General features: G+C 51.4%; 1 protein-coding gene and 1 long non-coding RNA gene across 2 annotated transcripts; one reads left to right on the forward strand and one right to left on the reverse strand.

Moving 5' to 3' along the window:
- The first annotated feature begins 20,758 nt into the window (after nucleotides 1-20,758).
- LOC134434565 (uncharacterized) lies at nucleotides 20,759-22,077 on the forward strand. The gene is made up of 3 exons (XR_010031883.1): nucleotides 20,759-20,918; nucleotides 21,624-21,851; nucleotides 21,956-22,077. It is a non-coding gene; the product is annotated as an uncharacterized LOC134434565 (long non-coding RNA).
- A 39,435-nt stretch (nucleotides 22,078-61,512) lies between these two features.
- LOC134434603 (nucleotide exchange factor SIL1-like) lies at nucleotides 61,513-118,298 on the reverse strand. The gene is made up of 3 exons (XM_063183258.1): nucleotides 118,215-118,298; nucleotides 63,944-64,040; nucleotides 61,513-61,725 (listed from the first exon to the last, which is right to left on the reverse strand). The coding sequence occupies exons 2-3, from the start codon at nucleotides 63,971-63,973 to the stop codon at nucleotides 61,513-61,515; spliced, it is 243 nt and encodes an 80-aa protein (XP_063039328.1). The 5' UTR covers nucleotides 63,974-64,040; nucleotides 118,215-118,298.
- Nucleotides 118,299-126,541: the final 8,243 nt, after the last annotated feature.

Genomic DNA, 126,541 nt, shown 5'->3' on the forward strand with positions numbered 1-126,541 from the left:
GCGCTGCCAGGCCCAGGCTGGCATTGTTGGGGTGTCCTGTGCAGGGCCAGCAGTTGGACTGGAGGATCCTGATGGGTCCCTCCCAGCTCAGCCAATTCTGTGGTTCTGGGATCCCATGAGCCTGGGGATGGGCCTGCCAATGGTTGCCATGGCTCCGGGCTTTGGCTGCAGGCCTGAGCTGGTGTCCATGGCAACCACCCCTGGCATGGGGTCTCCATGGAGAAGAACAACTCTGCAGACATCAAGGTCGGTGCAGAAGGAGGGGCAGGAGGTGCTCCAGGCACTGGAGACCCAGGCACCCTGTAGGAGAGCCATGGAGAGAGGGGCCCTGCTCTTTGGCTGGAGCAGCCTGTCCCTGGAGGAATGCACCCCCTGGAAGAGTGACCCATGCTGCAGCAGTTTGGGAAGGACTGTTGTCCCTGGCATGGACTCACACTGCAGCAGTTTGCAGAGGGCTGTTGCCCCTGAAATGGACTCACATGGGAGAAGCTCCTGCAGAACTGTCTCCCTTGGGAGGGACCCACAGTGCAGCAGGGGAACCACTCCTCTCCCTGAGCAGGGGCAGAAGCCATGGGTGATGAACTGACCATAACCCCCATTCCCTGTCTCCCTGCACTGCTGGGGTAGGAGGCAGAGCTGGAAGGAGGGAGGAAAGGGGCTTATTTTATTTCCCCTTTTGCTGCTCTGACCTTGTTAGTAATAAATGAATTTCATATCTTTAAGCTAAGTCTGTTTTCCCAGGACAGTATTTGATGAGTGATCTTGCCCAGTCCTTATCTCAACCCATGAACCCTTTATTAAATTTTCTTTGTCCAGCTGCAGAGGGGAGTGAGTGAGCAGCCCACATGGATGCCTGGCATTTGGCCTGGGTCAGTCCATGACACCTTGGTACCACAGGGTCTCAATGGACCCTTGGCTCTATGGGGTCTCTTTGGTTCCACCAGGCCCTGCAGGGCCACTTAATTCAACAAGGTCCCAAAGTTTCCCAGTGGTCTCCAGGATTCCATGAGGCCCTGCAATGTCAAAATGGACCTTTGGATCCATGGGGGCCCACAGTGTCACAATGGGCTCTTTTGGTTCTACAGCTTCACAATGGCCCCTCGGTTCCATGTGTCCTGCGCTGTTCCATGAATCCTTAGTTCCATGGTGTCCTCTAGGGTCACAATGGTCTCCTTGGTTTCATGGTGCCACAGTTGCCATAATTTCCATGGTATCACAACTGCCCTTGGGTCCCAAGAGGCCCCAGAGTGTGACAATGGCCCCTTGCTTCCATGACGCCCTGTAGTGTCACAATGGTGTCCATGATTCCATCAGGCCCTGCAGTGTCAACATGGACAGGTGGTTCAATGACACTCCACACTGTCACCATGGCCCCTTGGTTCCACAGAGCCCCACTGTGTCACTGTGGTCCCTTTGCTTCCAAGGCTCAGAAGTGCCACAATGACCCTTTGGTTCCATCAGGCCTTGAAGTTTCAAAATGGTGTCCAGGTTTTCCTGAGTACCCCCTGTGTCACAAGAGACTCTTGGTTCCCTGAAGTTCTTCAGTGTCACAATTGACTCCTTGTTTCCATGAAGCCCTGCTGTGTCACAATGCCCATGGTTCCATGAGTTTCCATGGTGTCACCACGGTTTCCTTGGATCCCCAGTATCACCACGGTCTCCTTGGCACCATCCAGGCCTTGTAACAAGAGACAGGGAGCCATCCTGTGCCTTAGATGAAAGGCTGCAGAACTCATGGTTGTGAGGCTGTGTCACTGATGAGAAACAAAAACCACCTGAATCTGAACACGAAATATCATCTCAAGTACCTTCAATCCCAGCCTCGATAGAGGTAGAAAATACAAACAGGGATTCCCCAGTAAATCAAAAACAGGGACCATATTTGGAATGCAGCCAAATGCATTCAAGTGCATTCAAATGCACTCGATATGATGGGGAGGTGATAATCCCCTATTCCAAGAGTGAATTTAGGAAGGGCTGACTATTGAAGGAACTACAGAGAACCACAATATAAGAAACGCAGGTGGCAAAGGTGATTCTGGGATAGGGAGACCAGAATGCAAGAGCAGATGAAGCAGTGCAGTCGCCACCAAGAAGGTCACGTTCACATGCTGTGGGCAGCAACCCATCAGGCCGTGCCATGATCCCTTGCTACAAGAGGGGTCACAATGGTTCGTTTCACTGATCTCAGGGTGCAAAGACACACAGCAGGGGACTTTCAGTATTAACCAAAACAAATGCACCTTTTAGTGAGTGCCCACAGCAGATGCAACACAAGGATTAGAAAAGAGATGAAGGATAGAGAGACAGAGAAAAGGAAGGGGGGAATAGCTGCCAACAGAGAGATGAAATCCTCGTGGTCGTGCCAATAGATCCATCTGGTCACATCAGGGAGAGTCTCAAAGTCTTTGGTTAACTCAGGGCTCTTTTATAATCCACCGCCAGGAGGGGAGCAGGACGGCACATGGAGGGAACAGTGGAGAATAAATCCATTGGGACCAGGTACAGACAGTCCAGTTCTGAACAGCACAAACTGGTGCCAGCAGTGAGCAGGACCCGTTGTTTCTGGACTGAATCCTATGGAAAACATCCCGCTTCCCATGGTAGACATCCCGCTCCAGTCAGGCCAGCACCCCTGGGTTAGAATTTGGAGGGTCTCAGTCTCAGTCCTTGGGGAGCACTTCAATCTCCGTCCTTGACGGCAGCTGTGAGGCAGATGAGGGATCTTTGAACCATCTCTTACAGACTGACATCCCAACACATAAAAATAATTATGCCTTTCCCCTTAAAAAGCAAATTTACTGAATTCATAAAATTTAAATTATTTTTCCTATTTATAATAGTATTATTCTATATTTGTATTACCAAATTGTAATATTTATACTTTAAAGTCCATACCTTTTTAGCAAGCAAAAAAATTATTGGTCATTGGTTCTAAGTAACATAATTCCCTTCATTAATTCATTGAGCAGTGTGGCTATTGATTTCTCCTTCTTTATGCTAATTAGTACAATTTAAAACCCTTTTGTGATTTTTTTTAAATAATTTTCACAGACAAGGTAAAAAGGGCCATTTGGGGTCTGTGCAGAACTTTCTGGGGCACATTTGGGGCAGTTTTGGGTCTGGAGAGGGAATTCAGAGAGAACTTGAGGGTCTGGAGGACACTTGGGGGAGCCGGGTGGGCACTTGGAGGGGCACTCAGGATTCCGAGGGACAGTTCGGGGTCCGGGGCAGCACTTGGGGGTCCAGGGGGGCCCTTGGAGGTCAGTGAGGGGAATTTGGGGCCCTTCAGGGTCCGGGTGGGCCCTTGGGGGACTCTGACGGGGCTCTCTGGGGCGTGGGGGGTGATGGGAGTTGAAGGCGCGGGTGTATTGCAGTTTATCATGGCCGCCGAGCATCACGGGAGTTCAAGGCGCAGCTGCAATGGCTCTCAGTGGAGGCGCTGTGCATGACGGGAGATGAAGTCCCGGCTCCAACAGCACTGGACGTGCACCGCGGAGCATGATGGGAGCCGTAGTCCCGAAAGTGGCTCAAACGCGGCATTTGCAGGTGCAGGAAGGCTCTTCGGGGAAACTTCTGCGTCCGAGCCACGACTTGAGGTCCTCGAGGGAACGCAAACGGTTCGGGAGCACTTGCGGAGATCTTGGGGAGCTGTAACCGGGCTCTTTAGGGCGCAGCGCACGGCAGGAGTTTTAGGCGCCGGACGGTGTTCTGAGGGGCTCTGGGAGAGGAGAGGAGATGAATTCCCAGAAGTGGCTGTACCGGGCATCTGTGGGGTTGGGAAAACTCATGGGGTCCGGGGACGCTTTTGGGGTGTCCCGAATGGGCACTGAGGGATCCTGGAGGGTCTGGGGGATACTTAAGGGACAAAGGGGGGGTGGTTCCCGGGGTTCTGTGGAGTGCAGGGCATGACGGGAGTTGCAGTCCCGACTCCAATGGGGCTCAATCGGGCCGCGGGGCATGACGGGAGTTGTGGCTACCATAGGCGCCGTCCCCGAGTCTGCGTTCTGTGGTGCTGATTGGATTCGGGCGATGATGGGCGGGAGTCTCAGGAAATGGGATGCTGGATTCGGGCGATGATGGGCGGGAGTCTCAGCAAATGGGATGCGGTGGAGGCGGGAACAGCCCATTCAACCTCTCCAGTCCCTCCCAGTACAGCCCAGTCCCTCCCAATACACCTGAGTTGATTACCAGTCCCTCCCACTTCCCCCCAGTGTCATCGACACGATGCCCCAGTGTCCCCAGTCCTCCTTGCAATGGCCCCAGTGTCTCCAGTTTGACCCAGTATCCCCCAGTATTACTCCCAGCATGTCCTGGTATGTCCCAGTCTGGCTCAGTGCACCCCCAGAGTCCATTCCCAGTCCACAGAGATTCTCCTTCAGCACTCCCCGTGTTCGCAGGTTGTCCCAATATCCCCCAGTGTCACTCCCAGTATGTCCCAGTCTCTCCCACAACATTCCCAGTGTTCCCCAGTATGTCCCAGTCCTCCCCAGTGTCACTCCCAGTATGTCCCAGTGTCTCCCACAGCATTCCCAGTGTCCCCAGTTTGTCCCAATATCCCCCAGTGTCCCCAGTATGTCCCAGTCCTCCCCAGTGTTTCCAAGGACAGTTTCATTTCTCTCGGTGGCCATGGCAGCCAAACCCAGCAGTGGGGTCAGTGCAGTGCCCATGGCCACAGCCCCTTGCAGGGGCCCAGTGCAGCTTGGGCTGATGATCCACCCTCACAGTTGGCCCAGGGCAGCTCTGCAGTGGCTTTGGTGGCACCTGGGGCTGGCACACACCTGAGCAGTGTGTCTGTTTGCACTGGGGAAACTCAGCAGTTTGAGATTGCTGCAAAAAGTACAAAAAGGGAAAACCCCTCTGAGGCTGGGTGCAGCCAGCTCTGCAAGCACAGCAGGGCCCAGGGCAGTGAGGACAGACAGGATGGGGCTGGGCAATGTGGAGGCAAGGTTGTCCACACTGGGTCAGAGCTCCAGGCACAGCTTCTGTGAGCAGGCCAGAGCTGCTGAGGAGAGACCCTGGGTCAATATCAATCACAGGATGCTGCAAGCACCTCTGCTCTAAAGAGAAATTTAATAAAAGACACCCTTTAAAATGAGAATGTATATTTTATTACTGCTCTTTGAAATCTTTCTCCATAACTGGACTAGGAAAACTTTAATGACCCTCTCGGGGCTTTGCTGTTGTTTACATCAGACTCAGTCCTTGTGAGTGTCTTCAAAACACTTCTCAAGAACTCAAAGTTAAATTTAAACTCCAAATTTTCTTGAAGGTTTAATGGGTCCCACAGAGGGACACGACTGAGAAATTGTCCCCAGGTTCCAGGTAGAGCAGAACGTTGGAGGCAGTGATGCCAGCTGGGGACAAGCAAGGCAAAGGTGTCTAGGTGCTGAGCAAACCTGGATGTGTTTGAGGAATGCAAAGTGTGGAGAGCCTGGTTCAAACATGGCTTAAAGAAAAAGGCCATGAAGGTATACAGCTGATGGAAAAGTAAAAGGCAGCTGTAAAGCAGCAGTTCCCAGGCTTGATTCTGTAAATAATTAAGTTCTCAAGCAGATTTTTTATAAACAACAAGATTCTCAGACAGTCTTCTCATAACAGGTAAACATTCTGTCCGTGGCTGCTCTGGGAACTGATAGCTGCTCTGGGAACTGATATGAAGGTTTTGAGAACTTTTCATATCACGGTGAGAACACTGGTCTTGGTTTCAATAAAAAACCCACAGGTATTGTAAACAAAAGGAGGGGTTAGAGTTTTCTCTGTAGCCTATCGTGAGCTCGAATTTTGCAATATGCATGAAGTTAATTAACACTTTTATAAAAGGTGACTGATTTGATCAATAAATTGGAGTCGATGCTGATCAACAAAGATGGGTCGTCTCCCTTCGCTTTCAACAGCAAAGGGCCCAGGCCTGAGCCCCAGCCCCTGGCCAGGCAGATCCTGTCCCTCCCTCCTTGCTCAGGGCTCTTCCCGGGATGGGCACTGGCATGTGGGCATGTGCAATGCCAAGGGCAGGAGCATGGGGTGGCCCCTGCCAGGCTGCTGAGCAGGGACAAGGAGGCAATGAGGCCTCAGCCCTGCAAGGGTCACTTGTCTCCTGCTCCTGCCTCAGGCCCAGGGCCAGCAGCCATGGCCAAAGTGCTGCCCAAGTTGGCTCTGCCAGGGCTGTCTTGCAGCTGCTGCCCATCCCTGTGCCCTGTGCAGCCCAGGCTGTCCCATGGTGTCCCTGCCCTGCGCCTCTGTCCCTGCAGGCTGTCGGCATCCCCCAGCTGCCCCACCTGGCTGGGCCCTTCCTTTGCTGACAGCTCTGCCTCCAGCCTGCCCCTGCCTGCCCACACAAAGCCTGCGGCTGATACCAAAAGGGTTCATTCTATGTTTACCCTGCCTGTGAACTTTCAGCACAGGAACAAGGCATGCAGGGGCTGCTTTCCCAGCAAGGATGGTTGGAAGAGAAGAAGAAGACATCTGGCTCAAGGGTGCAGGGATTGAGAAAACAAGGACTGAACTGGGAACTTGGGGTGGATTTTATGGAAAGGGGTAAATTGTAATTCACATTTAGGGACTGTATATAAGCAACACACTGGTAGAATTCCATGTCCACATAAGGTTAGGAGTTATCCCATGTTGAACCTTAAGCCTGAATAAATGATTCTCTCTGAAATAGCAAATTAGTGTTTGGTAGCCTTATTCTGATATTTCAGAGATTTGGTGACAGTAGGGCCTCAGAGAACCAAGGAGTCAGATGTGACACTGAGCAAACTCATGGAACAAAGGGTCCATGGTGACACAGCAGAACCCCATGGAACCAAAATCCATTTTGGCACATTGGGGCACTTTGAACCAGTGGTCCATTGTGATACTGTGGATCCAAGGAGACCATTGTGACCCTGAGAAACCTCTTGGAACCAAGGGACCATTGTGACACAGCAAGGCCTGGTGGAACCATGGGTCCATTGTGACACTGCAGAACCTCACGGAACCAAGGTGACTGTGTTCTACTGCGGAACCTCATGGAACAAAGGCTCCATGGTGACACTGCAGAACCAAGGAGACTGCTGCTGGCAGTGTGAGAGCTTATGGAACCACAAGTCCATTGTGACACAGGACGGCCTGATGGATCCATGGGTCCCTTGTTAAACTGTGTGACCTCATGGAACCATGAGCCATTGTGACACAGCAGGGCCACATGGAGCCATGGGGCCACTGTGACACTGCGGATCCAAGGAGACCATTGGGACTGAGGAACCTCATGGAACCAAGAGTCCATTGTTCCACTGTGGGGCCCTGTGGAACCAAGGGGAGCACAGTGACATTGTGGGGCCTCAGGGAACAATGGAGCCGGCGGTGGGCGGAGCTTCAGCGAGGGGCATAACTTTGGCTGCTGGGGGCGGAGCTTCAGCTGCTGGGGGCGGAGCCTGGCCCGGGTGGGCTGCGGGACGGCCACCAGGGTGCTCTGATGGCAATCCATAAAAGGTAAAAGGGGCGGGGCCTGAAGGGGGCAGGGTGGAAGGGGCGGGGCCTTGTGATGTTTCCTTAAATGGGCAATGGGGGAATTTCCTTATATGGGCAATGGGGGAATTTGGGGGATTTTTAGATTTTTTGGTCCCTGACTGAATTTTGGGGCCCTTCAGGGGATTTTGGGTGATTTTTCAGGGGATTTTGGAGGATTCTCTGGGACTTGGGAGGAATTTGAAGGGTTTTCAAGAGATTTTTTTGTGTCTCTCGGGGGTTGTGAGGAGATTTTGGGACATTTGAGGAGAATTTGGGGTCCCTGAAGCATTTTTTTTAGGATTTTGGGTTCCTGAGGGGATTTTGAGACAATTTGAAGGATTTTGAAGGGATTTTTGGGGCCCTGATGGTATTTTGATGAAATTTTGTGGGATTTTGAGAAGATTTTGGGTGGGTTTTGAGGTAATCTGGAGGATTTTGATGGATTTTGGGGCCCTGAGGGGATTTTGAGTTAATTTTAAGATCTTGAGGACATTTTGGGGTCCCTGAGAGGGTTTTGAGGTGATTTTGAGGGATTCTGAGAAGATTTTGTTGTCTCTGGGTGATTTTTGGTGTTCCTGGGTTGGTTTTAGGGGCCCTGAAGGGAATTTCAGGGTTTTGCCTGATTTGAAGGGAATTTTGAGGGATTATGGGGAGATTTCAGGATCCCTGAGTGGATTTTGAGGTGATTTTGGGATTTCTGAGGGGATTTTGGGAGAGTTCGAAGGGGTTTGGGGGAAATCTGAGGTGATTTTGGGGTCTGTGGGGGAATTTTTGAGGGATTTTGATGGGATTCTGGGATCCCTGAGAGAATCTGGGGCTTTTTAAGGGAGATTCGGGGTCCCTGAGGGGATTTTTTTGAGAAGATTTTGGTAGAATTTCAGGAGATTTTTGGTTCCTGAGGGGATTTTTGGGGGATTTGGGGGAATTTGTGGGGATTTTGGGAGAATTTATTGAGGTTTTGAGGAGATTTTGGAATTCCTGAGGGATTTGGGGGACTTTAAGGGAAATATTGGAGTCTCTGAGTGGATTTCAGGGAGATTTTGGGGAATTTGAGGAGACTTTGGGTTCCTGAGGGGATTTTTTTGGAATTTAGGGGATTTTGGGGTCCCTGAGTAGATTTTGGGGGATTTTAAAGGGAATTTTAGGGGATTTTAAGGGAATTTTGGGGGAATCTGAAGAGTTTTTGGAGTCCCTGGGGAGAATTTTGAGAGATTTTAAGAAAATTTTGAGGGATTTTGAGGCAACTTTGGAGCTCCTGAGGAGATTTTGGGGGATTTTGAGGAGAATTTAGTCCCTGGTGGGAATTTTGAGATTTTGGGGCATTTGAAGGGAATTTTGAGTAGACTTTGGGGACCATGAGTGAATGTGGGGCATTTTAAGGAAATTTTGGGATCTCTGAGGGGAATTTGAGGAGATTTTGGGGAAATTTGAGGAGATTTTGGATTCCTGAGGGCATTTTTGGGGAATTCCGGGGAATCTGAGGAGATTTTGGGGGAACCTGAGATTTTTGGAGATTTTGAGGGGATTTGGGGGGTCCCTGAGGTGATTTTGAGGGGATTTTGTGTTCCTAATGGGATTTGGGGAAATTTTGAGGGGTTTTGAGGAGGTTTTGGGGTCCATGAGGGGATTTTTGAAGAATTTTGGGTTCCTGAGGGGATTTGGGGGGGTTTTGAGGCAAGTTTGGGTTCCTGAGGGGATTTTTTGAGATTTTGAGGTGTTTTGGGGGATTTTGAAGGATTTGGGGGGATTTTAAGAAGATTTTGGGGGTCTTGAGGGATTTGGGGGCATTTTAAGGGAATTTGGGTTCCCTGAGGGATTTTAGCAGTTTTTAAGGGACTTTTGGGGTCCCTAATGTAATTTAGAGGAGATTTTGGGGTATTTTGTGGTGATTTTGATGGATTTTTGAGGTCCCTGAGGGATTTTGGGGGATTTCTGAGGGGATTTTGGGATCTTGGGGAGATTTTGGGTTCCCTGAGGGATTTTTGGGGCATTTTAAGGGAGTTTTCAGGTCTCTGAGGAGGTGTTTTAGGGATTTTAAAGGGGTTTTGAGAATATTTTCGGGTCCTTGAGGGGATTTGGAGGGAGTTTGAGGTGATTTTTAAGGTTAAGAGGAGATTTTGGTGTCCCTAAGGGATTTTGGCAGATTTCAAAGAATTTTTGGGATTTCTGATGGAATTCAGAGGAGATTTTGGGGCATTTTGTGGTGATTTTGAGGGATCTTTGAGGTCCCTGAGGGATTTTGAGGTTTCTGAGGGAATTTTGGAAGATTTTGAGGGGATTTAGGGGTTTCTGAGGGGATTTTGATGGGTTTTGGGGAGATTTTGAGATTCCTGAGGGATTTGGGGCTTTCTGAGGGGGTTTTGGGGAAATTAGGGAGATTTTGGGTTCCTGAGGGGATTTTTGGTAGATTTTGGGGAATTTGATGGGATTTTGAGTGAATTTGGGGGATTTTGAGGAGATTTGGGGGGATTTTGAGGAGATTTTGGCGTCCCTGTGTTGCCTTCTGATGCAAGGCAAGGCGACCTGGTTCTGAGGAAACGGCACGGCGACCCAAACTCTCCAGGGTCACTTGGGCCAAGAACACACACAGACACCAGTATGGTGGACGGTTCAAGACCTTTATTGTCCTGTCTCGTCGGGTTTTATACTGGGAAAGATTTTTCTCTACGTCAGGTGGTCTTACCTTACTGTAATTGGTTAGTAAGGAGTCGAAAGTTACTAATGTTAGGGGGGACTACATTCTTGGGTGATCCTTTATCACTAGGCGTTAGGGGGAGAGGAATTCTACTGCTTTCCGTGACATTGCGAGATTTTCCGAGTGCCTAACCCTATCTATTACACCATGAGGGATTTTGAGACCTCTGAGTTAATTTTGGGGTCCCTAGGGGAATTTTGAGATTTTGGGGGATTTTAAGGGAATTCTGAGGAGGTTTTGTGGTGCCTGAGGGGACTTTTGGGCAGAATTTGAGGAGATTTTGGGAGATTTTGAGAGAATTTTTGAGTTTCTGAGGGGATATTTGGGCATTTTAAGGTAACTTTGGGGTCGCTGAGGGGTTTTTGAGGAGATTTTGGGGGAATTTGAGGAGATTTTGGGTTCCTGAGAGGATTTTCAGGAGACTTGGGCAATTTTGAGGAGATTTTGGGGCAAATTTGATCAATCTGGGGGGATTTTGAGGGGATTTTAATGGAACTCGAGGAAATTTTAGGGGTCTCTGGTGGGAATTTTCAGATTTTAGGGCATTTTAAGGGAATTTTGAAGAGATTTAGGGGTCCATGAGGGAATTTGGGGCATTTTAAGGGAATTTTTGGTTCTTGGGGGGAATTTGAGGAGATTTTTGGTCTCTGAAGGGATTTTTGGGCAGATCTTGTGGTCTGTGAAGGGATTTTGGGGCAATTTGATGAGATTATTGGGGATTTTGAGGGTATTTTGGGAGAATTTGAGGAAATTTGGGGTCTCTGAGGGGAATTTAAAGGGAATTTCGATATTTTGGGGAATTTGAGGGGATTTGGGGGAATTTTGAGGGATTTTGGGGAGGTTTTGAGGGCATTTTGGGGTTCCTTCGGGGATTTAGAGAAAATTTTGAGAAAATTTGGATTCCTGAGGGGATTTGGGGGGGATTTGGAGGGGATTTGGGCAACTTTGATCAGATTTTGAGGGAATCTGAGGAGATTTTATTGGAACTCGAGGAAATTTTGGGGTCTCTGGTGGGAATTTTCAGGTTTTGGGGCATTTTAAGGGAATTTTAGGGAGATTTTGGGGTCCCTGAGTGATTTTGAGGGTATTTGGTTATCCCTGAGGGGATTTTGAGGAGATTCTGGGATCCCTGAGGGAATTTGGGGCATTTTAAGGGAATTTTGGGGTTTCTGAGGGGATTTTTCAGGGATTTTGGGAGAATTGAATGAGATTTTGGAGCTCCTGAGGGATTTGGGGGATTATAAGGGAAATACTGGGGAACTTGAGTGGATTTTGGGGGATTTTAAGGGAATTTTGGGGTCCTTAGAGGATGTGGGGAGAATTTGAGGTGATTTTGGGGGATTTTGAGGAGATTTCGAGGTTTCTGGTGAAAATTTTGAGATTTTGGGGAATTTTAAGGAAATTTTGAGAGATTTTGAGGCAATTTTGAAGGTCCTGAGGGGATTTTGGGGGAATTTTAGGTGATTTTGGGTTTCTGAGGGGACTTTTGGGAAAATTTGGGAATTTGAGGGGAGTTTGGGGGATTTTGGGGAATTTGAGGGGATTTTGAGGAGATTTTGTGATGCCTGAGTGAATTTTGAGGTCTCTGAGTTAATTTTGGGGTTTCTGAGGGGAATTCGAGGAGATTTTGGGAGATCTTGAGGGGATTTTGGAGTTCCTGAGGGCATTTGGGAGCATTTTAAGGGAATTTTAGTGTTTCTGAGGGGATTTTTGGGGAACTTGGGGGGATTTTTGGGGGAATTTTTAGGTGATTTTGGGTTCCTGATGGGATTTTTGAGGGAACTTGAGGAGATTTTGGGGTCCCTTATGGATTTTTGGAGAATTTTAAGGGAATTTTGAGGTCCCTAAGGGGTTATTGGGGAATTTTGGGGTTCCTGAGGGGATTTTGGGGTCCCCAGTGGGAATTTTCAGATTTTGGAGGATTATGAGGAAATTTTGGTGAGATTTTTGGGTCTCTGAGGGGATTTTGGGGGATTGTGAGGCAATTTTTGCTTTCTGAGGGGATTTTTGGGGTTCCTGAGTGGATTTTGGGGTTTCTGAGGGGATATTTTTGGAATTTGGGGAGATTTTGGGGTCCCTGAGGGATTTTGGGGGGATTTTGTGTTCCTAAGGGGATTTGGAGGGATTTTGAAGAAATTTTGATGGATTTTTGGTTGATTTTGAGGAGACTTTCGGGTTCTTGATGGGATTTTTGGGGTTCCTGAGTGGATTATGGGTAAATTTGGGGGATTTTGGGGCATTTTTTGAAGATTTTGGGTATTTTAAAAGAGTTTTGGGTCCCCTCAGGCCGGGCCAATCCTGGGCGGAGCTGTCGGCCATCTTGGCCGTGGGGGCAGAGCCGGAAGTGCTGGTGAGTGGGTGGGGCCTGACATAGTGGGCGGGGCCTGGAGACCATTCAGGGACACCAAAATCAGCCCAGGACCCCCCAAAAATCCCCAAATTCCTCCAACCCCTCCCCCTCCGCAGGTATCAATCAAGGCCCTGTGCAAGGCCAGGGAGGCGGAGCTCCAGAGGCCAAGCCCACACAGGTAAGCCACACCCCTTCATCCTTAACCTCTAAATAATCCCTCAATTAATTAATGAACCCCAGAGCTGCCAATAACCCCGGGAAGGCTCAGGAGGCTCCGGATTGGTCAGAACAGGCTGAGGAGGGCGTGGCTGGCTGGGGGAGGGGGCGTGGTTTTGCTCAGGCCACGCCCTCTGCTCTGACACGTGGCGCCCTCTACAGGCTGTACTGATTGGCCACAGCCCAGAGGCGGTGCTTTGGGCGCTGGAGGTACTGGCCATTCAGAGCACAAGGTGGGTGGGGCCTGAAGGAGCGGTTGAGGCTTAAAGGGGAGGGGGTGGCCAAAAGAATGGGAGGGGCCTAAAGGGGTGGGTGTGGCTTAAAGAGATGGGTGGGGCTTAAAGTGTGGGTGTGGCCTAAGAGGGTGGGTGGGGCTTTATATATGTGAGGGGGGGCTTAAAAGGTGGGTGGGGCTTAAAGGGGCAGATGGGGCTCAAAAGGATTATGTGGATTTAATGGTGGGCGGGGCTTAAAGGTGTGGGTGGGACTTAAATGAGTGGGTGGGGCTTCAATGAGTGGGTGGGGCTTAAATTGTGAGTGGAGCTTACATGGATGGAGTGGGCTTAAAAGCGGTGGGTGTGGCATAAGTGGGTGGAGCTTAAAGGGTGGGTGGGGCTTAAAGGGATGGTTGAGTGGGGCCTGAAGGGTGGGTGGGGCTTAAAGAGGTGGGTGGGGCTTAAAGGGAATAGGTGTGGCTTTAAGGAGTGGGTGAGGCTTAAAAGAATGGGTGGAGCTTAGGGTGGTGGGTGGGGCTTAAAGGAATGGGTGGGTCCTAAAGAGGTGAGTGGGGGCTTTAAAAGGTGGGAGGGGCTTAAGGGGATGGGTGTGGCTTAATGAGAATGTGGCTTAATGGGGTGGGTGTGGCTTAAAGATGTGGGTGGGGCTTAAAGGGATGGGTGGGGCTTAAACACAGGTGGATGGGGCTTAAACAGTGGGTGGGGCTTAAAGGGATGGGCAAGGCTTAAGGGGGTAGGTGTGGCCTAAAGGGGTGTGTTGGGCTGAAAGGGATTGGGTGGGGCTAAAATGGGTGGGGCTTAAAGTAGTGGGTGGGGCTTAAAGGGATCAGTGTGGCCTAAAAGGGTGGGTGTGGCCAAAAGAATGGGTGATGCCCAAAGGAGTGGGTGTGGCCAAAAGGAATGGGTGTGGCCTAAGTGGGTGGGTGGGGCCTAATAGGATGGAAGGGAATTTTGGGGGTTTTTAGGACATTTTGGAGTCCCTGAGGGGATTTCTGGTGCCGTTGGGGACGTGGCCTCACACCTGTCAATCACAAATCTCTCCTGGCTAGCCCCGCCCCCTCAGCTGAGGCCCCACCCATCCTGAAGAGCCTCCAGCAGGTGAGGGGGGAGGGAAACGGGGTTGGGGTAAAAATTGGGGATTTTGGGGCTTCTTGGGGTCAAAATTTCAGATTTTGGGCTTTTTGGGGGTCAAAATTTCAGATTTGGGGGATTTGGGGCTTTTTGGGTAAAAGATTTTGAATTTTGGGGGTTTTGGGGTGGGAGATTTGGGGGTTTTGGGGATTTCTTGGGTCAGAAATTTGCATTTTGGAGAATTTTTGGGGGACTTGAGGGATTTTGGGAATTTTTAGGGTTGGGATTTGGGATTTTTGGGGGGATTTTGGCAATTTTGGGGTCAGGATATTGGGGTTTGGGGTGAGTTCGGGGTTTTTGCGTTCCCTGAATCTATTTTTTGTGTCCCTGAGGTGTTTTTGGGGTGGATTTGGGATCTTTGGGGTATTGGGTGGCTTTGGGGCAGATTTTGGGATTTTTGGGGTTCCTTAGCTGATTTTGGGGTAGTTTGGGGTTTTTGGTGTGGTTTTGTGGTTTTGGGGTTTCCGAGTCAATTTTCAGGATCCCAGGGTCGTTTTTGGGGTGGTTTGGGGAGTTTCTGAGCTCATTTTTGGGGTGGATTTTGGGCTTTTTTGGTCTCCCCGAGTTGATTTTTGGGGTCCCTGAGCCGTTTTTGGGTGGATTTGGGGGTTATGGGGGTTTCTGAGCTCATTTTTGGGGTGGATTTTTGGGATTTTGGGGTCCCCAGGCCATTTGGGGGTCCCTGATGTGCTTTTGGGGTCCCCAGGAGCGCTGGGGAGCCGTGGGGGAGGTGTGGGGGGCGCTGCCCCCCCTCCTGTCCCACCTGTCCCACCTGAGGGGGCAGCTGGGGACGCACCTGGAGCGGGGGATGGGCAACGGTGGAGTCATCAGGTAACACCAAAATGTCCTGAATTATCCCTTAAATATCCTCAATTATCCTAAAATATTCTAAATTACCCTCAAATATCCCAAAATCCCTGAAATCCGGCCCAAAATACCCCAAAAATCCCAAATGCTCCCAAAAATCCCCTGGGACACACCTGGAGCAGGGGATAGGCAACAATGGAGTCACTGGATGAGACCAAAATCCCCTGAAATATCCCTAAAATATCCTAAAATATCCCAAATCCATCCTAAAATACTTCAAATTATCCCCAAATGTCTGAAATTCAGCCCAAAATGTACCAAAAAAAATCCCAAATCCACCCCAAACTCCCTGAAATTGGTCCTAAAATAGCCAAAATTATCCCAAATTTGTCCTAATGTATCCAAAATTCCCAATTTTTATTGCCTTTTCCCCAAAATTCTCATTTTTCACCTCAAAATCTCCATTTTTCTTCTGCTGTTTCCCGAATTTTATCTCCCAAAATCCCCATTTCTATTCCCATTTTTCCCTCCAAATTCCCATTTTTATTCCCATTTTTCTACCTATTTTCCTCCCAAAATCCCCATTTCCCTCCCCCTCTATTTTTCCCCATTTTTTCCCCATTTTCTCAATTTCCCCATTTCTCACCCCAGATTTCCCTGTACTCCCCCCTCCAAGGCTTTTCCTGCTCTGGGTGGGGCTCTCGGCCTTCTGGGGCTCCCTGGGCCCCCAAATCACCGAAAATTACCCCAAAATCACCCCAAAATCCCCAAAATTTGGCCCCAAAATCAGTCCCAAAATCGGCTCTAAAGTCCCTGAATTCAGCCCCTAAATCCCCAAGTTTGGCCCCAAATTTGACCCCAAAATTGGCTTTCAAATCCCCAAATTTGGCCCCAAAATCTGGTCCAAAATCACCAAAATTTGGCCACAAATCCTCTGGGTTTAGCCCTAAAATCAGCGCCAAAATTTGGGTCTAAAATCCCAAAATTCAGCCCTAAAACCCCAAAATTTGACCCCAAAATCCCCACAATTCAGCCGTAAGATCAGCCCCAACATTCCCAGATTTGGTCTCAAGTTTGGCCCCAAAATTTGGCCCCAAATCAATCCTCCAGATTTGCCCTAAAATCAGCCCCAGAATCGGTATGAAACTCCCAATATTCCACCCCAAAATCCAGCCCCAAACCAGCCCCAAAATTGGCTCTAAAATCCCCACAATCGGCCCCAAAATCCCCAAAATATGGCTCCAAATTTAGCCCCCAAATCCCCAAGTTTGTCTCCAAACCCCCAGAAAAAAAACCCCAAATATTTTGCCTGAAACCACCAAAATTCCGCTCCAAATTCGCCCCAAAATTCCCAAATTTGACCCCATAATTGTCCATAAAATCCCGAAAATTTGCTCTAAAATGCCCAAATTCAGCCCCCAAATTCTCAAATTCAGCCCCAAATTCAGCCCCAAATTCCCCAAAATCAGCCCCAAAATCCCCAAATTTGGCCTCAAAAATCCCCAACATTTGGCCCCAAACTCAGCTCTAAAATCCCAAAATTCAGCCCCAAATCAGCCCCAAGATTTCCAAAATTGGCCCCAAATTGGGTCCCAAAATCACAAAGTTTAGCCCCAAAACTCCAAAATTTGGCTCTAAATCTCCAAATTCTTCCCCAAAATTCCCAAATTCAGCCCCAAAACCTGTTCTGAAATCCCCAAAATTGGCTCCAACATCACCAAATTTGACCCCAACATCCCAATTTTTATTCCCATTTTCCCCCCATTTCTCCCCCTATTTTTCTCTCAAAATTCCCATTTTCCCCCCTATTTTCCCCAAAATCCCTATTTCCCCCTCCCCCCCCCCATTTCTCCCCATTTTCCCAATTTCCCCATTTCTCACCCCAATTTCCTCCCCAGGCAGTTCCTGCTCCGGGAGGGGCTCTTGGCCTACCGGGCCTCCCTGGGCCGGGCGCTGACCCAGCTCCAGCAGGAGCTCCAAAATCCCCAAAATCCACCCCAGGAACCCCAAAAACCCCAAAATTCAGCACCAAAACCTCCAAATCCACAAAATTCAGCCCCAAAATCCCAAAATTTGGACCCAAAATCCTCAGATTTGGCCTCAAAATCAGCTCCAAAATTGGCTCTAAAATCCCAAAATTTGGATCCTAAATCCCCAAATTTAGACACAAAACCCCAAAACTTGGATCCTAAATGCCCAAATTTGGCCCCAAAATCCCCGGATTTGAGCCCAAACTTGGCCCTGAAGCAGCTCCGGCAGCAGCTGTGGAGGGAGAGGGGCCGAGTGGTGAGTGTGGGAATTTTGGAGGGAATTTTGGGGTTTTGGGGTTTTTTGGGGGTTTTTAGGGGGATAAAATGGGGAGTTTGAGGGTTTGGGATTTGAGGTTTTTGGGGTTTGGAGATTTTTGGGGTGTTTTGGGGTTTTTTTTTTTGTTTTTTGGAGATTTGGGGTTTTTGGGGGATAAAATGGGAACTTTTGGGGGATTTGGGGCAATTTTGGGTGTTTGGGATTTTGGGGGTTGGAGATTTGGAGTGGGGGGATTGGGGGGATTTGGGATTTTGGGGGATTTGGGGTTTGGGAATTTGGGGGATTTTGGGGATTTGGGGTTTGAGGTTTTGGGGGTTTTTTTTGGCAGTTCTGGGCCTTGGAGTTTTTTGGGGAGTTTTGGGGTTTTGGGAGATTTTGGGGTTTTGGGGGTTTAGAGTTTGGGGGATTTGGGATTTTGGGGAGTTTGAGGTTTTGGGGATTTAGGATTTGGGTTTGGGGATTTGGGGGTTTGGGATTTTGGGGGGTTTTTTGGGGATTTTGGGATTGGAGATTTTGGGATGTTTGGGATTTGGGATTTTTGGGGCATAAAATGGGGAATTTTGGGGTTTGGGGGAAGTATTTGAGGGGATTTGGGGATTTGGGTGGTTTGGGGATTTGGGGGTTTGGGATTTTGGGGATTTGGCACACTTTGGGGTTTTGGGGGTTTTGCAGGAGTTTTGGGGATTTTTGGGGTTTTTCGGATTTATTTTTTGGCGTTTTTAAGGGTTTAAGATTTGGGGGAGTTTTGGGGGTTTGGGGGCTTTTGGGGCTTTTGGGGTTTTGGGGAATTTTAGGGATTTAAGATTTGGGGGTTTTGGAGATTTTGGGGCTTTAAGATTTGGGGGTTTTGGAGATTTTAGAGATTTAAGATTTGGTGATTTTGGGAGGGATCTGGGGGAATTTTGGGGGTCTTGGGGGTTTGGATTTTTGGGGTATTTGGGATTTGGGGTTTTGGGAGATTTGGGGGGAGAATTTTGGGGTATTTGGAGGTTTTTGGGGGGATTTGGGGATTTTGGGGGACTTGGAGGATTTGGGGTTTTGGAGGGAATTGGGGACATTTTGGGGTTTTGGGGACTTCGGGATTTTTGGGGGTAAAATGGGGAATTTTGGGCTGAAATTGGGGTATTTGGGATTTGGGGTTTTTTTGGGATTGGGGGATTTGGGAGTTTGGGGCACTTTGGGGGATTTGGGGAATTTTGAGGTTTTTGAAGTTTTGAAGTTTTTTGGGGTTTTGGGATTTGGGGTTTTTGAGGCGGTAAAATGGGAAATTTTGGAGATTTTGGGGGGTTTTGAGGGACTTTGGGGTTTTTGGAATGTTTGGGGCTTGGGGGGAGTTTGGGGGTGTTTTGGATTTTTGGGATTTGGGGTTTTTGGGGTTTTGGCATTTTGGGGGATTTGGTGGATTTGGGGGATTTTGGGGCTTTGGAAATTGGGGGAAATTTGGGGATTTTGGGGGTTGGGAGGTATTTTGGGTGATTTGGGAGAGATTTTTGGGGTATTTTGGTGGACCACGTTTTTTGGGTTAATTTTGGTGATTTTGGGTTAGTTTTGGTGGATTCTTGGGTTAATTTTGGGTTAATTTGAGGATTTTTAGGTAAATTTTGGTGATTCGAGGTTAATTTGCGTGATTGTGGGGGGATTTGGGGGGATTTTGGGGTGAACTTTGGTGTATTTGGGGTTAATTTGGGTTAATTTGTGTGATTTTGGGGTTAATTTTGCGTTAATTGGGAGGATTTCAGGGTTAATTTTGCTGTATTTTGGGTGAATTTTGGTGATTTTGGGGTGAATTTGGGGGGATTTCAGGGTTAATTTTGGTGAATTTTGGGCGAATTTAGGGTGATTTTTGGGTTAATTTGGGTGATTTCAGGGAGATTTTTTTTTGTTAATTTGGGTGATTTTGGGAGGATTTTGGGGTGAATTTTTGTGCATTTTCTGTTAATTTGGGGTGAATTTTGTTGATTTTTGTGTTAATTTGGATGGTTTTGGGGGATTTTGGATGAATTCTGGGTGAATTCTGATGATTTTTGGGTAATTTAGGTGATTTTGGATTTATTTTGGTTTCATTTTGGTTTCATTTTGGTGTATTTTAGGTTCATTTTGGGTGAATTTTGGGTTTATTTTTGGGTGAATTCTGTTGATTTTTGGGTAAATTTGGATGGTTTCGGGGGAATTTTGGCTTCATTTTGTTGATTTTTGGGTTATTTTGGGTGAATTTGGGGTGAATTCTGTTGATTTTTGCCGTTTCCCTCCCCAGCTCCGTTTGCAGCAGCGCCTGCGGTTCCTGAGTGCCGCCACCAGGGGGCGCCGAGCGGCGCTGGGAGCGCTGCAGGAGCAGGTGGGGAGCGAACCAGTATGGACCAGTATGGACCAGTATGGACCGGTATAAACTGGTTAAACCCCGCCAGGGACCCCCCCAGTGACCCCTCAGTGCCCCTGCAGGAATAGGTGGGCCCCGCACCAGTATAAACCAGTATGGACCAGTATGGACCAGTATAAACCAGTATAGACCACTAAGCCCCCCAGTCCCCTCCCAGTATATCCCAGTATCCTCCAGCCCATCCCAGTTTATCCCAGTTCCTTCCCTGTCCCTCCCAGTTCATCCCAGTTTGACACTAGCTGTGATCTCAATGCTCCCAGTCCCTCCCAGTATAACCCAGTCCCCTCCCAGTCTGTCCCAGTTCATCCCAGTTTGACTCCAGCTCTGATCCCAGTGCTCCCAGTCCCTCCCAGTTCCTCCCAGTCCATCCCAGTTCATCCCAGTGCTCCCAGTTTGACTCCAGCTGAGATCCCAGTAACTCCCAGTTTGATCCTAGTCCCCTCCCAGTGTTCACAGTAACCCCAGTCCATCCCAGTATCCCCCAGTTCCTCCTCAGTCCATCCCAGTATATCCCAGTATATCCCAGTTCCCTCCCAGTCCCTCCCAGTCCCTCCCAGTATAAACCAGTGTCCCCCAGTTCCATCCCAGTTCATCCCAGTGCTTCCAGTTTGAGTCCAGCTCTGATCCCAGTGCTCCCAGTAACTCTCAGTACGATCCCAGTCCCTCCCAGTATAACCCAGTCCCTCCCAGCACCCTCCCAGTTCCATCCCAGTATATCCCAGTATAACCCAGTCCATCCCAGTATCCTGCACTTCCCTCCCAGTTCCCTCCCAGTCCTTCCCAGTTCCCCCCAGTTCCATCCCAGCCCCCTCCCAGTATAACCCAGTATCCCCCAGTCCCTCCCAGTACAATCCAGTCCCCTCCCAGTTGCTCCCAGTTCATCGCAGTTTGACTCCAGCTCTGATCCCAGTGCTCCCAGTAACTCCCAGTTCCTCCCAGTGCTCCCAGTTTGACTCCAGCTGAGATCCCAGTAACTCCCAGTTTGATCCCAGTGCCCTCCCAGTATAACCCAGTTTGCTCCCAGTCCCTCCCAGTATAAACCAGTATCTCCCAATTCCCTCCAGTCCATCCCAGTATAACCCAGTTCCCCCAGTCCCTCCCAGTTTGATCCCAGTTCCCGACGTCTCTGATTGGCCGCAGGTTGTGGGCGTGGTGCAGGCGGGGCTGGGCTCGGCCCCTCCCCCTCTGGAGGGGGCGTGGCTGCAGCGCCGGCAGCTGGCACTGGGAGCACTGGGAGCGGAGCCCCGCCCCCTAGCACAGGCCACGCCCCCTCTGCGGGGGCTGGCACGGGAGATGGGCGTGGCACAGGTAGGGGAGGGGCTAAGGGGTGGGGCAGGGCTTAAAGTTGGATGGGAGGGGCTAAAATGGGGGAGATGTGAGGGGCTTAAATGGAGAGGGGCTTAAAGAGGGATGGGGTAGCTTAAAAAGAGGAGGAGGGGCTTAAAGGTGGAAGAGGGGAGAGAAGAAGGAAGAGGGTGGGGAGGGGCTTAAATGAGGGCGGGGCCTAAAGTGGGAGGGGCCTAAAGGGTGGGGCAAAGGCTGGAGGGGTGGGACTTAAAGAGGGGGAGGCGCCTGAGGGGGAGGAAGGAGATTTAAGAGTGGGGAGGGGCTCAAAGGGGGAGGGGCTTAAATAGATGGCATCTAAAGAGGGGGAGGGTCTTAAAGATGGGGAGGGGCTTGAGTGGGGGAGGGACCTCGAGGAGGGAGGGGTTTAGAGAGCCAAGGGACAGGGGAGGGGAGTGGGGGAGGAGCTAAAAGATGGGGGGGGACTTAAATTTAGGGGGAGGGGCTTGGGAGCAGGATTGGGGGAGGAGCTTGAAATGTGGGGGAGGGGCTGGAGGGAAAGGGGAGGAGCTTAAAGAGTGGGGGAGGGACTTGGAGAGAGTGGGAGGGGTTTGGGGTGGGGCTTAAATGGGGCTGAAAAGGTGGGGGAGGGTCCTGCCAATTGTGGGCGTGTCCTGCAGGGTTTGGGGTGCGTGGCCAAGCCCACCCCCACCGCCTTGTGTCCGTCAGGGCTCGCTGCTGTCCCAGGCGGCCATCTTGCATCAGCAGCTCCGCCAGGGGGCGCTGCACCTGCGCCAGGGGGCGGGGCCTGCCCTGGGGGCAGAGCCAGAGCCGCTGGCCCCGCCCCCCCCTCACCGGGGACGTGGCTGAGCTGCTGCCTCGGCTGCGATTGGTCAGAGAAGGCTGCGAGCAGCGAATCAGGGACTGGCCCCGCCTCCAGGAGCTCGTCAGCCAATGGTGAGGGAGGGGGCGGGGCCTGGAGGGGGATAGGCCTAGACTGGGGGCGTGTCTCCCCCACCCCAAGCCCCGCCCCCTTTTCCTAACCCCGCCCCTCTCCCCAGGTGGGCCCAGCCGGCTCATTGGGTCCTGGCCACGCCCCCTGGCTGCACCCCCTTCTCCCATTGGCTGCAGCGCTGGAGAGCTGCCGCACACGCCCTGCAGGCCACGTCCACCCCCAAGGAGGCTCCACCCACCCCCGAGGAGGCCCCGCCCACCGTTGGGAAGGGGGAGGAGTGAGCAGAATAGGCTCCGCCCATCTGAAGCACTCTGGAGATTCTGATTGGTTGGGAATAAAATGGTGTGGGGAAAGGGGCGTGGCCTGAGTCTGTGCTCAATGGGGGGGACCCAAAATGTCCCAAATTGTCCCCAGATGGCTCCAGAAAAATGTCCCAAATGTCCCAAATGGCCCAAAATCGCCCCAAAATGTCCCAAAGTGGCCCCAAATATCCCCAAAGTGTCCCCAAATGGCCCAAAAATGTCCCCAAATGGCCACAAAGGGTCCCCAGGGGGGTCCTGAGGTATCCCCAAGGTGTCTCCATGATGCTCCATTGAGGTCCCCAAGATGTCCCCAGAGTGCTTTCAGGGTGTCCCCACAGTGTCCTTCATGTGCCCTCAAGGTGTCCCTGCGATGGCTACTGCAATGTCCCCAAAGTGCCCCAAGAGTTCTTCAGGTGTCCCCAAAGTGTCCCTGGAGTGACCCTGAGATGTCCCCAAGGTGTCCCCGGAGTGGCTTCAAGATGTCCCCCCAAAGTGTCCTCAAGGTGTCCCCAAGATGTCCCCCTAAACTGTCCCCAAGGTGTCCCTCAGGTGTCCCAAAGTGTTCCCAAAGTGTCCCCAAGGTGTCCCCTGGGAGTCCTAAAGTGCCCCTGCAATGGCCCCTGAGATGTCCCCAAAGTGTCCCCAGTGTCACTCCCATATCTCCCTCAAATGTCCCCAAAATGTCCCCAAGGTGTCCCCAGGGTGTCCCCAAAGTGCTCTCAGGATGTCCCCATGATGGTGACCCTGAAGTGTCCCCAAGGTGTCCCCCAGGGGTGCCCACAGGGCATCCTGAGGTGTCCCCAAAGTGTCCCCAGGGGGGTTCTGACAGTGTCCCCCTGGGGTTCTCAGAACGTCCCCAAGGTCTCCTTAAGGTGTCCCCAAAGCGTCCCCAGAGTGGTGGCTCTGAAGTGTCCCCAAGGTGGCCTTAGGGTGTCCCCAGAGTGTCCCCAGGGGCCTCCTCAAGTGTCCCCTTGGTGTCCCCATGACAGCTCCCAAAGTGACCCCGGGGTCTGGGGTTCCCAGAATGTCCCCACAATGTCCCCAAAGTGTCCCTGAAATGACCCCAGGGAGTTCCTGAGGTGTCTCCAAGGTGTCTCAGGGATGTCCCCAGGGTCACCCCAAAGTGTCCCTGAAGTGGCTCTGAAGTGTCCCCAAGGTGGCCTTAGGGTGTCCCCAGAGTGTCCCCAGGGGCCTCCTCAAGTGTCCCCTTGGTGTCCCCATGACAGCTCCCAAAGTGACCCCGGGGTCTGGGGTTCCCAGAATGTCCCCACAATGTCCCCAAAGTGTCCCTGAAATGACCCCAGGGAGTTCCTGAGGTGTCTCCAAGGTGTCTCAGGGATGTCCCCAGGGTCACCCCAAAGTGTCCCTGAAGTGGCTCCAAAGTGTCCCCAAAATGCTCTCTGGGTGTCCCCAGGATGTCCCTAAAGTGTCCCTGAAATGACCCCAAGGGTGTCCCCAAAGTGTCCCCAAGATGTTCCTGAGCTGGGGGTTCCCAAAATGTCCCCAAAGTGCTCTCAGGGTGTCCTCAAAATGTCCCCAAGGTGTCCCCAGGATGTCCCTAAGATGTCCCCAAGATGTCTCCAAGGTGTCCCCAAAATGTCCCCAAGGTGTCCCCAAAGTGTCCCCAGGCTGCTCTCAGGGTGTCCCCAGGATGTCCCCGAAGTGTTCCAGGGGGGTACCAAAGTGACCCCACGATGGCCGCCATGATGTCCCCAAGGTGTCCCCAGGGTCACTCCCAGATGTCCCCAGGGTGCTCTCAGGGTGTCCCCGAGGTGTCCCTGAAATGACCCCAGGAGTCCCCAGATGTCCCTGAAATGACCCCATGATGTCCCCAAGGTGTCCCCAGGGTCACTCCCAGATGTCCCCAGGGTGCTCTCAGGGTGTCCCCAAGGTGGCCCCAGGGTCACCCCAAAGTGTCCCCAAGGTGTCCCCAAAGTGCCCCAAGGTGTCCCTGATGTGTCCCCAGGGTGGCCCCGCCCCATCCACCTCAGGGGACACCAGCAGGGGGTGCCCCGGTGCTCCCAGTGCATCCCAATTCAAACCAGTGCATCCCAGTACAAACCAGTGCATCCCAGTGCTCCCAGTTCAATCCCTGTCCATCCCAGTGCATCCCAGTTCAAACCAGCGCATCCCAGTACAAACCAGTGCATTCCAGTTCAAACCCAGTGCTCCCAGTTCAAACCCTGTCCATTCCAGTGCATCCCAGTTCATCCCAGTGCTCCCGCTGCATCCCAGTTCATGCCAGTGCTCCCAGTTGATCCCAGTGCTCCCAGTACATCCCAGTCGGTCCCAGTTTGTCCCAGTTAATCCCAGTCCATCCCAGTGACTCCCCCCAGTCCCTCCCAGTATATCCCAGTACAAAGCCGCTCTGTCCCAGTCCCTCCCAGTACAGAGCTGAGGAAAGTGAAGGGAGACGAGCACACATCCGATTAATGAGCATTGATCTCCAATTTATTGATCCAGCTTACACAATTTTATAGTAGTGTTAATTAAGCTCATACATATTGCAAAACCCGAGCTCATCAGTGCTTACAGATTACACACCAACCCCTCCTTTGTTGCCAATACCTGCGGTTCCTTGTTGAGGCTAATACTTGTTTTTCTCATCCTGCTGTTGACTTGTTATTGACCATTCTGAAGGCCTCCATGTTTTCCACCATGTTTATCTCATCACTTAGCCAAGGACACAGTGTTTATTGTTGTTAAGGAAAAAGCCTGAGACCTTGCTGCTTACAGCTGCCTTTTACTTTTTAACCAGCTGTATGTGCTCATGGCCTTTCTATAAGCCATGTCTGAACAAAATCCTCCAACATATTCCCCGTTTTTCTTTTTGCTAAAGGAGGTTAGTCTGCAAGGTTTTTCTATCATTCTACTAATCATATCTTGAATACAATTAAAAATACAAGGCAAAATAAGCAAAAGCATTAAAAGCACACCTAGTATCCCTATAGCAAATGTCACAAGGTTCCCCAGCCACGGTCCAAGCAATGGCTTTTACCCCAAAGGGTTAAAACCACCCCCAACTGAGCCATAATGTCCTGCCCTATATGGCATTGCTCGGTAGGTGGTAATTGGACTACTGAAAAAGAAAGCTGTTAGCTGTTTTCCATTCATGCCAACCCGGAGAGGAGGCGAACGGCTAGGGCTAATAATGCTGGAATCTGCTTCAGTGTCGAGCAAGCCTGAAAATGATCTTTTCTGTCCCTGAAATTCCACTTCCACCCTTTTCTTGGGTCTCTCAGAAAGGTTCAGAGTCAGTAAGGTAAGTCCTCCGGTGGATTAAAAACCATTTTCCCCCCTCTCTTGTCCTTTCATAGTCTGTAATCCCTTAGTCATTTGGCCCAAGTGGCACCAGCTGAGCAATTCTCAGTCCTTTGTCAATTTGAAGTGGTGGGAAAGGGGTATGCACCATAACCATATAGTCCACACCAATGACGCCAGGCAAAACAAATAATCCCAACGCAAATGATCTTCCGAATAGCAGAGCACCCAGCTTGACCCTGTATAACAATAGGCCCGTGAATCCCTGTTGGGATTTTCCAGGGGTGCGGGGTCGTCAGTGTAACTCCTACGGCGGCTGCCGGTTCCAAGCCGAGGCTCCCTGTGGTAGCGGGTTGGAGACAGGAGAGGGTGCTGGTGCTGCAGCGACGACTTGTGTTGGTGCGCAGTCACTGCGGTTCTGGCACCAACTAGGCGTTGGAGGCAGTGCTGCTGACGCTTGAAGTGGTGCAAGAGCAGCTAACACCTGATTCTGAGAGGACTTTGCCTGTTCCTGTAAGCCTAGCCCTAATTGTTTGATTGCATCTACTACAAAGGCTTGTGGTCCTGTTGGCATCAAAGCCATTCTCTCTAATGCCTCCTCTACAGTCCAATTGGCACCCAGAGTTTTAAGCACGCTTCTAGTAGTGGAATCACAATTTTGAAGAGCGCACTCCTTGAGTAATGCCCCCCTAAGACATTCTGGTACTCCAGCCCTTTTGATTGCGGCAGCAGCCTTATCAATAAATGACCCAAATGACTCTTCTGGCCTTTGCTTAATTCCCATTTACATGGGTACCCCTCCCGGCTCTTTTACCCTCTCTATAGCAAGCCTGACCAATCTCATCACTTCCCGGCACTTCTCTTGCCCCAACAAAGCCTGTGCTTCGGTGCGAAGAAAAGGTCCCAGGCCTATAAGCTCGTTCACAGTTATACCATGGAGAGGGTCTCCCAGCTGCCTCTGTACCGCCACACACTCGTTTACAAGCTCTTGCCAATTAGCATTAAATAACAATTGCTGATGTGGGGTAAAGATCAATTTAGCTATACCACCACAATCATTCACCAAAAGAAGACTGGTATCAAAAATATAGTCTAACATCTGTTTAGCTGGCTCACTTTTCACTCCAAACTAACAGTAGACCTCAGCTGAGACAGCAATTTCCAATCAAGGGCTGTAATGGTAGCCTGCATGCCCCCTCCCTCCTGCGGATGGAATACAACAGGACAAGCCAGCTGGGTAGCAGCGCTGATAACCTCCCCATCCCCCTTTTCCATGGCTTCTCTTGCAAGCGCAGCCCACGCCAATCTCCGCTCCCTTGCAATAGCCCCCGACAGGTCGTTTTCCGCCCCAGGGATCGGCTCATTGATTTTTTGGGAGATTATCGGGTGGTCTCGGCCATGGCTCCTGTTGTTCAGGGGATGCAGAAGCCTCAGAAGCACGTTGTATAGCCTGGCTTGTTGAAGCAGAGGAGGGCAGCGAAGCAGGTAAGAAAATCGTCCTCACTGCAGGAGCTAATGGTGTTCCCCTCTCCTGATCGTAATCTTTATTATGCCCATGAGCAGCTGTTGCCTGCTTGGCAGCTTTTTTCTCGGCCTGATGTTGTAAGAGCTCATTGTGAACCACCCTCCATAATTCACCTAACTTCTTGGCAGTTTTATCGTCCTCTAAAGTAGCCTCCGACAATAAATCACCGAATTTATGCCACTCTGTTAACTCATGAACTGTATGGGGGTTAATAGAAACTCCTCTATCGTAGCCATAAGTCAAAAGCCCTGGTAAATCCTTTTGCAAATCTATCCCCTTAACCTGCCGTTTTTGTAAAAAGGCAGTAAATAAATCATATGCTGCTTGCCTTTCCATACCTAAATCGTCAGCGCTGTTGCAGCTCTTCAAGGTCGCCGCAGCAGTATCAGCCGGGCTCGTCTATACGACACCCGAGGCACGGCGCTTCTCAGCTTCTTTTTTTTTTTCTCCTTTTTTCTCCGTGCTTATCTGCCATCCCGGCTGCTTCTCAGGACCCAACCCATGTCTTCACTCCTCCGTGGTGTGTCGCAGTATCACGATCGGGTGTCACCATTTGAGGAAAGTGAAGGGAGACGAGCACACATCCTATTGATGAGCATCGAACTCCGATTTATTGATCCAGCTTACACACTTTTATAGTAGTGTTAATTAAGCTCATACATATTGCAAAACCCAAGCTCATCAGTGGTTACAGATTACACACCAACCCCTCCTTTGTTGCCAATACCTGTGGTTCCTTGTTGAGGCTAATACTTGTTTTTCTCATCCTGTTGTTGACTTGTTATTGAACATTCTCAAGGCCTCCATGTTTTCCACCATGTTTTTCTCATCACTTTACTCAAGGACATGGTGTTTATTGTTTAAGGAAAAAACCTGAGAACTTGCTGCTTACAGCTGCCTTTTACTTTTTAACCAGCTGTATGTGCTCATGGCCTTTCTATAAGCCATGTCTGAACAAAATTCTCCAACACAAGGTCTCCTCAGCTGGGCTGGAAAAGCACACCATGATGTGTGCTCTGCACAGTCCAGACCCACTGCCCAGCATTGCTGCATCACAGGGAGCTCTGGAACTTGATTGCACTGCTGGGCTTTAAACTACTTTTTATGAGAAAATAATCTAATTACCCCTGAGTAATGAAATACGAGACTTGAGGAGACTGAAACCACTCGCATGTGCTTGCTCTGTCTCTGTTTGTTGGACTGGCGATGCATCCACTCGAGCTTTGTGCAGGATCTGTAAGCAGAGGTTATGAGAATTCACTGGATAAATTGGTCCTGCCCTCATGAGTGTGATGACTTTTTGACACTGGCTTTGGAGATCTGTTAACTCACTAAGTTAGAACACTCTACGGTTGTCCCTCTGTCCCTTCTTGTATTTTGCTGTTTTTCTTTCTGTTACTCTTCTTTTTATTTGGAAGGGGAAGTATCTTGTTTGTTATTAAAAAAAAAAACCAAACTCCACTTCCAAACCAGTTCCATTAAGGTTACCAGCTGTATTTCAGAATGTTTCTGTAGTTTATGCACTTTTGAGTGATGAGTTAATAATGGGGAAAGCTTTATTTTGGCTATGGTGGTGCATGCTCTTGGGGTGACACTTGTGTCTTTGATGGAAACATGCACAGTAATCTAACCAGCTGAGTATTGTGGAAGGAAATCTTTGAAGACACAAAATTCAAAGAGCAAAAGACCAAATTGAAGCCACTTTTGCTACTCATTGAACAGGAACCTTCTTCATTTAAATATTTTGACACATAGGGAAGCTTCCTAACACAAAAGCGAGTCCTGTGGTGGGTCCAAATACTGCCCAATGTGTCTGTTAGACTCTTCACTTTGATTTAGATTCAAATGGTTAGTGAAGAAAAATTTCCTTAGGAATTAGCCTGGCAGACTTGGGCAGGTGTTGACAAATCCTCCAAGGCTGTAACTGCCAAGAGATGTGTTATGAACAAAAATTCGGTTAATATATTTTTTGTGAGAAAAAAGTTACCACTCCTGCTGGGCTGCTGCCTGTGTTATGGTAATTACGGGTCATTGTCATTAATGGTTGTTTTTGTATTAGTAAAAGCCCTGGCTGGGGCGAGTTAATGGCCCTTCTCCTGAGACAGTAACGGGTGGAGACCTTCCCGAACAGTGAGGAGAAGAGACCTGGAGGGGGGGTTATGCAAAGTGACTCCAGGACCAGAATGCTTTGTGGGTCCCCCGCTGTACTGAGAAGACCCCAAAAACAACGAGCCAAATAAAAGTTGAGAGACTGGAGTGATGTCTGGATGTGAGGAGCAGAGTGCTAGGCCTGCAGAGATGCTGGAAAGCTTCATTGTTCCTCACCCTGTCTTCGAGAGCTCCCAGGCCAGGTCTGGCAGGAAGTGAGACCCGGACCGTAGTAGGAACATCTGGCGGGGATTACCACGCCCTAAAGGCTCCCACAAGGACTGGATCCCCCAGCTCTGCCCCTAGTGGACAGAGCTGTGCATATCCTCCTCCTCTGAGTCGCCCTGGGAGAGACGAGGGACGCTGCAGACCCGTCGAGCCGCCCAATCCTGAGCTGATCACTTTTAATAAAGGCATTATAAAGGAGAAGAAGTCTCCTAGCCCTGTTTATTTCAGCTGGGGGCGCTCGTCCGGAATAGCCACGCCTCAAGAGGACTCAGGACTGGCCATCTTGGATCTTCAGAGGACAGCTGGCTACCAGGACCAGAGAGATCGGCTCAGGACAGTGACGCAGAGGAGCACCGGAGCACCGGACTGGTGAGAAATCCGGTGGCGGGAGTGGGAGACGTGCGCATGTGTGTGTGAGTGAGACGCGGGCCGGCAGCCGGACCCTCGACCTGAGAGTGGACCCCTTAGTACTGCGTTTCCGGTTTTTCACGAGAAACCTGGCCAGGAACAGGGGGAAGCACGTGGAATTAGTGTGAGTGAGTCATCTCCCAAGGGGGAATAAAGGGCCCCCCCCCCTTCGGGCGTGCGAAGGGAATTTGTATGAGTGGCACGCACCCAAAGTAAGTCCTGACAGAGGGAGGTCAGGCACATTTGTAAGTCTCAAGAAGGATCCGAGTAAGATTTGTCAGTCCCGAGAAGGATTCGGGTGGTTCACAAGCCCTGCAGGCAAAGTAAGTCCTGACAAAGGAGTCAGGCACAAACCCCAGCGAAGGAGGCTCTGGTTTGCTTTTAAGTCCTGATACGGTGAAGCCTAAAAATTGGCGGGTTAGGCAAACTAAAAATCAGGCAGTTGTTTTTCCTGACTAAGGGAGTCAGGCATGACCCGGTTTCTTAGGCCGAGGCTTTGTGTGTTCAAGTAACGATAGATGTAAGACCTGACATTGGGAAAGTTAGGGAATCAAGAGATTGGGCGGTTGTTTCAGTATAAAGTACTGAGCATCAGGCAGAAATTTGAAGTTCAGTGGAGGAGGCTGAAGCTCCTCAAACAAGGTTTTTTTTGAAATTCCCAGTCAGTAGAGGCACCTTTGGGACATTTTATTGAGACCTGAGAAATGGGAGGTTGTAATAGTAAAAAGACTGGCAAGAAACTGAGGTATATGCATCCCAATAGTCCCTTAGGAGAACTGTTAGTAAAATGGGATTCTATAGAGGCAACGGAGGGATTAGATAAAGTGAAAATGATCCATTAGTGTATGGAAGTGTGGCTGGAATTAGAGTTGCAAGGAGGATGGCCTTGGTGTGGGACAAAGGATAAGTGGATGTGCCAACAATTAAATAATTATCTGACAGCTCGAGGTGATACTGATCCTGAGCAATTATTGTATGTATCTTGCTGGATAAAGAGCACTGTCGAGGATGAAGGAGTGCAAATTTGTAAGGTACAGAGGAAGAAAGAGGGGAATGAAGGAGGGGATGATAGGACTAGTAAAAGATGGGACCCCATGGATTATTTGCCTCCTTCTGTCCCTCCACCTTGTAATCCTCTTCTTCAAGCACCTCAAATGGCAGGTCCAGTTCCTCCCCCGGCTGCCATCTCACTACCACCTGCTCAAATTCCTCCTTCTACCTCTTCAGCTTTCGCTATGATAAACCCAGTATCTCCTCCAGTTCTTTCTGCACCACCATAAATGCCTACTCCACCTGCTGCATTCTCCACCCCTTCTCCAGCTCCACTTAATATTCACTCAAGCTCTTCTCCCCCTCCTATTGCTGTCCCTTTACCTCCTCCTAGTTGGGGCACAAATGCCTCCTTGCCCAGTAAACAGCCATCAGCAAATACACCTGCTGATGTGCAGAAAGTTCAGGGTAACCCAGATATCCCTCAAAGTAGTTTGGCATCTGAAGATGGGCCATACTGTAGCACCAGATCCAAGACCTCCAAGGCGGAGAGACTCTTTCCCCTCAGAGAGGTTCCTATGGGAGGAGTGGCGGGAGGTGTTGGCTTTGTGAATGCTCCTCTAACTGCTTCTGAGGTGAGAGGATTCAAGAAAGAGTTGGGGCATTTAGTTGAGGACCCAGTGGGCATAGCCAACCAAGTGGATCAATTTCTAGGTCCAAATATCTACACTTGGGGGGAGATGAATTCCATCCTGAGTATATTATTTTCCCCAGAAGAGGTCCAGATGATAAGGGTGGCTGGCATAAGAATATGGGAGAAAGATAACAGTCCAGGACTCCAGGTGCCAACAGGTGAACAGAAATTGCCACTAACGGATCCCAGCTGGAACCCTAACCAGGAAGAGGGGAGGAAGGCCATGAGGGAATATAGGTCTTTGATAATACGGGGGATCAAAGAGTCAGTTCCCAAAGGAACTAACACCCAATTGGCATTTGAGGGTACACAGGAGAAAGATGAAGCTCCTGCTGCCTGGCTTAACCGCCTAAGGCGGAATTTCCAGTTGTACTCTAGAATAGACTCGGATACCCCGGGAGGTCAAATGCTGCTAAAAGTCCAATTTGTTACCAAATCTTGGCCTGATATAAGGAGAAAACTGGAAAAGATGGAAGATTGGCAAAAGAAGGACATTAATGAGTTATTAAGAGAGGCATTGAAGGTGTATTTAAGGAGGGAGGAAGATAAAGCAAAGGCCAAGGCCAGGATCATGGTTGCTGTAGCTAGAGAAAGTGCAGGGTGGGCGGGTCCACTACCAGGAGGAGGCAAGGATAGGTCAGTACTGTCAGGTGCAAGAGGGATGGAGGCACCTCAAGGCTCTTTGAGAAAACGACATTGCTATTACTGTGGAGAGCCAGGACACGTCAGGAGGTTTTGTAGAAGGCTCAGTCTCGATGCGGCAATAGCCATGGAAAAAGATAATTTAGGGAAGATCCTTAAAGGTGACGATTAGAGGGTCAGGGGCTTTACACTATAGGGGACCTGATGCAACATCTACAAGAGCCCTTGGTAAACTTTGAGGTGGGACCCCTAAATGAAGAATTTGAATTTTTGAGTAGATACAGGAGCAGATAAGTCCTGTCTCAACAAAGTACTAAGAAGTATAGTATAGTATAGTATAGTGAAAAACATCTGAAGTTAGACAAAAACAGATAGGTAGAAAGGATATCCAATAGCACCAAAACTGGCCAGTAATACTTAACTTGTAATAAGTGATGTGAAAGTAAAAGGTACCTTATTGTTGTCTTGTTGTGTGTATGAGTGTGTCACAAAGTCAGCCTCAACTTCCCGGGCAGGTGGGAAGGGGCGAGTGGAAGTGTGTGTGTGTGACCTGCAATAGAGGGAAGTGTATTGTGTAGAAGAATAGTGTAAGAAAAAAAAAAAAAAAAAAGAAAATTAAGTGTAAGGGGTTGAAAGAAGTATTTAAGCTGTAAGTGAAAGTAAGAAACAGAAGCAAGAGATAAATAGATAAGATCTTGAAAAATAGAACAGAAAACCAGTGAATTAAATACACAGAGATATGGGAGAATAAAAGTACTTTGGGAGTTAAGTTAGCTGAGAAATACAACTCCTTGCAAAATACAGAGTATGTAGAAGTTGATGAGAGAAACATGCAAGCTATGGAAAAAGAGAAATTAACCAATAACATTAAACAGAGAAACTGAGTTTTGATAGAATCATTAAATAGCAGACCATTAATGCCTGTGTTTGAAAGCCCGTTTCAGGTACTCTTCATTACTAATTCGACGGTGCAGATGAAAAGAAAAAGGTTGGATTCACATCACTCTCACCCCCTGGCATTGGACCAGGATTCAACTTCAGGTTTTTTCCCCTCTGGCATTCTGGCATTGGACCGGACTGCACCCCATTCTTCCTCTGGCATTGGACCGGACTCCACCTCTTTCTCCTTCTGGCATTGGGCCAGACTCCCAGTTTTTCCCTCTGGCATTGGGCCAGAGTCCACACCACTCTCACCTCCGGGCACTGGATAAGGATTCATCCACATCAGAAGTCAATTCACCTGAGTATACTGTGATTTAAAGTTGACTCTCAGAAGGAAGAGTCAAAAAGACTGAACTGTGTGGGAAAAAAATTGGTATCAAGACTTCTAACATTGATTAAAATGTTTCAAGACTGTTCTTTGTAAACTATGTTGGTAAAAAGTTTTAAGACTGTAAATAAGTAATTCTGGTTAAGTTCCCCAATTTAATTCTAAAGACTCCAGGTTAATCCTCTACAGGACACTCCTCTGGGGGGGAAACCAAAATTGGTAGGGAACAGACCAAGAGAGGTTTAACCAGAGAAGCAGGTAGAAGGGACTCTAAAGAGCTTGGAAGCTTTTCCTCAGTAAAATTCCCCAAGAGGCAAGGCCGGGTGGGCAGGCTGTGCACGATGACCCATACCAGACTCTTGGGAAGGGTAGTAATGGTGGCTCTGATTGCTGGTGGTGCTCTGGGAAGCCCAGCTGAGCCATGCAGTGAGTGCTACCAACCCCTCTATGAGGAGGAAGTGAACTCCTTGTCCAGAGTCCACATCAGTTCTAACCCTGATTGTGTTAACCTCTCCCAATTGGTCCTTTATCAGAAAAAAAGGAGAGTGTATTGGATAGCATACAATACTGCCACTTTTAGGCAGGCACTCCTAGGAGAGTGCCCTATAGGGGAAGCCTGGTTGTGCTTTGAATGTGATGCTGCTGAAACAAGCTCAGCAGATCTAGTAAAAAGCAAAGAAATGGTGAAAATGGTAAGAAAATTTGTTTGTTACAAGTTTTTATATGAGTGTACTGGAAAAGAGATGAACCCCTTTTGGAACACATTTCAGGGGAGCCCTAAACCCCTAGGTTTGATCTCGTCTGGCAGCTGTGCCGCTAGAGTGATAAAACCAATTTTCTTATTACCCAAAGAAACTGGATCAAGTTTGGGAGTTCCTATATATAATGATTTGAGAGAAATTAAACAAAACAGGCAAAGTGAAATAGAAATGGAGAAAATCCAAAATTTTAAAAGCCAAATTCAGATCCCAATATCTATGTTAAACAAAGTTATCCGGCTCCAGGCAGTATTAAAAATAAAGAATTCAATTATTAGGAACATTTCAAATGAAATAAAAAGATTAGCATGCGTAAATAATGAAGAACAAACACCTACACTTGATCCCAGTGGGTGGGAGAACCTAAAGATTTTCAAAAAGGGTGTATGGGAAAAGGTAGTTTTTCTCACTGTGTGTGTACTTGGAGGATTGCTCTTTTTACTATGCTTATTTATCTGTTTTAGTAAAATAGTACTTGCCGTGCAAACCAACCTGAAGAAACCAAGAAAAGTAACAAGGTTAAGTAACCATGATTACCAAAGTGCACAAGAAATTTATACTAGATTCAAAACAAATAATTGTGAGTTGATGTGAGCTTAGAATTTAAGCTTGATCAAAGAAACAGTGGGGGGCCTGTTATGAACAAAAATTCGGTTAATATTTTTTTTGTGAGAAAAAGTTACCACTACTGCTGGGCTGCTGCCTGTGTTATGGTAATTACGGGTCGTTGTCGTTAATGGTTGTTTTTGTATTAGTAAAAGCCCAGGCTGGGGCAAGTTAATGGCCCTTCTCCTGAGACAGTGAAGGGTGGGGACCTTCCCGAACAGTGAGGAAAAGAGACCTGGAGGGGGTGTTATGCAAAGTGATTCCAAGGACCAGAATGCTTTGTGGGACCCCCGACTCCAAACCCAAGAAGAAACCCCAAAAACAACGAGCCAAATAAGAGTTGAGAGACTGGAGTGATGTCTGGACGTGAGGAGCCGAGTGCTGAGCCTTCAGAGATGCGGAACACCTTCGGAGCCTCTCGCCCTGACAATGGGAGTCGACCCCGGCGGTGAGACCAGGCCGACTGGGTAGGAGGGGCAACATCTGACGGGGACACGACGCCCTAAAGGCTCCCAGGAGGACTGGATCCCCCAGCTCTGCCCCTTGTGGACAGAGCTGTGCATATCCTCCTCCTCTGAGTCGCCCTGGGAGACGACGGGACACTGCAGACCCGTTGAGCTGCCCAATCCTGAGCTGATCACTTTTAATAAAGGCATAAAAAAGGAGAAGAAGTCTCCTGGCCCTGTTTATTTCAGACAGGAGCCGAGTGGCCGAACACCTGCGCCAGGCCCTGCGCTACTTGGAGAGACTACAGGAGCCCCTGCGAGAAGCAGCCGTCAGGTTCATGGGTGAGTCCCGAGCCCGGGCTGCCCTTACCCTCCCTGGCCCGGCCCGCCGCAGCTCGGCCCCAGCCCCGCCTGCTGCCCCGGCAGCGCCAGCCGTGCCCTGGGGCGCCGTGGAGCCCCGCCTGGCCTGGGCATTGCTGCTGCCGCCCTCTGGCAGCCATGCCCTGGGGCGGCAGCGTGCAGCAAGGGCCGGGCTGAGCCCTGCCGGGCCAGCAGCCCGTGTGGCCACAGCGCTGGCAGCGCCGCTGGCAGGGAGCTGTGCCGCTGCGGCCGTGACAGGCTCTGTGTTCACAGGCATGGCCGGGCGGCGCCTGAGGGGGCAGCAGCAAGAGCTGCAGCTGATCTGCACTGGTGAGTGAGGGCAGCGGGCTGACCGTGGGGGCTGCCGGGGGGAGCTGCAAGCCCTGCCCCAGCTGCGAAGGGCTCTGCTCCCGTTGACAGAGCACACGGAGCTTTCAGGGCCACATGGGCCATTGGTGGCCAGCAGCTTTGGGCTGATCCCCTTGCTCCCTGCTCCCTCCTGGCCATGGCAAGAGCCGGCTGGGATGGCCCTTGCAGGGGGCTCTCCTGGGCTCCCCGCAGATCCAGCTCTGACCGTGCCTCTGTTCCTCTCTCTTGCAGCCCTGGAATGCCTGACAGAGGACACAAGCAGTGCCGTGTCACAGCTGGCGCTTGAAACACTGCATGTCCTCCTGGCAATACAGCATCAACGATATTCCACCATTCAGAGGCTGCACGATCAGCTGCACAGGGCATGGATCACTCTGCCTCGCCTGTCGGGGCTCGGCTGCCTGCTCTGCCAGATGACTGAGGAGGAGAGCTGATCTGGGAGGCAGTCTTTGCTGGGGCAACCTGTGCCAGGGTTAATTTTCCTTTTCTCTAAGATTTTTCTTTCTTCTTTTCCATTTTTTTTCCATATTGTAAATAAATAAATTTTAGAGTATATAGAATTATATATATTCTTATAGATTATAGATTACTGTAAATAATTCTAGAATGTAATATAATACCCAGACTGCCAGGAGCTTTTCTTTGCTGCCCAGGCTCTGCAGGGCAAGAGGCAGGAAAGGGTGAAAAGGGTACTTGTGCTCAGCAGCACAGCAGGCTGAGGGGTGGTGAGGCCCTGAAGGGGGAGAAGGGTGCTTGTGCTCAGCCAGCTGCCCAGGCATGCAGTGCTGCAGGGAAAATGGCCAGAAGCCCCTTGGCCTGTGGTGGTTCTGCTGAAGCCTTTGTGCTGCCCACAGAGCGGCTGGGCAGGGGCCGGAGCTGCAGGGATCCCTGCCAGAGCGGTGCCTGGAGATGGCCACAAGCCCTGTGCCAGGCAGGAAGCGCCATGTGTGTCCTCCTGCCCGTGTGCTGCTGGCTGCCTTGCTGAGGGCTCCCAGGTGCCTCTGGATGGGGCTGCTCTGGAGCTGCTGTGGGGCTGCGGCGCTGCTGCCGGGCAGCTTGGCCGGGCTGGGGCAGCCCCTGAGGGGCTGGGGCACTGGCAAGCCCTGGGCAATGGGCTGTCAGAGGCCACAAGCAGCCCCCTGGCAGCTGCCTGGTTCCTGACAGAGCTGACTTGCAAGAGGGATCCTGGGCATTCTGGAACTAACAGCATCAGTGTTGTTGGAAACCCAAATGCAGGGAAATCTCAGACCTTTGGTCTTGTCAGCAAAGCTTAGAATTAAACACAGGATTTGTGTGGGATCTCAGCACCTCAGGACTGATGTGCAGAGTGACCGAGACCACCCTTGGGGGGCTCGGGAGTCCTGGAATGTTGCCAGAAGTGTCTGGTGGCTGGACTTTGATCCTACACAGGAGACGACACCTGTATGAGGATGGGAGGATTTCACTGGGGTAAATGGTGAAGGGATAAGTTAATTAGAGTGTGAAACACAGGGTTTAGGATTTCTGTACAGGGGGGTCTAAAGAAGTAAGATGGAGGAATTGGGGCGTGTCCTGTCCTTCTTCTTCTTCTTCTTAGCCTCCATCTTCTGTGGTGATGTTGGCACTTTGGGATTGGTTATTACTAAAAGTGCACTGGTCAATAAGGGTAAAAGGTATTGGGGAAAATTGATAAATATTGTATACGTAATTTTGAGTATAAAGATAGGTGACCGCCCCGGGGGCGCGCAGTGTGTGCTCATGGCTGACTTGCTGTGCAGACCTCTGTCGGGCCGAGAGAAAATCTTTTATATAAATAACTAATAAACACTGAAGACCGAGAAAAAACCTGAAGCCTCTTCTCATCCTTTGGAGCGCGGGCTGCCCAAGGCCACCCCGAACCTTCCCGGGTCATTAAAAGAGCCGAGAAACCAATAGATTTGATCTGAGACCTTGGAAAGGGCTTCCAAACACTAGGTGCTAGAAGCGAGAATGAAGATTTCTAGTTTCTAGCAGAGACATGGGGAGGAATGTTGAAGTGGAGGAAAGTTTAGAGTTTTAGAGTTCAAGATCTAGAAAAAATAAAAGTATTTACAATGGTAAACAAGAAGCTTAGGATGCGGTGCTGTAGGTTTGTGTGTCACAGCATGATTGGCTAAGGAGGCTTACACTGTAGCATGAGTCCATAAGATGAAATATTGAAGGGTTGGCTCCAAAACACAAATATCCTTGTTGGCCATGTCTTCTTGGCCGAGAAATTCTTCAAAGCTCTTGTAACTACAAGTCTTGCAGCCTTGTGAGCCATGCAGTGGAGATGTGAACCAAACTCACCCTTCCTGTCTATGTAGAAGAGAAGAAAAAGCAATGGCATCATCGAAAAAACTCAGAGGTCCGTTCTCTAGCTCATCCCAAAGTCCTTCAACTCCCCCAGAGTAGGATTTAGCTACAAATAGATGACAAGGTGTCTTAGTGCTGCCTCTTTGACTCCAGAGCAGCTGCTTTAGAATCTTTCCCATAACCCTGTGTAGTTATGTGCCAAAAATATCTCATTTGAAGAAACTTTCCCAACTGACTTGCATGGAGGCTTGTCTGAAGAGTATTTGAGGAGAAAGGCTCCCAGCAGAGGTCTGGGCTTTGGCCTAGCTGTGTCCCCTGATGATTGTGAAGTGTGCCATCAGCTGCAGGGCTTTCTGGGCTAAAAATATCATCAAGTAACTTGGACTTGCTCTTTTTGGCCTCTAAAAGCTGGACCAAATTTTGGGGCAATTTTGGAAACCTCATCTATGGGTGGATGGAGCACCTAGGATTTTCCCAGTTGCTGGGAATGGTTCTCCAGGTCCCTGGAATATCCAGGGCCCTGGTAAGTTCCAGCAGCACACATGCCATGGCAATGAGAAGCAAAGGAACCCAGCCCTTTTTGTGCTGCCTGTGTCACTGCACCAGGGTCATGGGATGGGAACACGCAGCCCTTGTGCTGGAGCTGAGCTCCTCTGCCCAGCACTGGTGGCCGCCATCCAAGCTGGTTTTGCTTGTCCTGGTTCCCTGACAGCTGGGGCCCTGGGCAGAGCCCTGAAAGCCTGGTCTCCCCCCAGGGAAGGAGAAGAAGCCCCTGGAGAAGCTGTACCGGGTGCGATGCTGCTGCAGCTGCTGCTGCTGCTGCTGCTGGAGACAGCGAGGGAGACATCAAGGATGAGAAGCTCTTCCTCAGCCTGGCCACTGGAGGCTGAAGGTGATGGACTTTGATTCTGGCACCTTTTTCAAAGCCAAACTCCCCAGAGAATTTGCAGATGAGTCCCACCTGGGGAAATTCTTCCAGATTTGGGCATGGCCCAGCCTGGCTGGGAAACAAAGGCTCCCCCTTTGCTGGGGCAGATGCAACTCATTCTTCAGTCGCTGCTCAGCTGCTTTTTGCAGGCCTGGGAGGATGGGCTGGGGTGGGTACGAAATGGGATTGGGCTCCTGGTTCTGCCAACAGCCCCCAGCACCCACCGTGACCCGGGCTGGGGGTGGGGCAGCCAGCCCGACACAAACCAACCCCCATGGTGGGAGCAGAGGTGGGGCTCCAGAACCCATGCTGGGGCTGCTTTGCTGTGCAGGCAAGGAAGGGCTTGGGCTGCTCCACTGCCCTTGTTTGCTTTGGGATCACCGTGATTTTGGGGGGCAGTGCAGGGGGGAAGAGAGAAAGTGTGGGCTTCCCTCACTCATGGCTGGGTTTTTCACTGGCATGCAGGGGTTGGGCCTTTTTCAAGGCCCTGACAGAGGATAAGAGTTTTTACTGTTTTTCTTGTTTTCCCTTTTTCAGTCTAATGTATTTTCAAGAATGTGTTGTTTGTTTTTCTAGAGGAAGCGTTCTGGGTGGTCCAGTGTGGATGGGGAAGTGCTTGGGAGCAGCTGTGGTGTGGATGGGCCGTGCCATTGGAGGATGCTGAGGACATGGTTTGGGAGCAGCTTTACTTCAGGGTGGTGTGAGGTGGGTCCCTGTGTGCTTGGCAGGGTGGGATCAGAGCTTTTGGGAGCTGGCAGTGAGCACAGGAGCATCCTGCTCTGGGCAGCTACTGAGGGCTGGATGTGCCGTGGCTGGCTGCAGGCTGGGCACATGTCCTACCCTTCTGCTCTGCTGCCAAAGGCAGCAGGGATGGGCAGCTCTGGGCACAGCTCTGGGCACAGCCAGCATGGCCTGGGCACCGCAGGCCTGGGCACAAGGGCACAGGAGCCCTCAGCTGATGGGCAGTTTCTGCTTTCTCTCCTTGCAGCCAGGCTCTGCGGGTGCTGAGGCTGCTCTGGGCTCTGCCAGGGCTCTGCTGGGCTCAGCCCTGGGCCCAGCTGGGCTGGCTCTGCCCTCACATTGCTCTGACAGCTCTGCATCAGACGAGCCCCTTGCGAGCACAGCGCCTGAGCTTTCTGCTTTGGCAGGTGAGTGAGACTCTGCTGCAGGCCCAGAGATTGCAGCTGGGGACACACATCCAACTGGCAAGGACCTAACATCTCCACAGTCCCAGCTGAATGCCTGGATCTGTACAGGGTGTATTGTGTGTCCCGTTCTTCCTTCTTGATTGGCTGGAATTGTGCAACTGCACTTTCTTCCTCCTCTAGAAGTACCACGAGTGGGCCAAAGCTGGCGAGTGGGCCATGCTCCTGAGGCAGTGCAGTCTGGAGCTGGTGGATGGAGAATTGCCCTTCTGCACTTCCAAACCAGAGCAAAAAGCTGTAGGTGGGACTTAGTTTCTCTTTGAAATCCCTGACAGTTTCAAAAGGAATGTGCAGCTCATTCGCAGGGTTAGGAGGAAGGTCATCTTCTAAGGGATTTGGGCTTTGACAGAGTTTCCATTCCCAGTCCTGCTTGGAGCTGGAAGGGCACAAAGCAATTTCCTCTTGCTTTGACCACAATTTCAAATACCAATGTTGGAAACAAAGCCCAGAATCTTTTAAGAGGTTGCTGAGGTCAGTAAGATGGATCCATGCCATCAGCACATTTTCAATGGAAATAACTGAGTTCTCTTTTTCAAAAGTTCATTCACTTCTTAATGCAAAGAACGTAACTTTGCATTTATGTTTTGGTTTTTTCACTAACATTATGTAGTGTTTTTTCACTAAAACTTGGATTTTATTCTTATCTTTTACAATTAACCTATTTTTTTCCTTTTTCCTTTTTTTCTCCTTTCAATAGAAAACATATCCTACAGAAGGAATGTCCTTTGCTCCTGGTTCCTGTATGGAGCAGCTCCCTTCCTGCTGGCTGAGCTACTCAGGCAGAGCCCGGCAGCTCCTGGCTCTGCAGGGCTGAGGCTTTTCCCCAGCTGGGCACAGACTGATGGAGCAGCACTGCTGAACACGGGCACACAGAGGCACCAGCAGCAGCTGCCTTTGGCCACCTGAGGCTCCAAGGCCCAAACTCTGAGCAGCCAGGGCTGGAAGAGACTGGCAGGATCTGATCCCTGACTCTGGGCAGACAGGACTGCACAAATGACCCCACAGCAGCAGCAGCAGCAGCAGCAGCACATGGAGCTGACTTTGAGCACAGCCCCTGCCCCTCTTCCCTCCTGTGTGCAGCGGTGTCACAGCAGCCTGAGGCACCTGGGAGCCCCCAGTGCCAGCAGGGACTGGAGATGGCAGCCCTGGGCTCCTGGAGGCTGTGCAGGGAACGGAGCTGGGAACTCCCTGTGCATGGGGAGCTTCCAGATGGAAAAGGCTGCTGTGCCAAGGCAGCTGCAAGGGCACAGAAAGGAGGCTCTGGAGCACTGGATCTGTGCCAGTGCCACAGTCCTGGGCAGCAGCCAGCGAGCCCTGGGGGAACGGAGGGCACAGCAAGAGGGACAGAACCAGGCAAGGGCAGAGACTGGAGAGAGCCAGGCCTTGGAGCAGGAGCAGCTGCTTCATTACACTCTTGGAGAAAGCTCTTGGATGGTTCGAAGTGCTGAAAGGTGTGAAGGGCAGAGAGGAGGCCACAGCAAACAATGCTCCTGTTTGCACAGCCTCCCCTCTCCGTGTCCCAGAAGGAATTGCATGGACTGTGTTCTTCTCTCCAAGTCATCTCGTTCAGCATGAGCAGCTCAGCACCAGGAGCTGAAGGAGCTGAAGCCTCAGGCCACAGGAGCTGGGCAAGAGGGAACTTTTGGAGCAAAGGAATGCTGCTAAAATAGACCCAGCTGAATGCAGTGGATAGAATCATGGAATCACAGAATCCTTTCTGTTGGAAAAGCCCTCTGAGCTCACCTAGTGCAGCCAGTCACCCAGCAGTGCCAAGCCCAGCACTAAACCACATCCCTGAAGTGCCAAGGCCTGGACACCAGCCCTGAGTGAGGCCTGGACAGCAGTCCCTGAGCCAAAGGTGGCCTCTGGATGAACCTTCCCAGCAAAGGTTATCTTTGTATCTGCTCCCTGAAGAAATATGCATGGTCATTAGCCCTGTGATAGATGTAGCCACTCACTAGTGAAACATGTCTTGACCTTTGTGTATTTAGAAGCCAGACAAGGCCATGAAATCTGACATCTGGCCTTGTCTGGGGCCTGAAGGATCAAAGTCAGCTCCCTTGGTTCCTCCTTGAGCCCTGGCCAGGCTTTGGGAGGGACCCAAGAGGAGGATGAAAGCAGATGTTGCCACACTAGCAGTGCTGTCAGTTTGTTCATTCAGCACTGTCAGAACTGGGCCCTCTCCCAGCGGGGTTGGAGCCTCACCTGTGGCTGGAGGCACCTGCAGGAATTCCCAGTGCCCAGGAGTGGCTCTGCAGCCCTTGGCTGTGACAGCTTCCCCAGCTGCTATGTGGGTCTGGGGGATAGTAAAGGCTGAGGGTAAATGCTGCTGGATCTTTCTTAATCACTGCTGCAATCTTTGGTGGGGATGGTTGGGTGCATTGCTGAGCTGCTCCTTTTGTGATTCTTTGCTGCTCTGAACTGCAGGAAATGACACTGATTCCTTCAGCTGGAGTCTGTGTCTTTGGTGCTGACTTTGCCCACTGGTAAAACAAAACTGGCACAGTCTGGCCAGATCCCAACAAAATGTCACTTGTTCAATGTAAATGTGAGGAATCAGTCCCATCAGAAATTCCCAGCTGGGAAACCCTTCCATGGAGTTTCCTGGCTCTGGAGTGAGCTGAGGTCGGAGCCCTGTGTGAGCAGTGGGGCAGTCGGGTAAAAGAAGCTGAACCCCTGGATGGCTTCAAATGCATCCAAAAATTGCAAATGGAAAAGGAAAAGACCTTGTGGGTTTAGGCAGACAAAGATGAATTTGTTGTGAGTACATAGGAAACAGCACCTTCAGAAGGAACAATGATTGTTGGAATGCTCCCACATGGAGCAACAGAAGAAGGTTCTAATCTTGAGCTCAGATGCATTTGTGCAAGTGAAATATTAATATAATAAATAACTACATATATATTTATAGGATAATAATACCTTAATATATACATTTATCTTTTATATATGTCCATATCTATCTATATCTATATTTCTCTATCACTATCTACATATAAAATTATCATAATGTGAAGTAGTGCTGACAATGCTAATTTGGTAGCTTTGGCTGCTCAGGGATGTAACACTAAATACCCTACAGAACAGGATTGGCCAGGACCTTAATGTCAGTGGCCAACTTTGTGAGATTGTATACAATGAAAAAGGAGGAAGGGAGGAAATTGGCTATTTTTACAGGGTTTGCTGATACTGTGATGCAGAGTGCTTTGTCTGTTCCTGTGAAAAATACAGTGATTAAGCCTGCAGGGTTTTTCATGTACCAGACTATGCACAAGCTGCAGGACTGGTTGAACAGGTTTTTAAAAGAGCAGTGTAAAAAATGAGGAGATGGAACCTTTCCCCATGGAGAACCCATCTCTCAGATGTGCTCCATGCCCTTCACAATGGCCCACTGGGGAAATGGAAACCCCCTGGCTGTGCACGGCTGCCCCCAATTTGCAAATCCAACCATGGGCAGTGAGACTTGGGCTGCCTGGGAAATTGTTCTGGCTGTGATGGCCCCTGGCAGGGCCAGCCCAGAGGCTGCAGGGCTGGGCCTTCATGCATTGGAATTAATGAGGAGAAATTCAAAGCAAATGAGAGCTATCAATACCGAAACAGGAATTCAGATTCCTCCAGGACACTTTGCTTTGGTAACTGCTCCCTTGGAGCTTGGCCTTGCAAAGTGTTCCTGTCATGGCAGGAGGAATCGATGCAGAATATCCAGGAGAAATTGCAGTAATTCTGTAAACAATAGTGACCAGGATTGGATTATTCAACCCCATGACAGGGTAGCACAATTACTGATCTTGCAATTTTAAGAACGATTTTGAAAAAGGGAGATCCACCTCCAGTCACCACCATTTGTGGAGATAAAGGGTTTGGATCCAGCAGCCCTAATAATGGAGCCAGAGTGTGGGTCCAGAGGCCAAAAGGCCCTCCCGAGGCAGCTGAAGGAACAGCTCCTAAGAAAGACAACTCTGAGTCCTGAAACCTGGGCAGGAACAATGGGAATGTGTCCCTGCAGCCAGGGATTCTGTGTGAGAACAAGGAGATTTGACAGGAGATTGTTTTACACATCCTGCCAGACCAAATCTCCCTGTTTGCCCCAAAGGCCCCTGTGGAAAATGCTCTGATCCATGGGGCTCCGTGTGAAGGCTGCTGTGACACTGAGGGACTTGCACAGGAATTCCATCCAGGAGCCTGGGTGCCCCTCAGGGATTGGGACCCGACCCCTTCCAGCCAGAGGGGAAAGGGCCCCCCAAGCCTTGTCAGCCACAGACAGCATGGTAAAGCTGAACAGCAAAGAGCCTGGAGGCATTATTCTGGAATTAAAAAGGTGCCAGCTCCATGGACAACAGAATTCTTGTTCCTAACTCAAATGAGATTGAGAAAAAAAAATGAGGAACGGTGTCACTAAAGTACTACTGATGTCTGTAAGGTGTACCTTGATAGTCAGCCAGAATCTTTGTCTGCCACAAACACCTCTGGTGTTTCACCAAGGGATTGGTCATCAAAATGTAATGATGAGTTATGATGGATTGCTGAGCTTATCCTTTTGTAATTCTTTGCAGCTGTGCATGATATAAATTACAATTCCTTCAGTTGGTGTCTGTCTCTTTGGTAGTGACCCTGCCCACTGGGGACACAAGGCCCCCTCTTGCCTAAGTGTTCCCTGGGAAGGCAAAAGCCCTCACTCCAAAATTCCCCCCTTCCTCCTTGTTTTCCCCCTTCACACCCTGAGCATGATGTGCTCTGGTCTGGGCTATGCCCGGGGTCAGTTGGGGTCCCCTGTCCTGGCTGTGTCCCCTGCCCAGCTCCCCCACAGCCCCAGCCCCTCCCCAGCGTGGCTGACGAGGGGCAGGACAGGCCTTGGCCGTGCTGCAGCTCAGCAAGAACAAAACCATCTCTGCGTGCTCAGCCCTGTGCTCAGCACCCGGCCCAGCAGTGTCTCAGTGCCAGGGGCTGTGCCCTCAGTCCCTGCCAGGGGTTTCCATGGCAACTGCCAGGCCAGGTGACCCAGGTGTCCCTCCCAGTGCCGGTTGCCATGGAAACAGTGCCCAGCCCTGCCCCTTTCTGTCAGGCTGACCTGGCCTTTGGCCCTGGCAGTGCCGGTGCCTGCTGGTTCCTGGTGCCTGAGTGGCCAGCGCGGCACAGGGCAGGTGGCCATGGCACAGCCCCCAGCAAGGGATCCCCTCTGGCTCTGGGCACTGACACCAGCGCTGAGCAAGGGCCCAGGGCAACTTTCCATGGCCACCAACCATCACAACAGGTCCGGGCATTGGTTGCCATGGCACCAAACAAAGGAACGGGTCCCTGTGGCCATTGCCATGGCACCTGGTCGCACAAACGAGTGTCACCGCAATTGTACCTGGAACAGCCCTGGAACCACTTTGTCCCAGGGTTGCCATGGAGCTGAGCGCAACAACAGGCAAGGGCCCTGGGGGAGATGGGAAGGAGCAGCAGAGCAGGGGCTGATCCATCCCCAGTGTGCTGCACAGCCCAGGGCAGCGTTCCAGAGCGTCCTCATGGAGCTGCCAACAACATCCCCCCTCTGCAGCCCTGGCCTCTCCCCCAGCTCACACAGGTGCCCCATCCTTGCAGGCACAGACACGGCAGCACTGGCTCAGCAGCCCCTGTTTGCATTGCACAGAGCAGGGGGAGCACCCCCATGCTGTTGCTGTGGGGACATGAACCTGAGGGAGCACAAATGCCATCAGCCCTGGGGCCAGTAAGGGCTGGGGCATGGCAGGGAAACCACCCAGGTTTGTCCTAACCTCTGCAGTCAGGCAGAAAGTTTGTTCCCATCAGCTGGGAGTGCCCTGTGAGTGCCATCCTGTGGGTGCCCTGTGATGGCACTCAAGGTGATCTGTTCCATAACCTTGCTGGGCACCCAGGTCAGGCTGCCAGGCCTGGAGTTTTCCAGCTCCTCCTTCCAGCCCTTCTTGGGGATGGGCTCACACTGGCACCTCCAGTCCTCTGGGAGCTCCCTGCTGAGCCAGCACTGATGGTAAATGATGGAGCGCAGCCTGGGGAGCTCATCTACAGCTCCCTCATTGCCTTAGGATGGATCCTGTCTGATCCCATTCACCTGTGAGCATCTGAGTGGCTCAGCAGGTCACCCACTGCTTCCTCCTGGATTCCAGGGGCTGTTCTGCTCCCTGTGCCCATCTACCAGCTCAGGAGAACACTTCTCCTGAGAATATCCTTTCCTAATATTGAAAATTGAAACAAACTAGGGGTAAAGTAGCTCAGCCTTTTCCTTATCTTTTGTTACTATATTCTCTACTGCAACCAATAAAGAGTAGAGGTTCTTCTACTCCTCCTTTTTGCTGTTATTTTTTTATAAAAACATTCTTATTCTTTTTGCAGAACCCTCCAGGTTAAGTTTTAATAGAATTTTCAACTCTCAGCTTTTCTTTCTGTATGACCCAGCAGCATCCTTAAAGACTTCCTGAGTTGCTGGTCCTTTTTCCACCCCTGAGTCTCCAGAAAAGCTCCATGGGCAGCCAGGCCAGTCATTTTCCTCACTAGCTCATCTTTTGCCTCACTGGGACAGGCTGCTTTTTCCCCCTTATGATTACTTTCTTGAAATGTGTCCATCCTTCCAGGACCCCTTTGCTTTTACGGGCTGTTTCCCTTAAAGCAATCAGTACCTGATTAGGTATTCCCCAAATCTGCAGCCTAAACAGGCCAAAGTCTGCCCTTCCTATTTCCAGTGCAGAAGTTTTGCTGCTGCCCCTCCCTCTTTCACAGAACATTGAACACTTCATTATTTCATGGTCACTGTGCCCCAGGCAGCCTCTGAGCCCCACATCTGCCACCAGCCCTTCTCTGTTTGTGAATAGCAGCAGACAGAGCTTTTTTTTGGCAGTGGGAGTGTTACCAAAAATTTAATAAAACAGAAAATTCCTTAACCCCAATGTAGCATAAAGAAGCAGCATTCTTTATTCAGCTGGATGCACGGGGAAGAGCTCCTCCCAAAGCTGTGCATGCTGAGTACAGGAAAGTTTCTGTTTATATTCTGTATTTTTCATACATATTCATTGATTGTCCTGGACTAAAAATACATATAATAATCATTTCCCCAAAATAATTAATATATTTCCCCTCCCCTTTACCCGGGCATTCTCCTGTCCTGGGGGTCTCCCTGGTGGTCCCTGGTGGTCATGGACCCCAATGTTCCTGTGGGCCTGGCTGAGCTGGCAGGACACTGAGGCTGCTGAACTTCCAGTTCCCCTTCTCACACAATGGACACTGTGTGGTTTCCACAGGCCTGGGGTTGTGGAGAACAAGCTCCAGGTGTGAGCTCACCTGGTGTAGGCAATTTATCATCTGGTACCAATTGGTCACAGAGTGGGCTATGACATCACAGAGTGGGTTATGTGAGGTCATCAAGCAGCCATGGCATCATAGTCTGCCTCTGTGACATCAGAGATCCAGCTGTGACATCACAGGGCAGAGGTCTGACATCACAGTGCAGACTATGGCATCATAGACTCTGGTGTGACATCAGAGACCAGTTGTGTGACATTGGAGAATGGGCTGTGACATCCCAGCAGGCTGTGTCAGGCCACTGGGTTGGTCACTCTCCCCCAGCTCCCCCTCACAGTTTTTCCCAACAAGTCCAATGCTGTTCATGCCCAGCAGGGTCCCTGTCCCCCAGGATCCCCCTGGGCCACCTAGAGCCACAGCCTCCACCAAAGGATGTCCCACAGGATCCACCCCAGAGCCTGACACGGGGACAAGGGGCCAGGGCTGTGTGACCAGGACATCAAGGACGGGGATTATCCAGATCACTGTGACCTGGGGTTGGGTTCCCCAGGGAAGGAAAGAAGTCTGGCAGCTGGAGCAGGGTCTGGGAAGGGCCTCCAAGGTGGGGCTGGAGCCCTTGCACTTTGAACAGAGGCTGAGGGAGCTGGCCTTGTCCAGCCTGGAGCAGGGAAGGCTGAGGGGCTCCTCATCCCAGCCTGGCAGTGCGAGCAAGGAGGGGATGGAGAACACAGAGCCAGGCTCTTCACCGGGGACTGGGGGGAGACAAAAGCCAATGGGTGGAAGGGGAAAGAGGGGAGATCAGCCAGGGCATGAGCAGATGAAATGAGTCAGGCTGCTTTCAGCATTTCTTCAACACCAAGAGCAGCCTGACCCGCTTCTCCATCCACCACTGATAGATTTGCAAATCAGGAATTGTTTGAGCTGTTCTGTCCTCAGTCCAGGACAAGAGTCCTGATACAAGAACTTAATTGTGTTTATATCTATCACAGAACCACATTAGTCAAAAATTAATTTTAGTATGCAAATCAGTTGTGAACAGTGGACTCATCAGACACAGCTGGGACATTGCACATAGCTCAGCGAAGAGTTTGTAATTGTGTGATTGTTATTTTAATGGTGTAATTTTTATTAAGTTATATCCTATTCAACTGTGGTCTGTTGGCTAGGTCCAGTGTGGGCTGGAGGGAGCTCAGATTTGCACAAGGCTGCTCTGAGTGCCAGCCTTGGGTGGGGAAAATGGTGGGGTGTATTACTGCGCCTGAGTGGGTCGCTGCTGGTGAGAGAGAGATGGTGAATTTTGTTTCTTGATCAGAAGGCTGATTTATTGAGATATCATATATAATACATTATTACTATACTGAAAAGAATAAAGAGAGAGGTTTGCAGAGCTGCTAGGCTAGGCTAGGAATCAATAGAAAAAAATCTATAACAAAGTTGTGGCCCAAGGACTCAGTCCCCGGCCTTGCACTTTGTGATTGGCACTTAATTATAAACAAGAAGCATGAGCCAATCAAGGTGCCCCTGTTACACTCCACAGCAGCTGATAATAATTGTTTACCTTGTCTTCTGAGGCCTTTGCCCTCCAGAAGACGCAGAAATCTGAAAGAAAGGATTTCTGTGAAGAAATATCTGTGACATCTCACCTTTCTAAATTGTATAAATTAAAAGAAAAATGCTGATGTGGAATGAACAGGAAATTTCTTCACCTGTAAAATATAGAATACTCACAAATCACTAAAACAATCCTACAATCTAAGAAAATTGCAAGAAACAATGCAAAGAGAATTCAAGTCCATGCAGCTGAGTTTCAGGAACAGTCCAAGTGCTGAAGTTGTTTCCTTTGGAATATCTGACAGTCCTTTTTGGTCCTGAAAACAAACTTCTGCAAAAGAGTTCCATCAATAGTTATCAAAAAACCATTGACAGTCATAAGACAATTTAAAACAATTTCAAACAATTTGAACAATCTTGGAATGTCCTTTTCTGGCCCTTCAATGCTTCAGTGCTTCAGAGCTGCTGCCCGCTATTTTCAATCTTTTTTATTTAATTTTAAATTTTTTTTTTTAATTTTTTTTTTTTGATCGAAAAGCAAAAGAGCAGCAGCCAAGCAGAGCAGTGCCAGAGAAGGAAAGGCCCTGGGGGCCCTGGCCCATGCTGGACCAGAAACCCCAAAACTGGCTCACAAAGGGGGACCAGGACTGGTAGGACAAACCAGAATCCCCAAAAACATAAGGAGGCTACGCAGTGGGCCCAGCCCAGGAACTATCTGAGCCCAACGACCCAGGCCAAACCGAGTAGTGACATGCTTCCTTTCCCCAAAACCACTGAGGCATGCCAGCAGCAGGGAAATAGAAGCAGCCCCAAAAATCCTCATCTTGGATCTAGGAATGTTTGTTCCCCACAGCAAGCAAGCCATGATTGCTTCCCGCTGTGCCCCCTGCCTCTGCAATGCAAATGCATCAGGTGTGTCTCCCATCTGCCTCACGGCACCACCCCCACCGGGCTGGGGACCAAAGGCAGAACTGTCGACGGAAGGGAACCAGGACATCAGTTTGATCATCACAGGCTCGATTTTATTGATCAGTACGGCGGGTTAAATACAGTTAATAATGAACTTCATACATATTGCAAAAGTTGAGCTCAGGATTGGTCAGCTTGCATATCAGCACCTACGCCTACTTCTACATTCCTATGGTTCTACTTTTGATACTTTCTACATATTCTTAGGATGTATTCAGGACTAATCTCAACTCCTTATCCTCATGTTGCAGCAAGGTCGCTGCTGACTCTTCCTTTCAGCTTGCTGACTGCTGACTTTTCTCCTTCAGTTTAACTAGTGGCATTATATCAGTGTGGCCTTTCTCAGCTAACCAATTATTAATAATGCTCTCCACATTTCCCCCGTTTTCTTCTTGTGCAAGGAGATTAGTTTGCCATGTTTTTGCTATTGTACAGCTGACCATGTTTTGGATACAGTTAAAGATACAAGGCAAAATAAGCAAAAACAGTAAGATTACACCCAGCAGTCCTATAGCATAGATCACAAGGTTCCTCAGCCACGGTCCGAGTCCCAGGCCTTTAAGCCATTTGTCAATTCCTAAACCGTCTTCTTCCTTAAGTTTGTGAAGTCCCTGTTGTAATTCTTTTATCTTAGTGTGAATGGACACCGAATGATCAGACAGATTCATGCAACACATTCCCTCAAACTCTTCACATCCATGCCCTTGTGCCAAGAGCAAAAATTCTACAGCAGCTCTATTTTGCAAAACAGCATGGTTAACACTTTGCACATCTGCAGTTAGCATGTCTAGAATTTGTGATGTCTTGTTCAGCTCATTCTTTGCCCAGCATCCTAATTGTTTTGCTAAATTCATGGCTTTATTGGCAGATCCTCCTGGTAAGATAGTTGAAACCACCACCTGTTTGAACGTGCCCCAAAATCGTGGATCTCCTATCTTGCTGCAGTCTAAGTCATGTATGCTACGTTTTCTCCTGTTTGAATTTTGACTCAGCTGCATTAGCAAGGACACATTAGGATGAAACAGTGACAATTTTCCCAAAAAACAGGGTCCACCCTGTGGTTTAGCTGGTATACCATTCCATGCCCTGTCTCCACAAATCAAAAATATTCCTGTGGGTAATTTCATTGGTGCTGTGATATTTGTGCCGTTACATTGACTGTAATGCTGTGGAGAGAATTCACTCACATTCAGGGATGAATCTAGGGTGGCCCATGTTTCTTTAGGTTGGTTTAAATTCTGAGCACCCGAAAGTTTGAAGCTAAACCATCCACCAGCTGTAGTGTTAGATATGCTGGCATTTGTACTTCCAAAAAGATCCAATTCCTCAGGAGGAGAGTGCAAAGAGGTGTTAAGTGATTGGATTAGTAAGCATTGACGATAGCCATCACTCTGACCTGCAGTATACCCTTGTTGCACCGGCAATGTGATGTTTGACATGTTAGACATACATAAGGTTTGATTGTTTATCAAACTGCAAAATTCTCCAGGAGACCACACCGGAAGTCCCACCAGGCATGTTCGAAATGGGTTAGTGACTCCTCCAAGGCTAAGACAAAGTGATGATTGGTTAGTTTGATTAGCAAATGTTACCCATAAATTTTCCCTTGGTTGACTAAAGTGTGTTACTCCTACTGCTTCACTTGCTACAGCATTGAGCAGTATTACAAAAACAAACCTCATTTTTCTTTCTGCTTACTTTGCTTCTCCTTTTCTTCCTTCTGCTTACGTTGTTTTTTCTTTCTTCGCTGTCTTTTCCCTGGTTTGCTAGATTGTCTATTGTAAGGCTGAGTCAATTCTTGAATATACTGATCTAATTCTAAATCAGCATCCTTGCTCACAGGTATAGCACGAGGTAAGTTTGAAGGTAAATCAGCTTTACAGCGAGCTGCTATGATACGTGAGGCTCTAGTAATTTCAAATATTCTAAGGTTTTCCTGCAACTTCCACCTAAGATATGCTATAACCACTTGTTCTGCACTCTCAAAGAGCTGTAATCCTGTCCGTCCTGGCAGGCCAGTACTATGTTCAAGAGCTCTAACCCAGATATGATTTCGAATCCACTTTCCAAAACAAGATGTACACCATAAATATCCCAATGACTTCTGTGAATACCAATAAACCTGATTACAATCTGCACAATGCAAAGCTACCCATGCATAGCATTTATCTTTATCCTTTTTGCAAACATAACAAGGAAGCGAATGTAAGTAAGGACCAGTATAAAATTGTGTATCTTCAACCCAAAGCAACCAATTCAATGGTGGTGATCGCAAAGCCTCTTCAGCCTTTTTACTATATGAGGCTAACAGCTCAAGGTCTTTCTTTAACACAAGGTGTATCTTATTTCGTAATCGTAGTTCTTGTTCGTTATCCTCCTCAACAACTATATCCTCCCGAGGGTCCCACAACAGTAAAATTGTTCTAATCATAGAAAATTAATTAGCAATCACTGGTACCCCTATTCAAATGAGACCGTTCCCTTTTTTGCCTTCTTTTTCTTATCTGTCTTCAATCTTGCTGCTCCTAATTTCACTGGTCCTGCCACTTTCAAACTTAATTTTTTCAACTTATCAATGCAGCAATCTAATGCTCTATCAGGATCCCCTTGGAAGGGTCCTACAACTGAATGCTGTGTTAAAGGCACTAATTTCCTACACCTTATAGAAACTATACGTGATTTACTTTGAACCTTAATTCTATTTACAATACATTGTATTTCCCATCGATAATAAGCAAGAACCTTCTGTTCAGGAGACTCATAAAGATTTAAAGCTATATATGCATTCTGCCCCGTTTGTCTCCACAATTCATCTTGCCAGCTTTTTCCCCACGTATGCTCGTGTTCACAAGTATGACACCACAAATCCCGTAATAATGATTGTTCTATCCAAAAAGTTCTTTTACAACCCCCACAACGTAGAGCTATCCAGGCAGCACAATGTGGATTGTGACAGTCAAGGCAATGTAGTTTCGCTGGATCTGTTAAGTGAAAAGTTGATAATGAGTCAATGAAACCAATCAACTCCTGGGCCGTCCGGTAGTGACGTGTCAGTGCTCTGTCCACCACTTCCGAGTACTCCTTCAATTGTAACAGTAGTGGTTGTAGGACTAGAAGCAGTTTCTTCCCCAGTCGCTCCCTGTCCTCCTCCGTAAGGCGATCCACCAGAGGCTGCATCAAAAACAGGTTTAGTCCACTTAGCAGGCACCCACAAAGGCCCTGTAGGTGAGGAAACACAAAGATACCCCCGACCCCAATATAATACCTTTGCAGGTTTTTCCCATAATCCTGTACTTGGGTTCTTATACTTAACCCAGACCTCTGTTTCCTTAGTATTTTCCTGACCTGACCTCGGATGATGTTTCATTGCAGGGGGGGTATCATCTTCCCCAAAAATGCATAAATGATTAATCACATACAAAACCTTAGCCAAACATGCTTGTGGATCTGTCAAATCTTGATGTTTCTCAATATACTGCTTAAGGGTACCATTTGCTCTTTCCCGTAAAGCTTTCCTTAACTGTATCAGTAACTCATACAATCGTTTATTATTCACTTCCTTAACTGCTGCTTCCTCTATTCGTTTGACTACTCCTGCAACATACATAGAGTCTGTGACCACATTTAAAGGCTCCTGTAAGTTGGACACCGCCCATACTACTGCTAACAATTCCAAAGTTTGTAAGCTATCTGCAGGGTCTGCTGTGAGGAGTTGATGCTTCCATTGTCCTTTTTCTTGCCAGGTAACAGCAGCACGCCTTGATTTCTTTCCTGCATCTGTAAAAAATGTAATAGCTCCTTCTATAGTGTTTTCTTCTCTTAAAGGTCGAGTAATCCAGTTCCATTCTGTCATCCATTGCAAAACTCTAGGCACTAATTTACTAGTCTCTACTTTAGCAGGTGACATCAATAATGCTTCTTGTAAATTCTTTGAATTTATCAAGTACCAGTCCAAGGTTTCTTTTTCCATAGGCAATCTAATAGTAGCAGGTTCTCTACCATCCACTTCAAGAATTCTGAGACGCCCCTTTTTGATTAATGCAGCCAATTGTTCAATTTTTGAAGATATTGTTTTCTTATGCTGTAGTGGTGGTGATAACCATTCCAACACCCGTATCTCCCCCGTTTCATTTTGCAACTGAGAGAGAGCACCAAGCAAGTGGCAAGGGCTATTCCAGATAGTAAGGTCAATGGGGTGGTCGAGTTGTCGACGAGACACATACCCTTGCTGTACACAGTTACTAATTTGCTGCAAGGCAAGATGATGCTCCTTTGTCAGGTGTACAGGAGTAGTAGGGTCCACACCTTTTAACAAAGGCCGTAGGGCTTCTAATAAGTGATTTGGTATTCCCACAATAGGCTTCAGCCACTGTAAGTCTCCCAGCAACTTCTGTGCATCATGTAGAGTTTTAATGTCCAATTGTAATTCCAATTTTTGTGGTATTACTATTTGATCCGTCAAAGTCCATCCCAAATATTTCCAGGGCTTTGTAGTCTGAATTTTCTCTGCAGCAATAACAAGTGAATATGCAGCAAGAGTATTTTTAATGGTGTTAATCTGTAAAGAGGAGAATGGCTGTTGCTGTGCAAACAAAATATCGTCCATGTAATGATATATTATAGTTGCTGGCCATTTACGACGTAGTGGCTGTAATGCTGCATCAACATAAAGCTGACATAAAGTGGGAGAGTTGCAAATCTCTTCATGTCATCAGGATGCAGGCCAATAGTGAAAAAAACAATCCTTTAGGTCAATAATTAAAAGTGGCCAGTGTTCTGGAATCATAGCTGGATTTGGAAGACCAGGCTGTAAGGCCCCCATTGGTTCCATTTGGTCATTTACAGCCCTCAAATCATGTATCAAACGATATTTCCCTGATTTCTTTTTGATTACAAAAATAGGTGTATTCCAAGGGCTTGTGGATAGTCGCAGGTGTCCCTTTGTATATTGTTCCTGTACCAATTCATGGGCATGCATAAGACTCTCCCCTTTTAATGGCCATTGCTTAACCATCACCGGTGTATCCGTTTTCCAGGTGAGTGGAATGGGGAAAGTCCAAGCAATGGCAATTACCCCAAAGGGTGCTGATTAGTTAACACCACTCCCAATTGTGTTAAAATGTCCCTTCCAATTAAGCAGGAAACTGTAGGAGGCAATTGAACAATTGAAAACACAGCAGATATTTGTTGATTCTCAATGCACACAGACAAAGACGGCGACCTGCTTGCCAATGTAAATCCTCCCACTCCTGTGAGCATGTTTGATGAAGGAAATAGAGGCCAATGTTGTGGCCAGGCTTCTGGAGAAATGATGCTAGTATCTGCTCCTGTATCCAATAATCCATAAAGGGTTATGCTTTGATGCCCATAGGTAATTTCAACCTTTTGTTTTGGTCTATTTTGTAAATCCACAGTTAAAAGTGTAACACCAGTAGAGCCAAAACCTTTTTCATCCCGTGCTTGCCCAGTAAATGATTGTATTCCTGATGTCATTTGTGACAGTGGTACCAATTGAGCAATGCGTTGTCCTTTTGTAATTTTAATCAGAGGATAAAGGGTGTAAGCCATAATTTGTATTTCCCCTGTAAAGTCCGCATCGATAACACCAGGCAAAACAAATAATCCCAACATAGTTATAGAGGAACGTCCCAGCAATAATGCTCCACATGTTTGTCCATTTAGTATAAGAGGACCCTTTATTCCAGTGGGTATCCTCTCAGGCCGGTTCGTCATTAGTGTGACGTCTACTGCTGCTGATAAGTCCAAGCCGAAGCTCCGTGTTGTTGCAGGTTGCAGACAGGAGGTAGCAGCGATGTCACGGCAGCTGCTGGTGTCTCCAATGTCACGGCAGTAACTTGTGTCTGTCCCTCATTGCCGCATCGGTAACACTTGATGAATGGTCTCCAGCCTCTTTACGTGACTGCCAGTGAGCCGCTTTGGAGAGGAGCAAGAGCAGCTAACACCTGATTCTGAGTAGACTATGCTTTTGCAATCCTAATCCTAATTCCTTTAAGGCTTCTGCTATAAATGCCTGTGAAGCTGTTGGCATTAATGCCATTCGCTCTAATGCTTCCTCAATAGTCTAATTTGCCCCTAAAGTAGCTAACACTCTTTGGGTTGCTGGATTGCTATTTTGCAAGGCACACCTGCTTCAAGAGTGCCCTGCAACACCAGCCCGATCTATAGCAGTAGCTGTTCTATCGATAAAATTTCCAAATGATTCTTCTCTTCCTTGCTTAATACCCATATAAGCCGGTAACCCTCCTGGCTCTTTAACCATATCTATTGCAGCACGCACTAACCACATAGACTCTCTAAGTTTATCAGCTCCCAATATCATCTGTGCCTCTGTACGTAAGAATGCCTCTAAGCCCATCAGCTCCTTTACTGTTACTCCATGTAATGGGTCATGTGCATTAAACAATAACTGCTGATGCTGAGTGAATATCAACCGAACTATTCCTCTTAAATCATTAGGACATAAAACCTGAGTATTAAAAGGATAATCTAACATTTGCTTAACAGGTTCACTTTTTACTCCAAACTGACTAACCGTAGAACGTAGCTGAGTTAACAACTTCCAATCTAAGGGAGTATATTCTGCTATATTATGCGTAAGGTTCCCCTGTGCATCATACTGTGGTGTGTATGTAACTGGACATGCAAGACTAGAAGCTATTTCCACCGCCTCACCATCCCCCATTTGCATTACTTCTTTCGCCAAAGCAGCCCAAGCTTCCCTCCTCTGTTTAGCCATCTCCCCCCATGGATCACGGTGTGCCCCTGGGATGAGATCGGGCTCTTTAAGGGTGCTATGCTGCTGGCGCTTCGGTGCAGACACCGAGGTTTCGCGCGGGGGGGGCAGTGAAGCAGAGGCTGGCTCGCGCGGGGGAAGCGGGAGCCCCCCCTCCCCCGCTGGAGCTGACAGTGAAACAGGAGCCGACTCACACGGAGCCAGCCTGCGGGGGGGAACCAGCCCCCCCGCTGGAGCCGGCTCGGGCGGGGAAGGTGACCCCCCCACCGAGGCTGTAACCTGAGCCGGCTCACGGAGGGGTAGCGGCGGAGGCAAGGCTGGCGGCGGAGGCGAAGCTGGCTTGCCCCTCCCCCCACCATCCGACCCGCCTGAAGCTGGTGGCGGAGGCAAAGCTGGCTTGTTCCTACCTCCACCATCCGACTCGCCCTCCCCCTCTGACAGGAAAGGTGCAGACGGTTCCACTGCGCCTATAGAGAAATCCTCCACACCACTTTGCTGGGGACTCTTAGGCATAAGTACCTTAGTTACAGAAGGTGCCAGGGGATCATCTTCACGACCATACCCTATATTCCTCTTATGAGCTTCTGTTGCCCTTCCTGCTGCCTTTCTCTCAGAGACCTGCTGAAGTAACGTGTTATACACCACCTGCCATAACTTCCCGAATTTCTTTGCTGACTTATCATCATCTAGTACTGTATCCCACAATATTTCCCCAAACTTTCTCCACTCTGATAACTCATGAACTGTATGAGGATTAGAAAAGATACCCTTAGCATGGCCATAAGCTAATAACCCTGGTAACTCCTTTTTTAAATCTATCCCTTTTATCCCACGCCGCTCTAAATAGGCGGTAAATAAAACATATGCCGCTTGCCTATCCATACCTATTAATCAGCGCGCGCTGTTGCAGCTCTCCAGGCTCCTGCGACACGTATTGGCTTAAGTCACCGTTGTGAACCTTAAGGGTGCTTCAAATTCCGGCACCGTCCCGGCTGCTGGGACCCAAACCCAACTTCCGGACCGTGGCGTAATCCCTTTTTCTTTTGATCCGAGAAAAAGGGCAGAGATTCGGTTATGCCCGCATTCTCCACCATTTGTCGACGGAAGGGAACCAGGACATCAGTTTGATCATCACAGGCTCGATTTTATTGATCAGTACGGCGGGTTAAATACAGTTACTAATGAGCTTCATACATATTGCAAAAGTTGAGCTCAGGATTGGTCAGCTTGCATATCAGCACCTACGCCTACTTCTACATTCCTATGGTTCTACTTTTGATACTTTCTACATATTCTTAGGATGTATTCAGGACTAATCTCAACTCCCTATCCTCATGTTGCAGCAAGGTCGCTGCTGACTCTTCCTTTTAGCTTGCTGACTGCTGACTTTTCTCCTTCAGTTTAACCAGTGGCATTATATCAGTGTGGCCTTTCTCAGCTAACCAATTATTAATAATGCTCTCCACAGACAGTCATAAGACAATTTAAAACAATTTCAAACAATTTGAACAATCTTGGAATGTCCTTTTCTGGCCCTTCAATGCTTCAGTGCTTCAGAGCTGCTGCCCGCTATTTTCAATCTTTTTTATTTAATTTTAAATTTTTTTTTTTAAATTTTTTTTTTTTGATCGAAAAGCAAAAGAGCAGCAGCCAAGCAGAGCAGTGCCAGAGAAGGAAAGGCCCTGGGGGCCCTGGCCCATGCTGGACCAGAAACCCCAAAACTGGCTCACAAAGGGGGACCAGGGCTGGTAGGACAAACCAGAATCCCCAAAAACATAAGGAGGCCACGCAGTGGGCCCAGCCCAGGAACTATCTGAGCCCAACAACCCAGGCCAAACCGAGTAGTGACATGCTTCCTTTCCCCAAAACCACTGAGGCATGCCAGCAGCAGGGAAATAGAAGCAGCCCCAAAAATCCTCATCTTGGATCTAGGAATGTTTGTTCCCCACAGCAAGCAAGCCATGATTGCTTCCCGCTGTGCCCCCTGCCTCTGCAATGCAAATGCATCAGGTGTGTCTCCCATCTGCCTCACGGCACCACCCCCACCGGGCTGGGGACCAAAGGCAGAACTTTCGGCAGAACCCACCTGCCCCTCGCCACTAGGGCACAAGAGGGGCAGCAGAGATGGCAGCCCCCATGGGACAGCAACCGACCAAACACGCCCCAACCCGCCGAGAATGCTGATCTTGAACGCAGACAGGCAGGCTGCCCCCAGAGTCAGCTGGCAGGCAGCCCCCGCTCCACAGAAGGAGAGACCCCCTGCTGGGGCAGCTGCTAGAGTAGCCAGTCTGGGATGATCCGAGTTCGAACAAGCCGCCGGTGCCATGGCAGTTTCTGACGCCGACCCGGAGGGCAGAGCCTCCGACAACGGCAGAGCCGCTGGAGCGGCCAGTCCGAGCGGCGAGGGGGAAGCCGGAACTGGGGAGGGAATCACGCTGAGCGTGGGATCCGCCGCGGGCTGCCCCAAGGGTCCCGCGGGTTCAGCGCCGTTTCCAACACCGTCCTGAACAGGGACTGTCTCGGCTTGAGGCGATGAGGAGTCCGATGGAGGCAGCGGAGGGGCCGAAGGGGCCTCCTCCTCCCCTGAGCCAGAAGCTGGAGACGCATCCTTGTTGCCTAGCAACAGCTCAGGGACCAGAAGTGCTGTCTCTTCTGCAGTGTCAGATGCAGGCTCTGACAGGGGTGGGGAGGCTGGTGAAGCCATAGGTGGGACCGCCTGGAGAGTCGGAGACGGGATCGCCTGGAGTGATGGCTCTGGCAGGGGCATGGAGGAAGCCTCAGAGACCGGTGCCACCCCCATGTGTGAAGGAGGCGGAGTCTGAGAGGCCAGCTGTGGCTTGAGCGGCGCCGCCTCCTCCCATCCCCCCCGAAGAGAGAGAAGGGGGAGAAGGAGAAAGTTGCCTCTGCGCAGGCTCCGGAGAAAGAGTAAAAAAAACTTCTTCGTACGGCGAAGTTTCAGCCCCCCCCGCCACAAAGCAGTGGGGGCTGGGAAGCAGAATGTCCTCCCCCACCGGGTCTTCTCCCAGGGACGGTGGAAACGGGGTCTGTCCATAACAGTTAGAAATCCATTGAAAGATAGCTGCTCTGCGTTTCAGAACTGGGAAAAGCTTTACAAATGCTGGGTAGATAGAAGGAAGGACACGTCCCGGGCTCCAGACGAACTGGAAAATGGAGTCCATGCACTCCCAGACAAAAACATCCAAAGCGTACAGGACATCAGTAAAAGACCCAAAAAGCTTTGCCCATCTAAAGAACTCATAGAGATCTGTTTTTGACAGAAAAAACCCATCTTCTCTACACCAATGTTGCCAGAGGGCAATGAGATTCCCCTCTGAAGGAGTAAATTGAATCTCTTCTGGCAAGGCATGTGTCTGCCATATGAAAAGCCACAACCTACGACGGGCTGGTTCATCAGGGATAGAAAAATGAACAGTACCTTCTGAAAGAGTCCAGCTTGCTCTGGTCAGCTCCACAGGTCTGCTGCTCTTTTCTATCATCTTTCCTGAAGGTTTTCCAGAAGAAGGTTCTCTTTGTTGGCAGCCTTGGCTGTGAACTCTGTCCAAATCAGGATCTTCAGTTCTTCAGCTCCTGGCCTGAATCCACTTCTGTGGTTGCTTCAAAGCAACCATCAAATGCTACACATACAGGATTTTTACCCAGTGCAGCAATTTTGCTCCTCTGGTCTTATCAAATTAATTTCTGCTCTGACACGAGGGGTCACCAGATATTACTGTGCGTGAGTGGGTCACTGCTGGTGAGAGAGAGACGGTGAATCTTGTTTCTTGATCAGAAGGCTGAATTTATTGATATATTATATATAATACATTATGACTATACTAATAGGAATAAAGAGAGAGGTTTGCAGAGCTGCTAGGCTAGGCTAAGAATAGCTAGAAAAGAAATCTATAACTAAGTTGTGCCCAAGGACTCAGTCCCCGGCTCGCACTTTGTGTTTGGCCCTTAATTATAAACAAGAAGCATGAGCCAATCAAGAAACCCCTGTTGCATTCCACAGCATCTGATAATAATTGTTTACATTCTCTTCTGAGGCCTCTGGCCTCCAGAAGACGCAGAAATCTGAAAGAAAGGATTTCTGTGAAGAAATGTCTGCGACAAGGGGGGAAAAGTGTAAGCACAAACCCGAGGAAGCGAGATGCCAGGAAATATGTTCACCCTCACAAAGAGCTAATTAGCAAAGCAAGGCTCTGCTTGCCACTGCTTACTCACACCAAGACAAAATAGGGGGTTTTGGGTGGCTGTCACCTTTCCTGGTACAAAGACGTTCTCTGTGAACTGATATAAAGGCACCTACCATCAACCACGGCAGCTTTCCATGGAAGCAGAGAGAAAATAATTATTTTCTGAGCAACCACCACTCTACTTACCCAAAAATGGCAGCTAAAACCCCATTTTTTAACATTAAGGAGATAAAAAAGGAAAAAGAGATGATAAGAAAACCAGCCTGAGGACAGACAACAAATCAGGCAACCACCAGGATACTGCTGGCTCCTGGCACAAGCGATGATTAATTCCAACCTGGATATAAAACAAGCCTGCACTAGTCCTCTGCTGTCTGGTATTGTCCCAGGATTATGGTAATTAAGCAATTTGTATTACCTGATACTGATAAGAAAAATAAAGCCCCGTTTATGACACCGTATCCCCTAGATTTTACATGGTAGTTACTGAGGCATTCTTGTTACCTGGTGAACATAATATTCGAGATCATAAAGCGCCGCGACTTTCTCATCCAGCATGGAGGCAGAGCTGTTGAATTTGCTGATTAATTTAACCATAATTTCATAATCTGTTTCTATCTTCATGTTCAGCTTTTCAAACTCCTCCTTTAGTTGCTCTATGGGCCGGAACTTCTTCCTCACCTCTTTCTCTCGGGCCTTGGAAACAAAAGGAGGAAAAACCAGATGTGAGATAACAAGATAGGAGATGAAGAGAGACAAGACAGACACAGAAAGGAATGCCAGCCCCAAAATTCACAAAGGGAACCTGGTTGTCTGTGTCAATGGATTTATTGCTCTACATCAGAGGTGCAGGGGCAGGGTCCTTCTGAGAAGCCCAGGAACCCAGTTAGCTGTGATATACCCACAATATGAGTGAACAGTAGAGCTCTGTGCACCACTTCTACATCTCTACAGCATTTGTGCACTATTTCTACATGCCATTTCCATCCAATTCAACATCAACCCCACAGGCAGCAGTACTGCTGTTCTCTGCTTGCCTGCAAGTGGATCTTCTCAAAACCTGGCTGCAAAAAGCCCTGAGGCACCTCCCTGATCTTACAGCTGAACCTCTCTGGAACTGGACATGAGGCTGGAGAGCTCCAGAGGTCCCATCCAGCCCAAAGTGCCCAGTGACTCCAACGAGTTCTCAGACACAGACAAAGATGCTTTTGCCTTTCCAAGCATTGAGCAAATTCCTGGAAGGGTCTATCTCCTAGGGAGAGGTGTGAGGATAGAAGCTGTCAGAAAGGGAGGCAGAAGGAGCAGTGATAAGCTGGGGGCAGCTGACGTGCTGTGTCATGGGGCTTGGCCAGCACACAGCCTGTCCTGAGCTCATCTCCCTCGCAGTAACAGCACCCCAAGGGCTGCCCTGAGCAGAGAGCTGACACAAAACATGTGATGAGGAGGAAAGGCTCTGTCAGAGATCTCAAAGAGCCCCAGAGGTGCAGGAACATCAGCACTGGTGGCACTGGGGACAGAGCCTGCCGCTGCAGGGGACAGAAGCAGCAGAGAGGCCATGCTGGAGCTGGGCTGCCCCAAGGACAGGAGAAAGGCAGAAAGCCCCCTTTGGAAGGCATTTGTCGCAAATGCCAAGATGTGTTTGTATGCGGAGTGAGCCTCAGCTGGAGGGTTTGCACTGTCCTGCTCCCCATGAGGGATCAGAGAGGGCTGGAGGAAAACCAAGTGAGCAATGGAGGTGAAAGCTGTGTCAATGGAATGATAAATTGCCAGAGGTACCACACCCAACCCATCCCTCCCCGAGCTGCCTCTGGCGGAGCACAGAGAGGCTCGGTGTAACTCCGTTTCCTCTGATACTGAGCTTTCAGGGAAGGATTTGCTCTCTGCAGGAGTGACTGCAAATGGAATACTTTAGGTCCATTAGATGTAGCTGCTTTTAGCCCAGTTGCTGGGACAAAAGCTATTTTAACAGGGGGTTTTAAAATATGGCTTATTTTCACCTAATAGAGTATCACTAATTTTTGCATTTCAATGATCCTCATTTCCAGCAGCCCTTTTCAGCAGCCCTGCAATCAATCAGCAATGCTGCTATGGAAATAATCTCCAGCAAATGAAATCATGCCGTGCTGCCACATAAGGGAAGAAAAAGCCTTTCTGTGACACCAGAACTTTAGAGCCTTGACTCCTCTTTCAGTTTTTGTTTGAGTAAGCCAAGACCAAGACAGCAGGAGGAGCGAGGGTTAAAGAAATACTGCTGAGGGGGAGAAGGGAAAGAGGCTCTGATGCACCTGATGAGTCACACATCTTCCCACCTATTTACTTCGGGTTGTGGGTTGTTTTGTAACTAAATGGACAACTTGGAGCTTGTGTAAGGAAACGTCAGCCCCTGCTTCACCATGGCCACTTGGGTTTTGCTATCCAGAGCACAAGGTTGGAAACCCAAAGCAAGGAGAGTAAAAGGAAATACCCTCTGTAAATACCGTCAGCTGCAATCCAGTTCCTTTTGGGGTCTGCAGACATTTTTGTGAATTGAGCTGCAGTGAAACAGATAAATTACATTGTTCAGAGCAGCTGTGGCTGCCCCTGGATCCCTGGAAATGTCGAAGGCCAGCTTGAATGGGGCTTGGAGCAACCTGATATAGTGGAAGGTGTCCCTGCCCATGGCAGGGGTGGGACTGGATCAGCTTTAAAGGTCCTATCCAACCCAGACCACTCACAGAATCTTTGAGTCGTACAGAAAAGTCAGGGAACAATATAACTAATAGGTTAATAAAGGTATTTCAGGTCCATATTCACCACAAAATTAGTTTGCACAGTGTTTTCCAAGCAATCATTTTAACCATTGTGTTTCAGCAGAGTGTAACAGGGTGTTTTCAGATCCCTGCAATGTGCATTGCTTTAGAAATGGGAAACTCACCTTCCTTTCTGCCTTCTCACTTTCCTTCATTTTAGCCAAGGCCTTTTTAAGCTCCTCAGATGTGAATGAATTTGCATCGAGATCAATCTTGCCCAGCCTTGCAGAAAAGACAAAACAAACAAGAACATGTAATGAGTGAAAAACGGCCTCAATTCTATTTTCACTGTGACATTCTAGCAATGGCTAATGGCAGGAGGAAAGGAATGAAAAAACCTACTATACTCAAGAAAAGATTAGACAAAGTGCTGGATTCTGTGTCAGGCTCACAGACAACTCCCCCTGAAAATAAAGGGCTCTGCTGACCCAAATTCTCAGATTCCACCACAATAAAAACATCTGATGAATTGATACCTCAGAATTTTGTGTTGCAATTGAGGAACAACCCCAGCGCCACTATATAACTGCAGAGGGCCTACAAGCTTCAACTTGCAGATTTCAGCTTATGAACATTGTACAAAGAGTCATTGGAGACCTCAGTACCTTTCTAGTAAGGGAAGGGACTACAGAGAAGTGGGAGAGGACTCTTGGTCTGGAACTTTAGTGATGGGACAAGGAGAAATGGGATCAAAGTGCAAGAGATAGAAGAGGTTTGATGATGGAAAGAAGTTCTTTACTCTCAGGGTGCTTGTCCCTGACACAGGGACCAGTGCAGAGAGGCTGTGGAGAGGCCCCATTCCCAGCAACGTCCAAGGCCAGGTGAGACAGGGGCCGCAGCAACCTGCTCTGCTGGGAGCTTGCTCAGCTTGGAACCAGAGGATATTCAGGGTCCCTTCCAAGCTAAACAATTCAAGGATTTGATCATTCTGCCATCCCCATCTCCAACTGAATAGCAGCCCTGAAACTTCAGTGACATCACAGCTCCCAGAGGGTTCCAGGTGGAACGTCCAGGACCTGGAAACGAGCGCAGCAGACACTTCACCGGCTGCCAAGGGTCAGTTGCTGCTCACCCAGCACTCTGACCCTCAGCGCTGAGCTGCTGCTGCTGCCTGGGCTTTTTCTGCCGCCTGCTCCGGAGCGCCAATCCCAGCACAATGTGCTCTTCCGTGCCAATGGGGGTACAGTCCCATTCCAGGCAGGGGGCACCCAGCTTGGGCAGGCTGCAGCCATGTGGGAATGGATGGTGGAGGACAGGAAGCCCACTGGGAGATTGTGCTGCCCCTTGCAGACTGACAGAGACACTGTGGAGGACATGGAAGTGGACCTGGGCCTGGATGAGGAAGAGATGATGGAGGTGGACTCCTCCTCTACTTCCATGTCCTCCACTGTTGAGGACATGGAAGTAGACAAGGAGGACAACATCGAAGAGATGGAGGTGGATGAGGAGGATAACACAGAGGAGATGGAAGTTAACATAAAGGATGAGGAGGAGCCCATGGTCCTTGGATGAAGATGCAGCCCCACAGGTAAGACAGGCAGATGCTTCCCACGCCCTGCCCACACACACACTGGGTCCCCTGACGCCAGGCTGGGGCTGGGCTGGATGGCCCCGCTCAGGGACACGGTGCCCACAGGGGGCCTGGATTGTGCTGCCACAAGCACCAGCCCCGGCCTGCCCTGCCCTTGCCTGGGGCCACGCCAGCCCTGCTAACCCCGGCCCAGCCCCTGGGGCCCAGCTGCCAGTTCTGCTGGGCCCAGTGCTGCCGGCTGAGTCCAGCTCTGCTGCTTCCTTTCTTCCAGGACTGATACACATGATGGCACAGATGCCACGCCTTTGTAAATACGTTTGAAGTTTAGAAGTTCCTTGTAAATATGTTTACTACGTGCAAAGTTTTTTGTAAATACGTTTTCAAGAATGTTAGCCCATCGGATCCCTTGTAAATATGTTCTGTACATTGTTGGTGTTGCTGTTATAACAATTGTTATGACACATGTTCTGTAAATCTGAGATTTGCCGATCTTCAGCAAATAAATACTGTTTCTTTTTAAAACCTGACTTCTCTTGGCCATTCCTTTGGGCACAGGCAGCCTTTGCCTGTGGGTTCCACTTGTGGGTTCCACTTGTTCCGCGTTCCCAGGGCTGGAGGTCCCTGGGGGTGTTGGCACGGCCACACCGGGGCTGGGGGTCCCTGTGCACAGGGGCTCCCACTGACACCACTCCTGGCACTGGGCACTGCTGCTCTTCCTGGCCTGGGGCACAGCGCTGTCCCCAAGAGCTCAGCTCTCACCAACTCTCACACAGGAAGCTCTCACAGCACTGGCCCCTGCAGCCATGCCACCAAAGCAGGCAGCAAACCTTCAGCCACCCTTCCTGCTGCAGCCACAGGCACTTCTGCGCCCAGAGCTGCCAGCAGGCCACAGCCATGCAAAATCCACCTGCACGCTCTCAAGCCCACCACAGCCTTGGCAACTGGGCCACCTGCACCTGGGCTGCTGCAGGGGCTGATCTTTAAGCCTTGCAGCCTCCAAAGGCCCTGGGCTCTGCTTCCCAGCCTGTTCTGCACTGCCCTGAGCCCGCATTGTTCCAGAGACAAAAGCCAAGCCAGGGCATCCTCACCCTGCCTGCATTCCTGCTGCTGCCAGCGGCCACGGGCCCCTGGGCCCCACTCGGGTGACAGCTGCACGGACAGGGCAGCCTGTGCTGCTTTGGGCCTTTGGGCCCTGCAGCTGGTGCTGCTGCTGCTGCTGCTGCTGCTGCTGCTGCTGCTGCTGCTGCTGGGGGCCATGGGCCCAACAGGGCCCCCAGCTCAGCCCCTGCCCGGGCAGCTGCCCCCAAAGCCCCACACTCCCTGAGCATCCCCAGCACAGCTGCCAGCGGGAAACCCCATGGGCTTCAGGAAAGAAATTCCCCATAGTGACTAAACCAAGGGGTCCAAGGGGAAAGTCAGCACAAGCTGATGTTTACATCAACTTGACAAAGATGCCTGCCGAGCAGGTGAGATCTCCAGAGCCTCTGGCAGTGCTTGCTCTGCACGTGAGCCTGTGGGACACAGCACCGGGCTCAGGCCAGCCCTCAGCCCCTCACAGATGATCCCAAGGAGCAGGCTTAGAAAGCAGTTTCACACCACTTCCTGCACATATTTCAAAGGACTACATGTCATTCAAGGAAGCCACCTTGCACATTTAGTTTTGGTGTCGTGGCATGAGAAGCCATGACGTTGTCTCTGAATGTGCGCTCAGGGCACTTCCACTGCCATCCCATAGGGAACACAAATGATAGGCCTCTGCTTTCAGCACTTCTGAGCTCCTGACCCAGCAAGGAAGTCTGAGGTAAATGCAGGAACTGAGTGCACCAGGGGACCTGGCCTCTAATAAAAGGCATAAATTACTCAGGCCACTCAAACCAATGCCTTGCATGTCTGTACATTTTTTGTCCTTCTCTCATCCTTCACGTTACTTTCCCCAAAACCTACCATTGGACGAATGGTCAAGGCATGCACCATTAGGGCATCCTTACACCGTGGTGCCAGCCTATATAAGGCTAACAGTCAGGGTGTGGTAGAGGTGCTAGTAGGCTCCCAAGTTTTTCAACAACAAACTTGAAAAAGATCCGTGCATTATATGTGGAGTGATGGGGCATTTTCAACAGATTTGTTAAAATAAAGGCTCTATCACCAGGGACCTTCTAACTCTCACAGGCACTGTCCTCACTGCCCCCTCGTCCACACGCTTTCCAACACCAGCTAAACCGCTGGCCTGCGGGAAACCCCACACAGACACAGAAAGGCCCCGCACGATGACACCAAACGCGAGGCCGTTCCGCCCCACTCTCCCCAACACCGTGGAGAACCAGCACAGTGACCTTCTCAGATCCAGCGGGACAGCTCGATCGCTGCAGAAAACTCGACAGAAGACAGCTCTGCCCTGGAACCCAAAGGCAGCTGGTAAGAGCCTTTTCAATTCCCATCCACGATATTTATGTTCACCATATTCCAACAGGCAAATACAGGCCTGAGGAACATCCCAGAGACATTTTGATTTTAACCAACACCAGGGAAGGGATGGAGACACTCACTATACTACCTGAGGTACTCGCCTTGACGTCTTTGCAGGAGATAACTGTCCAGGGTCTATGCTTACTCCCTCCCCTTTTCATTCCAAAAGGAACAGTTACAGCCAGAGCCAACCTCCTACGGGGCATGATCCCCACACCAACTGATCCAATGGTGTTGTGGGCACAGATTACAGGCCCAAATAGACCCATTCTAAAGTGTGCTTTGTTATGTAAGGGGAGAAATAGATGTCTCTTGGGACTATTAGATACAGGAGCTGACATCATCATAATTTCCCGCTCTGATTGGCTAAAGAATCGCCCCTGGTTCCAGCTGCTGGGGTAATTTTAACCATCAGGAGAGCCACTACCAGCTTCTGGAGTCAAGGTACCATCTGCAGGGAAGGTCCTGAGGGCACAGTTGCTACAGTAAAATCATTCGTCTCCTGGGCACCAATAACACTTTGGGGAAGGGACCTCTTGTCCCAATGGAGGAGAAGGCTAGAGATCTGTCATGGTTTGATGCTCGCACAATGCCAGTGCCCCCATGAAAATACACTCTCCCTTGTTTCTGCTGTTAGATGTGATCAGTAATAAGTAAAGGAGGGTCCCACTTAGAAATAAAGAAAACTTTATTAACTAAACTACAACTATAAGTAAAAAGAAACACACAGGGAAAATGAAGACCTGCCAAAAACTTTTCCTCCTCCCCCCACCAAATCTCCAGTACATCTATCCCCAAATCACCAACTCTTGGTCCAGCACCCCCCTTGAGATAATCAATACTCAGTTCATCAAGAGGAGTGGAGTCCTTCTTGTGCCATAGGCTTCCCCAGCAAACACCATTGAAACCTCGTGTGTTCCCACGTCACTCGTGGCACCGCCCAGAGAACATCTGCCATCGTGACCTCTTCCTTCCATCTCCAGTGCTCTCACCACTGCACATGGACCAGAGCTGCTTCTAGGGTCATCTTTTCAGGATGATTTGTCCCGTTCCAAAAAGAGCACAGTCTCACTTTTGGGACACCTGTCTCCCCCAAATTCCACCTCCTGGGGCCGAGGGGTACCAACAATGTACCCTCTTGGCTCTTAGCCATTGTCTCCCCCTGGATGCAGTCTCTTTGTCACAGGAAACATGTTTCTGTCCAGGGCTATAACAAGAAGAGTCCAGCTAAGGCCACTTCATCATCTCTTCCCACCTAAGATTCTTCTCTCCCAACGTCTTTCACTTGCCCAGACCTTCATCACACTTGCCCATTTCCTTCTTAATCTTCCACTCTATCCCTCTTCTAGGGAAGGTTACTTTTCTGTAAAGGTTTTATTGTACCAAAAGGGGTTAAAAACTCAGGCTCTGCCTGCCTGGAGACTCCCACAAGCGGCCGGACACCTTCTCGCTGCACCCCCCCTTTGTCCGCAAGCCGGGCTGTTCTGCCAGGACATGATATTAAATTTCAAGGCAGTCCAGGCTCTCTCTCTCTCTGTCTCCTGGGGGGGTCTGTCCGATGCCTCCTGGTGCTTCTCTCTCTTTAACCCCTCCACACTCGGCGCCAGGCCTACCTCTCCCGGCCGCATGGCTTTTACCCTCCCCCTGCCCAGCCAGCAGCTGGGACAGGGGAGAGATCCGAACTCTTTCCCACCGGAAACCCAAAAGAGCTTCCCCCGGGGCATGCTCTGCTTTTGAACCCCTGTGTTCTCAGAAGCGTGACAATGTCCCCAGCAGCCAAACCAGGTGCCAATATTAAAATCTGAAAACCTATTGGTGTGACGACAGCATCCCAGAAAACTTACTTCCTCTCAAACCACGGAAAGATCCTATCAACTCCTCAGGATTTCTAGACGGTGCAACTGAGCAGCACACCACACTTTAGTCAACCTGGAAGATCAAAGACCCCATATGGGTGGATCAGTGGCCCCTCCCAGGCAGAAAGTAAAAGGCCCTGAAGTCCCTCATGCAGCAGCAGCTCTCTGTGGGCCACGTTGTACCATCTACTAGCCCCTGCAATGCACCTGTGTTTGACATACAAAAGCCTGGCAAAGAAAAGAGGCGGCTCCTGCAGGACCTCAGGAAAATCAATGAGGTCATTGAGGACATGGGCGCCCTCCAGTCCAGCCTGCCCTCAGCCTCCATGTTACCTCGAGCTTGGCAGATGGTTGTTACAGATCTAAATGACTGCTTTTTTGAATTCTCCTTGCACCCAATGAAAGCCCCTTGTTTGCCTTTTCTGTCCCCAAATCGACAGCACCTTTACAGAGGTACCAGTGGACTGTAATGCAGTAAAGAATGAAGCAGAGCCCAACTATTTGTCAACGGCTTGGAGACCAAATTCCCTCACCCTTGCGGAAAAAACATACTAACATTATTATTTTTATTACATGGGTGATACATTAGTTTGTGCAGAAGCTCAAATCATTTTGGATGTTGCAGTACAAGATGTCATCACGGCAGTAGAGCAGAAAGGTTTTGAGATTGCAGTAAATAAAGTCCCAAAGACACCCCACTGGAAGCAACTCGGCCTAAAAAGCACAGAGAGAACCATCACACCCCAAACACTGCACATCAAGGACATCCCAAAGACTCTGCCAGAACCCCAAATGCTCTGTGGAAGCATCAGTTGGGTACATTCACTGCTGGGAATCACCACAGAAGATCTCATGCCGCTGTTCTTCTCCTTAAAGGCAGTGAAGGACTCGATTCCTGTGATCACTGACACCACAGGCAGAAGCAGCTGTACAAAAGGTATCCTGGGTGATTCAAACCAAACAGGCACACAGATACCACACTACGTTTCTTTTCTCCCTGGCAATCCTTGGTGTAAGTCCAAAATTCCATATATTTTTGTTTCAGTGGGACTCAACTATCTCAGATCCCCTGATAATAATTGATTGGGTTTTCAGAGCACACTAACCTACTAAAATGATAACAACCCCACAGAAAATTATTGCACAACTAATTAGGAAAGGTAGGAAACATCAGTGCTCCCTATCAGGAACAGACCTTGTGAATATATACTTACTTCTCACTCAAGAGCACCTCAATTGCCTACTTCAAAAATCTGAACCACTGCAATATGGCTTAGATAGTTTTTGAACAGGCTGGGATCAGCCACCAATTCTACCATCAAAACATTCCTGCACTGCTCAGGATGTTCAAAATTACCCGAGACCCAGCAAGATCCATTTTAGCCACCTGCCCAAATTGTCAGAACATGGCCCTGCTTCTGTCAGAGCTGAAGTCAATCCAAGAGGACTAGAGAGTCTCCACATCTGGCAATCAGACATCACACACTAAGCCCCTTTCGGCAGATTAAGTACATCCATGTCTCAATCGATGTCTTTTCCAGTGAGATTTTTGCCTCTGCCCATGATGGTGAAAAATCAAAGACGCTATAAAACATTAATTTTTAAGTTTTTCCACCTTAGCATATCCACAGAAAATTAAAACTGAAGATGCTCTTGCTTATGCCTCACACTGATTCCAACAAGTTTCTGACCATTGCGGTATAAAACATATCACAGGCATACCACACTCCACCACAGGACAGTCCATAGCCGAGAGGGCCAACTGATCCATCAAAAGGATCCTTGATCAACTGAGAGGGGGAGTCCAGATATTATCTCCCATTGAGACATTGGCCAAGGCCTTTTACGTACTCAACTTTTTGAACAACTCATTTATGGAGAAAACTCCCTTAGTCATAAGGCATCCTACTAATTCAGCTGCAGCCCAATTAAAAGAACAGCCACCTGTGTTGACCAAAGAACCTGAATCTAAACAATTTATGGGCCCTTTCCCATTGATTACTTGAGAAAGAGAAGATGCCCTTGTCTCTACAGCAACACTCCTAAGATGGATCCCAGCAAAATACATTAAAACTGTTTCTGCGAACCGCGAGGCAAATACCAGAGCCACCATCAGAAGAACAGAATGGAAGCCTAAGAGAGACAGCAGCATCCCGAGAAAGAACAAGGAGAAGGACAGAAGAAGATCTCCTAAGCAGCGTTGAACACACACACCAAAACCAAGATAGCTCAGACACCACTAACCAGGTTCTATGTCTTAACATTTGTAAAAATTATATTTAAGCATTGACATATGGTTCTTCTAATAAGCTGTGTTCACACCCTTGCCTTATAGAAGAGAAAGTTTAGTGGGACCACAAATTAAGTTCCACCTTCTAATCTCTTCATCTGTCTACTTTTAGTACACCCAAACCTCCAGATATTAAATTACCAAAGTCAGAGGATGCTGCCGTTGGTTGCTGCTGCAGCAGGAATCTGGATGCTCCTCACTGAGCCACATGCCTTCAGCTGGGCGCTTCCACAGACGAGCCACAAATTCTTGTCCATGTACAAGCCTGTCAGGCATTTGAGGGCATGTGTTTTTTCTACCTGCTGTCACATAGGGAGTCAGCATACCAGGGCATCCAGCTGCTGAAAGATCAAGGAAACAAGATGCAGATAGAAGGCAACAACGACTGGTTCAGTGGACTTTGCAACCACTGGGGGATGAAAGGCTGGCTTTCATCTTTGCTTAAGACTGTTGTGTGGGTGTTGTTTTTCTTATTCATTGTGTTGGTTATTTTATCCTTTTTTGCTAAAGGCCTGCAAAACTCTATGGCAGAAGACTTCTTTATAGACAACAAAAAGGGGGGAGTAGTGAGGGCCCAGGGGCCTACCACTGGAACTCTAATACCTCAGGGCAAAGTGACCAAGGAAAAAGAGAGACACTGCTCTGAATGCAACGGTCTCACCCATGGGCATTTTCAGGCTCATGGCGTTTTATTGGTAACACCCGGTTCAACTGCTGTATTTTCCTTATATGTATTCCCCCTAGAATGTCCTCACCTCTGCTGTAAAGTTTTAGTCCTGGCTTTTTCCACTGTCCCCTGCTTTTTCCCCCAATTTTCCCTCTGAGTGCCAAGCCCCATTTTGTCTCCGTTCCTGGACGCTCTTCAGTGCAATCCACTCAGGTGTTTCCAGTTCCACACAAAGATCCCTCTCTCGCCTCGTTCACCAGCAGTTTAAGCAAGCACGCTCCCAGCTCTACGTGTGCAGGTCACACACAGAGGTTGCTGTGGGCAGGCTGCAATGCAGGAAGTGAGTGCAACAGAGAACCTGGCCTCTAATAAAAGGCACGAATCCGGCAACCCACCAAAAAAAAGACATGCAAGTCTCTACTTTTTCCTTATCCTCTCAGTCCTCATGCCACTTTCCCCATCATTTCTGACTGGGAACATGGCTTCTCTCTCTCCTGTCTGCAGGTCCAGCCACACGTACGACCCTGCAGGAACAGCCTCACCCACAGGGAAGTGGAAGAGCACACTATGTGAGGAAATTTAGTGACAGGACAAGGAGGAATGGGATCAAACTGCAAGAGGTAGAGGAGATTTGATGATGGGAAGAAGTTCTTTACTCTCAGCGTGCTTGTCCCTGACACAGGGACCAGTGCAGAGAGGCTGTGGATGCCCCATCCCCAGCAACGTCCAAGCCCAGGTGGGACAGGGGTTACAGCAACCTGCTCTGCTGGGAGCTTGCTCAGCTTGGAACCACATCATCTTGAGGGTCCCTTCCAGGCCAAACCATTCAAGGATTTGATCATTCTGCAGTCCCCATCTCCCTCTGCACAGCACCCCTGAAACTTCAGTGACATCACAGCTCCCAGAGGGTTCCAGGTGGAACGTCCAGGACCTGGAAACGAGCACAGCAGACAGTTCACTGGCTGCCAAGGGTCAGTTGCTGCTCACCCAGCACTCTGACCCTCAGCGTTGAGCTGCTGCTGCTGCCTGGGCTTTTTCTGCCGCCTGCTCCAGAGCGTCAATCCCAGCACAATGTGCTCTGCTGTGCCAATGGAGGTACAGTGCCATTCCAGGCAGGGGGCACCCAGCTTGGGCAGGCTGCAGCCATGTGGCAATGGATGGTGTGGGACAGGAAGCCCACTGGGAGATTGTGCTGCCCCTTGCAGACTGACAGAGACACTGTGGAGGACATGGAAGTGGACCTGGGCCTGGATGAGGAAGAGATGATGGAGGTGGACTCCTCCTCTACTTCCATGTCCTCCCCTGTTGAGGACATGGAAGTAGACGAGGAGGACAACATCGAAGAGATGGAGGTGGATGAGGAGGATAACACAGAGGAGATGGAAGTTGACATAAAGGATGAGGAGGAGCCCATGGTCCTTGGATGAAGATGCAGCCCCACAGGTAAGACAGGCAGATGCTTCCCACGCCCTTCCCACACACACACTGGGTCCCCTGACGCCAGGCTGGGGCTGGGCTGGATGGCCCCGCTCAGGGACACGGTGCCCGCAGGGGGCCTGGATTGTGCTGCCACAAGCACCAGCCCTGGCCTGCCCTGTGCTTGCCTGGGGCCACGCCAGCCCTGCCAGCCCCGGCCCAGCCCCTGGGGCCCAGTTGCCAGCCCTGCTGGGCCCAGTGCTGCCGGCTGAGTCCAGCTCTGCTGCTTCCTTTTTTCCAGGACTGATACACATGATGGCACAGATGCCACACCTTTGTAAATACGTTTGAAACTTTTGAAGAGTTCTGTAAATACATTTGAAAGTTTAGAAGATTTCTGCAAATACGTTCCTTCCATTTGAAGTTCTCTGTAAATACGTTTTGAAGATTGTTAACCCATCGGATCCCATGTAAATATGTTCTGTACATTGTTGGTGTTGTTGTTGTTATAACAATTGTTATAATGACACATGTTGTGTAAATCCAAGATTTGCCGATCTTTGGCAAATAAATACTGTTTCTTTTTAAAACCTGACTTCTCTTGGCCATTCCTTTGGGCACAGGCAGCCTTTGCACACTTGTGGGTTCCACTTGTTCCGCGTTCCAAGGGCTGGAGGTCCCTGGGGGTGTTGGCACGGCCACACCGGGGCTGGGGGTCCATGTGCACAGGGGCTCCCACTGACACCACTCCTGGCACTGGGCACTGCTGCTCCTCCTGGCCTGGGGCACAGCGCTGTCCCCAAGAGCTCAGCTCTCACCAGCTCTCACACAGGGAGCTCTCACAGCACTGGCCCCTGCAGCCATGCCACCAAAGCAGGCAGCAAACCTTCAGCCACCCTTCCTGCTGCAGCCACAGGCACTCCTGGGCCAAGAGCTGACAGCAGGCCACAGCCATGCAAAATCCACCTGCACGCTCTCAAGCCCACCACAGCTTTGAAAACTGGGCCACCTGCATCTGGGCTGCTGCAGGGGCTGATCTTTAAGCCTTGCAGCCTTCAAAGGCCCTGGGCTCTGCTTCCCAGCCTGCTCTGCACTGCCCTGAGCCCGCATTTTTCCAGAGACAAAAGCCAAGCCAGGGCATCCTCCCCCTGCTCGCATTCCTGCTGCTGCCAGCGGCCACTGGCCCTGGTCCCCACTCGGGTGACAGCTGCAAGGACAGGGCAGCCTGTGCTGGCCAGGGGGCACGGGGCTTTGGGCCCTGCGCCTGCTGCTGCTGCTGCTGCTGCTGCTGCTGCTGCTGCTGCTGCTGGGGGCCATGGGCCCAACAGGGCCCCCAGCTCAGCCCCTGCCCGGGCAGCTGCCCCCAAAGCCCCACACTCCCCGAGCATCCCCAGCACAGCTGCCAGCGGGAAACCCCACGGGCTTCAGGAAAGAAATTCCCCATAGTGACTAAACCAAGGGGTCCAAGGGGAAAGTCAGCAGCAGCTGATGTTTACAGCACCTTGACAATGCTGGCTGCAGAGCAGGTGAGATCTCCAGGGCCTCTGGCAGTGCCTGCTCTGCACGTGAGCCTGTGCGGCTGCTCCCAGTGGGACACAGCACCGGGCTCAGGCCAGCCCTCAGCCCCTCACAGATGATCCCAAGGAGCAGGCTCAGAAAGCAGTTTCAGACCACTGCCTGCAGATATTTCAAAGGACTACATGTCATTCAAGGAAGCCACCTTGCACATTTAGTATTGGTGTTGTGGCATGACAAGCCATGAAGGTGCCTCTCAATCTGCACTCAGGGCACTTCCACTGCCATCCCAAGGGGAGCACAAAGGACAGGCCTCAGCTTTCAGCACTTCTGAGCTCCTTACTAGCAATGATATCTCAGGAGGACGCAGGGTTTGCAGGCCCAGGGGCCTATTACTGGAACTATAATACCTCACGACAAAAATGACAAATTAAAGTGAAGTGAGACAGCCCTCAAAATACAATGTTTTATCAGTTTTATCAAGGCTTGCTGAATGCACCGTTGGCACCCTCCAGCAGCATGAGGGATGAGGGCTGGCTCAGCTGCTGAAGCTCAGGGGACATTTTGAAACCTCTGCATCCAGAGCCACCAGAGCAATCAATGGGGAGACAGCCGCCTGCAGTGCAGCATCCTTGGGTGATTTTTTAGTCCTCTGGGTGGGCCACCCTTTACATCATGGGCAGCTCTGGGTAACAAATTATCCAAAGATGAGAGGGATACATAATTTCGAGTTAGGGAGGTTCTCCTTTTAGAGGGAAAGACTGTTGCTAAGGGAAGTTGGAAGTTGTTTGTTCATTGGCTCTTTAAAGAGTTCCCAGTCATTTTTGTGTGTTCTGTTCATCTTATAGCATTCTGGGACTGAGTTAGGGAAAGTCTCTATTTTTAGAAAACTCAGGGTGTTAGAAGAGTTGCAAAATTTTCCCCACTTTTTCATATGATTTATAGAGTTTTCTGAAAGGTTCAAAGTTCTAATATTCAACCCAGACTCTTTTCTGCCCCTGGAATTCCTGACCCCACTGATACCAAGATAAGGATGAGAGACGGAAACTGCTGTAAAGCACAGACAAGCCACCTGCTGTCTGACATCTTCCCTCCTTCTCTACCCCCTGCCCACGTCTGTAGTGATCACACAGGCCTGGATTCTACCTTAACCCATTCTCCAGTACCTCTCCTCCCTGGATCCCCCTCAGATAGCTCACAAAATGGAGTCCCTCCTTTGGAAGGGGTTGTCAATGTCAAACTCCCTCCCACCCCCAGCTCTCTCATCGGGTCTTCCCCCTGTTTGGGTCCTACCCCTGCATCAGGAACCACCCCTGCATTGGGATCCAGCGCTTCCTTGCCTACTCCCGCTGCCCTACCCCCTCCAACTCAGCCCCGTTGCGGATCCCACACTGTCAGAGCCGGAAGTGTGAGGGGCGGTAACCGGAAGGCCGCCATCTTGGCTACCAAAGGCCCACAAAACCGGGCCTGGCCAGGCACCCCAAGGCCCCGCTCCTCTGCCAGAGACCAAGTTCCCTCTTCTGGAGAGGAGAGGGAAGGTTCATCCCACCTTCAGCATGAGCCTGAGGATTCTTGGCAGAGGATGGAGAAGCTGGCAGCTGAAGAGGGGGACTGGGAATTGGTAGCTAAAATACAAGCAGCACCGGTGCAGTACCAGAGGGGGGCTAACCCCCAATGGGAAGCTGTCACACACGGGAGATGAAAGACCGTTATAAAGCAGCGAAAGACCATGGGACAGGCTCACTGTATTTTAATAATTTCTTAAATGGAGTCATTGCTTCACATGTAATGGGGCTCACAATCTGCACCATTTTATGCACATCCTACTTTCTCCACTGAATTTGTTCTGTGAGAAGGAATGGGGAAAAATCTAATACAACAACTATTAAAACACTATGCTAGGGAAGACAGGCGGGCACACCTAACACTAGTCCATCTAGCCAGGGAGGAATATTTCATTAAACCTGCGAATCACGCAAGACACCTTCCTGAGCTGTGTTAGAAGAGATAAAAGTGCTGCAAACACAGCTCTCATGCAGACACCCAATGGAGCAACACCTACTCTAGATTTCACAGACAATCTGCAGGGACCTGGGAATACTTTATAAATTTTAGTGACCGCCTTACACAAGCAATAGAGAAGCAAGTTGAACATCTAAAATTCAGGAAGGTACTACTTCCTACCCTTGCTGAAACAAATCTTAACAACACCTGAAAAGACATATTACCCTCTCTACCCCTCACCCCAAAACCTACCATCGCACAAATGGTCGAGGCATGCACACTCAGGGCATCCTTACACTGTGATGCCAGCCTACATAAGGCTACCAGTGAGGGTAGAGGGTAGAGGGTAGTAGAGGTGCTAGTAGCCTCCCAAGCTATACCCTGACATACACATGAAAAAGGACCTTGCTTTAAATCTAGGGAGATGGGGAGATGAGGCATTTTTGACAGAATCGTAAAAATACAGGGTGTTAGCAGGGACCTTCTAGCTGTCACAGCCACTGTCCTCACTGCCCCCCTCGTCCACACGCTTTCCAACACCAGCTAAACCACTGGCCTGCAGGAAACCCCACACAGATGCAGAAAGGCCCTGCGCAATGACACCAAATGCGAGGCTGTTCTGCCCTACTCTACCCATCATCGTGGAGAACCAGCACAGGGCCCTTCTCAGATCCAGCAGGACAGCTCGATCGCTGCAGAAAACTCGACAGAAGACAGCTCTGCCCTGGAACCCAAAGGCAGCTGCTAAGAGCCTTTTCAATTCCAATCCACGATATTTATGCTCACCATATTCCCATAAGCAAATACAGGCCTGAAGAACGGCCCAGAGACATTTTGATTTAAACCAACACCGGGGAAGGGATGGAGACACTCACTGTACTACCTGAGATACTCGCCTTGACGTCTTTGCAGGAGATACCTGTCCAGGCTTTATGCTTATTACCCGCACTTTTCATTCCAAAAGGAACAGTTATAGCCAGAGCCTACCTCCCACGGGACATGAACACCACACCAGCTGATCCAATGGTGATGTGGGCACAGATTATGGGCAGAAATAGATCCATTCTAAAGTGTGCTTTGTCATGTAAAGGGAGAAAGAGATGTCTTTCAGGACTATTAGATACAGGAGCTGGCATCACCATAATTTCCCTCTCTGATTGGCAAAAAGAATGGCCACTGGTTCCAGCTTCTGAATTGATTATTGGCATTGGGAGAGCCACTACCAGCTTCTGGAGTCAAGGTACCATGTGCATGGAAGGTCCTGAGGGCACAGTGGTACAGGAAGATCATTCGTCACCTGGGCACCAATAACAATTAGAGAAAAGACCTCTTGTCTCAAAGGGGGACAAGGCTAGAGATCATATCAACACCTCAAGATTTCTAGATGGGGCAATCGAGCAGCACGCCACACTTCAGTTAACCTGGAAGACCAACGACCCCATATGGGTGGATCAGAGGGTACTCCCAGGCAGAAAGTTAAAGGCCCTGCAGTCCCTTGTGCAGCAGCAGCTGTCTGTGGGCCACGTTGTACCATCTACTAGCCCCTGCAATGCGCCTGTGTTTGACATAAAAAAGCCTGGCAAAGACAAGAGGCGGCTCCTGCAGGACCTCAGGAAAATCAACAAGGTCATTGAGGACATGGGTGCCCTCCAGTCCAGCCTGCCCTCAGCCTCCAAGTTACATCAATTTTGGCAGATGGTTGTTATACATCTAAATGACTGCTCTTTTGACTTCTGCTTGCACCCCAATGAAAGCCCCTTGTTTGCCTTTTCCGTCCCCAAATCGACAAGCACCTTAACAGAGGAACCCATGGACTGCGTTGCCTCAAAGAAATGGAGAAGAGCCCAACTACTTGTCAATGCATTGCAGCTTAAATTCCCTCGCCCAGGTGGAAAAGATGTCCTAATGCTATCATTTTTCATTATATGGACCATAAATTAGTTTGTGCAGAAGCTCAAATAATTTTGGACATTGCAGTACAAGATGTCATCACGGCAGTAGAGCAGAAAGGTTTTGAGATTGCAGTAAATAAAGTCCAAAAGACAGCCCACTGGAAGCAACTCGGCCTAAAAAGCACAGAGAGAACCATCACACCCCAAACACTGCACATCAAGGACATCCCAAAGACTCTGCAAGAACTCCACCAACTCTGTGGAAGCATCAGTTGGGTCAGTTCACTGCTGGGAATCACCACAGAAGAACTCATGCCACTGTTCCTGCTCCTTAAAGGCAGTGAAGGATTCGATTCCCGTGATCACTGACACCACAGGCAGAAGCAGCTGTACAGAAGTATCCAGGGTGATTCAAAGTAAACAGGCACACAGATACCACACTACTTTTCCTTTCTCCCTGGCAATCCTTGGTGTAAGTCCAAAATTCCATATATTTTTGTTTCAGTGGGACTCAACTATCTCAGATCCTCTGATAATAATTGAATGTGTTTTCAGATCTCACCAACCTACTAAAATGATAACAACCCCACAGAAAATTATTGCACAACTAATCAGGAAAGGTAGAAAACATCAGTGTTCCCTTGCAGGAAGAGACCTTGTGAATATATACTTACTTCTCACTCAGGAGCACCTCAATTGCCTACTTCGAACATCTGAACCACTGCAATACGCCTTAGACAGTCTTTAAACAGGCAAAGATGAGCCACCAATTCTACCATCAAACCATTTCTGTGCTGCACAGGATGTTCAAAATTACCTGAGACCTGGCAAGATCCATTGTAGCCACCTGCCCAAATTGTCAGAACATGGCCTTGCTTCTGTCAGAGCTGAAGTCAATCCAAGAGGACTAGAGAGTCTCCACATCTGGCAATCAGACATCACACACTCAGCCTCTTTTGCCAGATGAAAATACATCCATGTCTCAATCAAAACCTTTTCCAGTGGGATTTTTGCCTCTGCCAATGCTGGTGAAAAATCAAAAGATGATGCTATAAAACTTTACTTTTTTGTTTTTTCCACCTTAGCAGTTCCACAGGAAATTAAAACTGATAATGCTCCTGCTTATACCTCACACTGATTCCAACAAGTTTCTCACCACTGGGGTATAAAACATGTCACAGGCATGCCACACTCCACCACAGGACAGTCCATAGCTGAGAGGGCCAACTGATCCATCAAAAGGATCCTTGATCAACTGATCTGGGGAGTGCAGATATTATCTTCCATTGAGAGACTGGCCAAGGCCTTTTACATATTCAACTTTTTGAACAACTCATTTATGGAGCCAACTCCCCCCATCATCATGCATTTTACTAATTCAACTGCAGCCCAATTAAAAGAACAGCCACCTGTGTTGATCAAAGACCCTGAATCTAAACAATTTATGGGCCCTTTTCCATTATTTACTTGGGGAAGAGAAGTTGCCCTTGTCTCTACAGCAACATTCCTGAGTTGGAATCCCAGCAAAATACATAAAAACTCTTTCTGGAAACGGTGAGGCAAACACCAGAGCCACCATCAGAAGTACAGAATGAAAGCCTAAGAGAGACAGTGGCTGCCTGGAAAAGAAGAAGGAGAAGGACAGAAGAAGATCTTCTAAGCAGCGTTGACCACACACACCAAAACCAAGATAGCTCAGACACCACTAACCAGGATATATGAATTAACCTTTGTAAAAATTATATTTAAGCATTGATATATGATTCTTCTAATAAGCTGTGCTCATACCCTTGGCTTACAGAAGAGAAAGTTTAGTGGGAACACAACTTAAGTTTCATCTTCTAATCTATTTATCTGTTTACTTTTAGGCAATCCAAGCCTCCAGAAAATAAATCAGCTAAAGTCAGAGGATGCAGCCGTTTGTAGTCGCTGCAGCAGGAATCTGGATGCTCCTTACTGAGCCACATGCCTTCAACTGGGCGCTTCCACAGACAAGCCACAATGGCCATGGCTGTCAGGCATTTGAAGGCAGGTGTTTTTTCTACCTGCTGTCACATAGGGAGTCAGTACACCAGGGCATCCAGCTGCTAAAAGATCAAGGAAACAAGATCCAGATAGAAGGCAACAACGACTGGTTCACTGGATTTTGCAAACACAGGGGGTTGCAAGGCTGGCTTTCATCTTTAGTTAAGACTGTTGTGTGGGCTTTGTTTCTTGTATTCATTGGGTTGGTTATTTTATCCTTTTTTGCTTAATACCTCCAAAAGCCTATGGCAGAAGCCTTCTTTATAGACAACAAAAAGGGGGAGATGTGAGGGCCCAGGGGCCTACCACTGAAACTGTAATACCTAAGGGCAAAGTGACCAAGGTAAAAAAAGTCGCCGCTCCGAATGCAATGGTGTCGCCCATGGGCATTTGCAGGCTCATGGTGATGCAGCATGTTTTGCTGGCATCACCCAGTTCAACTGCTGCATTTTCCTTATATGTTCTCCCTCAGAACGTTCCAACTCTCTTGTATCAATTTGGTCCTGGCTTACTGTAAGGATCCTGCGCTGTTCACCCCCACATTGTGTGCCCAGCCCCATTTTGTCTCCATTCCAGGACCCTCTTCAGCACAATCCAGACTATGTCAATTTCCACACAACGATCCCTCTCTTGCCTCATCCATCACCCATCCAAGCAAGCCGATTCCCACCACTGCGAGTGCAGGTCCCTCACAGACGTTGCTGTGGGCAGGCTGATACACAGGAACTGAGTGCAACAGGGACCAGGCCTCTAATAAAGGGCATGAATCCCACAGCCCACGCAACCCAAATCCCTGCATGTCTTTTCTTTTACCTTATTCTCTCAGTTCTCAAGCCACATTCTGCATTTTTTTCTGACTGAGAACTTGGCTTCTCTCTCTCCTGTCTGCAGGTTAGGCCACATGTGTGACCCTGCAGGAAGAGCCTGACCTACAGGGAAGTGGGAGAAGACCCTTGGTCAGGAAATGTAGTGACAGGACAAGGGGGAATGGGATCAAACTCCAAGAGGTAGAAGAGATTTGATGATGGGAAGAAGTTCTTTACTCTCAGGGTGCTTGTCTCTGACACAGGGGCCAGTGCAGAGAGGCTGTGGATGCCCCATCCCCAGCAACGTCCAAGCCCAGGTGGGACAGGGGTTACAGCAACCTGCTCTGCTGGGAGCTTGATCAGCTTGGAACCACATCATCTTCAGGGTCCCTTCCAAGCCAAACCATTCAAGGATTTGATCATTCTGCAGTCCCCATCTCCCTCTGCACAGCACCCCTGAAACTTCAGTGACATCACAGCTCCCAGAGGGTTCCAGGTGGAACGTCCAGGACCTGGAAACGAGCACAGCAGACACTTCACCGGCTGCCAAGGGTCAGTTGCTGCTCACCCTGCACTCTGACCCTCAGCGCTGAGCTGCTGCTGCTGCCTGGGCTTTCCCTGCCGCCGGCTCTGGAGCGCCAATCCCAGCACAATGTGCTCTTCTGTGCCAATGGAGGTACAGTGCCATGCCAGGCAGGGGGCACCCAGCTTGGGCAGGCTGCAGCCATGTGGGAATGGATGGTGTGGGACAGGAAGCCCACTGGGAGATTGTGCTGCCCCTTGCAGACTGACAGAGACACTGTGGAGGACATGGAAGTGGACCTGGGCCTGGATGAGGAAGAGATGATGGAGGTGGACTCCTCCTCTACTTCCATGTCCTCCCCTGTTGAGGACATGGAAGTAGACGAGGAGGACAACATCGAAGAGATGGAGGTGGATGAGGAGGATAACACAGAGGAGATGGAAGTTGACATAAAGGATGAGGAGGAGCCCATGGTCCTTGGATGAAGATGCAGCCCCACAGGTAAGACAGGCAGACGCTTCCCACGCCCTGCCCACACACACACTGGGTCCCCTGACGCCAGGCTGGGGCTGGGCTGGATGGCCCCGCTCAGGGACACGGTGCCCGCAGGGGGCCTGGATTGTGCTGCCACAAGCACCAGCCCCGGCCTGCCCTGTGCTTGCCTGGGGCCACGCCAGCCCTGCAGGCCACGGCCCAGCCCCTGGGGCCCAGTTGCCAGCCCTGCTGGGCCCAGTGCTGCCAGCTGAGCCCAGCTCTGCTGCTTCCTTTTTTCCAGGACTGATACTCATGATGGCACAGATGCCACGCCTTTGTAAATACATTTGAAACTTTTGAAGATTTCTGTAAATACGTTTGAAAGTTTAGAAGATTTCTGCAAACATGTTCCTTCCATTTGAAGTTCTCTGTAAATACGTTTTGAAGATTGTTAGCCCATCGGATCCCGTGTAAATATGTTCTGTACATTGTTGGTGTTGTTGTTGTTATAACAATTGTTATAATGACACATGTTGTGTAAATCCAAGATTTGCCGATCTTTGGCAAATAAATACTGTTTCTTTTTAAAACCTGACTTCTCTTGGCCATTCCTTTGGGCACAGGCAGCCTTTGCACACTTGTGGGTTCCACTTGTTCCGCGTTCCCGGGGCTGGAGGTCCCTGGGGGTGTTGGCACGGCCACACCGGGGCTGGGGGTCCATGTGCACAGGGGCTCCCACTGACACCACTCCTGGCACTGGGCACTGCTGCTCTTCCTGGCCTGGGGCACAGCGCTGTCCCCAAGAGCTCAGCTCTCACCAGCTCTCACACAGGGAGCTCTCACAGCACTGGCCCCTGCAGCCATGCCACCAAAGCAGGCAGCAAACCTTCAGCCACCCTTCCTGCTGCAGCCACAGGCACTCCTGGGCCCAGAGCCGCCGTCAGGCCACAGCCATGCAAAATCCACCTGCACGCTCTCAAGCCCACCACAGCCTTGGCAACTGGGCCACCTGCACCTGGGCTGCTGCAGGGGCTGATCTTTAAGCCTTGCAGCCTCCAAAGGCCCTGGGCTCTGCTTCCCAGCCTGCTCTGCACTGCCCTGAGCCCGCATTGTTCCAGAGACAAAAGCCAAGCCAGGGCATCCTCACTCTGCCCGCATTCCTGCTGCTGCCAGCGGCCACTGGCCCCTGGGCCCCACTTGGGTGACAGCTGCAGGGACAGGGCAGCCTGTGCTGGCCAGGGGGCACGGGGCTTTGGGCCCTGCGCCTGCTGCTGCTGCTGCTGCTGCTGCTGCTGCTGCTGCTGCTGGGGGCCATGGGCCCAACAGGTCCCCAAGCTCAACCCCTGCCCGGGCAGCTCCTCACAAAGCCCCACACTCCCCGAGCATCCCCAGCACAGCTGCCAGCGGGAAACCCCACGGGCTTCAGGAAAGAAATTCCCCACAGTGACTAAACCAAGGGGTCCAAGGGGAAAGTCAGCACAAGCTGATGTTTACAGCACCTTGACAATGCTGGCTGCAGAGCAGGTGAGATCTCCAGGGCCTCTGGCAGTGCCTGCTCTGCACGTGAGCCTGTGCGGCTGCTCCCAGTGGGACACAGCACCGGGCTCAGGCCAGCCCTCAGCCCCTCACAGATGATCCCAAGGAGCAGGCTCAGAAAGCAGTTTCAGACCACTGCCTGCAGATATTTCAAGGGACTACATGTCATTCAAGGAAGCCACCTTGCACATTTAGTATTGGTGTTGTGGCACGACAAGCCATGAAGGTGCCTCTCAATCTGCACTCAGGGCACTTCCACTGCCATCTCAAAGGGAACACAAAGGACAGGCCTCAGCTTTCAGCACTGCTGAGCTCCTCACCCAGCAATAAAGCCTCAGGACAGGCAGGAACTGAGTGCACCAGGGAACCTGGCCTCTAATAAAAGGCATGAATCCCGGTGCCCACCCAAACCAATACCTTGCATTTTTCTACATTTCCCGTCTTCTCTCATCTCTCATGTCACTTTCCCAATTCTCTCTTACTGGGAACTTGGCTTCTCTCTCTCCTGTCTGCAGATTAGGCCAAACGTGTGACCCTGCAGGAACAGCCTGACCCACAGGGAAGTGGGAGAGGACTCTTGGTCAAGAACTGTAGTGACAGGACAAGGGAGAATGGGATAAAACTGCAAGAGTTGGAAGAGGTTTGATGATGGGAAGAAGTTCTTTACTCTCAGCGTGCTTGTCCCTGACACTGGGACCAGTGCAGAGAGGCTGTGGATGCCCCATCCCCAGCAACGTCCAAGCCCAGGTGGGACAGGGGTTACAGCAACCTGCTCTGCTGGGAGCTTGCTCAGCTTGGAACCACATCATCTTGAGGGTCCCTTCCAGGCCAAACCATTCAAGGATTTGATCATTCTGCAGTCCCCATCTCCCTCTGCACAGCACCCCTGAAACTTCAGTGACATCACAGCTCCCAGAGGGTTCCAGGTGGAACGTCCAGGACCCAGAAACGAGCACAGCAGACACTTCACCGGCTGCCAAGGGTCAGTTGCTGCTCACCCTGCACTCTGACCCTCAGCGCTGAGCTACTGCTGCTGCCTGGGCTTTCCCTGCTGCCGGCTCTGGAACGCCAATCCCAGCACAATGTGCTCTGCTGTGCCAATGGAGGTACAGTGCCATGCCAGGCAGGGGGCACCCAGCTTGGGCAGGCTGCAGCCATGTGGGAATGGATGGTGTGGGACAGGAAGCCCACTGGGAGATTGTGCTGCCCCTTGCAGACTGACAGAGACACTGTGGAGGACATGGAAGTGGACCTGGGCCTGGATGAGGAAGAGATGATGGAGGTGGACTCCTCCTCTACTTCCATGTCCTCCCCTGTTGAGGACATGGAAGTAGACGAGGAGGACAACATCGAAGAGATGGAGGTGGATGAGGAGGATAACACAGAGGAGATGGAAGTTGACATAAAGGATGAGGAGGAGCCCATGGTCCTTGGATGAAGATGCAGCCCCACAGGTAAGACAGGCAGACGCTTCCCACGCCCTGCCCACACACACACTGGGTCCCCTGACGCCAGGCTGGGGCTGGGCTGGATGGCCCCGCTCAGGAACACGGTGCCCGCAGGGGGCCTGGATTGTGCTGCCACAAGCACCAGCCCCGGCCTGCCCTGCGCTTGCCTGGGGCCACGCCAGCCCTGCCAGCCCCGGCCCAGCCCCTGGGGCCCAGTTGCGAGCCCTGCTGGGCCCAGTGCTGCCAGCTGAGTCCAGCTCTGCTGCTTCCTTTCTTCCAGGACTGATACTCATGATGGCACAGATGCCACGCCTTTGTAAATACGTTTGAAACTTTTGAAGAGTTCTGTAAATACGTTTGAAAGTTTAGAAGATTTCTGCAAATACGTTCCTTCCATTTGAAGTTCTCTGTAAATACGTTTTGAAGATTGTTAGCCCATCGGATCCCGTGTAAATATGTTCTGTACATTGTTGGTGTTGTTGTTGTTATAACAATTGTTATAATGACACATGTTGTGTAAATCCAAGATTTGCCGATCTTTGGCAAATAAATACTGTTTCTTTTTAAAACCTGACTTCTCTTGGCCATTCCTTTGGGCACAGGCAGCCTTTGCACACTTGTGGGTTCCACTTGTTCCGCGTTCCCGGGGCTGGAGGTCCCTGGGGGTATTGGCACGGCCACACCGGGGCTGGGGGTCCATGTGCACAGGGGCTCCCACTGACACCACTCCTGGCACTGGGCACTGCTGCTCTTCCTGGCCTGGGGCACAGCGCTGTCCCCAAGAGCTCAGCTCTCACCAGCTCTCACACAGGGAGCTCTCACAGCACTGGCCCCTGCAGCCATGCCACCAAAGCAGGCAGCAAACCTTCAGCCACCCTTCCTGCTGCAGCCACAGGCACTCCTGGGCCCAGAGCCGCCGTCAGGCCACAGCCATGCAAAATCCACCTGCACGCTCTCAAGCCCACCACAGCCTTGGCAACTGGGCCACCTGCACCTGGGCTGCTGCAGGGGCTGATCTTTAAGCCTTGCAGCCTCCAAAGGCCCTGGGCTCTGCTTCCCAGCCTGCTCTGCACTGCCCTGAGCCCGCATTGTTCCAGAGACAAAAGCCAGGCCAGGGCATCCTCACTCTGCCCGCACTCCTGCTGCTGCCAGCGGCCACGGGCCCCTGGGCCCCACTTGGGTGACAGCTGCAGGGACAGGGCAGCCTGTGCTGGCCAGGGGGCACGGGGCTTTGGGCCCTGCGCCTGCTGCTGCTGCTGCTGCTGCTGCTGCTGCTGCTGGGGGCCATGGGCCCAACAGGTCCCCAAGCTCAACCCCTGCCCGGGCAGCTCCTCACAAAGCCCCACACTCCCCGAGCATCCCCAGCACAGCTGCCAGCGGGAAACCCCACGGGCTTCAGGAAAGAAATTCCCCATAGTGACTAAACCAAGGGGTCCAAGGGGAAAGTCAGCACAAGCTGATGTTTACAGCACCTTGACAATGCTGGCTGCAGAGCAGGTGAGATCTCCAGGGCCTCTGGCAGTGCCTGCTCTGCACGTGAGCCTGTGCGGCTGCTCCCAGTGGGACACAGCACCGGGCTCAGGCCAGCCCTCAGCCCCTCACAGATGATCCCAAGGAGCAGGCTCAGAAAGCAGTTTCAGACCACTGCCTGCAGATATTTCAAAGGACTACATGTCATTCAAGGAAGCCACCTTGCACATTTAGTATTGGTGTTGTGGCATGACAAGCCATGAAGGTGCCTCTCAATCTGCACTCAGGGCACTTCCACTGCCATCTCAAAGGGAACACAAAGGACAGGCCTCAGCTTTCAGCACTGCTGAGCTCCTCACCCAGCAATAAAGCCTCAGGACAGGCAGGAACTGAGTGCACCAGGGAACCTGGCCTCTAATAAAAGGCATGAATCCCGGTGCCCACCCAAACCAATACCTTGCATTTTTCTACATTTCCCGTCTTCTCTCATCTCTCATGTCACTTTCCCAATTCTCTCTTACTGGGAACTTGGCTTCTCTCTCTCCTGTCTGCAGATTAGGCCAAACGTGTGACCCTGCAGGAACAGCCTGACCCACAGGGAAGTGGGAGAGGACTCTTGGTCAAGAACTGTAGTGACAGGACAAGGGAGAATGGGATAAAACTGCAAGAGTTGGAAGAGGTTTGATGATGGGAAGAAGTTCTTTACTCTCAGCGTGCTTGTCCCTGACACAGGGACCAGTGCAGAGAGGCTGTGGAGAGGCCCCATCCCCAGCAATATCCAAGGCCAGGTGGGACAGGGGCCGCAGCAACCTGCTCTGCTGGGAGCTTGCTCAGCTTGGAACCACATCATCTTAAGGGTCCCTTCCAAGCCAAACCATTCAAGGATTTGATCATTCTGCAGTCCCCATCTCCCTCTGCACAGCACCCCTGAAACTTCAGTGACATCACAGCTCCCAGAGGGTTCCAGGTGGAACGTCCAGGACCCGGAAACGAGCACAGCCGACACTTCACCGGCTGCCAAGGGTCAGTTGCTGCTCACCCTGCACTCTGACCCTCAGCGCTGAGCTGCTGCTGCTGCCTGGGCTTTTTCTGCCGCCTGCTCTGGAGCGCCAATCCCAGCACAATGTGCTCTGCTGTGCCAATGGAGGTACAGTGCCATGCCAGGCAGGGGGCACCCAGCTTGGGCAGGCTGCAGCCATGTGGGAATGGATGGTGTGGGACAGGAAGCCCACTGGGAGATTGTGCTGCCCCTTGCAGACTGACAGAGACACTGTGGAGGACATGGAAGTGGACCTGGGCCTGGATGAGGAAGAGATGATGGAGGTGGACTCCTCCTCTACTTCCATGTCCTCCACTGTTGAGGACATGGAAGTAGACGAGGAGGACAACATCGAAGAGATGGAGGTGGATGAGGAGGATAACACAGAGGAGATGGAAGTTGACATAAAGGATGAGGAGGAGCCCATGGTCCTTGGATGAAGATGCAGCCCCACAGGTAAGACAGGCAGATGCTTCCCACGCCCTGCCCACACACACACTGGGTCCCCTGACGCCAGGCTGGGGCTGGGCTGGATGGCCCCGCTCAGGAACACGGTGCCCGCAGGGGGCCTGGATTGGGCTGCCACAAGCACCAGCCCCGGCCTGCCCTGCCCTTGCCTGGGGCCACGCCAGCCCTGCTGGGCCCAGTGCTGCCAGCTGAGTCCAGCTCTGCTGCTTCCTTTCTTCCAGGACTGATACACATGATGGCACAGATGCCACACCTTTGTAAATACGTTTGAAACTTTTGAAGATTTCTGTAAATACGTTTGAAAGTTTAGAAGATTTCTGCAAATACGTTCCTTCCATTTGAAGTTCTCTGTAAATACGTTTTGAAGATTGTTAGCCCATCGGATCCCGTGTAAATATGTTTTGTACATTGTTGGTGTTGTTGTTGTTATAACAATTGTTATAATGACACATGTTGTGTAAATCCAAGATTTGCCGATCTTTGGCAAATAAATACTGTTTCTTTTTAAAACCTGACTTCTCTTGGCCATTCCTTTGGGCACAGGCAGCCTTTGCACACTTGTGGGTTCCACTTGTTCCGCGTTCCCGGGGCTGGAGGTCCCTGGGGGTGTTGGCACGGCCACACCGGGGCTGGGGGTCCATGTGCACAGGGGCTCCCACTGACACCACTCCTGGCACTGGGCACTGCTGCTCTTCCTGGCCTGGGGCACAGCGCTGTCCCCAAGAGCTCAGCTCTCACCAGCTCTCACACAGGGAGCTCTCACAGCACTGGCCCCTGCAGCCATGCCACCAAAGCAGGCAGCAAACCTTCAGCCACCCTTCCTGCTGCAGCCACAGGCACTCCTGGGCCCAGAGCCGCCGTCAGGCCACAGCCATGCAAAATCCACCTGCACGCTCTCAAGCCCACCACAGCCTTGGCAACTGGGCCACCTGCACCTGGGCTGCTGCAGGGGCTGATCTTTAAGCCTTGCAGCCTCCAAAGGCCCTGGGCTCTGCTTCCCAGCCTGCTCTGCACTGCCCTGAGCCCGCATTGTTCCAGAGACAAAAGCCAGGCCAGGGCATCCTCACTCTGCCCGCACTCCTGCTGCTGCCAGCGGCCACGGGCCCCTGGGCCCCACTCGGGTGACAGCTGCAGGGACAGGGCAGCCTGTGCTGGCCAGGGGGCACGGGGCTTTGGGCCCTGCGCCTGCTGCTGCTGCTGCTGCTGCTGCTGCTGCTGCTGGGGGCCATGGGCCCAACAGGTCCCCAAGCTCAGCCCCTGCCCGGGCAGCTCCTCACAAAGCCCCACACTCCCCGAGCATCCCCAGCACAGCTGCCAGCGGGAAACCCCACGGGCTTCAGGAAAGAAATTCCCCATAGTGACTAAACCAAGGGGTCCAAGGGGAAAGTCAGCACAAGCTGATGTTTACAGCACCTTGACAATGCTGGCTGCAGAGCAGGTGAGATCTCCAGGGCCTCTGGCAGTGCCTGCTCTGCACGTGAGCCTGTGCGGCTGCTCCCAGTGGGACACAGCACCGGGCTCAGGCCAGCCCTCAGCCCCTCACAGATGATCCCAAGGAGCAGGCTCAGAAAGCAGTTTCAGACCACTGCCTGCAGATATTTCAAAGGACTACATGTCATTCAAGGAAGCCACCTTGCACATTTAGTATTGGTGTTGTGGCATGACAAGCCATGAAGGTGCCTCTCAATCTGCACTCAGGGCACTTCCACTGCCATCTCAAAGGGAACACAAAGGACAGGCCTCAGCTTTCAGCACTGCTGAGCTCCTCACCCAGCAATAAAGCCTCAGGACAGGCAGGAACTGAGTGCACCAGGGAACCTGGCCTCTAATAAAAGGCATGAATCCCGGTGCCCACCCAAACCAATACCTTGCATTTTTCTACATTTCCCGTCTTCTCTCATCTCTCATGTCACTTTCCCAATTCTCTCTTACTGGGAACTTGGCTTCTCTCTCTCCTGTCTGCAGATTCGGCCAAACGTGTGACCCTGCAGGAACAGCCTGACCCACAGGGAAGTGGGAGAGGACTCTTGGTCAAGAACTGTAGTGACAGGACAAGGGAGAATGGGATAAAACTGCAAGAGTTGGAAGAGGTTTGATGATGGGAAGAAGTTCTTTACTCTCAGCGTGCTTGTCCCTGACACAGGGACCAGTGCAGAGAGGCTGTGGATGCCCCATCCCCAGCAATATCCAAGGCCAGGTGGGACAGGGGCCGCAGCAACCTGCTCTGCTGGGAGATTGCTCAGCTTGGAACCACATCATCTTAAGGGTCCCTTCCAAGCCAAACCATTCAAGGATTTGATCATTCTGCAGTCCCCATCTCCCTCTGCACAGCACCCCTGAAACTTCAGTGACATCACAGCTCCCAGAGGGTTCCAGGTGGAACGTCCAGGACCCGGAAACGAGCACAGCCGACACTTCACCGGCTGCCAAGGGTCAGTTGCTGCTCACCCTGCACTCTGACCCTCAGCGCTGAGCTGCTGCTGCTGCCTGGGCTTTTTCTGCCGCCTGCTCTGGAGCGCCAATCCCAGCACAATGTGCTCTGCTGTGCCAATGGAGGTACAGTGCCATGCCAGGCAGGGGGCACCCAGCTTGGGCAGGCTGCAGCCATGTGGGAATGGATGGTGTGGGACAGGAAGCCCACTGGGAGATTGTGCTGCCCCTTGCAGACTGACAGAGACACTGTGGAGGACATGGAAGTGGACCTGGGCCTGGATGAGGAAGAGATGATGGAGGTGGACTCCTCCTCTACTTCCATGTCCTCCACTGTTGAGGACATGGAAGTAGACGAGGAGGACAACATCGAAGAGATGGAGGTGGATGAGGAGGATAACACAGAGGAGATGGAAGTTGACATAAAGGATGAGGAGGAGCCCATGGTCCTTGGATGAAGATGCAGCCCCACAGGTAAGACAGGCAGATGCTTCCCACGCCCTGCCCACACACACACTGGGTCCCCTGACGCCAGGCTGGGGCTGGGCTGGATGGCCCCGCTCAGGAACACGGTGCCCGCAGGAGGCCTGGATTGTGCTGCCACAAGCACCAGCCCCGGCCTGCCCTGCCCTTGCCTGGGGCCACGCCAGCCCTGCTGGGCCCAGTGCTGCCAGCTGAGTCCAGCTCTGCTGCTTCCTTTCTTCCAGGACTGATACACATGATGGCACAGATGCCACACCTTTGTAAATACGTTTGAAACTTTTGAAGATTTCTGTAAATACGTTTGAAAGTTTAGAAGATTTCTGCAAATACGTTCCTTCCATTTGAAGTTCTCTGTAAATACGTTTTGAAGATTGTTAGCCCATCGGATCCCGTGTAAATATGTTTTGTACATTGTTGGTGTTGTTGTTGTTATAACAATTGTTATAATGACACATGTTGTGTAAATCCAAGATTTGCCGATCTTTGGCAAATAAATACTGTTTCTTTTTAAAACCTGACTTCTCTTGGCCATTCCTTTGGGCACAGGCAGCCTTTGCACACTTGTGGGTTCCACTTGTTCAGCGTTCCCGGGGCTGGAGGTCCCTGGGGGTGTTGGCACGGCCACACCGGGGCTGGGGGTCCATGTGCACAGGGGCTCCCACTGACACCACTCCTGGCACTGGGCACTGCTGCTCTTCCTGGCCTGGGGCACAGCGCTGTCCCCAAGAGCTCAGCTCTCACCAGCTCTCACACAGGGAGCTCTCACAGCACTGGCCCCTGCAGCCATGCCACCAAAGCAGGCAGCAAACCTTCAGCCACCCTTCCTGCTGCAGCCACAGGCACTCCTGGGCCCAGAGCCGCCGTCAGGCCACAGCCATGCAAAATCCACCTGCACGCTCTCAAGCCCACCACAGCCTTGGCAACTGGGCCACCTGCACCTGGGCTGCTGCAGGGGCTGATCTTTAAGCCTTGCAGCCTCCAAAGGCCCTGGGCTCTGCTTCCCAGCCTGCTCTGCACTGCCCTGAGCCCGCATTGTTCCAGAGACAAAAGCCAAGCCAGGGCATCCTCACCCTGCTCGCATTCCTGCTGCTGCCAGCGGCCACTGGCCCCTGGCCCCACTCAGGTGACAGCTGCAGGGACAGGGCAGCCTGTGCTGGCCAGGGGGCACGGGGCTTTGGGCCCTGCGCCTGCTGCTGCTGCTGCTGCTGGGGGCCATGGGCCCAACAGGTCCCCAAGCTCAGCCCCTGCCCGGGCAGCTCCTCACAAAGCCCCACACTCCCCGAGCATCCCCAGCACAGCTGCCAGCGGGAAACCCCACGGGCTTCAGGAAAGAAATTCCCCATAGTGACTAAACCAAGGGGTCCAAGGGGAAAGTCAGCACAAGCTGATGTTTACAGCACCTTGACAATGCTGGCTGCAGAGCAGGTGAGATCTCCAGGGCCTCTGGCAGTGCCTGCTCTGCACGTGAGCCTGTGCGGCTGCTCCCAGTGGGACACAGCACCGGGCTCAGGCCAGCCCTCAGCCCCTCACAGATGATCCCAAGGAGCAGGCTCAGAAAGCAGTTTCAGACCACTGCCTGCAGATATTTCAAAGGACTACATGTCATTCAAGGAAGCCACCTTGCACATTTAATATTGGTGTTGTGGCATGACAAGCCATGAAGGTGCCTCTCAATCTGCACTCAGGGCACTTCCACTGCCATCTCAAAGGGAACACAAAGGACAGGCCTCAGCTTTCAGCACTGCTGAGCTCCTCTCCCAGCAATAAAGCCTCAGGACAGGCAGGAACTGAGTGCACCAGGGAACCTGGCCTCTAATAAAAGGCATGAATCCCGGTGCCCACCCAAACCAATACCTTGCATTTTTCTACATTTCCCGTCTTCTCTCATCTCTCATGTCACTTTCCCAATTCTCTCTTACTGGGAACTTGGCTTCTCTCTCTCCTGTCTGCAGATTAGGCCAAACGTGTGACCCTGCAGGAACAGCCTGACCCACAGGGAAGTGGGAGAGGACTCTTGGTCAAGAACTGTAGTGACAGGACAAGGGAGAATGGGATAAAACTGCAAGAGTTGGAAGAGGTTTGATGATGGGAAGAAGTTCTTTACTCTCAGCGTGCTTGTCCCTGACACAGGGACCAGTGCAGAGAGGCTGTGGAGAGGCCCCATCCCCAGCAATATCCAAGGCCAGGTGGGACAGGGGCCGCAGCAACCTGCTCTGCTGGGAGCTTGCTCAGCTTGGAACCACATCATCTTAAGGGTCCCTTCCAAGCCAAACCATTCAAGGATTTGATCATTCTGCAGTCCCCATCTCCCTCTGCACAGCACCCCTGAAACTTCAGTGACATCACAGCTCCCAGAGGGTTCCAGGTGGAACGTCCAGGACCCGGAAACGAGCACAGCCGACACTTCACCGGCTGCCAAGGGTCAGTTGCTGCTCACCCTGCACTCTGACCCTCAGCGCTGAGCTGCTGCTGCTGCCTGGGCTTTTTCTGCCGCCTGCTCTGGAGCGCCAATCCCAGCACAATGTGCTCTGCTGTGCCAATGGAGGTACAGTGCCATGCCAGGCAGGGGGCACCCAGCTTGGGCAGGCTGCAGCCATGTGGGAATGGATGGTGTGGGACAGGAAGCCCACTGGGAGATTGTGCTGCCCCTTGCAGACTGACAGAGACACTGTGGAGGACATGGAAGTGGACCTGGGCCTGGATGAGGAAGAGATGATGGAGGTGGACTCCTCCTCTACTTCCATGTCCTCCACTGTTGAGGACATGGAAGTAGACGAGGAGGACAACATCGAAGAGATGGAGGTGGATGAGGAGGATAACACAGAGGAGATGGAAGTTGACATAAAGGATGAGGAGGAGCCCATGGTCCTTGGATGAAGATGCAGCCCCACAGGTAAGACAGGCAGACGCTTCCCACGCCCTGCCCACACACACACTGGGTCCCCTGACGCCAGGCTGGGGCTGGGCTGGATGGCCCCGCTCAGGGACACGGTGCCCGCAGGGGGCCTGGATTGGGCTGCCACAAGCACCAGCCCCGGCCTGCCCTGCGCTTGCCTGGGGCCACGCCAGCCCTGCCAGCCCCGGCCCAGCCCCTGGGGCCCAGTTGCCAGCCCTGCTGGGCCCAGTGCTGCCAGCTGAGCCCAGCTCTGCTGCTTCCTTTCTTCCAGGACTGATACTCACGATGGCACAGATGCCACGCCTTTGTAAATACGTTTGAAACTTTTGAAGATTTCTGTAAATACGTTTGAAAGTTTAGAAGATTTCTGCAAACACGTTCCTTCCATTTGAAGTTCTCTGTAAATACGTTTTGAAGATTGTTAGCCCATCGGATCCCGTGTAAATATGTTCTGTACATTGTTGGTGTTGTTGTTGTTATAACAATTGTTATAATGACACATGTTGTGTAAATCCAAGATTTGCCGATCTTTGGCAAATAAATACTGTTTCTTTTTAAAACCTGACTTCTCTTGGCCATTCCTTTGGGCACAGGCAGCCTTTGCACACTTTGGGTTCCACTTGTTCCGCGTTCCCGGGGCTGGAGGTCCCTGGGGGTGTTGGCACGGCCACACCGGGGCTGGGGGTCCATGTGCACAGGGGCTCCCACTGACACCACTCCTGGCACTGGGCACTGCTGCTCTTCCTGGCCTGGGGCACAGCGCTGTCCCCAAGAGCTCAGCTCTCACCAGCTCTCACACAGGGAGCTCTCACAGCACTGGCCCCTGCAGCCATGCCACCAAAGCAGGCAGCAAACCTTCAGCCACCCTTCCTGCTGCAGCCACAGGCACTCCTGGGCCCAGAGCCGCCGTCAGGCCACAGCCATGCAAAATCCACCTGCACGCTCTCAAGCCCACCACAGCCTTGGCAACTGGGCCACCTGCACCTGGGCTGCTGCAGGGGCTGATCTTTAAGCCTTGCAGCCTCCAAAGGCCCTGGGCTCTGCTTCCCAGCCTGCTCTGCACTGCCCTGAGCCCGCATTGTTCCAGAGACAAAAGCCAAGCCAGGGCATCCTCACTCTGCCCGCATTCCTGCTGCTGCCAGCGGCCACTGGCCCCTGGGCCCCACTTGGGTGACAGCTGCAGGGACAGGGCAGCCTGTGCTGGCCAGGGGGCACGGGGCTTTGGGCCCTGCGCCTGCTGCTGCTGCTGCTGCTGCTGCTGCTGCTGCTGCTGCTGGGGGCCATGGGCCCAACAGGTCCCCAAGCTCAACCCCTGCCCGGGCAGCTCCTCACAAAGCCCCACACTCCCCGAGCATCCCCAGCACAGCTGCCAGCGGGAAACCCCACGGGCTTCAGGAAAGAAATTCCCCATAGTGACTAAACCAAGGGGTCCAAGGGGAAAGTCAGCACAAGCTGATGTTTACAGCACCTTGACAATGCTGGCTGCAGAGCAGGTGAGATCTCCAGGGCCTCTGGCAGTGCCTGCTCTGCACGTGAGCCTGTGCGGCTGCTCCCAGTGGGACACAGCACCGGGCTCAGGCCAGCCCTCAGCCCCTCACAGATGATCCCAAGGAGCAGGCTCAGAAAGCAGTTTCAGACCACTGCCTGCAGATATTTCAAAGGACTACATGTCATTCAAGGAAGCCACCTTGCACATTTAGTATTGGTGTTGTGGCATGACAAGCCATGAAGGTGCCTCTCAATCTGCACTCAGGGCACTTCCACTGCCATCTCAAAGGGAACACAAAGGACAGGCCTCAGCTTTCAGCACTGCTGAGCTCCTCACCCAGCAATAAAGCCTCAGGACAGGCAGGAACTGAGTGCACCAGGGAACCTGGCCTCTAATAAAAGGCATGAATCCCGGTGCCCACCCAAACCAATACCTTGCATTTTTCTACATTTCCCGTCTTCTCTCATCTCTCATGTCACTTTCCCAATTCTCTCTTACTGGGAACTTGGCTTCTCTCTCTCCTGTCTGCAGATTAGGCCAAACGTGTGACCCTGCAGGAACAGCCTGACCCACAGGGAAGTGGGAGAGGACTCTTGGTCAAGAACTGTAGTGACAGGACAAGGGAGAATGGGATAAAACTGCAAGAGTTGGAAGAGGTTTGATGATGGGAAGAAGTTCTTTACTCTCAGCGTGCTTGTCCCTGACACAGGGACCAGTGCAGAGAGGCTGTGGATGCCCCATCCCCAGCAACGTCCAAGCCCAGGTGGGACAGGGGTTACAGCAACCTGCTCTGCTGGGAGCTTGCTCAGCTTGGAACCACATCATCTTGAGGGTCCCTTCCAGGCCAAACCATTCAAGGATTTGATCATTCTGCAGTCCCCATCTCCCTCTGCACAGCACCCCTGAAACTTCAGTGACATCACAGCTCCCAGAGGGTTCCAGGTGGAACGTCCAGGACCCAGAAACGAGCACAGCAGACACTTCACCGGCTGCCAAGGGTCAGTTGCTGCTCACCCTGCACTCTGACCCTCAGCGCTGAGCTACTGCTGCTGCCTGGGCTTTCCCTGCTGCCGGCTCTGGAACGCCAATCCCAGCACAATGTGCTCTGCTGTGCCAATGGAGGTACAGTGCCATGCCAGGCAGGGGGCACCCAGCTTGGGCAGGCTGCAGCCATGTGGGAATGGATGGTGTGGGACAGGAAGCCCACTGGGAGATTGTGCTGCCCCTTGCAGACTGACAGAGACACTGTGGAGGACATGGAAGTGGACCTGGGCCTGGATGAGGAAGAGATGATGGAGGTGGACTCCTCCTCTACTTCCATGTCCTCCACTGTTGAGGACATGGAAGTAGACGAGGAGGACAACATCGAAGAGATGGAGGTGGATGAGGAGGATAACACAGAGGAGATGGAAGTTGACATAAAGGATGAGGAGGAGCCCATGGTCCTTGGATGAAGATGCAGCCCCACAGGTAAGACAGGCAGACGCTTCCCACGCCCTGCCCACACACACACTGGGTCCCCTGACGCCAGGCTGGGGCTGGGCTGGATGGCCCCGCTCAGGGACACGGTGCCCGCAGGGGGCCTGGATTGGGCTGCCACAAGCACCAGCCCCGGCCTGCCCTGCGCTTGCCTGGGGCCACGCCAGCCCTGCCAGCCCCGGCCCAGCCCCTGGGGCCCAGTTGCCAGCCCTGCTGGGCCCAGTGCTGCCAGCTGAGCCCAGCTCTGCTGCTTCCTTTCTTCCAGGACTGATACTCACGATGGCACAGATGCCACGCCTTTGTAAATACGTTTGAAACTTTTGAAGATTTCTGTAAATACGTTTGAAAGTTTAGAAGATTTCTGCAAACACGTTCCTTCCATTTGAAGTTCTCTGTAAATACGTTTTGAAGATTGTTAGCCCATCGGATCCCGTGTAAATATGTTCTGTACATTGTTGGTGTTGTTGTTGTTATAACAATTGTTATAATGACACATGTTGTGTAAATCCAAGATTTGCCGATCTTTGGCAAATAAATACTGTTTCTTTTTAAAACCTGACTTCTCTTGGCCATTCCTTTGGGCACAGGCAGCCTTTGCACACTTTGGGTTCCACTTGTTCCGCGTTCCCGGGGCTGGAGGTCCCTGGGGGTGTTGGCACGGCCACACCGGGGCTGGGGGTCCATGTGCACAGGGGCTCCCACTGACACCACTCCTGGCACTGGGCACTGCTGCTCTTCCTGGCCTGGGGCACAGCGCTGTCCCCAAGAGCTCAGCTCTCACCAGCTCTCACACAGGGAGCTCTCACAGCACTGGCCCCTGCAGCCATGCCACCAAAGCAGGCAGCAAACCTTCAGCCACCCTTCCTGCTGCAGCCACAGGCACTCCTGGGCCCAGAGCCGCCGTCAGGCCACAGCCATGCAAAATCCACCTGCACGCTCTCAAGGCCACCACAGCCTTGGCAACTGGGCCACCTGCACCTGGGCTGCTGCAGGGGCTGATCTTTAAGCCTTGCAGCCTCCAAAGGCCCTGGGCTCTGCTTCCCAGCCTGCTCTGCACTGCCCTGAGCCCGCATTGTTCCAGAGACAAAAGCCAAGCCAGGGCATCCTCACTCTGCCCGCATTCCTGCTGCTGCCAGCGGCCACTGGCCCCTGGGCCCCACTTGGGTGACAGCTGCAGGGACAGGGCAGCCTGTGCTGGCCAGGGGGCACGGGGCTTTGGGCCCTGCGCCTGCTGCTGCTGCTGCTGCTGCTGCTGGGGGCCATGGGCCCAACAGGTCCCCAAGCTCAACCCCTGCCCGGGCAGCTCCTCACAAAGCCCCACACTCCCCGAGCATCCCCAGCACAGCTGCCAGCGGGAAACCCCACGGGCTTCAGGAAAGAAATTCCCCATAGTGACTAAACCAAGGGGTCCAAGGGGAAAGTCAGCACAAGCTGATGTTTACAGCACCTTGACAATGCTGGCTGCAGAGCAGGTGAGATCTCCAGGGCCTCTGGCAGTGCCTGCTCTGCACGTGAGCCTGTGCGGCTGCTCCCAGTGGGACACAGCACCGGGCTCAGGCCAGCCCTCAGCCCCTCACAGATGATCCCAAGGAGCAGGCTCAGAAAGCAGTTTCAGACCACTGCCTGCAGATATTTCAAAGGACTACATGTCATTCAAGGAAGCCACCTTGCACATTTAGTATTGGTGTTGTGGCATGACAAGCCATGAAGGTGCCTCTCAATCTGCACTCAGGGCACTTCCACTGCCATCCCAAGGGGAGCACAAAGGACAGGCCTCAGCTTTCAGCACTGCTGAGCTCCTCTCCCAGCAATAAAGCCTCAGGACAGGCAGGAACTGAGTGCACCAGGGAACCTGGCCTCTAATAAAAGGCATGAATCCCGGTGCCCACCCAAACCAATACCTTGCATTTTTCTACATTTCCCGTCTTCTCTCATCTCTCATGTCACTTTCCCAATTCTCTCTTACTGGGAACTTGGCTTCTCTCTCTCCTGTCTGCAGATTAGGCCAAACGTGTGACCCTGCAGGAACAGCCTGACCCACAGGGAAGTGGGAGAGGACTCTTGGTCAAGAACTGTAGTGACAGGACAAGGGAGAATGGGATAAAACTGCAAGAGTTGGAAGAGGTTTGATGATGGGAAGAAGTTCTTTACTCTCAGCGTGCTTGTCCCTGACACAGGGACCAGTGCAGAGAGGCTGTGGATGCCCCATCCCCAGCAACGTCCAAGCCCAGGTGGGACAGGGGTTACAGCAACCTGCTCTGCTGGGAGCTTGCTCAGCTTGGAACCACATCATCTTGAGGGTCCCTTCCAGGCCAAACCATTCAAGGATTTGATCATTCTGCAGTCCCCATCTCCCTCTGCACAGCACCCCTGAAACTTCAGTGACATCACAGCTCCCAGAGGGTTCCAGGTGGAACGTCCAGGACCCAGAAACGAGCACAGCAGACACTTCACCGGCTGCCAAGGGTCAGTTGCTGCTCACCCTGCACTCTGACCCTCAGCGCTGAGCTACTGCTGCTGCCTGGGCTTTCCCTGCTGCCGGCTCTGGAACGCCAATCCCAGCACAATGTGCTCTGCTGTGCCAATGGAGGTACAGTGCCATGCCAGGCAGGGGGCACCCAGCTTGGGCAGGCTGCAGCCATGTGGGAATGGATGGTGTGGGACAGGAAGCCCACTGGGAGATTGTGCTGCCCCTTGCAGACTGACAGAGACACTGTGGAGGACATGGAAGTGGACCTGGGCCTGGATGAGGAAGAGATGATGGAGGTGGACTCCTCCTCTACTTCCATGTCCTCCACTGTTGAGGACATGGAAGTAGACGAGGAGGACAACATCGAAGAGATGGAGGTGGATGAGGAGGATAACACAGAGGAGATGGAAGTTGACATAAAGGATGAGGAGGAGCCCATGGTCCTTGGATGAAGATGCAGCCCCACAGGTAAGACAGGCAGACGCTTCCCACGCCCTGCCCACACACACACTGGGTCCCCTGACGCCAGGCTGGGGCTGGGCTGGATGGCCCCGCTCAGGGACACGGTGCCCGCAGGGGGCCTGGATTGTGCTGCCACAAGCACCAGCCCCGGCCTGCCCTGCGCTTGCCTGGGGCCACGCCAGCCCTGCCAGCCCCGGCCCAGCCCCTGGGGCCCAGTTGCGAGCCCTGCTGGGCCCAGTGCTGCCAGCTGAGTCCAGCTCTGCTGCTTCCTTTCTTCCAGGACTGATACTCATGATGGCACAGATGCCACGCCTTTGTAAATACGTTTGAAACTTTTGAAGAGTTCTGTAAATACGTTTGAAAGTTTAGAAGATTTCTGCAAATACGTTCCTTCCATTTGAAGTTCTCTGTAAATACGTTTTGAAGATTGTTAGCCCATCGGATCCCGTGTAAATATGTTCTGTACATTGTTGGTGTTGTTGTTGTTATAACAATTGTTATAATGACACATGTTGTGTAAATCCAAGATTTGCCGATCTTTGGCAAATAAATACTGTTTCTTTTTAAAACCTGACTTCTCTTGGCCATTCCTTTGGGCACAGGCAGCCTTTGCACACTTGTGGGTTCCACTTGTTCCGCGTTCCCGGGGCTGGAGGTCCCTGGGGGTGTTGGCACGGCCACACCGGGGCTGGGGGTCCATGTGCACAGGGGCTCCCACTGACACCACTCCTGGCACTGGGCACTGCTGCTCTTCCTGGCCTGGGGCACAGCGCTGTCCCCAAGAGCTCAGCTCTCACCAGCTCTCACACAGGGAGCTCTCACAGCACTGGCCCCTGCAGCCATGCCACCAAAGCAGGCAGCAAACCTTCAGCCACCCTTCCTGCTGCAGCCACAGGCACTCCTGGGCCCAGAGCCGCCGTCAGGCCACAGCCATGCAAAATCCACCTGCACGCTCTCAAGCCCACCACAGCCTTGGCAACTGGGCCACCTGCACCTGGGCTGCTGCAGGGGCTGATCTTTAAGCCTTGCAGCCTCCAAAGGCCCTGGGCTCTGCTTCCCAGCCTGCTCTGCACTGCCCTGAGCCCGCATTGTTCCAGAGACAAAAGCCAGGCCAGGGCATCCTCACTCTGCCCGCACTCCTGCTGCTGCCAGCGGCCACTGGCCCCTGGGCCCCACTCGGGTGACAGCTGCAGGGACAGGGCAGCCTGTGCTGGCCAGGGGGCACGGGGCTTTGGGCCCTGCGCCTGCTGCTGCTGCTGCTGCTGCTGCTGCTGCTGCTGCTGGGGGCCATGGGCCCAACAGGTCCCCAAGCTCAGCCCCTGCCCGGGCAGCTCCTCACAAAGCCCCACACTCCCCGAGCATCCCCAGCACAGCTGCCAGCGGGAAACCCCACGGGCTTCAGGAAAGAAATTCCCCATAGTGACTAAACCAAGGGGTCCAAGGGGAAAGTCAGCACAAGCTGATGTTTACAGCACCTTGACAATGCTGGCTGCAGAGCAGGTGAGATCTCCAGGGCCTCTGGCAGTGCCTGCTCTGCACGTGAGCCTGTGCGGCTGCTCCCAGTGGGACACAGCACCGGGCTCAGGCCAGCCCTCAGCCCCTCACAGATGATCCCAAGGAGCAGGCTCAGAAAGCAGTTTCAGACCACTGCCTGCAGATATTTCAAAGGACTACATGTCATTCAAGGAAGCCACCTTGCACATTTAATATTGGTGTTGTGGCATGACAAGCCATGAAGGTGCCTCTCAATCTGCACTCAGGGCACTTCCACTGCCATCTCAAAGGGAACACAAAGGACAGGCCTCAGCTTTCAGCACTGCTGAGCTCCTCACCCAGCAATAAAGCCTCAGGACAGGCAGGAACTGAGTGCACCAGGGAACCTGGCCTCTAATAAAAGGCATGAATCCCGGTGCCCACCCAAACCAATACCTTGCATTTTTCTACATTTCCCGTCTTCTCTCATCTCTCATGTCACTTTCCCAATTCTCTCTTACTGGGAACTTGGCTTCTCTCTCTCCTGTCTGCAGATTAGGCCAAACGTGTGACCCTGCAGGAACAGCCTGACCCACAGGGAAGTGGGAGAGGACTCTTGGTCAAGAACTGTAGTGACAGGACAAGGGAGAATGGGATAAAACTGCAAGAGTTGGAAGAGGTTTGATGATGGGAAGAAGTTCTTTACTCTCAGCGTGCTTGTCCCTGACACAGGGACCAGTGCAGAGAGGCTGTGGAGAGGCCCCATCCCCAGCAATATCCAAGGCCAGGTGGGACAGGGGCCGCAGCAACCTGCTCTGCTGGGAGCTTGCTCAGCTTGGAACCACATCATCTTAAGGGTCCCTTCCAAGCCAAACCATTCAAGGATTTGATCATTCTGCAGTCCCCATCTCCCTCTGCACAGCACCCCTGAAACTTCAGTGACATCACAGCTCCCAGAGGGTTCCAGGTGGAACGTCCAGGACCCGGAAACGAGCACAGCCGACACTTCACCGGCTGCCAAGGGTCAGTTGCTGCTCACCCTGCACTCTGACCCTCAGCGCTGAGCTGCTGCTGCTGCCTGGGCTTTTTCTGCCGCCTGCTCTGGAGCGCCAATCCCAGCACAATGTGCTCTGCTGTGCCAATGGAGGTACAGTGCCATGCCAGGCAGGGGGCACCCAGCTTGGGCAGGCTGCAGCCATGTGGGAATGGATGGTGTGGGACAGGAAGCCCACTGGGAGATTGTGCTGCCCCTTGCAGACTGACAGAGACACTGTGGAGGACATGGAAGTGGACCTGGGCCTGGATGAGGAAGAGATGATGGAGGTGGACTCCTCCTCTACTTCCATGTCCTCCACTGTTGAGGACATGGAAGTAGACGAGGAGGACAACATCGAAGAGATGGAGGTGGATGAGGAGGATAACACAGAGGAGATGGAAGTTGACATAAAGGATGAGGAGGAGCCCATGGTCCTTGGATGAAGATGCAGCCCCACAGGTAAGACAGGCAGACGCTTCCCACGCCCTGCCCACACACACACTGGGTCCCCTGACGCCAGGCTGGGGCTGGGCTGGATGGCCCCGCTCAGGGACACGGTGCCCGCAGGGGGCCTGGATTGGGCTGCCACAAGCACCAGCCCCGGCCTGCCCTGCGCTTGCCTGGGGCCACGCCAGCCCTGCCAGCCCCGGCCCAGCCCCTGGGGCCCAGTTGCCAGCCCTGCTGGGCCCAGTGCTGCCAGCTGAGCCCAGCTCTGCTGCTTCCTTTCTTCCAGGACTGATACTCACGATGGCACAGATGCCACGCCTTTGTAAATACGTTTGAAACTTTTGAAGATTTCTGTAAATACGTTTGAAAGTTTAGAAGATTTCTGCAAACACGTTCCTTCCATTTGAAGTTCTCTGTAAATACGTTTTGAAGATTGTTAGCCCATCGGATCCCGTGTAAATATGTTCTGTACATTGTTGGTGTTGTTGTTGTTATAACAATTGTTATAATGACACATGTTGTGTAAATCCAAGATTTGCCGATCTTTGGCAAATAAATACTGTTTCTTTTTAAAACCTGACTTCTCTTGGCCATTCCTTTGGGCACAGGCAGCCTTTGCACACTTTGGGTTCCACTTGTTCCGCGTTCCCGGGGCTGGAGGTCCCTGGGGGTGTTGGCACGGCCACACCGGGGCTGGGGGTCCATGTGCACAGGGGCTCCCACTGACACCACTCCTGGCACTGGGCACTGCTGCTCTTCCTGGCCTGGGGCACAGCGCTGTCCCCAAGAGCTCAGCTCTCACCAGCTCTCACACAGGGAGCTCTCACAGCACTGGCCCCTGCAGCCATGCCACCAAAGCAGGCAGCAAACCTTCAGCCACCCTTCCTGCTGCAGCCACAGGCACTCCTGGGCCCAGAGCCGCCGTCAGGCCACAGCCATGCAAAATCCACCTGCACGCTCTCAAGCCCACCACAGCCTTGGCAACTGGGCCACCTGCACCTGGGCTGCTGCAGGGGCTGATCTTTAAGCCTTGCAGCCTCCAAAGGCCCTGGGCTCTGCTTCCCAGCCTGCTCTGCACTGCCCTGAGCCCGCATTGTTCCAGAGACAAAAGCCAAGCCAGGGCATCCTCACTCTGCCCGCATTCCTGCTGCTGCCAGCGGCCACTGGCCCCTGGGCCCCACTTGGGTGACAGCTGCAGGGACAGGGCAGCCTGTGCTGGCCAGGGGGCACGGGGCTTTGGGCCCTGCGCCTGCTGCTGCTGCTGCTGCTGCTGCTGCTGCTGCTGCTGCTGGGGGCCATGGGCCCAACAGGTCCCCAAGCTCAACCCCTGCCCGGGCAGCTCCTCACAAAGCCCCACACTCCCCGAGCATCCCCAGCACAGCTGCCAGCGGGAAACCCCACGGGCTTCAGGAAAGAAATTCCCCATAGTGACTAAACCAAGGGGTCCAAGGGGAAAGTCAGCACAAGCTGATGTTTACAGCACCTTGACAATGCTGGCTGCAGAGCAGGTGAGATCTCCAGGGCCTCTGGCAGTGCCTGCTCTGCACGTGAGCCTGTGCAGCTGCTCCCAGTGGGACACAGCACCGGGCTCAGGCCAGCCCTCAGCCCCTCACAGATGATCCCAAGGAGCAGGCTCAGAAAGCAGTTTCAGACCACTGCCTGCAGATATTTCAAAGGACTACATGTCATTCAAGGAAGCCACCTTGCACATTTAGTATTGGTGTTGTGGCATGACAAGCCATGAAGGTGCCTCTCAATCTGCACTCAGGGCACTTCCACTGCCATCTCAAAGGGAACACAAAGGACAGGCCTCAGCTTTCAGCACTGCTGAGCTCCTCACCCAGCAATAAAGCCTCAGGACAGGCAGGAACTGAGTGCACCAGGGAACCTGGCCTCTAATAAAAGGCATGAATCCCGGTGCCCACCCAAACCAATACCTTGCATTTTTCTACATTTCCCGTCTTCTCTCATCTCTCATGTCACTTTCCCAATTCTCTCTTACTGGGAACTTGGCTTCTCTCTCTCCTGTCTGCAGATTAGGCCAAACGTGTGACCCTGCAGGAACAGCCTGACCCACAGGGAAGTGGGAGAGGACTCTTGGTCAAGAACTGTAGTGACAGGACAAGGGAGAATGGGATAAAACTGCAAGAGTTGGAAGAGGTTTGATGATGGGAAGAAGTTCTTTACTCTCAGCGTGCTTGTCCCTGACACAGGGACCAGTGCAGAGAGGCTGTGGATGCCCCATCCCCAGCAACGTCCAAGCCCAGGTGGGACAGGGGTTACAGCAACCTGCTCTGCTGGGAGCTTGCTCAGCTTGGAACCACATCATCTTGAGGGTCCCTTCCAGGCCAAACCATTCAAGGATTTGATCATTCTGCAGTCCCCATCTCCCTCTGCACAGCACCCCTGAAACTTCAGTGACATCACAGCTCCCAGAGGGTTCCAGGTGGAACGTCCAGGACCCAGAAACGAGCACAGCAGACACTTCACCGGCTGCCAAGGGTCAGTTGCTGCTCACCCTGCACTCTGACCCTCAGCGCTGAGCTACTGCTGCTGCCTGGGCTTTCCCTGCTGCCGGCTCTGGAACGCCAATCCCAGCACAATGTGCTCTGCTGTGCCAATGGAGGTACAGTGCCATGCCAGGCAGGGGGCACCCAGCTTGGGCAGGCTGCAGCCATGTGGGAATGGATGGTGTGGGACAGGAAGCCCACTGGGAGATTGTGCTGCCCCTTGCAGACTGACAGAGACACTGTGGAGGACATGGAAGTGGACCTGGGCCTGGATGAGGAAGAGATGATGGAGGTGGACTCCTCCTCTACTTCCATGTCCTCCCCTGTTGAGGACATGGAAGTAGACGAGGAGGACAACATCGAAGAGATGGAGGTGGATGAGGAGGATAACACAGAGGAGATGGAAGTTGACATAAAGGATGAGGAGGAGCCCATGGTCCTTGGATGAAGATGCAGCCCCACAGGTAAGACAGGCAGACGCTTCCCACGCCCTGCCCACACACACACTGGGTCCCCTGACGCCAGGCTGGGGCTGGGCTGGATGGCCCCGCTCAGGGACACGGTGCCCGCAGGGGGCCTGGATTGGGCTGCCACAAGCACCAGCCCCGGCCTGCCCTGCGCTTGCCTGGGGCCACGCCAGCCCTGCCAGCCCCGGCCCAGCCCCTGGGGCCCAGTTGCCAGCCCTGCTGGGCCCAGTGCTGCCAGCTGAGCCCAGCTCTGCTGCTTCCTTTCTTCCAGGACTGATACTCACGATGGCACAGATGCCACGCCTTTGTAAATACGTTTGAAACTTTTGAAGATTTCTGTAAATACGTTTGAAAGTTTAGAAGATTTCTGCAAACACGTTCCTTCCATTTGAAGTTCTCTGTAAATACGTTTTGAAGATTGTTAGCCCATCGGATCCCGTGTAAATATGTTCTGTACATTGTTGGTGTTGTTGTTGTTATAACAATTGTTATAATGACACATGTTGTGTAAATCCAAGATTTGCCGATCTTTGGCAAATAAATACTGTTTCTTTTTAAAACCTGACTTCTCTTGGCCATTCCTTTGGGCACAGGCAGCCTTTGCACACTTTGGGTTCCACTTGTTCCGCGTTCCCGGGGCTGGAGGTCCCTGGGGGTGTTGGCACGGCCACACCGGGGCTGGGGGTCCATGTGCACAGGGGCTCCCACTGACACCACTCCTGGCACTGGGCACTGCTGCTCTTCCTGGCCTGGGGCACAGCGCTGTCCCCAAGAGCTCAGCTCTCACCAGCTCTCACACAGGGAGCTCTCACAGCACTGGCCCCTGCAGCCATGCCACCAAAGCAGGCAGCAAACCTTCAGCCACCCTTCCTGCTGCAGCCACAGGCACTCCTGGGCCCAGAGCCGCCGTCAGGCCACAGCCATGCAAAATCCACCTGCACGCTCTCAAGGCCACCACAGCCTTGGCAACTGGGCCACCTGCACCTGGGCTGCTGCAGGGGCTGATCTTTAAGCCTTGCAGCCTCCAAAGGCCCTGGGCTCTGCTTCCCAGCCTGCTCTGCACTGCCCTGAGCCCGCATTGTTCCAGAGACAAAAGCCAAGCCAGGGCATCCTCACTCTGCCCGCATTCCTGCTGCTGCCAGCGGCCACTGGCCCCTGGGCCCCACTTGGGTGACAGCTGCAGGGACAGGGCAGCCTGTGCTGGCCAGGGGGCACGGGGCTTTGGGCCCTGCGCCTGCTGCTGCTGCTGCTGCTGCTGCTGGGGGCCATGGGCCCAACAGGTCCCCAAGCTCAACCCCTGCCCGGGCAGCTCCTCACAAAGCCCCACACTCCCCGAGCATCCCCAGCACAGCTGCCAGCGGGAAACCCCACGGGCTTCAGGAAAGAAATTCCCCATAGTGACTAAACCAAGGGGTCCAAGGGGAAAGTCAGCACAAGCTGATGTTTACAGCACCTTGACAATGCTGGCTGCAGAGCAGGTGAGATCTCCAGGGCCTCTGGCAGTGCCTGCTCTGCACGTGAGCCTGTGCGGCTGCTCCCAGTGGGACACAGCACCGGGCTCAGGCCAGCCCTCAGCCCCTCACAGATGATCCCAAGGAGCAGGCTCAGAAAGCAGTTTCAGACCACTGCCTGCAGATATTTCAAAGGACTACATGTCATTCAAGGAAGCCACCTTGCACATTTAGTATTGGTGTTGTGGCATGACAAGCCATGAAGGTGCCTCTCAATCTGCACTCAGGGCACTTCCACTGCCATCCCAAGGGGAGCACAAAGGACAGGCCTCAGCTTTCAGCACTGCTGAGCTCCTCTCCCAGCAATAAAGCCTCAGGACAGGCAGGAACTGAGTGCACCAGGGAACCTGGCCTCTAATAAAAGGCATGAATCCCGGTGCCCACCCAAACCAATACCTTGCATTTTTCTACATTTCCCGTCTTCTCTCATCTCTCATGTCACTTTCCCAATTCTCTCTTACTGGGAACTTGGCTTCTCTCTCTCCTGTCTGCAGATTAGGCCAAACGTGTGACCCTGCAGGAACAGCCTGACCCACAGGGAAGTGGGAGAGGACTCTTGGTCAAGAACTGTAGTGACAGGACAAGGGAGAATGGGATAAAACTGCAAGAGTTGGAAGAGGTTTGATGATGGGAAGAAGTTCTTTACTCTCAGCGTGCTTGTCCCTGACACAGGGACCAGTGCAGAGAGGCTGTGGATGCCCCATCCCCAGCAACGTCCAAGCCCAGGTGGGACAGGGGTTACAGCAACCTGCTCTGCTGGGAGCTTGCTCAGCTTGGAACCACATCATCTTGAGGGTCCCTTCCAGGCCAAACCATTCAAGGATTTGATCATTCTGCAGTCCCCATCTCCCTCTGCACAGCACCCCTGAAACTTCAGTGACATCACAGCTCCCAGAGGGTTCCAGGTGGAACGTCCAGGACCCAGAAACGAGCACAGCAGACACTTCACCGGCTGCCAAGGGTCAGTTGCTGCTCACCCTGCACTCTGACCCTCAGCGCTGAGCTACTGCTGCTGCCTGGGCTTTCCCTGCTGCCGGCTCTGGAACGCCAATCCCAGCACAATGTGCTCTGCTGTGCCAATGGAGGTACAGTGCCATGCCAGGCAGGGGGCACCCAGCTTGGGCAGGCTGCAGCCATGTGGGAATGGATGGTGTGGGACAGGAAGCCCACTGGGAGATTGTGCTGCCCCTTGCAGACTGACAGAGACACTGTGGAGGACATGGAAGTGGACCTGGGCCTGGATGAGGAAGAGATGATGGAGGTGGACTCCTCCTCTACTTCCATGTCCTCCACTGTTGAGGACATGGAAGTAGACGAGGAGGACAACATCGAAGAGATGGAGGTGGATGAGGAGGATAACACAGAGGAGATGGAAGTTGACATAAAGGATGAGGAGGAGCCCATGGTCCTTGGATGAAGATGCAGCCCCACAGGTAAGACAGGCAGACGCTTCCCACGCCCTGCCCACACACACACTGGGTCCCCTGACGCCAGGCTGGGGCTGGGCTGGATGGCCCCGCTCAGGGACACGGTGCCCGCAGGGGGCCTGGATTGTGCTGCCACAAGCACCAGCCCCGGCCTGCCCTGCGCTTGCCTGGGGCCACGCCAGCCCTGCCAGCCCCGGCCCAGCCCCTGGGGCCCAGTTGCGAGCCCTGCTGGGCCCAGTGCTGCCAGCTGAGTCCAGCTCTGCTGCTTCCTTTCTTCCAGGACTGATACTCATGATGGCACAGATGCCACGCCTTTGTAAATACGTTTGAAACTTTTGAAGAGTTCTGTAAATACGTTTGAAAGTTTAGAAGATTTCTGCAAATACGTTCCTTCCATTTGAAGTTCTCTGTAAATACGTTTTGAAGATTGTTAGCCCATCGGATCCCGTGTAAATATGTTCTGTACATTGTTGGTGTTGTTGTTGTTATAACAATTGTTATAATGACACATGTTGTGTAAATCCAAGATTTGCCGATCTTTGGCAAATAAATACTGTTTCTTTTTAAAACCTGACTTCTCTTGGCCATTCCTTTGGGCACAGGCAGCCTTTGCACACTTGTGGGTTCCACTTGTTCCGCGTTCCCGGGGCTGGAGGTCCCTGGGGGTGTTGGCACGGCCACACCGGGGCTGGGGGTCCATGTGCACAGGGGCTCCCACTGACACCACTCCTGGCACTGGGCACTGCTGCTCTTCCTGGCCTGGGGCACAGCGCTGTCCCCAAGAGCTCAGCTCTCACCAGCTCTCACACAGGGAGCTCTCACAGCACTGGCCCCTGCAGCCATGCCACCAAAGCAGGCAGCAAACCTTCAGCCACCCTTCCTGCTGCAGCCACAGGCACTCCTGGGCCCAGAGCCGCCGTCAGGCCACAGCCATGCAAAATCCACCTGCACGCTCTCAAGCCCACCACAGCCTTGGCAACTGGGCCACCTGCACCTGGGCTGCTGCAGGGGCTGATCTTTAAGCCTTGCAGCCTCCAAAGGCCCTGGGCTCTGCTTCCCAGCCTGCTCTGCACTGCCCTGAGCCCGCATTGTTCCAGAGACAAAAGCCAGGCCAGGGCATCCTCACTCTGCCCGCACTCCTGCTGCTGCCAGCGGCCACTGGCCCCTGGGCCCCACTCGGGTGACAGCTGCAGGGACAGGGCAGCCTGTGCTGGCCAGGGGGCACGGGGCTTTGGGCCCTGCGCCTGCTGCTGCTGCTGCTGCTGCTGCTGCTGCTGCTGCTGGGGGCCATGGGCCCAACAGGTCCCCAAGCTCAGCCCCTGCCCGGGCAGCTCCTCACAAAGCCCCACACTCCCCGAGCATCCCCAGCACAGCTGCCAGCGGGAAACCCCACGGGCTTCAGGAAAGAAATTCCCCATAGTGACTAAACCAAGGGGTCCAAGGGGAAAGTCAGCACAAGCTGATGTTTACAGCACCTTGACAATGCTGGCTGCAGAGCAGGTGAGATCTCCAGGGCCTCTGGCAGTGCCTGCTCTGCACGTGAGCCTGTGCGGCTGCTCCCAGTGGGACACAGCACCGGGCTCAGGCCAGCCCTCAGCCCCTCACAGATGATCCCAAGGAGCAGGCTCAGAAAGCAGTTTCAGACCACTGCCTGCAGATATTTCAAAGGACTACATGTCATTCAAGGAAGCCACCTTGCACATTTAGTATTGGTGTTGTGGCATGACAAGCCATGAAGGTGCCTCTCAATCTGCACTCAGGGCACTTCCACTGCCATCTCAAAGGGAACACAAAGGACAGGCCTCAGCTTTCAGCACTGCTGAGCTCCTCACCCAGCAATAAAGCCTCAGGACAGGCAGGAACTGAGTGCACCAGGGAACCTGGCCTCTAATAAAAGGCATGAATCCCGGTGCCCACCCAAACCAATACCTTGCATTTTTCTACATTTCCCGTCTTCTCTCATCTCTCATGTCACTTTCCCAATTCTCTCTTACTGGGAACTTGGCTTCTCTCTCTCCTGTCTGCAGATTAGGCCAAACGTGTGACCCTGCAGGAACAGCCTGACCCACAGGGAAGTGGGAGAGGACTCTTGGTCAAGAACTGTAGTGACAGGACAAGGGAGAATGGGATAAAACTGCAAGAGTTGGAAGAGGTTTGATGATGGGAAGAAGTTCTTTACTCTCAGCGTGCTTGTCCCTGACACAGGGACCAGTGCAGAGAGGCTGTGGATGCCCCATCCCCAGCAATATCCAAGGCCAGGTGGGACAGGGGCCGCAGCAACCTGCTCTGCTGGGAGATTGCTCAGCTTGGAACCACATCATCTTAAGGGTCCCTTCCAAGCCAAACCATTCAAGGATTTGATCATTCTGCAGTCCCCATCTCCCTCTGCACAGCACCCCTGAAACTTCAGTGACATCACAGCTCCCAGAGGGTTCCAGGTGGAACGTCCAGGACCCGGAAACGAGCACAGCCGACACTTCACCGGCTGCCAAGGGTCAGTTGCTGCTCACCCTGCACTCTGACCCTCAGCGCTGAGCTGCTGCTGCTGCCTGGGCTTTTTCTGCCGCCTGCTCTGGAGCGCCAATCCCAGCACAATGTGCTCTGCTGTGCCAATGGAGGTACAGTGCCATGCCAGGCAGGGGGCACCCAGCTTGGGCAGGCTGCAGCCATGTGGGAATGGATGGTGTGGGACAGGAAGCCCACTGGGAGATTGTGCTGCCCCTTGCAGACTGACAGAGACACTGTGGAGGACATGGAAGTGGACCTGGGCCTGGATGAGGAAGAGATGATGGAGGTGGACTCCTCCTCTACTTCCATGTCCTCCACTGTTGAGGACATGGAAGTAGACGAGGAGGACAACATCGAAGAGATGGAGGTGGATGAGGAGGATAACACAGAGGAGATGGAAGTTGACATAAAGGATGAGGAGGAGCCCATGGTCCTTGGATGAAGATGCAGCCCCACAGGTAAGACAGGCAGATGCTTCCCACGCCCTGCCCACACACACACTGGGTCCCCTGACGCCAGGCTGGGGCTGGGCTGGATGGCCCCGCTCAGGAACACGGTGCCCGCAGGAGGCCTGGATTGTGCTGCCACAAGCACCAGCCCCGGCCTGCCCTGCCCTTGCCTGGGGCCACGCCAGCCCTGCTGGGGCCAGTGCTGCCAGCTGAGTCCAGCTCTGCTGCTTCCTTTCTTCCAGGACTGATACACATGATGGCACAGATGCCACACCTTTGTAAATACGTTTGAAACTTTTGAAGATTTCTGTAAATACGTTTGAAAGTTTAGAAGATTTCTGCAAATACGTTCCTTCCATTTGAAGTTCTCTGTAAATACGTTTTGAAGATTGTTAGCCCATCGGATCCCGTGTAAATATGTTCTGTACATTGTTGGTGTTGTTGTTGTTATAACAATTGTTATAATGACACATGTTGTGTAAATCCAAGATTTGCCGATCTTTGGCAAATAAATACTGTTTCTTTTTAAAACCTGACTTCTCTTGGCCATTCCTTTGGGCACAGGCAGCCTTTGCACACTTGTGGGTTCCACTTGTTCAGCGTTCCCGGGGCTGGAGGTCCCTGGGGGTGTTGGCACGGCCACACCGGGGCTGGGGGTCCCTGTGCACAGGGGCTCCCACTGACACCACTCCTGGCACTGGGCACTGCTGCTCTTCCTGGCCTGGGGCACAGCGCTGTCCCCAAGAGCTCAGCTCTCACCAGCTCTCACACAGGGAGCTCTCACAGCACTGGCCCCTGCAGCCATGCCACCAAAGCAGGCAGCAAACCTTCAGCCACCCTTCCTGCTGCAGCCACAGGCACTCCTGGGCCCAGAGCCGCCGTCAGGCCACAGCCATGCAAAATCCACCTGCACGCTCTCAAGCCCACCACAGCCTTGGCAACTGGGCCACCTGCACCTGGGCTGCTGCAGGGGCTGATCTTTAAGCCTTGCAGCCTCCAAAGGCCCTGGGCTCTGCTTCCCAGCCTGCTCTGCACTGCCCTGAGCCCGCATTGTTCCAGAGACAAAAGCCAAGCCAGGGCATCCTCACCCTGCTCGCATTCCTGCTGCTGCCAGCGGCCACTGGCCCCTGGGCCCCACTCAGGTGACAGCTGCAGGGACAGGGCAGCCTGTGCTGGCCAGGGGGCACGGGGCTTTGGGCCCTGCGCCTGCTGCTGCTGCTGCTGCTGCTGCTGCTGCTGCTGCTGGGGGCCATGGGCCCAACAGGTCCCCAAGCTCAGCCCCTGCCCGGGCAGCTCCTCACAAAGCCCCACACTCCCCGAGCATCCCCAGCACAGCTGCCAGCGGGAAACCCCACGGGCTTCAGGAAAGAAATTCCCCATAGTGACTAAACCAAGGGGTCCAAGGGGAAAGTCAGCACAAGCTGATGTTTACAGCACCTTGACAATGCTGGCTGCAGAGCAGGTGAGATCTCCAGGGCCTCTGGCAGTGCCTGCTCTGCACGTGAGCCTGTGCGGCTGCTCCCAGTGGGACACAGCACCGGGCTCAGGCCAGCCCTCAGCCCCTCACAGATGATCCCAAGGAGCAGGCTCAGAAAGCAGTTTCAGACCACTGCCTGCAGATATTTCAAAGGACTACATGTCATTCAAGGAAGCCACCTTGCACATTTAGTATTGGTGTTGTGGCATGACAAGCCATGAAGGTGCCTCTCAATCTGCACTCAGGGCACTTCCACTGCCATCTCAAAGGGAACACAAAGGACAGACCTCAGCTTTCAGCACTGCTGAGCTCCTCTCCCAGCAATAAAGCCTCAGGACAGGCAGGAACTGAGTGCACCAGGGAACCTGGCCTCTAATAAAAGGCATGAATCCCGGTGCCCACCCAAACCAATACCTTGCATTTTTCTACATTTCCCGTCTTCTCTCATCTCTCATGTCACTTTCCCAATTCTCTCTTACTGGGAACTTGGCTTCTCTCTCTCCTGTCTGCAGATTAGGCCAAACGTGTGACCCTGCAGGAACAGCCTGACCCACAGGGAAGTGGGAGAGGACTCTTGGTCAAGAACTGTAGTGACAGGACAAGGGAGAATGGGATAAAACTGCAAGAGTTGGAAGAGGTTTGATGATGGGAAGAAGTTCTTTACTCTCAGCGTGCTTGTCCCTGACACAGGGACCAGTGCAGAGAGGCTGTGGAGAGGCCCCATCCCCAGCAATATCCAAGGCCAGGTGGGACAGGGGCCGCAGCAACCTGCTCTGCTGGGAGATTGCTCAGCTTGGAACCACATCATCTTAAGGGTCCCTTCCAAGCCAAACCATTCAAGGATTTGATCATTCTGCAGTCCCCATCTCCCTCTGCACAGCACCCCTGAAACTTCAGTGACATCACAGCTCCCAGAGGGTTCCAGGTGGAACGTCCAGGACCTGGAAACGAGCACAGCAGACACTTCACCGGCTGCCAAGGGTCAGTTGCCACTCGCTCTGCGCTCTGACCTTCAGCACAGAGCTGCTGCTGCTGCCTGGGCTTTCCCTGCCGCCTGCTCCGGAGCGCCAATCCCAGCACAATGTGCTCTGCTGTGCCAATGGAGGTACAGTGCCATGCCAGGCAGGGGGCACCCAGCTTGGGCAGGCTGCAGCCATGTGGGAATGGATGGTGTGGGACAGGAAGCCCACTGGGAGATTGTGCTGCCCCTTGCAGACTGACAGAGACACTGTGGAGGACATGGAAGTGGACCTGGGCCTGGATGAGGAAGAGATGATGGAGGTGGACTCCTCCTCTACTTCCATGTCCTCCCCTGTTGAGGACATGGAAGTAGACGAGGAGGACAACATCGAAGAGATGGAGGTGGATGAGGAGGATAACACAGAGGAGATGGAAGTTGACATAAAGGATGAGGAGGAGCCCATGGTCCTTGGATGAAGATGCAGCCCCACAGGTAAGACAGGCAGACGCTTCCCACGCCCTGCCCACACACACACTGGGTCCCCTGACGCCAGGCTGGGGCTGGGCTGGATGGCCCCGCTCAGGGACACGGTGCCCGCAGGGGGCCTGGATTGGGCTGCCACAAGCACCAGCCCCGGCCTGCCCTGCGCTTGCCTGGGGCCACGCCAGCCCTGCCAGCCCCGGCCCAGCCCCTGGGGCCCAGCTGCCAGCCCTGCTGGGCCCAGTGCTGCCAGCTGAGCCCAGCTCTGCTGCTTCCTTTCTTCCAGGACTGATACTCACGATGGCACAGATGCCACGCCTTTGTAAATACGTTTGAAACTTTTGAAGATTTCTGTAAATACGTTTGAAAGTTTAGAAGATTTCTGCAAATACGTTCCTTCCATTTGAAGTTCTCTGTAAATACGTTTTGAAGATTGTTAGCCCATCGGATCCCGTGTAAATATGTTCTGTACATTGTTGGTGTTGTTGTTGTTATAACAATTGTTATAATGACACATGTTGTGTAAATCCAAGATTTGCCGATCTTTGGCAAATAAATACTGTTTCTTTTTAAAACCTGACTTCTCTTGGCCATTCCTTTGGGCACAGGCAGCCTTTGCACACTTGTGGGTTCCACTTGTTCCGCGTTCCCGGGGCTGGAGGTCCCTGGGGGTGTTGGCACGGCCACACCGGGGCTGGGGGTCCATGTGCACAGGGGCTCCCACTGACACCACTCCTGGCACTGGGCACTGCTGCTCTTCCTGGCCTGGGGCACAGCGCTGTCCCCAAGAGCTCAGCTCTCACCAGCTCTCACACAGGGAGCTCTCACAGCACTGGCCCCTGCAGCCATGCCACCAAAGCAGGCAGCAAACCTTCAGCCACCCTTCCTGCTGCAGCCACAGGCACTCCTGGGCCCAGAGCCGCCGTCAGGCCACAGCCATGCAAAATCCACCTGCACGCTCTCAAGCCCACCACAGCCTTGGCAACTGGGCCACCTGCACCTGGGCTGCTGCAGGGGCTGATCTTTAAGCCTTGCAGCCTCCAAAGGCCCTGGGCTCTGCTTCCCAGCCTGCTCTGCACTGCCCTGAGCCCGCATTGTTCCAGAGACAAAAGCCAAGCCAGGGCATCCTCACCCTGCTCGCATTCCTGCTGCTGCCAGCGGCCACGGGCCCCTGGGCCCCACTCGGGTGACAGCTGCAGGGACAGGGCAGCCTGTGCTGGCCAGGGGGCACGGGGCTTTGGGCCCTGCGCCTGCTGCTGCTGCTGCTGCTGCTGCTGGGGGCCATGGGCCCAACAGGGCCCCCAGCTCTGCCCCTGCCCGGGCAGCTGCCCCCAAAGCCCCACACTCCCCGAGCATCCCCAGCACAGCTGCCAGCAGGAAACCCCACGGGCTTCAGGAAATAAATTCCCCATAGTGACTAAACCAAGGGGTCCAAGGGGAAAGTCAGCACCAGCTGAGGTTTACAGCACCTTGACAATGCTGGCTGCAGAGCAGGTGAGATCTCCAGGGCCTCTGGCAGTGCCTGCTCTGCACGTGAGCCTGTGCGGCTGCTCCCAGTGGGACACAGCACCGGGCTCAGGCCAGCCCTCAGCCCCTCACAGATGATACCAAGGAGCAGGCTCAGAAAGCAGTTTCAGACCACTGCCTGCAGATATTTCAAAGGACTACATGTCATTCAAGGAAGCCACCTTGCACATTTAGTATTGGTGTCGTGGCATGAGAAGTCATGAAGGTGCCTCTGATTGTGCACTCAGGGCACTTCCACTGCCATCCCAAAGGGATCACAAAAGACAGGCCTCAGCTTTCAGCACTGCTGGGCTCCTCACTCAGCAATGAAATCTCAGGAAGAGGAGGAATTATGTGCTCCAGAGATTCTGGACTGCAATAAACGGCATAAATTTCACAGGCTATCTAACCCAATGACTTGCATGTCTCTTTTTCCTCTTTCTCTCATCCCTCATGTCACTTTCCCCAAACCGTACCATTGCACATATGGCCGAGGCATCAACCATTAGGATATTCTTACACCTTTATGCCAGCCTAGCTAAGGCAACATTAGTTTGAGCAGAAGCTCAAATCATTTTGCATGTTGCAGTACAAGATGTCATCACCGCAGTACGGGAGAAAGGTTTTTAGATTGCAGCAGATAAATTCCAAAAGACAGTGTCCTGGAAGTAGCCTGGCCTAAAAAGCGCAAAGAGAACCATCACACTCCAAACGCAGCCAATCAAGGACAACCCAAAGACTTTGCCAGAACTCCACAGGCTGTGTGGAAGCTGTTTTGATGTCGTGGCATGAGAAGCCATGAAGTGCTCTGAAAGTGCACTCAGGGTGCTTCCACTGCCATCCCAAATGGAACACAAAGGACAGGCCTCTGCTTTCAGCACTGCTGAGCTCCTCATCCAGCAATGAAGTCTCTGGAAGATGCAGGAATTGAGTGTACCAGGGAACCTGGCCTCTAATAAAAGGCATGAATACCACAGCCCACCCAACCCAAAGCCTTGTATAACTGTACCTTTTTCTTCTTCTCTCTTCTCTCGTGTCACCTTCCCCATATTCTCTGTCCGGGAGTTTGGCTTCTCTCTCTCCTGTCTGCAGGTTCAGCTGCACATGTGACCCTGCAGGAACAGCCTGACCTGCAAGCAAAGGTCACGTTATTTCAGAGCACTTCACTGCTCCAGCTTGGGGAGGAACTGGGAACTGAAGACATGTGCTCCTCCTTGGGAGCAGCTCCTCCCCATCCTGCACAGTGAGGAGTGGGATATCTACCACTGACCTCCTCCCATGCAGCAGCAGCCCTGAAGTGCTGCTTTTCCCTCCCAGAATTGCCACCCTGAGCCACCCAAGGTGTCCCTCCGCTGCCAGGCTGGCTCTGATCCACAGTGGAGGTGGAACCCTGAGCCCAGCAGACACTGATTCCCTCCCTTCTAGCCCAGGTCCTAGCAGAGCACTAAAACTCCACACTAGGAGTGGATTTGGAGGCTACATGGAGAAAAGGGAATTATGTCTGATTAGGGCAGACAGAATAAAATGCAGCTGCCAAAGGGAAATCAAAGCATCCCGCAGAGTACAGCCAGGTATGCTGCACATCAAGGCTGTGCTGGTGTAGAAATACTGTATTAAAAGGAATTTATGATCACTACTATCTGCCAACAAAAATACACAGAATACATTAACCTTCAGTTTTAAATGCAGAAAAGTTAGGAAATTCAGAGTGGTTTTCACCAAACACATCTCAATGGCCAGCCCAGCACTGGGATCAAAGGGAGGCAATATTTTGTTGCTACCTCTTGATGGCATTTCTTCTTCTCCTAATGCAGGAATTCTGCCTGCCCAGGACAGCAAGGATGCAGGTGAACAGCCACAGAGCTGCTCACAGATGGACAGACAGACCAAAGCTGCTCATCTTCCCCTTCTGAGGAGGATTTCTTATTCAACCTTTACTTTCTCTCTTCCTTTTACCTAAAAAGATACTTGGGATAGAGTAACAGCTTGCAGGAGACAGGGAGCATCTCCTACCAAAGGGAAGTGAAGGCAAGGGTAATTATTTTGTAGAATAAGTACATGTACTCACAGATAAAATCTCTGATCTTGGGAACAAATGGATCGATCCCTCGCTGTTCAAGACCAAAGAGACATTTCCCTGATCAAAGGATCTGGTCCCTCCTGTGTAAGACTGGGATGTTTGTCACAATTCACACACAAACATTTCAAAGCCTGTAGTCATCCAATAGGTATAAATGCTTTTAGAAAATGCAGGAAAATCCATCTTGGAGGATTTCCTATTAAAACAAGGTTTGTATTTCTGGTAGACTCCCTTTCTCTCCATCAGTCCTGTCCACTGGAAGCTGCATTGGTTGCATATGTGAGAGGACAGGTGTGATTATCTCCCCATTTTAGGGGAGGATAGGCTACATGTTCCTCCTCCACACTTGGAATGCTTTCCATGGACAGATCCCAACCTTCTCCTGCTCCTTAAATTTGTGATACACAGGACCTTTAATCTCTGTCTATCTATGGGAGCATCCTCCCACGCTGAGAGATCGGGCTCTGCAGGAATTTGGTGCCCTCACCAATGTGTGCCCCTTGCTGGCGGTGGAGTGCTGGTCAGAAAGGAGTTTGTAGGATCTCCATGAAAAGGCCAACATCACATCTCCCGTCCCGGGCTCAGGCAACACCAGGACAGGGCTCTGCCAGCAAGGAAAACACAGCCAATGCTGACCTGCTCTAGTGGGAGACGTCCCTGCCCACAGCAGGGAGGTGGAACAAGGTGAGCTGTGAGGTCCCTTCCAGGCCAGGCTCTGAAGGATGAAATGCCATCGCGGGCTGAACGGGAGGCGGGAGGACGATCCCCTCCTCTGCAGACACAGCCAGGGCCCGGCTGCCTCCCCCCCAAAGCCCAGAGCGTTCCTGACCGTGCCACCAGCGCTGGGCAGGCCAGGTCACAGCCCCAGCAGTGGCTGTGGCAGCTCTGGGCTGTCACACAGCCGGGAATGGCCCTGACAGGGAGCACAGCACAGCTCCAGCTGCATCCAGCCACAGCAGCCTGCCAGGGAGGGGAAGGAGGTGGATGGAATCCCATCGAGGGAATCACCCAAAGGGAAGGCACAGGAGCAGGCTCCAGAAGGGTGGGGGACTGGGGGGCCCAGCCCTCCTGTTTCTGTTCTCAGTGTGAGAAATGCTACTCACTTCCAAAAAATTTAAAAGGTTTATTAAAACCTTATCAGAAATACAACAGCAGTTGGAATAGAGAAAAGATTACAGCGCTGGGAGCAGAGGATTTTCCCACCATGTGCTCACCCACACCAGGGAGGTTTCACCTTTTAACCCTTTTAGTACCCCCAAAGTTCTGTCCATCGACTCCTCCTTCCCTGCCCAGGGGTGGAAATCCCTTCCTGACACCGTGAGTGGGGCTCAGGTGCTGCCACAGGAACGAGTGACCCTCCCAAATGTCCGAAACCCAGGGCATCCCTGATAACAACACAAGGGTGTAAAAACATAACTATTAAACTTCTGTTAACATTTCCCTTTTAAATGTGAGAGTCAACCATGGCATTGCTCATCTGTCTAATCAGCAAGCAGAAAACAAAACCAAACCCAGGCCTCGTGCTCATGAGCTGCACCCCCAGCACAGTCAAATCCCCGAGGCTGCATCAGCCCAGGCACAAACCCTTCCTGCTCCTCCTTTGCACACTAAATGGGATTTAACCAGGAGCCATCCGAACCCCAGAGCAAAACTCACAGCCCTGATGTGTTTAAGCAGCTCTTGGTGCTCCAGAGATTTCCCCTCCCCACCCAGCACAGCAGCCCAGGTCTATGGCACAGCAGGACAAATGCGCTGCTTTAATAAATAAACCATGAAAAAACATCTCTGTTTTCAACAAAAAGATTGACACTGACACATAAAAATGTTACAGCTGCTCAAGGAAGGTCTTCTGTCTTATTAGTTTTGGGGTATTTTGAAGTCAAAAGTGTGTTTTGAGGGTGGGTTGGCTTGAATAATGTGATTAAAATTGCTGATTTAGACAAGTAAGCTGGAAATACTGAATTTTAATCATGTTTCAGTATGTAGCTTCTAGACATTTCCCTTAAAAATAGTTGATTCTCTTTGATTCCTATAATTTGATACTATTCAACAACTGGGAGCACACACTGGAGCAATACATGTGTAAGCAATTACACAGCTTCACATGCTGCTAAAACAGAACCATTCTGTTAATACCTTTTTCCGAGAGAAATTAATTTTTTACTTATTGTTTGCATTAAGTTGCATTTGAGAAATGAAACTCAATTGAAAAAATACAAAACCACGCTTTCATTTAAGCCATTTCGTAACATTTTTTCTCCTTGACACCTCAGACAAATAAAATATGTGTATCCACAGGTAGGCACTTCATAGATGTGTTACTGAACAGTCCCTCTTCCCTGAGAGCTGCAAATCCTACAGCTGCCAGACCTCATCCCTTGCTCCTCATAAAGGGAAAGAAGAGTATCCATTCAAGTGATTTTTCAGCTCTAAATCAACTACCGAGTGAGTAGAAATAGCTGTGAAATCCCCTCCACAAACCTGCCAGAAGGGTTCCAGCTGTGGAGAGGGAAGCAGCAAATTCCTGCTCCCACAATTGGTTTGGAACCCTTACCAATTAAAAAATATCCCACTCTTGGGATTTTTTAACCACAACTAAAATAAATTAAAATCAATTAAAAATAAGATCACAGACTCACAGAATGGCTTGGGTGGAAAGGAACCTTAAAGCTCATCCAGGGCCACCCCCTGCCATGGCAGGGACACCTCCCACTGTCCCAATGTCCAGCCTGGCCTTGGGCACTGCCAGGGATCCAGGGGCAGCCACAGCTGCTCTGGGCACCCTGTGCCAGGGCCTGCCCACCCTCACAGGGAACAATTCCTCCCCAGTATCCAATCTGAACCTGCTCTCAGTTGGAATAGGTGTTATTGCATTGCCTTGGGATGATGGATCAGGAGAAAGCCCCAGGGTGTGAGCAGAGCTCCCAATGCCGCTGTTGGGGACGTGCCTCCCACCTGCCCCTCAGTCACTCAGCTGCCTCACAGCCCAAAAGACAGTGTCCAACAGGAAAAGTACTCCCAAATGATAAAATCCTTGTCACTGCACAAATGACAAGGTCTTTATTGGGAATAAATGTCAAAGCAGAGCAACAGCGTTTACTTTCCAAACAGGAGACACTGATCCTTTGGCGACGCTGCAGGGATGGTGTTATTACCTGCTCCTGATTTAATCCCTTTATCAGCTGCAGAAGCACCAGGACAGGCTTTGGTCTCCCATGCCAGCTCTGACGGACACTGCTGTCCCCACAAGCTGTCCCACCCCTGGGTGCTGCCTCTGCAGCCCAAAGAACCTGGAGGTCCCTCTGAGCACTGGCACTCCTCCATTTGGATGCGCACTGTCCATAAAGATGCTTAAAGAGACGCTGAGGAAGACTTTAATTTATAGCCCCATTCTTTTCATCATGGTCAGCCAGATTTTTTCAAACATCTGTTTATATCTCCTTATAATATATTGGCTGGAGCAGCAGCACCAGGCAGCAGCTCCCTCACAGGGGCTCTGATGACATTTATAAACCAAAGCGATTTCTCTCGTGTGCTTTATGTTATCAGCTAAACCTGTCCACTTAAATTATTGCCTTGTAACCAAATCACAACTATCTGTTACTCTGCTCTGTGCACGTTTCCCAGGCTCTTATACCAATATCAAGCTTTGCAGAGGCTAAAAACAAGATTATAAATTAATAAACAAATGGAAAACAGGACATGCTTCCACCAGGCTCACAACTGAGGGAGGATCAGGCACGTGTGCACCGCATTAGTAAAAGCAGAGGGCTGCTGGTGGAATATGCAGCACGCAGTGATAACCAAAGAACCCCATCTCTCTTCTTCTAGAGCAACCAAATGACCAGCTGTGTTTTCCTCACTAAAGGAGAAAGGTCTCATCCTGGGCTCCTTTCCAGCACATCATTCCACATTCCACAAGTGGGTTTGTGTTCCAGCATGGGGACAGGGCTGAGCCCCAACTCACTGCACAGCTACAGGCTGGCAAGTTGTACATCACACACTCACCTGCAAACCTCCCACCAAGGTTGTGCAGTAACTCACTGCACTCCTGAGAGTGGCATCCCCCATCCCCATCCCATTCCCATCCCATCCCATCCCATCCCATCCATCCCATCCCATCCCATCCCATCCCATCCCCACCCCTTGGACAAAAGCCTGACAGCCACTGACTTGCCCATCAAGAGGAGGCCCAAGAGGGACAGGAGACTCTCCCCCTGCAGCACAACCCCTGTCCCCTTGGCACAGGAATGTCCCCTGGGAAGGCTGGAGGAAGCAGAACAAAGGTGATCCAGCTCACTGAGGCAGATTCCTGGCTTGCCCCCAAGTGAGCATCCTTGTTTGCCCATTGTAAGAGAATTCAAAATCTATCAAGGGTTTGAAAACAAGCCCCAGTTATGAGTCAGTAAGTGGCTCTGCAGCTCTCAAAAATTACCTCGGTGTGTGTGAGCAAGCTCAGATAGCATCTACCTTCCTTTACTCTTTGTTTCTCTCCACGCAGGGAAGTGAGGAAAAGCGACTTTCTTTCTAGTACAGGCAACAAAGGAATCTGGAATCAATATGTGAATGTTCCAGCAAAACACACCGGCAGTGCTGCAGTACTGAAATAATCACACTGCCAGAGCATCCATAATAAGTTATCTGGGGGCACCACACCTTCTCCCTTAATAAAATAATGATTAAAAACACCAGGAGACAAATCCCAGCGAGCAGCAGAGCTCCCCAGAGCTGCGTCCCCGCTCCAGGAGCCACCAGTGCCAGGGCTGGGGACCCGGCTGAGGCTCTCCAGATTGTTTGTTACTTCAAAACAGAACATTTGTACACACAAAAGGAAGACATGTAACAGACACAGGTAAGGATGAGATGGATTACTAATGGGAAGAAGAGGCCCAGAGCCTGAATCTCTTCTTTCTTTCTTTCTTTCTTTCTTTCTTTCTTTCTTTCTTTCTTTCTTTCTTTCTTTCTTTCTTTCTTTCTTCTTTCTTTCTTTCTTTCTTTCTTTCTTTCTTTCTTTCTTTTCTTTCTTTCTTTCTCTTTCTTTCTTTCTTTCTTTCTTTCTTTCTTTCTTTCTTTCTTTCTTCTTTTCTTTTCTTTCTTTCTTTCTTTCTTTCTTTCTTTCTTTCTTTCTTTCTTTCTTTCTTTCTTTCTTTCTTTCTTTCTCTTTCTTTCTTTCTTTCTTTCTTTCTTTCTTTCTTTCTTTCTTTCTTTCTTTCTTTCTTTCTTTCTTATCTTTCTTTCTTTCTTTCTTTCTTTCTTTCTTTCTTTCTTTCTTTCTTTCTTTCTTTCTTTCTCTCTCTCTTTCTCTCTTCTCTTTCTCATCTTTCTTTCTTTCTTTCTTTCTTTTCTTTCTTTCTTTCTTTCTTTCTTTCTTTCTTTCTTTCTTTATTTTTCTCTTTCTTTCTCTTCTTTCTTTCTTTCTTTCTTTCTTTCTTTCTTTCTTTCTTTCTTTCTTTCTTTCTTTCTTTCTTTCTTTCTTTCTTTCTTTTTCTCTTTCTTTCTTTCTTTCTTTCTTTCTTTCTTTCTTTCTTTCTTTCTTTCTTTCTTTCTTTTTCTCTTTCTTTTTCTTTCTTTCTTTCTTTCTTTCTTTCTTTCTTTCTTTCTTTCTTTCTTTCTTTCTTTCTTTCTTTCTTTCTTTCTTTCTTTCTTTCTTTCTTTCTTTCTTTCTCTTTCTTTCTTTCTTTCTTTCTTTCTTTTTCTTTCTTTCTTTCTTTCTTTCTTTCTTTCTTTCTTTCTTTCTTTCTTTTTCTTTCTTTCTTTCTTTCTTTCTTTCTTTCTTTCTTCTTTCTTTCTTCTTCTTTCTTTCTTTCTTTCTTTCTTTCTTTCTTTCTTTCTTTCTTTCTTTCTTTCTTTCTTTCTTTCTTTTTCTCTTTCTTTCTTTCTTTCTTTCTTTCTTTCTTTCTTTTCTTTCTTCTTCTTTCTTTCTTTCTTTCTTTCTTTCTTTCTTTCTTTCTTTCTTTCTTTCTCTCTCTTTCTCTCTCTCTCTCTTTCTCTCTTTCTTTCTCTCTTTCTCTTTTCTCTCTTTCTCTCTCTTTCTCTCTCATCTTTCTCTCTCTTTCTCTCTTTCTTTCTCTTTCTTCCTTTCTTCCCTTTCTTTCCTATCTTTTCTTTCTTTCCTTTCTTTTTCTTTCCCTTCTTCACTCAGCTATAGCCTTTTGCATTAGTTCACTGTCTGATACTCCACTGCTCCTCCCAATTAAGTGCCACTGAAAATGTCATTATATGCTCTGTGTCACCTCCTCCTGATAGCTGGTGGGGAGGTTTCACAGCACCAGGCCTGGAAGCTCTTCCCAGCAGCTGCCCCAGCACCCCCAGCATTCCCCACCTCAGGCAGGGAGGAAGCTCAGACACCTGTGTGCACATCCCAAGTACAAACTCCTGTGACAAACTCATCTTCCTGGGGAAGAAATGCTTTACAAATGCACTCCGTGGGCAGCTCCTCCTCCCACGGTACTGCTGGGGAGCTAGAGCTGCCTGCTGAGTGCAGCATCTCCTCAGAGCAGCACCAGCCTGGGCACTGCCTCTCCACTGCTCAGGTAACCAGGGACAGCAGGGGCTCTGCAGGGGATGGGATGCAGGAGGAACCCCTGGGGTGATGCACCATGCCCAGTGCCATGGTGCCACCTCTCCCAGGCGCTGCCCAGCTCGGGCTGGAGGAGCTGGGCTGCCTCTGCCTGCGAGCGACCAGCCCTGGTGCTGCCAGCCTGGTTTCAGCACTGTTCTGTCTGATCATTGCCCAGAGGGCTGACAAGGAACAGAAGTGTCCTTCTCTTCCTGGGCTTGCAGAGGAAACCCTCAGAGAGGAGTTCTGTCCTTACAGCATGAGCAAACAATTGGCACTGCTGCTTCCTTCTGCCTCCCAGGGCACCCAGATGGAGCAACACAGGGGTTTGGATGGTGGATGCTGCTGCCTATTTCCCAATAAGCATCTCCTTGGAAAAGCTGCTTGGGTGAACATTCAGGGAGAGCAGCCAAGTCCACACACCACACTCACCATGGCCAGTTCAGCCACGAGAGGCAGAAGGGCCTTTTGTATGACAAATTCCAGCAAAGGTTTATTCCAGCACGCCAAAGGGGAATCAGAGACAAAAGAGCTGGCCATGTGGTGTGCACAGGGTTAATTAGGGGTCAGTGGCCAATGGTCCAAAGGCACTGGGGTGGCACAAAGGGCAGGGCAAAGGGCACTGCCCTACAGGGGAGACACAGAGCCAGCACCAGGGATACCACAACCAATGAGGGAACAGGGAAAGGAGAAACTA

This window comes from Melospiza melodia, unplaced genomic scaffold (genome assembly GCF_035770615.1).
Source record: "Melospiza melodia melodia isolate bMelMel2 unplaced genomic scaffold, bMelMel2.pri scaffold_44, whole genome shotgun sequence".
Classification (NCBI taxonomy): Eukaryota; Metazoa; Chordata; class Aves; order Passeriformes; family Passerellidae; genus Melospiza; species Melospiza melodia.

Coding starts and splice junctions, on each gene's coding strand:
- LOC134434603 (XM_063183258.1), bottom strand. CDS start 63,973: ATGAAGGAAAGTGAGAAGGCAGAAAGGAAG. Junction 61,726..63,943: donor GTGAGAAGGCAGAAAGGAAG/GTGAGTTTCCCA, acceptor TTTGTTTCCAAG/GCCCGAGAGAAAGAGGTGAG.